Source organism: Rattus rattus, chromosome 1, assembly GCF_011064425.1.
Source record: "Rattus rattus isolate New Zealand chromosome 1, Rrattus_CSIRO_v1, whole genome shotgun sequence".
In the NCBI taxonomy this organism is placed as follows: Eukaryota; Metazoa; Chordata; class Mammalia; order Rodentia; family Muridae; genus Rattus; species Rattus rattus.
The window spans coordinates 42,891,573-43,035,751 of NC_046154.1; the positions used below are offsets into that span (position 1 = coordinate 42,891,573).

Below are 144,179 nucleotides of genomic sequence, written 5' to 3' on the forward strand. Positions count from 1 at the left end.
TCTATTGAAATTAATGTCTGGCCAACAAGAGGGAAATCTTGCCTGGTTCTTGAACTCTTGCTAACTACCTAGGGCTAGTGAAGTTATTATTGATGAGAATCTATGACCACTACTTTACTAAGTTAGCACAATTCCCAACTATATTCTAAATATTTATTATCATAGTTACAGATCAAAATAACTTCTCTTTGCAAAAAAATAAAAAAAAAACATTCAGACAACCACAACTAATCAACGTGCACAATTGTGTAGCTCAGGTTTAGCTGACACATCTATGCTATAACTGTTGTATCTAAAAGCTTACGGGATGCTTCAAAAGTTGGGGCAGAGAGATTGTAAGAATCAGAAGGAAGTTGCTGTGAGATTGTATCTCCTAGAAACATCAGAAAGAAGAACCAAGAAGTCTCACTATATGGCTGTCTAAACATGACTTGAACAGGGATGGTACGGATAGATAGACTTGCTAAAGTGGAAGGAAAAAGGTTTTGTGGCCTCAAATGCTAGCCAGATAAAGAACTACAGACAACTAAAGGGTATTGAGAGTGGGAGAGATAATTATCTCCAGGGATTGGCTATCCAGTACCAAATGGTTAACCCTGAAAACACCACACACACACACACACACACACACACACACACACACACACACACACACACACATCATTATGTGTTGAGTAGAAAACGAAGAGATGATGTAATAATATTATAATTTCAAAAGCTAAAAATTTTAAAAAGTTGCTTAAAAGAAAAGGAAGGCATATTATTAATAAGAGAAAGGGGAAGAGAGAGAGATGGAATGAACAAGCAAAGGTGTGAAAGTGAGCAAGGGAGAGGAGTCCTTGGGCATGGGCAAAGCTGCCGAAATATTCTAAGCAATGAGTAATTGAAGAGCACTGAGGAGTCAGGGTTACCAGATGTGGCTGCCGAGGAGCAGGCAGCGGTAATACAACGACAACCTGGAGGCAGGCGGTAATGGGCATCCTAGCAATAGGGACTTTTGGAGAGCACCGGGAAGTGGAGGGGATAGGAAGTGGCTGAGCAAGACAAAGCAACCGTCAAAGATCCGTTCAATGAGAAAAAGTTGTGTGAGCTTTCCCTTATAGCAGCACGCACAGAGAGACATTCATATGGCCCAGCAGAGTGGGAGGGACTGGCTACTGGGCTATAGACAATGGCTTGGGCGCTTCTCAAGGTCAAAGTCCTTCCTCACTTTGGAGAATTTTAAAGAAATAAAGTGAAAATGTCAAAAAAAAATATGTGTTCATTGGTTGGGAAGCTGTACAAAAGGGTGCACTTTTCTCAGGTCCAGAGGACACCACTCAGGGTCGCTGTTGTGGCTTGGAGATGCCATTAAAGGTATAGCTTCTCATCTGCCTTTAATTTGTAGACCATGATTTGGCTGTTATGCTCATATTTCCAATGTGGCATTAGCATATGTATGAAGGGTTCCGTGAGACCTCCTTGGCCAATGCTTCAACAAGATGTAACATGCTCCATGCACTGAAACCTTTCCTTGGTGGCATGAGACCCGCAGCTTTAGACGTCACATTTATGTTCCAGGTGAGACCGAAGAGTGGGCAACAGGGCAATACCAAAGGGAAACAGTGTGGGTGGTGAGTGCCACCAGTTAGAAGAACTGTCCCAGAGACTTGCCAGGGACTTCTTACTCCTCATTGGTTGGAGCTCTGTGAGGTGACTGTCGCTAGGTAAACCAGAAGATGTTTTGTAGCTGTGCATGATGAGATGAATTTAAAAGATTTTCAGTGAGTAAAACTGACAAGATTTGGAAACTGCTGAGATATTTGGAGGGATTCAGGCAGTTTAGAAATATTTCCAGGCTTCCCACTGCTAACTGACATGTGGAACACAATTGTATGTGCAGGTGGATAGTTTAGAATGTGTTTAAACTGCACAGGATTTTGACTGACTTGAGCCCAGAAACTGGAGACTTAAACCATATTCTTCGAAAGAGTGGGAGGAAACCACGATATTATCCCTATCCCCAGTGTCAGGGTTCAGGGAGGGCCTGGGTGGAGTGACAACCTCTTAGCCATTCTTTCTCAGATGCCTGTTTTGTACCTGGTCAATATATTCCTTTTCTCTTGTCACTGCAACAAATGACTGCATTTATTGGCTTACAGCAGCATGACTATATTGCATTACTATTCTAGGGACAGCGACTCTAAGGTCAAGGTGTTAGGGATATAGTTCTGGAGGTTTTAGTAGCCCATTTCCTGACTTCTGTAAGTTTCTAGAGACTGCCTACATTTCTTTCATGATATTTTGTACTGTGGACTCTGATGTTCTTGCTTCCTTCTTGTAAAGATCCTTTTTGTGTTCACTTGGATAACCCAGGATCCTGTCTCCATCTCACAATCCTTAACTGGGTCACATTTGCAAAGTTCCTTTAACCATTTAGAGTAATGCCAAAGTTTGAGTGATTATGCTCCTCCCAAATTCATAAATTCAAACCAACACCTAATGCACCTAATGTAGCGATATTAAAGTGTTGGGAATAGGCCACAGGGAGTAGGCCACTAGGCCATTTGTAAAAGCAGGATTGGTGGACCTATAGAAGGGAGTTTTTTCACCTTTTTATCATGTGAGGATGTGACCAGAAGGTACCATCTACCAGGCAGGGGACAAACCCTCAGCAGTCCCCAAATCTATGGAAATACTAACACTAGACCTATTACTCTCCAAACTATGACCGATACATTGCTGATGTTTATAAATTACACAATCTAACGTTTTATAGAAGTCTAACAGGACCAAGACTGTAACACTTATAGGATTAGGTTATGAAAATTTGAGGTTTATGCCTTACTTTGCCTGTTGGAGCTAAGCATGTTCACTGACATGTCCTTGGTCTTCTGCTGACAGGTAAGGCACAGTCTCTACTCTTTTTTTTTCTTTTTTCAGAGCTGGGGACCGAACCCAGGGCCTTGCGCTTGCCAGGCAAGTGCTCTACCACTGAGCTAAATCCCCAACCCCCAGTCTCTACTCTTAGAAAGCCTTATAGCTTAGGAGAGAAGGCACAGCACATAGTTAACTCCACAGCATGAGAGGAAACCGAGAAGAGTGATATATATCCTGGGCTTGAGTTGCCAGAATAGGAACTCTTAAGAGAGACTCTGTTAGATTTTGAGATAGGCATGAATGAGACAAATAAATAACAATGAAATAAGCATTTATATATTTTTTACTACCTATCAGGTAGTGCTTAAGGACAAACACATATTTTTTGATCCTCTCAATCCTGAGTAAAGTGGGCACTAGTATCATTTATATTTTATGGAATAGAGTGTCTCAACTCTCTTTTGTCTTTTAAAAAATATGGTTTTTCAACAAAAATTAGGCTGTGCTCACCCACATACGGAAGGATAATCTTGCTTACTAATTGCTTATGGATTCTTGTGAATTCTTAACTGATTCAAATGCCAGTTTCCTCCAATCATTGACATACCAAGAAACAACATACTGCCAGTAGGTCAGTCAGCTTTCTGTTGCTGTAACTGATACCCAAGACAACCAGCTCATAAAAAGAAAAGGTTCATTCTGGCTCAGTTTCAGAAGTGTCAATCTATTAGTTGACCCCATTGGTTTTAGGCCTGTGGCATGGAAACCAGTCATGGTGGAAGTAAATGGTGGAGGAAAAGCAAAACAAAACACGAAAACAAACAAACAAACAAACCCAACGTTTGTCTGATGTCCAGGAAGCAAAAAGGGAGAGAGAAAGAAGAGGAGGCTCAAATTCTACCACCTCCTTCAAGGGCCACCTCCAATGACCTAAAGATCTCTCCCCAGGCTCCACCTCCAATGACCTAAAGATCTCTCCCCAGGCTCCACCTCCAATGACCTAAAGATCTCTCCCCAGGCTCCACCTCCAATGACCTAAAGATCTCTCCCCAGGCTCCACCTCTTTAAGCTTCTGGCTTTAGCAACACTCCCCCCGCCCCCCGAAAAGCTTCCAAAACATGGCCTTTCAAGGACAATTACTATATAAACAACAATCAGCTATTTGGATAGTCATTAGCTAAAATTATATGCAGGGATAAAGATGAGGCAGAGATTGAGGGAATGGCCAGCCAGTGACTGGCCCACCCTGAGACATCCCATGGAAGAGAGCCAGTCCCTGACACTATAGATGATATGTTGCTATGCTTGCAGACAGGAACTTAGCATAACTGTCTCCTGAGAGTCTCTTCCCAGCAGTGAATGGAAACAGATGCAAAGACCCACAGCCAAAAACATCAGGAGGAGCTCAGGGAAGTCTTGTGGAAGAGTTGGGGGATAGAATTGAGTGAGCTGGAGGGGTCGAGGACACCACAAGAAGACCTACAGAGTCCACGAATCTGGCCCATGGGTGCTCACAGAGATTGAACCATCAACCAAAAAACATGCAGGGGCTGGGCCTAGGCCCCCTACATACATACACAGAAGATGTGCACCTTGGTCTTTATATGGATCCCCTAACAATTGAAGCGAAGCCTGTCTCTGACTCTGTTCTCTGTTGCTGGATCCTCTTTCCTTAACTGTACTACTTAGTTGGGCTTCAGTGGGAGAGGATGAGCTTAGGCCTACTGTGACTGGATGTCCCAGGGTGGTGTGGTACCCAAGGGGAGGAGAAGGGGAGGGGGTGATGAGGAAAGGGATTTGTCAGGGTGGGACTAGGAAGAGAGGAGGCATGGGCATGGGGGAAGTGATTGGGATGCAAAGTGAATTAACAAACAAATCAACCATTATAATGAATAAATGGATATTGAGAAGATTCGTGGCTCTGAATGTACCATTTTATTTTGTGTACGTGTGTCAAATATATGCATGAGTGTGTGTGTGTGTGTGTGTGTGTGTGTGTGTGTGTGTGTGTGTGTAGGCCAGAGGACAGCATTTCATGTCATTCCCTCAGGTTACATTCACTTTTTAAAGACAAGGTCCTTCATTGCCCTGGAATTTACCAAGGGGTCTAGGCTGGTTAGACACTGTGCCAGGGGTCTGTCTCCCCAGGGTGAGATCACAAGTTCACTATCATACCTGACTTAAAAATGGTTCTGGGTATTTTAACTCAGGTCCTGGTGCTTGCAAGGCCAGCATGGCACAGAAGGAGCTAACTCCCAGCCCTGCTTTTGTTTTTCTGAGACAGATTTGAAATGCAGCCTAGATGGCTCCACAGCCCACTATGTAGCCTCGGTGTCTTTGTGTTCACTATCCTGCTTCAGTCTTCACATATATGTGCCACTATGCCTTACTCTCATTACTCTGAATTATGGTGACAATCAGAACCCTCTCTCTGGCTTGGTGGTTTGGTGCCTGTGACCTCTTTCACCCCATCATCATGCCGTCCGTGGAGTCACAGGGCTTCTTCCAGCATTTCGCTGGGTCTCATTTTCCACTCCTCTAATCTTTTGCAACATGAATTCTCCCTGTCTCTAGACACCAGCCGTGTCACAGAGCAAGTCTCTGGCAGAGCTGCAGCCCCTAACTCTTGTCTTGGATCACTTTCATCCTTCCCAATGTCTTGGTTCTCAACTTACCCAATGTTTCTTTCAGTCTGATTCATCTTTCAGTGGATGACTGATTCCTAAACACTGCTAGCATGCCTTTTCCTGTTCAGTGTATGACATTGACTTTGTCATACTGCACCATAGCTAAAGCTGACCACTGCTTCCTCTGTGCTCCCCAGATACCCTGCATCTTTGATATGGTACCTATATACTCTGCTTACACTTGAGTTCTTCTAAGGTAGCCACTGATTGATTCCTCTGCTTCCCGGAGAGCCATGCCTTCAGTTCAGCTACCCAGAGAGTTCTGTGATATACAGAATCGCCAAGGAATCACTAACCCAACCTAGCATGGTCATGGAAGGTTTCTCAGAAACTATATTGTGTATACTTTGAGGGAAATGGTGATTGTGTGGAGGAATGGCATTTTAAGGAGAGGAACCCTGATGGCTGTGGAATGAAATAATAGCTAGTCATTTGGGGAAAACTTTGGGCAATGTAAAAACCTTCTTTTTTTCCCCCATGGATTCAAATGCAGAGGTTGAACTGATCACCGAGGGCTTTCCGCAGTTCAGTAGGACAATCATATGCCTTATGTTGTCCTTCTTGGATTCTAGAGCATTCCACCTCCTCCTCCTTTCACTCCTCCTCCCAAATCTTCAAAATGTCTTGCAGTTCTCCCTCTCGCGCAGACAGCGTGCACGTCATTGTCCCACGCATTTTTTTGTGTCAAGCTTTACGTTCTGTATTGTTTTCTCTCATAATCTGATGGAGTGTCACTCACAAAGTAGGAACGAGAGAAGAGCAGTCTGGCCATGTCTGCTCACCATGCCACTGCTGCAGTGCCTGGAACATGTTCTTTAGATGAAGGGTTCCGGCATGGACTTGACTAGGCCTCAGCAGATTTCTCTTTAGCACCCTACTCTGGTGAACCTCATTCCTAGGTGGGTGGTCAAGAAGTAAGAGTGCTATGGTAAATGTCACTAATATATTTCAGAGGAAAGAAATTGGATTGAAACCAGATTTCTTCGAGCCTGTTTTTGTCAGATATTAACTGAAGAGTCTGTTATGCATCTTTTAGTAATATCCTGTGAATTCAAGGGGCAGTAGTGTTCAAGAAAGGAGAGCTCACCAGATGCTGTTGGCTCAAACAATGCCTCCTGTGGAGACAAGTGGAGGGCCACTCTGAAGGGCAGCTAGAAGGACTTAGTGTTCTTTCTATTCTTTACACCCTGACTGCAGTGATGGGGGGGGGGTGTTATGCTTACCGTCTGTTTACCTTCATTCTACCATTGCTATGGTCTGAATGCACCTCAAAAGTCAAACACTGAAACTTAATCCTAGAGCATGGCTGCTGCTGACAGGTCTTTAGGGATGACTAACCCTGAGGAAGGAGACTTATGAGTGGGATTCAGGCTCTAACAAAAGAGCTCAAAGGAGGTGGTTCTTTCTCTTCCGTGAGTCATGGCGTTTACTCTGGAGGACACAGCAATAGTCCTACATCCCACGTCCATCCTCGGCTGCTTTTGAGCTCAATAACTTTTGGCAATTAATAAAAACCTGCCAATAGTACAATTTTATTTTTAAATCACCATTGAACAATAGAGCTTTAAAAGTCTCACCGTCAGGTTTTCTTTATCCATTTGTCTGGAAGACATGTTATGGGATCCATTTTTCTATTAAAGATCTGAGGAGGGCTTTAATCCAGGCAGAGTGCATTCATTCATGGAATTGCTCTTGTTATTTTGCGTAACTAGGCTCATCTCTACCTTTTACTAAAGGGAAGACCACTTGGTAATTGTTTTGACTCCTGTGAAGAAGAATTTGGCTTAGAGCCAGGGTGGTATAATGGACTATCAGGGTCTAGACAGACCCAGGTTTAAATTTTTGCTTCACCACCTACTTGCACAGGATACCTAACCTCTCTGAGTTTTTTGGTTCAATGTAAATGGGGCAATGATATCCTTCATGAGAACACACATGTTAGTAGTTGGAACAGCAAAGGCTTTCAATGTACTGTCCCTGTCCCTAGAAACATTTGTTTATATCTCAAGGACTTTGTTAGAGAGTGTCTGAACTAATTATAAGGCATCCTGGAGAGTCATGTGAGTCACTTTGAATTTCAAACAGTAGTAGATTAAGCTGAACTTACATAGAGAGCCTTCTTGTAATTAACCTGGGGTTGGGTGATTTTAAGCCAGTTTTCATTCTGTGGCAGAAACCAAAAGGATGAGTCTGGAGCAACGCTGTTCCTTTAATTGAAGAAACACTTTCGTGTTCTCAGATCTATTTTAATCTTAAGTGCCGATTATGCATCATTCTCTCCCGTTAACAGACACTTCTGTAAGTGATCCGCACACAGAGAAATACGATTCTTACATAAATACTGCACCAGGAGAAATTATCTTATTACCTAATATGCCAAAAAGCTAATAAGATAAAGAAATGGTACAAGTCATTTTTGGACAATATTAAACTTGCTTTTAGCTCATGGAAATAAAATGTAATTTCCTTTTATTATTCCTCTCATCAGGTAGAACAAAGGCAGCGGAGGGTAGAGGGTATTTATTATACAGCAGTGTTCCTGAGCTCTCTTAAAGGCTGGGGGAGAAATTCAGGCAGGATGGCCTCAAATTAAGATTTTAATGACTTCCGTTGAGAGAAAACATTTCTTCTGTCTGCCAGGCATGGTTTTTTGAATTCACATTCAAAAGTGAAAACTGAAGCTTCTTACTTAGTTGTACAAAACTGGTCTCTACCTGCTCGCAGATGTTCACCCATTGAGAAACAAACATACATTGTCTCTACCTGTCCGCATGTGTGCGTCCATTAAGAAGTGTCTGCACAGTGCCTAGAGTGCTGCTTGGAGGGGGAGTGGGGTCTTTAATTATCTGCTGCAAAGGTGGCTCTGTGCCAAATTAGGATATTTAAGTTGTCTAAGAAGTATCAGCCCCACAAGACTTTGAAACGCTGTTCCTTTGGGGAGTCGAATATCATATTTACAAATGAATAAACAATCGATTTTGAAAGAAATTTAAGCAGAATTCAAAATGAATAAAAATTTCTGACTGAAATCATCATCTGGTCAGTGTGTGGTCTGGGGCGGTGGACGTAAGTAATGATTTGAGCAGTGCTTCTATGGTTCAGTTACAGACACAGCACACGCGTGCGCATACATGCACACATGCACACACATGCACACACACACACACACACACACACACACACACACACACACAGAGAGAGAGAGAGAGAGAGAGAGAGAGAGAGAGAGCGATTACACTCTTCCTATCTTTTGATAGAAGTAACACTAACTAAATGCTGTCAGCCTTCTGTGACATGCAATTTTTCATCCAAGCAAAATATAATGTACCCTGGACCTCAAAGAAATTTAATATTCTCTCCACATTTTTGTGATTTGCTAGAGCTCCCTACAAACACCCACGGAAACTATATTTGCCTGGAGATTTAAGGTAATGGACAGACAGCTGCAACAAGAGGGATTTTTTTTTTTTATTCCACATTAAGCAGACACATTGTGCCTATGTTGGGAAGAATGTGTGGAATGTCCTTCTAAGGACATCTTCAGAACCTATTTAAAACCTACATCTATTTGTGAAACTTTCTGCATAGATCTATTATTGGGGTGCAGGAATGAACTACATGAATGAGAAACATTATAGCATCTTTCTGTAGTCCAACACCAACAGGACCCCTGATGAGTGGCAACTATCACAGGGTTAATTGCAAAGCTCTAAGACCCTACAAACATATTTGTGAAGCTGTGTTATTTTCTGGGGCAGTGATTTGTTTAAATGTTCATTTTCCTTTACAAACGAAACATGGGGCTGTATTTAGAGAAAACTAGAGGGACCTTTTGAGTTCAACTGTTGAGGTGCAAGCTGACTTACAGGTTTAATATTTAGCTTGGTTAATTAAATCCCATTCTATGCCCTGAATTTAATTATCCCAACTGATGTGGTAATTTAATATAATAATAAAAAGGGGTTAATGAGAAAAGGAAGAGAATTGGGCTATTCATTCATCTGGATCAGTGGGGGCATTTTTTCTTGAAGTGTCAGTTTATGGATGGTGATGCTTTATTGGGCATTATGAATTTTCAATTAGTGAGAAAATGGAAATGAAAGACAGACAGTAGATCATCAAGGAACGATCACATTCAGAAATAGGTAAAATGCTCATTCTGTAAAGTTCAGGGCAGATTTTAATGTGACTTCAAGATGAGGTAGACACTTTTTACCTTTATAGGTTGTAGATAAATAATGTTCTTTTTACACTGCACATGCAAGTCTCTCTGCCAAGTTCCTTCTCAAATAGAAAGTCATGTCTTTGCTTCTTATAAATAAAAGTGAGCTTAATGATAAAAGTTGATCTTTCTTGTTGGCTGTCACTTTTCAGAACAAATAGTCTGCTTCCTCCATACAGTACTCAACCTTACCTCAGTGGAGGACAGGGCCAGAGAAGCAGACTTCCACTCGATTCAAACCCTACTGGAGGCTTGCTTTTTTTCCTTTTCTTTTTTTTTTACAGGTTACCCAGTCTCATGGAACATTGCCTGCATTGCCTGTGAAATGAGGATAATGCTATCTGTTCTTCAAAGACTACTGAGAGGATGAAGTGAAAGAAAGAATATAGTAGTCCCCACATGGCCTGGTTGATATATTATGGGTGCTTTGTAAATGGTGACAGTTTGTCCTCCTAACAAGCCACAGGTATTCTTACAAACAACAGGAACATGTCATAATACCACAGTAAATACCAAATCTTCTGGCTTACCAAGAAGACAGTGTGCCTCAAACTTTAAAGGACCTGTGATCTGGTTCTGTATAAATTTGCCTTCAGCCTGAGATTCTGCATTTCTAGCAGGTTCTCAGATGACAAGGGTACTGCTTGTTGGGGACCACACTTCCAAGTAGCATAGAATTAGGGAAATGACTTCTAAATACTGAGTAAACTTTGACAGACCGGGCTAAGTTGCAAAACAGAACTTTACTCTATTCCTTTTTTTTTTATGTAATGAGAGAATATCAGGGAACTCTGCATATACTATAGAAACAAGTTTACATAAACACATTTAAAAATTTGGGAAGCTCAAATTCATTCTACACACTTTCATTTATTGTCTGGACAGATAAAGTACAAATAATTCAAACACAACAAGATTATGAAAAAAAAACATTTACAATACTTTCCCTCAGAAATCATCTAAACTAGCAAGATTAACATGAAGTCATTCATTTGTAACTAAAGTATACAACTGCCTGGTCCTAAGATTTTTTTTCCTTTTTTTTCCCCCAGATTGAACACATCATAGAGAAGAGATTTTGGCATGCCTTTCCCATGAATGCTTAGCAAATGCATCAGAACTTTGCCAGCAAACTGCATTCATTCATAGCAGGTGACATATAAAGGTTTCCCTGAATGTTGAACGAGTGTTCTCTGAACTGAAATCTGGTGTTTTTATTTTTCTCCAAAAACCGAAAAGAGGAAAAAAAATAGAAAAAAAATTTAAAGGAGTAGTCTATGATGCAGCCTCGGTTTCCGTTATCTGTCTACCACTACAACGACTACTACAAAGTTTGCCTCTTCAGTGTGCAAACAACAGTCCTGTCTACATGCACTTAGTGGGTTCAGCATGGGAAAAAATGCACAAAATAAGCACAAGTTATAAATAACCATAACGTTTTATTACCATTAAGACTAAACTTGTATTGAAAAGATTTTATGTAACAAGACAAGAAAAGCAATAGCAAATTTTACTATCAACTAGATTATGCATAGCGAGTAACTGTTTCTATTACCCAGGGAAGAGCATGAACTCTTGGATTTTTTTTGTTTTATTTTTGTTTTAAATATATAACCGTACAAAGCACAAACGTACTAAAATGATCAGTGCACTGGATGTGGGAGTTTGCTCCCACAGTCCTTTTGTTCCCTTAGCTCTGTTTAGTTTTCCCCAATCTGAATTACATTAAAATAAAGACCCAGTATTTTTTTTTTTAATTTTTCTACTGTGCAGTAAGAAAAAATATTCACAACAAACATGACAATATATCAAACAATAGTTCTACACAAGTTACCTTGATACCTCTTTAACTGTCACTTAAATATCATAAGAAAACATTTTAAGACATATACAAACAAAACTAGCCAAGTGTTACAACTTATAATAAATTAACCAAAGAAAAAATAACTTTATATATATATTTATATTATATATACACATACACACACAACAGAAGGACACAATAATATGCTTCTTCCCAAAGTTTAAGTAAACAAACAAGTAGTCTAGCCAATCTAGCTATATTTGATCTTGGCCATAGGCATCATCACATCTGCAATTAAATAAATAAGTGTTTCAAGCAACATAAACAGTGTTTCAAATGTACCCACACAGCCCAATTTTATCAGCATGGGCTACAAAGTGAATTAGAAAATTGCTTAATGAATGTAAAGCAAATGTATCTTTTTTTCCTCTCCTAAACACGTTTACATTTAACTATGATACTAAGATATGTAAATAATTTTGTAGCACCTACTGCTCAAACTAAGGAAGTTTTAGATTAAAAGGAAAATGAATCTTTTTAATTTTTGTTCTGCTGACATCCCATACTGATGACTTAAAGAAAAACTGTCTTTCAACTCATCTCCTTGCTTTTGGGTTTTGACTGTGGGGAACTGTGGTACCCTGGGTAGAACGAACACTCCTTTCCCCTAGCAATTAATATTTTTTATTATTATTACATGCTATGAAAAGATATGAAGATCATCTGTTTATAGCCCATCCTTCAAAAAACAGTCTACGAATCCAGTTTAAAACACACATCTTGATCTCTAAAAAGTTACCAGTGCAGTATGAACGCGACAAAGTTGTCAATTTCCCCTAAATTAGCCAGTCAAAATATTTTTTCTCAAATCCAGATTCTCTTGTAAAAATTCTTTATATTTTATAAAAATAGATTTTTCTTGAAACCCATTTTCAGCAAAGAGACCACCTCTTTGGCAACAATGTTAATGTTATTAAATTGTTAATGTCATCAGGTACCCCCTTCCCCTGTCCCCTAACAGAAGACTGTTTTAGTTCACATGATATAAAAGAAAAAAGGAAAAATAAAAAAATTTGCAAAAGTTTTTTTTAATTTTTGCAATTTTTATTATTCCTCTTTAATTTGTGTGGGGGTGTTTTTAACCAATCTGATTGGATCAACATTTTGACAAAAAAGAAAAATCTTTTTTTTTCTTCCTTTGAATTCCATTACTTTGTAAAAATTGTTTGTTATTTTTTTGTGTTTTTTGTTTTTCTTCTTCAAATGAGCGAATGGTCATCTTAAAAAGACCCACCTTCAAGGAAGGTAGTAAAGTTAGCTGGCTGGGTAAAAATCCCTGCACATTGCTATCTATGTATATTATATTCAACAACGACAGCTATGAAAGAACATTCAATGCATCAAAGGTTTTTTTTTGTTTTTTTTTCTTTTTTTTTCTAAGCATTATAAAATCCTTTCCTGGTACACCTCAGGATAATCCAATGTTTTAATACTTAGGCAACGCGGGCTTATAAAGTCCATGGTTGAATATAAGCCTTGGAAAGTTTGTCTCTCTCTTTTGTGTATGTGTGTGCGCGCATGTTTTGTTCGTATATATTTATATATATTTTTTAATAAGTAAGGGTGAGAAATTCAGGACTTGTGGGCTTTGTTGGTTTTAAAGGAAACTTGCAACACTCTGTCTCCCAGGCGGTAACCATTGAGGCTGGCGATGGCCATGGCTGCCTCATCGTAGTTGGTCATGGTGACAAAGCCGAATCCCTTGCATTTGTTGGTGTTGAAGTCACGGATGACCTTGACGTTGTTCACTGCGCCAAAGGGGCCAAAGAGCTGCCAGAGGACACTCTCATCAGAATCAGGGGACAGGTTATAGACGAAGATGCACCAGCCTGTCCCTGTGTGACCAGGGATGTTCATTCCCACAAGACTTGTCATCCCGTCAATGGTGATTGGGGAGAACCTGGGGGGACAAGCAGAAGGGGGGACTGGTCCAGACATCAGTCTGACCATGGATGACACACAGATGCACAGACACAGACACGGGGCAAAGGGCTGAGTGAGTGTTTGCAGGAGAGTCTTCAGGGTTTCAAAACCAAAATGCAAAAGCTAACATCTGTGATACTTCTTGTGACAAGGTAGACAGCTAAGGTACGTACACGCCAAGAGAATGATCAAGTCATTGTCTAAAACCACGAGAGGCCCCCAGATCAAGGTTTTACACAGTTCTAACACAGCCTATGTTCGTACATTGTCCCACCCTGAACCTACCCGGCCATAGACTGTGAGTTCTCGGGGAAGGGACTCTGGTTCATCCACTCTAATGCTGGGTTTATTCACTCAGTGGAGTGTATACAGGCTCTCACAGACACAGTGACCCATAGAAAAAAAATACATGTTTATTGATTGAGTGAATGACAATTTTGATGTCAGTGCTTGGAAAATGTTACATTAAGGGATGGCCCTAGAAGTGCTCGGTTGTACCATCAGCACAGCCCCTCCACGTACGTCTGTCAGAGACCTCTTGGTGTTACTGAGGTTGTAAATACATGAGGAGGTATCTTGTTAGTAACCAGATGAGTGGCTGGTGTTCCATTTAGCATTTATTCATGAGGGTTTCCTCATAGAATCAGAGCAGTGATAACAGATGCACTACTCCTTGATCCGATATCATCTCAAGTCCATTTCTGAGCATCATTGGAACAAGGCCTCAAGTGGTTTGTGCAGTTATAATTTTTGAATTGCTATGCATTAGAACAGCATAAAAATACTCTTTGTTTTGGTGCGACTACTGCATTTAGGTTAGAAATGTCATCTTTTTGTTTGTTTAGAATTGAAAAGAAAAAAAAACCCTTCAGATTTTACTCACTGTCTGATAAAATAAACCCACGTGGCATTTGTGATGGAAGAAACAGGATACCAGAGTCTATGGCAGAACAGTACTGGCAATATTTTGTTTCACCCTGAACTTTGACCGACTGACTGCTGACCAGACTGCTTTCCATTTGGTTGAATTTTTTGAGGGGTGAGGGGGAGGGGATGGGAGAAGAGGAAGTCCAAAATAGATGGGGGGTATGGGACAAAGTGCACGTTATGATTATTTTAAAAAGTAAACAGACACTCTTGGAGGTTTAGAAGTCATTAAAATTTCACATATAACTAGAATTTAGAAAATAATCTAAAGATATGCTGAGCAGAACAACTCAGCAGATTTTTTTTTTTTTTTGCTACTATTCAACAAACCAGGTTTCCCTTTTGCTTAAAAAACCTAACAATAAAACAAAAACAAAACTATTTTTGGTGCAGATCCTAAAGGGGTAAAATGACTTAATTGTTATTTGTAGTATTTTTAAAGACTGATTTATAAACGATTTCTCCTTCAGCCTGACATCTTTCCATTCGTGTGCAAAAAGCAACTAAATACTTATTAGAAGGCCAAGATCAGGGCCAGTAGAGGGGCGTTAAGTAGGACTGCCACTCAAGTTAGTGATAATTACCTGGAACACTAAGCTAGGATGGAGGCCACACCCAAATCTTGATTTAATATAAAGGAGAATCTTGTTATCACTAGAGCTGGCTATGCTTGGTTAGGCTGGGTTGGGCTGGGCTGGATTGGACACTGGATGATGTGGCCACACATGGACCAGTTGTCCCTAGTCTCGGGTGTGTTACAACCTTTTCCACATAGCATCTGGACTGAAGTTAAAAGAGCAGCCAAGGTATGGAATAGAGCTAGAAAGGTGCAGTGCGCCTGGGAATAGGCAAGCAGAGTTGGCCATGTGGCGGTAAGTCATAGTAAGCAACACCAGAGCTGGGATTGAGATTTAAGAGGCTGCTGCTCTCGCTGCTGGTGAAGCTGCAGTCAATTTACTCCCTTCCCTGTGTGCTAGCTCCCAGTCAGGGTACTTACCATGCATAGCCAAGTGGTGAAAGACCTGGAGAAGGTTGGGAATGTGCTGGTGGCTATTTAAGACCACATCCCTTTCCCTCAACTGATGAAGGGGTATTAAGGAGCACATCTCTACCAAGGAAGAATATGAGGAGGCTATCTATGTCCCTGGCAGCCCTGTGGAGCCTCTCAGGTCACATATGGGAACGTCACAGACATAGTGACATAACCCACCTAACTTCCAAGACTCTATTTCAGTTTAGGCTTGGAAAGCCTTTGATTACATTCAGAAACTCTCAAACCCTTGGGCCTTTTTCAGTTCCCAGCCTCATAAAAAGGGAGCTCTTTATTCTTTAACAATCTTTAATATTCTTTAATGTAAGAAACCTTAAATGTAAGCCCCCCCCATATAACTGAGAGAATACTTATAATAACACCTGAAACCTATAATAAAAGAAGCCCTTGGTTGAGGTGCACACAGATACACTTCATTCTCATGATGTGCTGGAAATGCACAGAGGTGGGGTGAGAGCCAAAGAAGCCGTCCATGTATTAATTCATGATTTGGCCAGGGCTTATAGTTAAAAAAAATCTATTTTTTTTCTTACTGAAAAATCACAAGATTGTCAGCCATGATTAGCAAAATGTTCTAATTTTGATTTGCTGGGATTTGCCCTCTTCAACTGAATCCTGGTAAGAAATGTAAGACAGGTGCTTGGCAAGTTTGCAAAATCAGCCAGAAAAGTCAGGTTTTCTCCTCAAGGAAGGCACACAGGACTAGATCAGATCACCCAGGACTTGGCAGCTGTGGCACCTGAACCATCGGGAAAGCCCCAAAAAAAAAAAAAAAAAACCAAAAAAAAAAAAAAAAGAAAAAGAAAAAGAAAAAAGAAAAAAGAAAAAGACATACATTTTTGTGTGCCCCAAAAGAAACAAAATCAACCAAGGTTCAAAATTAAAATTAGGAATTTGACATGCTGGTGGAGGAAAAAGGAAAAATTAAGAAAAAAAATAAGTAAAGTTAGTGAATTAAAAAAAAAATTCTAGCCCCAGTCTGTGCCAACACGGACATCTGGCAATCTGTGGAGTTTTAATTACCTCTTTACGCCATAGGCCATATTAAGCAAATTGTCCAGCCTGCAAAGAGAAGGAGGGTCTCTGGGTTAATGCCTCGCAGATGGCAAGATCACTCAATGGAACTATTAATAAGAATGCTCCATTTTCAAAGAAGAAAAGCTCGACAACTTTCCCCACTGCTCAGGAGACTCTCCATGGGCAGTTCTCTCTTTTCCTGTTTCCAATGGCAAGTAATTCATGTTGAGGTCAATGCTAGAGCCTAAAGCAGGTGTCTAATGAACCCTGTTTTCTTCTAAGGTCTGAATTCATTCAGCGTTCCCCTACCCCAGAAAATTTGTTCGAATTTCCGTTTATGTTACTTGAGAAACTGTTAAAGCGTGATGTTCTCACATTATTTACCTTTTATTACAACTAAGCTTGTGGGCAAAGGTCTCTGTTCCAGGTCAACAATACATCCTTACAGACTACACATACGAAACCGACCTTTTCTGTTAGTCTAGCTGCTTTAACTAAATATGGCCACACAACACACAGTTTGGAAGGCAGGGTGATTTTAGGAGCTAAGATTTTAAAAAACAACAAACAAACAAACAATCCCTCCCAAATAGTTTACTATTTATACCCTCAAAGCACCTCCCAGCAAAATGTCATTACTGTGATAATCTTCCTCAAATTCCTTCCTTGGGGACAAGCTATTCACACTATGGGGCAGTAGTAACCATAGTTTCCACCATCAGGAGCCTGCTGTAAAGGCTTCTTACATAAACACTACATGCGCTTTCACACAAGATAGAAATTACAAGGCTTGTGTCCTTTCTGACATCGTTAACCATTCAGAGTCATGGGGCATCGGAGGATACGTGAAGGGGCCAATTTCTTCCCTCAGCCAGATGGGCAGTTACTATTACAGAGAGAAGGACCTATTTTCTCATGTGAGGTTTGACAACTAGAAACGCCTTTCATTAAAGGGAAGTTGCTTCGTGGGCAGAGTAAAGTCATCACTTAGAATTTACTAAGGGGAGGTCAAGACCATGTGTCTCCCCTGAATGACAGAGGCTGGCTAGAGTCTAACTGCTGGCCTGGGAAAAACCCGCCTTTCAGAAATGTCCCACAGTGAACTTGTTCACCGCACCGGGGACTGGGTGACATTGAGTCTCCAAAGAAACACTAGTAAGGGTATAGATGAATCTTCCTTTTCTTCTTCCCAGGGTATGTGACTCAAGAGAGTAAAGTTAATATTAAAGAGACTCTCCTCCCCTGGATTCCAACAGAATTACTTAGGAAAAGAGGTGAGGACAAGCCACGGCTGGCAAGACACCTCTGGGTCTACCCTGCCTTAGCTGCTGCATATGGCTACATCTTAATGATTAACTCCATTGAAGCAGACTCTTCTTGTCTGGCTAAATACAGAGATTTTGTTTATACCAGTGGACCTCAAGTTTAAAACATAGTCACAGGGACAGGCTGGTAGAGGGCCAGGAAGTGCTTCTAGTCTGATTGTTTGATTTTATAGATGTGGAAAAGGATGCTCTGGGGAAGCCTCATGCAGTGATAGCTTGGGTGGGGCAGAGGCAGTGTGCCCTGTTCTGCCCTTCAGACTATGGGCTCCCTGGCCCATGCGTCATCCATACTGGTGTGTGTGTAGTGGGTAAGTACGGTCCTTCCTCTGCAGGTGCCTACCTGAATCTTTGAGCCTGGTGGTGGAGAGGGCCAGGGTATCGCCTGTTGGGGGACTGGTACAGCTGGGAGAGCAGGGCCTGGCTGGACTTCTGGCTGGGGTTGTTGGCAAACTTCACAGTAATCGGTTCTGTAGCACCGCTGGGCTTCTGGCCATTCAGCCCTTTGATGGCTTCTTCTGCCTCAATCCTCTTATCAAAGCGGATGAATCCCACCCCTCTAGAGACTCCTGGGGAAAGGAAAAAGAACATTTGTAAAGAGTGAACAAATGTATCACTGGGAAGTGCCCTGTGGCTATTTTACAGCCACTCGAGTCACCTGTGAGGTCAGCTCCCTGAATCTTTGTCACTCACCAAAATGCAGGTGTGCATTTCTGCCAGCATAGCTCTGGGCGGATGTCCCCAGTGCAGAAAGCACATGGGTGGTTCCCTCCAGGCCTTCATGGCTGCCCTGCCCAGTTCCCATCCACCTTAGCTATTGTAAATAACCACCCAACACTGTCTAGTTCTGCAGAGTGCTTTATATATCACATACTGGAACTATCATTTATTTGAAAAGCAACCTCTGACCGCACACTGCACCCTTTAGGTACATAGTCTGTGCTTCTTTCGAATTCTTTGAATGATGTACTTTATACCCCAACACTTATTCTTTTTTCTCTTAAACAGAAACAAATAAAACCTACAAATTACCTTTCCCAGAGTCTTTGCTACATGCAGAAAAAATCCAGACTTTTCGAGATAGCAATTGTTGCCTTTGGCAATCTGGCTTCAAATCTATTGAAACTCATATCGGCCACACTGACCTGCATTGAACAAGCCACATTCATTCTCAACATTCTACCTTGTGATACACCACCTTCTGCATCTAGACTGCTCTATCCCTTCCTTCTTGCCAGGACACTGCCCTGTTCAGTTCCAAAGCCCTGTTCCAAAATTGCCTCCACCACGGAGCCTTTCCAACAACTATCGCCAGGGACAGTACACCTTCTGAGCTTTCATGGGACACTGGACAGTCCCTAGCAAGTATCTGCCACACTGGAGTCGGTAGGTTCTCTGTCTCCTTTTTCTTGGTTCGGAGTATCTCTCTGTACAGTGTTTGAGGCAGTCAACACCAATGGGAGATGGAAGCATGAATCAAATAGTAAGCATCTCAAATCGGCATCAAATCAGGCATAGACAAAGGACAGCGTAACGAATAGTGCAGTCCAAGCTACCTTACATCTCTTTCCGAGATGGTTGGGTTTCTTTCTTATGGACAAAGAACCCTAGCACTAGAAACTTGGCGTACCTCTTTACAGTTGACTAGCTAGCGGGAAGGCTGGCTTCCTCGTTCAGATGATTACTCCACGTGTAGACTAAGGCAGCTTGAAATCCCCTCTAGCTCTGCACTGCTGTGGTCTGGAGCTAGAGCTGTACATATAGTTAGTTTCACACACAGCTTGAGGGCCGAGAGAAAGTTTGAAGGCCACAGAATCCCACTCTCAACTTGACACCCACATCTTCCTTTACAACTCTGCCAAGTAGTTTAGCTGTGGAGACCCTGGCTTCTCAAGGTGGCTCATTCAGGCAGTCTATGTACAAGTGTCAGAAAGCTTCCTGTCCCAGTTATAAACTCAACTTCAACAACCATGCACCTACTTCTGTAGGTAAGAGGGCATAGATGTACAGGGACATCAACGACAAGGAAACACTTAACCTGTGACTTGATCAACCAGGATGCGTGAGGTGATGATGCGACCGTACTGAGAGAAAAGCTGCTCCAGCTCCTTCTGGGTCATGGTCTTGGGAAGGCCACTGACGTACAGGTTAGCATCCCTGATTGAGGCCGAGCTCGGACGGGCGTACGACACCTAGGAGAAGGTAGGAGATGCTAAATGCATGACAGGCCCTCATCCTTAGAGAGGAGACCGAGGTAACAACCAGGATGACAGTCCCTTGTCTGTCCTCAGGACCCATGGTTCTTGTATAAGAAACAGTAAGAACAGGAGAACAACAAGAGATGAACAAAAGGAGAGTCGTCGACAGAACTTAAAACAAACGCACAGATAAGGGTCTCTAAGTGCAGAACAAAATAGCTTCTGCATGGCAGCTGTTAAATGCAGAACTACCCACGCATGAAGTTCTGAAGATTTACCTCCTGGATGTGGGAGTATAGATGATTTACTGTATCCAACACATAATAAACTTTGAATAAACCAAGAAAAAAGCCCCTGAAATTCTGCTCTGCACATTTCTCTCTGTGCCATCTTCCCCACCCCCACTCCCTATCCAAAGCATAAAAGCAATCGGGTTCTCTGTAAGATTTTTTTTTTTTAATGTCCCATCCTTTGTGTTGCTCCAATCTGTTCCCATGAGGTCCCATGTGCCCATGTCATCCGCTGAATGACAAAGTGCTGGTGAAATGGGGTTGAATGAACATCTGCTTGTTAGACTCGATATGTGACCTTGTTGTCACATCTGCAAGGACCAGTCGCCTCTAACTTCGAGGCAGGGCAGATAGAACCACAACAAACAGAATGGGGGCACGGTAGACAAGAAGGACGGTGGGAGAGAAAAGAGAGCTTCCGCGGCGCTTATAATAAGCTTGACTTTGTAAATTTGTCCTCCCAGATCTCCCAACTGCTGTTTTTTTCCTCCCCAAAAAGCTAACACAGAGTTGTAAACAGATCTGAGATTCCATCTGTAAGAAGCCAAATCTTCAGCAGTACACATAAGCAGAGCAAACCCCAGCAGTCATTAATTTTAGACTTCCACTTATTTATTTATTTATTTTTTTAAGACAACAACATCAGACATTTGAAATATAATTTACAGCTAGTCTAACAAAAGCACGTTCCGGCTAAAGCTATTTCTGGGGTGGTTATGGCTCAGAACGGATGCTGAAAGCGGTCATTTCAGAGTACGTCTGACAACGGTGGAGAGGAAGGGGTCTCGATGCCTTAGCATTCTCAGCTGGCAGTTTTATTTAATCTATACCACGGATTCAGAAGACTAAATCCATTAGGGTGAGAGTGTGGGCATAGCCTTGCGTGTGTGATGATGCGTACACATAAACATAGGGGCGCACAATATGGATATTAAGAGCTAAACGTTGAGCTACAAAGCTGGCCTTGTTTGTGACATCCTCAGACCAAGACAACAAGCACAGAAAGAGGATGAAGGACAGGCAGACCCCTTACTCATGGCAGGCGCAGTGCCCCTTTCTATGACAGAGACACTAGGTCCCTTTATGAGTTCTATACCTAAATATAGATGTTGACTCAACAGAAAATGATGTGAATGACTAATCTGCGTCGTTAGCCTCCTCTCACTGATGGAGCCAGGCAGCTGCCTTCAGTATCTACATCTTGTAGAAAATCATGGGTGGCCTGGGGGCCTCTGCACATGCCACATTGTCCCAGCGCTTGGCAGAGAGACATAGTGGCCTCTCTATGGTGGGTCTGTTTGCATTTGAGGTCAGGGAACTGAAGGATCAAGAGCCCCATGTAACTGTCTGGGCAGGACTCTACTCCACAGAGAGTGCTCCTAAAACATGTTTTCTGAGGGGCTAGAACGGCTTCAACATAGCAGAACTGTTTTTCATTCAGGAGGGACTATGGTAGGAAGGAAGAAATCTGTCCACAGTAATAAGGCTTAGCAGTCTCACCTTGCCGATTACTGATGTTATCTGAATAGCTTTGTGTTCCCTCAAAGTTCAACCTCCCCCACTGCATGCCTTTTTACTCAGGGGAAAGAGGCCAGATCCCACTCTTGTAAGGGCTTAGTTCAATGCCACCTTCTCTGGGAAGTCTTCTCTGTCTGCAACTGCCTCATCCTGAGGGCCTCTTTAGCGGTGTTCTTGTTCTGACCTTAACTCCCCACCCAGTCTTATGGTTTTCTTGAGGGGTGCGAATATGCGTCTTTTAATATCTGTGGCTCCACCTCTCAGAACAGAGCCTGAAACCTGCAGGGGGCACAGAACATGCTGACCGAAATGAATGAATACCCAGAGCTCACGGTGAAGGATGCTGGCGTCTGTAGTTCTTCTGGGTTAACTGCACTGTGGTTTCTCCACTGAAGTCACTGAGCCAAGCACCCATAATCATAGCTTGTGCCCTCACCAAGTGAAGAACTAAGGGATGGGCTTCTTACTCTCTAGTGTCTGAGGTCGGAAGGACCAAGGGGAGTTTGTTTCAAAATGAGATATCACCTCTCTCAGCAATCACTTCTGGAAGATCAACTCTCTGTGGTGGGAACACAGCACAGACCAGGCATCTTGTTCACCTTCAACAGAGAGCAGGTACATCAGGATTTTCTAAATAAACGTGGGGTGAGTGGGAGAATGAATGAGAAAACACAGTGACTCACTGTCACAAAGTCACAAGGTGTGTGCCATGCCAAGGCTGTATGTTACTTAGCGTGACTTAAACACAGGAGAGGGGTACGTTGACGTCTAGAAGAACCAGGAGATGATGGAGCTGTAATGAGATTGGTGGTAAGATGACGAGGAAATGGTTTGGTAACAGCCTTCTGCCGTGAGGACACATGAGATAAGGAAGGTTAAGGGTTGTACAATGCCTGGCAGTGTATAGTCTACTACTCAACAGCTGCACAGCACATAGGAAAGACGTTATCTGCCGGTTTGGGGCAGCTAAATCTGGGGTCCAGAAAGCAGCATGTTGAGGCAGATTCTTGGACAAAGGGAGTTGGCACTGGAAAGTCAATGTCACGATCAAAACTATTTCTCCCAAAGATGATCTTGAGGCAGAATCTCAGCTGAGCTGGAGAGAATTACAGCCCCAGAGACGGACTGAGGTATAGGGCAGTGGTGGGTCCCCTTCAGGTCGGCTGACAGGGAGCAGCATCTGGGATGTTCTATCCCCGTTTAGTTTTCCTCTTCTGTTTAGAGACACAGCTTTTTGCTCTTTTAGCCCTTTGTGCAAGGAACCTCTGAGGGAAGGACCGGGCAAGAGTGCTAGGGGAATGATTTGCTCAGTCTTGCATCTAAAGGCTCACCTCAGACCTAAAAAGTTCAACTTCCCTCAAACATTTGTTAAACTCCAGCAGAAGGCCTGCCAATACCAGGCCCTCTGCTAGCCTGAGACATGTCCAGCAAATGTTAACCTTCAGCCCCTGCAGAAAGACTGTACTGGTGTCCCGTTGCCCCTCCTGAGCTGGCGGCTTAGAGTTCAGAGCGCCCACTGCTACAGACAGTGCTCTGGGAGAACCCTCAGGATCTTGCTCAGTTCATTCATCCAGGATCTCTGATGAGAAGATTGGCATTTCTAGGTCAGCTCGGCTTTTGTTCTAGACAAAGCTGTGAGTGAAGAAGCCACTCCTCTTTTGTGTGAGGGTGGCCCAAAGGCAGGTGACTGAACTGCAGACTTCACACACAATCTTGACAGAGATTGTCAGCATTTCCACATGCCCCAGATCTCTCTTCCTGTGAGTGTGTAGTCCCCGCATCCACTATAAAAGGACACGATAGCAACAAACTTAGGAGCCTAGGTGCTAGAAGTGGTCTTGAAAATCTGGGGTCGAGGGCCACACAAGATAGACGTTTCTGAGAACAAGAAGTTTACATCTACATGAAGATCCTACACTACCCCGGGCATCACTGGCTGCTACAAAGCTCTTCTTTGAGGCCTCAGGAACATCTTTTCTGTTCTTATGAGCCTCCGTCATCAACAGGTGCTAGTCAGAGTGTTAGGTAACTGCATTTTGAAATGTTACTCCAAAGTGTATACGTACGTTACTTTTACTGAAATTGAGATCCCAATAGAGAGTAGAAAAAAGACACAGAGGTTAAGAGCTTTAGATAGGAGTTCTGTTTCCTCTCCAAATGTGTGACTTTGTACCTGAGAAGCATCTCTTGAGTAACAGAGCTCAGAAGACCTCTAGAAGATCCACTTGCACATGAGATTCCTTGGCACAAAGACTGTCCCAAAGTAAGTGCTCAATAAACCGTGACTTTGATATGGCTGGTATGTAAACAGGCCTTCTTCTAGACTCTGGGGAGCAGAAATGTCTACAACAGTCTCTGACATGCGGGCCTGCTAGCCTAGCAGAGGAGACACGCACAGCTTCCTTCATTATTTGAAGATCAAGCTACAGATTTCCCCCCAGCCTGTTGTAACACCCTATTCTCTGAGTGAATACAAACTCCCCAGAGCAGGCAGGTCCCCAGGGAACATTCATTCTAAAGAAACCAGGAGAAAGGCAGCAGAGAGCAGACTCTGGGGCTGCCAGGGCTTCTATGAGCCAGTCCTCCCAGGGACCCATAATTCCACCTGTGGGAGCAGGGAGACCAGAAAGCAGTCAGCCGGCTCCTGGAAACCACAGCTTTGACTGTGAGGACTGGTTTACCTCTGTGCCTTGTGGACTCAGCCCTCCGCACAAGCAGGCCAGGTGTCTGCTTTTGTGGCTCTATTCTTTATGCTCCTCTCAGCACCTGTCACCTGATACAGACCATTCTAAAAAAAATACTGGGGATAAAGCCTCAAGGTAACATCTCAGGTGCAGTTTGATTCCCCCCACCCCCACCCCCACCCCAGAACTCTCCAATGTGTCTTAAACACCTTGTGATAGAAGTCCGAATACTTCACCTGGGCATTCAGAGCATCTGGCCCTGGCAGCTGGCCCAACCTCATCTCCTGCTGACCTCCACATGCACCCTTATGCTTCAGTTCAGACAAAGAACCAGGCCCAGGAAGCTGGCTCTGTATTGAAAGTTTCTACCTCCACACCTTTGTTCTTTGTGTTTGATTATCCTGGTGGCAAAAAATGAATTCCTGGTTCCCTTCTAGGCCTAGCCATATCCTCCACGAGGCCTGGGTATACATGGCAATTCTTTTCAAGACTGCTACGGAAGTGGCCGTCTCCATGGTCACAGCTATCATGCCCTATCCCCCATCACAGTCATCTGTCCCTAACACACCTCTCCTCCCCCATCAGGTTACACACTGCAATGATCCTGCCACACTCACTTTCCACCTAGTTTCAAAGCCTTACTAGGGCAGGAGCTCAATTGAAACTAAATGTATAATTCACTTTAGTGAGTGGATTTCAGATGCTTTCCCAGGAGCTGATGCAAATGGAAAGAACCATAGAGTTGGGGCGTATCTAAGGTTATCATGAGTGCATCTGAAACACAGCGGGCCTGTAGTATCGGAGACCCAAGAGGCCCAGTATGTCTTTTTAGGAAAGTTGTGATGATATATTCATGTGCCTTGAAACTGCCTTTTGGAAAAAAAAAATCTATCAGACTGGGGTGGAGCTTAGCCATTAAAGGATAGCCTCACAACCAGAAAAAAAAAATAAAGCATTAGATTGTCAGAGGTGCATACTTAGTACAGGGCTCTTTATGTCTGACTGGGTCCTCTAATTGGGCGAGATGTGAAAGAGATTTCTTGTCGTGATTAGGGCAAGAACACATGCCAGACGTGGAGCTCCAGCTTCCTCTCCACTCAGTCGCAGCTCCTGCCTCCTGCTTCACGGGAGCCTTAGGAGTGTTGTAGCCATCTGGAAACTCTACACTCCTTCCTACCATACAGGGCTCCTGACTCTGCTGTCTGTGCCTTAGTAAGAGTCAGATCCACTCCCTTTTAATGCATCTCCAGAGCAGGTGGATAGAGGAAGGGATCTGCCCACTCCTGCTCCGGGCCTTTGTCACTAACCTTAGGGGTAAACCTACTCATCTTTATTCCTGGGAGCATCTGCTGAGCTCTTGCTGCAAGCCATGGTTGCCTACACACGAAAAACCATTATTTCCACCTTCCAGATGATAGATTCTGGTGCAGTGAGATAAAGTACGTTGCCAAGGTCATGCAGCTGAACTAAGACAAACTCGAATATGACTCAAAGTTCTGGGATCTTTCCACTGGGCCACACCAACACGGACAGTGAAATAAAAGTTACATTCTTGGCACAAACCGTCACTGTTCTTGGGAAGGTACCAAGTTGGAATGGCCATGCTGTAATATTTTATTAGACTATTAGATGTGGAAAGAACCATCTTCCAGAGAGGACATAGATTTGGAGAAGGAATGTGGTGCCCAAGGTCATCCCATATAGTTTTTCAGCAGAGCTGGGGCTTGACTATCCTATCAAGAGTTCTTCTGAATGGAAAAAAAGGGGAGACTCAAGGAGGGCTAGGTGCGCTACAGTCCGTTACGGACAAGTCGCTTTACCCCCGGCCTCATGAGTGCTATGGAGAACTGTTTCTTTAGTCCCCAGGGCCGGAGATGTCCTAGGCCAACATCATTTCACAGAACTTCCTGGGATCAGGAAGACATTCGATGCCCATAATGTCCAATGATAGTTACTACTGCCGCACAGTTACTGAGTACTTCCGGCAGTCTGAATGTGACCAAGGAACTAGACTACTTAATTAACTCCATGTGGAACTAGTGACTGCTTCATTGAACTGGGCAGCATCGGGCCCGGAAACGATGCTGAGCTGTAGCATCTCAGGGCTCGGAGGGCACACAGGCTCATCCAGTCAGAATTCATGCCGGAAGATCATCCGGGAAGGTTCCATTTCAATGGCTCTGATGACGAAGGGCTCTTTCCTATTCTGTATTTCTGTACTGATGGCTGTGCAGGCTTCCTTCCTAGCTACATTAAATAAAAGGTTGAAATAATGCCTTAGCCTCACTGCAATTTGTTTTCCAGGAGAATGGAACCATAGCCTTTCGGGGTAGACATGTGAGTGCACAGCCCGCTATCCATCTTTGTTACTCACCTTTGGGCAACACTCAAATGTCAGGACTCTTTAAACCAGGGGGATGAAAATGGAAGCCTTGGGGCAAGGTGGTCCACCTTTCTTCTAATGTGGAGATATCATCCCAACCCTCATGCCTGGGCTGTGTATATGTGTGATTTTTTTGGAAGCTCACATGACACTATTTGCTTCTTTTACACTTACAAATGCCCTCATACCCCACCCAAGCCTTTCTGAAAACTTGAATGTGCTTCTACCTTGCACCTGACCAGTTTTCTTTTGTAATTTAGACCCAGGACCCAGAGAACGCTTCAAGATGCTGGGATGGTATCAAGTTCAGTGGGCTGAGAAGGCAGAACCATTTCTATTCCCAATCCCCTCTATTCCTATATCTGTATGTATTCAAAATAACTGATTCAAAGAAAGTTAACCAGGCACCTGAAATCAGAGCAGTCAAATGCATTCTGTCACTAAAGAGCAGCAGAGGTGGGGTGGGGTGGACAGTCTGCCTGGGCGTCTCTGGTTTCAGTGGAGTGGCTCTGGTCTTTTCGTTGGGGATTCAGTGACCCAGCACCTTGGCTGACCTTGGCAGCTAAGGGTTCCTGCACTCTCTGAGATACAGCTTTGATGGGGGTGGTAGTGCCTTTTGGTTATTAACAAGATAGAGGGAGGCAGGCTATTATTTCTGGGTGGGGTGATATCCGTCAGCAAAAAAATGATCTGCTAACTCTCCGGGAAGCGTTAAGAGCCATGATAGGAGAAATAATTGCTTGTGCCGAGTGCAAAGAAAAGACGCCTCAGCGGAATGGAGGCCTTCAGCAAGGCAGGTGGAGAGCTGAAGAAGCAGAGAGGGAGGGGGCACTGCTGCCCACGACCCCTGGCAAGAGAGAGGAGCTGGTGAAGTGAATGGGAACCTGCAACGCTCAAATGTGGAGAGGTCCCCAGAGGCAGTGCTAGTGCGATTAGGTGAATAAGGAATAAACGTTGAAATGATTAAGCAGCATCTTTACAGGAGAGGCGGAGGATCTAGCCCACTTCCTCCCCAGAGAAGAAGGGGGGGTTCCTTCTGAGGAGCTCTCTCCCCCAGCAGCCTCTTCCCTGGTTGAGCTCTCTGAAGACCTGGGCTGCTGCCTAGTGATAAGGCACCTTTCTTACTTCCCACACCTGCAGCTCTCAGGGGCCCACTCAGAGCGGCAGAGGCAATCCCTTCAGCTGAGTGAACCCCGGGTGCCGAGATTGCTCACACCCAGGTTTGCACAAGAGCTGTGCTCTAGAAATGGTTTTTATTATTTCAGCTTGTACTTTTATCATTTGAATAAAGCTTCATATAATTGTATAAGACATAAAGTCATTTATAAACATATAATTCAATGAAGAAAAACCCCACATACAGACACACACATACACACACATGTTCTATATTATGCATGAAAAAAAAAAAAAAACTCCCACCAAACACAAACCTCTCAACAGTTATTATTCAGAATCTAAGGCTGATAAACCCTACTGCAGCACCCTGCGAGACTCTCAGAGAAAGCTGAGTATCAACCCAACGCCTGTTTGGACTACTACTGTCTTGCGGACCCTTTCTTTCTTCCTTGTCCCTCTCTCTCTGCTCCTTGTGTCCTTCCCCTTTGGCTATGAAGCCTTGAACTCATAATAATCTCTCTGCCTTAGTCTCCTCAGAGCTGGATCAACATCCCACTCAACCCCAGTTCTGTTTGCTCTTAATTAATGTGACAAGGAGCAGAAGCAAAGGTAGCCGGATTCAATTGAGCATTTCTTAGTGAGAGGCCAAAGTGACAGGGTAAATTCAGAAGGTGCTCTTTCACAGTCAGCTAGGATGGGCACCAGTTGTCAAGGAGTACCAGGGGTTGGATCATTCTGAGGGCCCACAGCCTATTACCTCAGTCTCGGGATATTATCGGAGTCTTGTTGGAGATAAGTGAAAAAAAAAATAGAAAAAAGAACAAATAGCACCCCAGGCCCTACATGAGGTAAACCATCTCCCCTGTAGCAAGCCCATGGTCCATACCACTCTATGGCCCATGAAACACTTGGATGGAGAATTTCCAGGCCATTGCAGTCTGTGGTTCACTTAAATGGAAGTCCTTAGGCCTGGAAAGCAAGGACTGGAGAAGAAGTTATTTAAAGTCCAGTGTGTCTCCAAGTTAATGGCAAATGTTCTGAACCATAAGTCCATCTATGAAGAACCTGGGAGAGCCACATGGTTCATTTATTTGCTTTTTATATCTTCTTATCACGCCAGGGAATTAACCCTTGTGTGCGCGGAGCCAAACCGTCCACCCACACATGCTCCCAAGGCTCACATGCTGCTAGGCAAACAGGCAGCTTGACATTCCAACACTCAGGACCCATTGCCAGAGAATTATTTTTAAAGCTTTTTAAAAATACTCCAACTGTCATTTACCCACTGTGTGATCCTAGGTCTGTCTCCTGAACTTCTTCGGGCCTCAGTTTCCTCATCAGCAAAAGGACGACAACAGCGTCTTCCTACAGGGCTAATTTTAGAAACAGAGCTGATGTGCATAACGCATATAACTCCCAGGATGGTTCAAAGATTAAATGGTAACACGCGTTTAGAAAGATTAGAATCCTATTGGGCACAAGGCAAACATTCAAAGTAAGCTAGTGTTAGCGTTGTTTGCCGTCATTTCCCCTCTGGCTCCTGTACACGCTAAACTCACAACTGTGTGGCTCTAGGCAGGGTACTGGTCTCATAGACCCGGTCTGCAGGTAGATTTCGTTCCCCTTCAGGAAGTTCCCATTCACAGCTACTCGCTGCAGGGGTCATTCACACACCATGCCCTTCCTCTGTCTAAGCTCTTCTGATGCCTTCAGTGTGTGTGTGCTCCCTTTATACACAGCCTCTTTAATAAAAGGAAAATGGCCTTTTCTGCTGACAGGGAAGTATCTTTGTGGACACCTTCCACTGGTAGCCAGGAAATGGGGTAAGTTCACTGATATCTGCCAAGAGCACTGATGCCATTTTAAAATCTCAGGGTTGGAGGTAAAAGACTGATACCTGAAGGTCAACTATTACCTTCTGCTTGATTTTCCTTTATACGCTATTCTTTGTTTTTGTTTCTGGCCTGTAAAAAGTGAGAGATCCGACACAAAGGGTATTTAGATTTCTGGTGCTATTGAACAACCGGAGATCTGAATTGAACACCTTCAGAATCACTGCTGTCATACCATCACCGTCATTATCACCATCATCACCACCACTATCACCACCATCATCACCATCACCACCACCACCATCACCACCACCACCACATCATCACCACTATCACCACCATCATCATCATCATCAACCTCAGCACCAGCACCAGCACCAGCACCAGCACCACCACCATCATCATCAGAAGACTACTGCCCTCTTTACCCTGTGCTCGCTCCCATCACTAAAATATCCCTGAGTCTGGCACTTAATCATTAGCCTTTACTGTTTAGGGGTTAATTCTTGACTTTCTGGCACTAATATTTTTGTATATCACACCTAAAGTGCTGTTTTCTGGGTTATCAGAAATGTGACAATGAGCCCCTGAGCCCACACTTGACCACTGCCAACTTGTGCCAGACGGTCCCAAGATCTCTGCAATGCACGCTTCCAGAGATGACATGTGTGGCTTGTTGTTTGTCTTGCTGTCTGTCTTTGTTTCCAGATTGACAAGCTATCTATTCTTTCTGGGAGTCAAGAGTAAAGAGAGAAATCTCATGCCAGTTATCAAAGCAAACGGAAGCAGAAGTAAACAGTGGCCTGAAAGGGGAAAAAAAAGCAATTTTAAGAAATTAATAAATGATGAGACTATTAACAGCACACATAAAGGGGTTTCTTTCTTTTTCTTCTATTTAATATGATCTTTACCTTAAACACTGTGTCCCTTTAGGAATGGGAAGAAAAGTTAATAAAGGAACCTATCAGTCAAACTTAATTTTTTTGTATGGCAAATAAACTGCTTTAATGAAAGGGCTCAAATCCCTAGGTTTGCACATTAAATTTTCATTTGTAGTAGAGAATGGAAATTATTGATTCAGCAGTGGTATCATGCATTCTGAATCCTACAATGACTTAGGAGCCCACATTTCCGCTGGGTGCAAATGTGTCAGCGGCGTTTGATGCAGGGGGAGCCTGGGCTAGGTGGGAGGATGCAGAGAAGGATCCAGATCAGGGAAGGAAGCAGAGCGCTTCACAGAAAGAAAATAATCAACGTTCCTTGTCTCAAAGATCCATTTAGATAGAGCATCTGACTGTGTGGTGGGCTATGGGGACCATTCTGATACTAGAAAACATGGGCCCCATCAGTCTTTGGGGGAAACCACAGGGATCTTACAGAAGACTTTAGAAAAATAAATGGTGAACTGATGGCTGGTGATTTGATCCCGAGCTGTGGGAAAAGGTTTAGTTTTCAAAAGCTTCAGAGGATAGAAAAGTACCTTTCTCAGTTCAAGGTCAGCATGTCAGACCAGGTTAAAAATAAACATTTGACATTCTAATGCTGAACTGGATCTCTCTCTCTCTCTCTCTCTCTCTCTCTCTCTCTCTCTCACACACACACACACACACACACAACCAATCAATCTATCATCCATCCATCCATCCCTCAAACAGCTTTCAATAGGACAGGGTCTCGTCAGAGTCAGGAGACAAGAACACTTTTCTTGACTTAAAGTATTAAAATACATGTTTTTCTTTTGAAAGAAATTAATCTTTCTGCCTCTCTGAGGACTACGCCATAATTAAACAACCTTTATTTCCCCCTTAGAGAATCTTAGGAACTGATTCTAAGCCTTGTCGAGGCAGCCTAAATCAGGCTTATTCTGGGGTCTTTGTGTACCACACAGACAGTAGGAGATCAGAGAAAGCAATATATATATAATTTTAAGAAATAATCTAAACACAATTACAAAAATAAAGCTGCTTTAAAAAGGAAAATAATCATGTAATGTGTTCCAAAAAGAGAAAGGTTCTGTTGTTGTTTTTATTCCCTTCCAGCAAAGATTATCTTACACTGCTCGTCTCTCTTGTTAGCCTGGATGTCAGAAAAGTAGTTTTGCTGAACTAAAAAGTTCTAGTTTTGTGTTTTCCGATGCGGAGAGCTGGTGCCATCTATAGATTTCCATTCTGGGAGAGGTTTCTCTTTTGTCCTACTTTGCGTCAGACCTGCTGTCATGAGGATAAGAGCGCCCAGGAGACACTTCCCTGCGGTTTAATAGGCTATGAAGGATGGGACTCATTAATCGCCTGGCAGCTGCCCCTAAACAGGATGCTGCCTGGAGGTGGGGGAAGACGGGGACGGGAGGTGAGGAGCAGGCAGCTTCATCCAGGAGGCGACCACCGGATGCCCAAGGCGGCAGCGTCCTCCATACATGAGGTCTAAAAGGAGAGAGATGCGGTCCAGCCCCAGCGAGCTACCTTTCTGGAGGAGCGGCCTCTAGGTTACTGATTCTGGCTTACAGCAGTGACTCTTGAGATGTTTCCTAATTATTTTTAGACTGTTCGATTACTATTTTTGTTGTCCCTTTACTCTATTTACATCCGTTTAACTGGAGCGGCCCGTCTTTTGGCACTGTGTTTGTTTACAGTTGACGATCCCCTTCCCATTCTCCAATGGAAGGTTCCAAATGACCCTTAAGTAAAAGTCCCGCTGCCACTCCGTGCACGAGGTCTCCTGACTTGGATCTGTCTATTCCCCATCCTCCTCATGACCCATTACCCCAACTTAGGGCCACACTTCATACCTGGGACAGCTTTCCTGCCTCAGTTTCTTCCTTCAGCTTGCTCCTGGCCCTTTGTGCAGAGTCAGGCTGGCAGGCCATCTTTGTAGAGCCTTGAATCCCTGACCCAACACCTGACTTCTGGATCAGAGATGTCAAGGTCCCTTCCCTCCACTCTTGACCCCAATTTTACTAACAGCTCATGTCCCTTACTTTAACAGAGTGGACAGTGACTGTTCTTTGAGTAAATAAAGAATATCGCTTCTGGATCCCACACGCTTGTTAGACCCACAGATTAAAATGTTACCAGGGCCCTGTGAACTGGAAGTCAGTATATCGACTCTTACCTTTATGGTTTTGGTCTGGAGTCTGAGTCCATTTAAAGTGTTGATGGCTTTCTCTGCATCCTTTGGATCAATATAGTTAACAAATCCATACCCTAAACTCTGTCCTGTGGAAATATTAAAAAAAGAGAGACAGAAAGAGAGAGAGGGAGAGAGAGAGAGGAAGAAGGAGGAGGAGGAGGAAGAGAGAGAGAGAAGAAGGAGGAAGAGGAAGAGATGAGAAGAAGAAGGAGGAGGAGGAGGAGGAGGAGGAGGAGGAAGAGAGAAAGAGGGAGGGAGAGAGAGAGAGCTCAATATCTCTGTAGAGGCACACTTCCCACTGCCCTGTGTTAAAACCCTCCTCTGGTCTGGGATTTATTTTCATTGGGGTTCACCCTAGGATAAGAGGTTTCCAACCCACCCCCCAACAATTCTTATTCTGAGTATGGGGCTTTGAACTCATAGGGGCTCTCATCATCCAAACTAAATATAGTAAATGCCCTTGAATAGTCACACTCGATAGATACAGGGGCAGGCAGCGTGACCAGGAAGATCCAGTACCGGGGAGTAGAAAGACGGCATGCACAGTTTGTGAAGAGAATTGTGTAGAGTCCTGGTCATTTGGCTTATTTTGGAGAGAAGTCATTTACCATCCATTTCTCCCAGATCTCTTCTCTGGAGATAACAGCACTTACCTCTGGCAGACTCCGAGAGAGTTTAGTGGGATAAGGCACGTAAGATGCCTACCAAGTATATTGCCTAGACCACAGGAGCTCAGTCCTGTAAAACTGGGACAAGCACCAGACTCAGTAGCTGTGTCTATTGTCTTGGTCATGCCAGCCACACCCATACTCAGGGGGTATAGCCGGATCTGAGCAGAGAGGACCAGAGACAGTTTTAGTGAAGGATGCAGGCATGGCCAAATTTAGAGCAGTTGCTACAAATCATTCTTTGCCCTCATCATTCCGGGTGCCAAAGAACAATAAAGAAAAGGAAGGGCAAGAGTTTCTTTCGGAAAGAATGGAGACGCTCCTAACACACAAAGGGGAGAGCGCAAACGCACTCCGCAAAGAGGACTCAGCTACTTTAGGCAGAGATGATATCAACTTGTCTACAAAGAGGTAGCAAGTGACAGGGCTCCCCCCTAAGTGAAATAAAAATAATGTACTTGCGATCGTGCCACTGATTATATAAATAGTCCATCAGCTCTGCCATGTGTCATCAGCCAGAAATATCATTAGGAAACTTTACATTTTCTGACATACTCTTTAAGAAACACAGCGCTTGTGGTGGCTGCAAAACCAGCTTGAACTTCTCGGGCTATGTTATTGATTTGTGGGTGGCAGCAGAGCCGGAGGGGAGGGAAATGACAGGGTGTCATGCGTCAGGGAAGACTGATTATATAAAGCTCTCTTTAGCGTACTGGGGCCAGGGCTGGGGATAATACAGCAAAAGCCTGCCACATCCCGGTGACAGGAGCCCATTTCAACAGCCAAAAACTGTTTCCAGCAGCTTCTGTTTTGCTGGTAAATGTCTGTGTTTGTGTTGGTTGTAGGAGGGAACCTGGGAAAACAAGTTGGGTTCTGGATCAGAAAATGGGTATCTTTTTCTATTGTATTAGGACAGAAGCAGAGAGAACAGAGAGGGAACTCAATGACATTTGCTCATCAAATGGAAACCCGTCTTCTGTTGAACTGGAAAGACAGAGGCAAATTTCGATAGGCTCATCACCACCCAGAGATGGTGACCTATGAATGAGGAGAGATTGTGAGGCATGGGGCACATTCCAGCTGCCGTGACCCTGCAACCCTTTGCTTTTTGTTTTATTCTGTAAGTTTGGTCTCTCTCTCTCTCTCTCTCTCTCTCTCTCTCTCTCTCTCTCTCTCTCTCTCTGTCTCTGTGCATGTCTGTGTCTGTGAGAGAGAGAGAGGGAGAGAGAGAGAAAGGGTTTTATTACAAGATGCTGCCACATGTTCTCAGAAATGCCATTTTGCAAATACAAAAATACAAGAGACTAATTTCATTGGTTTAAAAATATAATCTATCCTAAATTTGTCTCCACCTCATCAAGCCTAACTAAATTCACCTAATTAAATCCATTTCATCATGCAAATTTCTCAGTCATATTTATCCCGCATATATAATATTCCTATAATCACTTTAAAAACTAGTCATGTACTAAGTTGAACTGCTTCTAAAGAACATTTTAAAGCAATTATGTCTATGACCAACCTGCTGTGGGAGTTCTAGGAAACCAGTTGAATGGGTCATTTTCTAACCCAATATAATTTGCACAAAATTAAAATAGAATATAAAACACATAAGACCTTCTCTGGTTAACTGCTAACAGTAGACCTGATCATCCTGGAAAATTTCTGTATTCTTCATGATCATGAAGTACATGCATGGTGTATGTTTCCATTGTACTATCTTTCTTTGTAAAACTACTCATACATCAATGGCTATCAAAATATGTATTGTGAGTTTAGGTTTGGCACTCTAAATTTAGTCTTAGATTTTTGCTTCTGGAGGAAGGAAAACTCAGGCTTAGGTCCCGGGAGGTTCTGAAGGTCAGGTGAGGGAAAGGACTCCAGTCCAGCAAGATGTGTGACATCAACCCACCAGCCTGTATCATCCCCAGTGGACCATCACCCTGGCTCCCACTATAATTAGCTCTCCTGTGCTATCATCACCTGTCCCAGGTTTAGAGAGACTTCATTTAGCATCAAGGATAAAAAATGCTTCAGGGAAAGCTAAAACCCAGAAGAATGTAATGTCACAAAGGAAGAGTCTTCTCAGTATAAAATAAACTGCAAATTCTAGAACAGAACCCTGTACTGAAGAGGGGGGAGCTTGCCTGTGAATGGGAGGTAACTCGGCAGCACAATGAAACTCCCTGCAGTTAGCCTAGTTCGTGAGCAGGCTTTCTCCACATATGCCTCGCAGCATCACAGGAGCCCAGCTATGTCTAATAAAAATGCTGCAAGGACCTAAGCGTGCTCTTCTAAAAAAATGACCTGGAGAAGATTAAGTTCCAGAGCAAAAATTATAAAAACCCATGCTACATTTTTTTTTTTAAAGGAACTGTTTTAATACTTGGGGAGAGTGAAATGAGCGAGAATTTTGGGTTTGAATTTCGATGGCCGTGGTGCATTGGTGGCCGGTTTTGGTTCAGCAGTCTTGTGTGTAAGCATACACAGAAAGCTATAGATGGAATACATTCATGAAGAATGCCAACGCTTTTTCCATGGGGACTGAGAGAGTTGCTATGCTGAGAGGGCTCAGGGGACACAGTCTGGGGCCTAGAGACTGTGTATGTATCTGCAGTCCATAGATAACAGTGATTTTCTTTTTTCTCCTTTTTTTTTTTTCAAATAGTGATATCTTCTCTCTTTATCAACGGTAACAAAATGTGAGCATATAGTTATGGCAACAATATTTTAAGAACTGAACATTAAACTTTATTTTTCTTCTAAATTTACATTTACTCTGGTTGCAGGTTGAGCAGTCATCCAGGTTCTGCTTCCTGACTTATCTTTATTTAAGAAATTAGATAGCAGGGAATAAAGACTGTTTCTGAAATGTTAGGCTACTGTATCTGGCTCCTTGATGCCCACATCTGACCAGCCTCTAGCGGTCCTGTCCAGCTGGCAGGGGTGGAGCATCTCCGCTGACTGTGCATTGGTAGGAAGCATTCTAGTGAGTTTGGGATAGAAACTTAGAATTCGAAATGTAGTTTCCAAGAGAAAACTGTATGCATAATAACCACAGCTTAAAGCACATCCATATATTTGGGCTTAAACAGGTTCTTGTTGTGAAAACTGTTCTCTTAAATATGAACCTGAATGTTTTGATATAGCATGGGCATTCGCACACATGCAGGGATATTTCCTCTTGGCATGTGCCTTCCCCCTAGGATAGGAAAACATTTCTATTTGGTGATAGGTTACATGTCAAACCAAACATTCATTTTCACAAGAATTAGCTTATGGAAGGTTGTATCCCTGAACACAGTAGGTCCTTGGCAAGTGTTTAAGCAGAGCATGGTTTGCATATTTGGAAGAAGAGACAAAGAGGAAGTAACTGGGGGATCAAGTTTGCATTCATGAGGAAGGAGAGACCCTGACAACACCCATGCCATGGTGCGTGCGTGCGTGCGTGCGTGTGCGTGCGTGTAGGATAATCTTGGTGTAATTTCTCCTGCACCATCTCTTTTCGTGTTCTGGGTTCTCCTGAAACGCAGGTCAAGTAAATGACAGAGTCGACCCAGCCCAGAGCCACAGCGATTCTGAGTGTACAAAGTGCTCTCCTGCCATTCCATATCACGCTTGATTTTTACAGCAGCACTTTGTGAAGAGAGAAATGTATCATCTTACAGAAACGAGGGAAACAAAAGTCAGAGAAAACTGTAATTTTTTCCCATCATCACAAAATGAAATTTTTGACCAGTCAGGATTTGGGCTTTGTCTGCTTGTTGTAATGTGCAGGGTAAAATAGTAAACAGTTTATGTTTGGCAGGTCAGGGTCCTTGTCACATGTCGCAACAACCGTGCTGGTTTTGTTTTTTTTTTTCATTATCCTTCAAAAATAATATTTATTTTTATTGATTAAAGTTATTAGAACATGAGATTGAGATTATCAGTATTTTTTTATTCTTTTTTTTTTTTTTATTAACTTGAGTATTTCTTATTTACATTTCGAGTGTTATTCCTTTCCGGTTTCGGGCAAACATCCCCTAATCCATCTCCTCCCTTCTTTTGGGTGTTCCCTCCCTATCCTCCCCCATTGCCGCCCTCCCATAACAATCACGTTCACTGGGGGTTCAGTCTTAGCAGGACCCAGGGCTTCCCTTTCCACTGGTGATCTTACTAGGATATTCATTGCTACAACCGTGCTGTTTTGTGTCAGCCAGAGACACCACCTGAACAAAAAAAAATGCCTGTGATCCAATACGACTTTATCTAAAAAGCAAAAACAAAACAAACAAACAAAAAAACAAACAAAAACAAAAACAACAAAAAACAGACAGTGGCTGGACTTGGCTCTTGGACCATAGGCTGCCCATCTTTTGGCTCTAACTCCTGTTCGCCATTGTCACAGTTCCCTCTTTAAAGTAAGATGTTACTAACAACCGAGGCTTTTGGACTCATTTAAGAAAATGTAAATTGTTTTATGTAGTTTCTGTTAAGCATTTTACTGCATTCAAGCTCCAGAAACTGTCCATTCACAACCCCCCCTAAACCTCCTGTTTCCTCAGGACCTTGCCTGGTCTTCGGGGTGCTAGGATTATTCTGACCTCATGGCTGACAACAGCAGCAGAAAAGCTGGCCGGAAGGGACCTCAGCACTGCCAAGTTGCACACTTTGCTCTTTCCCTGTGAGAATCACCCTTCTCCAGAAACCTCACACCAACTCATCTCATCTGCAGAGCCCTGGAGGAGGGCAGCCAGATGGGCAAGAGGCTGTTGATGAAAACTTCTGAGTTGAGTAAGGGATTTTTTGTGGCCATCAGAACCCCTAGCTCAGGCTGAAATCTGTTTTCAAAGCACATGATAAAGTCCCTAGTCACCTCAGGATCACCTGCTTGGCGATAATTCACACATCAGGTTAACAGCATTCGACTTCAAATCTCAGGATGCCCTGGTTGCCAGTTCTGAGATGTCTTTCCTGGAGTCTGTCTGAACATACTGGAGAGGCAGGGAGAGTGTGCCCGCTACTGCGTGTGTAAACGTGTGTGTGGCTCATAACCACACTTGCTGTATAACCTTGGTTAAGTCATTTAAGCTCCTTCAGCCTGTTCCCTTGTCTGGAAAAAGGGAGCTAATCCTTTAATCCTCATAATCAAAGGATCACTGTGAGGATTATACGAACAGGGGGACTAATAGCTGTTATAATTTATTCAATGACACTTTGTGCCAGGCACTGTGCTAAGTGGCTTACTCATGTTACCTCATTTAATCCTACGTGAAATGGGCACCATTGGGCCTAGGGTGCATACATGGAAAAACGAGGTTTGAGAACTGGTAAAATGACCTGTTCAATGTTAAAGAGCTGCTAGGCTCCAGGGCTAGGACTTGCACAAACCCTTTTAGTGACACTCCAGTTCATGCTTTCTCTCCACAGTGGCTGCCCTTAGCTCACAGCGCCTAGAAGAGTCTGACATCCGGTAAGTCTGGATGGGACACTTTTGCTCTCACCAGGACAGGAAGTGCTATGAGATCTTGAAACCGTGATTGTGTTCCCTCCACCATCCTCTGGGGGCTTTAACAGTGTTGATCAGCCTGAAACCTGGCTCTTCTATTGAAAAGCCAGTGTCATTGCAACCAACAAGTCAGGGACTTCTTTTCTTTTGGTAGTTGTCAGAGTTGCCCTATGCTAAGCATCGCTGCTATTTCAAGCACAGCGCCTGTAGTATCCTTGCTGGCATCATCTACAAGAAGTGCAGATCCTCGGTTCCCTCCCACCCCAGATCTCCTGAATCAATACCTGCTTCTCAATGTGATCTTTTGGGGGCTTCAAATGATTACTGAAGAATGAGACGAATTGGCAAGTTGGATTTGACGTGGGTCTTCGTCTCAGTTCTGTGTCCCTGGCTATGTGTAATTAAGCTCCCTGTGCCATGGTCTCTGGGAAAACCACACATCTTATGAATGGGGACGAGGAAGGCAACATCCCACACGAGTTTACCAACTTTTCTTAATAATGCTATTTCTTTCAGTCTCCAAACTTTGCATTCCCATTTTGACTCTGCTTTGGCATTCTGATTTAGAAGATGGCACCGATTTTCTTCAAGAAGTGAGTAGGAGCTTTATGCGAAACAATTCATATAAAGTGTCTGGCCTTTAACAGAGCCTCAGTAGGTAGTGCTGTCTCTTTCTTCCCTCACACCCTGTGAAGTGTTAGTTTTCACACTGTCTAGGTGATGTTATCTCCTCCATGAGGCCCTAATCTCCCCACAGGAGGAGAATGGTTGTGATGCTCATGTTTTACATAAGCACACAAATCCCCACAGAACAGGCTCTTGCTATAAGCTGGATACTATGGGTGGACTCTGAGATGTTCCTGGGTTTAGGATGCCCCTTATGTGAAAAGAAACACAAGTCTAAGAACCAACCAGAGCCCAGAACAAACAAAGCTGAACACTAGACACCGATTTTCACTAAACAGAGAGAGGGAGAGCTTGGTATGAAGGATAGCATTTGAGAGGGTTTACCTGCCAAAGTGATGACATCCCAGCTTTAGGACTGAACCCCAAGCCTACCCTTATCTCACGGGCATTCACTGGGCACACACTGTGTGTCAGGTACAGTTACGTTCCCTGGAAACACAGACGAGAACAACAAACAGCACATCCTCATCTCTGTCATCATTGGACTGGTATTCCGATGGAGAGTACGGAAGACAGCCAAGACATACAGACAGAATACAAAGGTACTCAGAGGATGGTGAATACTAGGGAGAAAGTAAGACAGAGACAAGGGAACAGCAGTGCTGGTTCATGTCTGCAATTCTGTATTCGGAGGTCAGGGAAGGCCTCACTACTTAGGCGACTTAAAGACAGAGACTAGAGAGAAGAGAGGTAGATAGTTAGGCCTATCTGGGGGAAGGACATTATAAGCGGACGGTAGCTCATGTCCAAAGGCTCAGAAGCAGGAATCTTCTCTGTGTTAGAGATACAACAGGAGTGAAGCCAATCCTTATCACTCTCGTCAAATGACTGAAAACAGGAGGACATGGTAAAACCGCACTGGCCTTCCCTCCGACTAACAAACCCTTCAAATCTACCTCTTCTGTGTGTGTGTGTGTGTGTGTGTGTGTGTGTGTGTGTGTGCGCGTGTGTGTGTGTGTGTGTGTGTGTGTGTGTATGTGTGTGTGTGTGTATGAGTGTGTGTGTGTGTGTGTGTGTGTGTGTGTGTGTGCGTGTGTGTGAGCATGCTCAGGAAATCCCTCATGTTGCTCCTCAGGTGCCATCCATCACCTTTTTATCTGTAGATCTTAGACACTGTCTCTCACTGGCTTGAAACTCATGAGTAGGCTAGGCTGGCTGGTGTGGGATCCACACTTCTCCTCCTCCCCAGCACGGGTATTACAAGTGCAGGCTATCATTCTTGGCTGTGGGATTTTAAAGCACATTGATCTGGGGATCAAATTCAGGGCCTTGTGCTTGCAAAGGAAGCACTTTGTTACTTGAGCTTTCTCCTGAGTCCTCCAAACTACCACTTAATGGGTGTCTCTTTACCCCACTAGACCGAGAGCAACTTGAGACCAAGTCAATGTCTCATTCATCTCTGTCCTTGGGCCCTCAGAGAGTCCTGGCATTGTTGGTTAGCCAGGGAACGTTTGTTGAGTGAATGTATGACAGTGTTTTCTACCTTCATGTGGATTTACTTCCTCTTAACCACTCTCTGTCGCCCACGTCCCAGGAAGAAAGGAATCAGGAAGAAGAGCAGACAGAGTCTCACCCATGCCTGAAGGAAGTTGGTCAGAAACCCGATCTCACAAGACAGCCTCGGAAGGCCCGTGGATGGTTGGCCCACAGGAGAGACGACTCCAAAGATACTGAGTCCATCACAGTTAAAAGGTTGCCATGGAAAACCATGGGTGCACTTGCTGTGACCCAAGAGGAGAATAGGATCAGGCAGAAAAAGTAAACTGGGGGCTGTTTGTTTTAGCCTGATAAAGAGCTTTCAAAGACTGTTTTTATAAGAAGATAGTGTGCCTTGTGAAGTGTTAAAACAACTGTATATACAGGAGACAGATCTACCCCTTACCAAGGGAAACGAGTCAGCAAGATGGGCCCCTAAGATCACTTTTATTAGAAGGACTCAAAAGTTCTACGTTATATTTATCTTAGTCCCAGCTTAGTGCTCACAACAGTTTCAGTTTGCCATGAGTTTTAAGGGAGAAAATCAGGGACATTTATTGAGCATTTACTATGGGACCAGCTACTTTGATTACTTTATTACTGAAAACTTCGCAATTCTCTGAGGCAGGCATTTCCAAGCCTGGCTCTATGGTTAGAGAACAGCAGCTGAGACCCCTGACTCTAGAGCTAGTGAACTCGTGCTGCATGTAGGTTCTTGAGCACATGATGACGTGTACACTAATGCCCTGCCTTACCACCACATGCCTGAGAAACCTATTTTCACTCTTTCTATTAGTTAACATCTCCCGGCTTGGCTGTGTATGTCAAACAGGATCAAACTGGATTATAGATTGCCATTTTGGGAAAAGACTGTCAGGCCCAAAATAGTAACACCTACAGATGCAGAAAATGAGGACCAATGAAGAAGCCAGTGCTTGTGCTCTAGCCGGGATTCAGGCCAGTGAATTATGAACGATAGTTGAATATGGCGCAGTGCTATAAATATTGATAAGGATCGAGTTTTGTTTTGTTTATTTGTTTGTTTTTTTGAGGATGTGATACTTGAGACTAATTTGAAAAGACTGATTAGAAGTATCCAGGTTATAGGCAGAGAAGGACACTGGAAGGATGAGGCAGGATAAGCACATAAGCCCTCAAGGAGAAAGACCGTCCACTACGGTTACAGCCACCGCGTCCCCAAGATCGCTGGTTGTTGGTATTGCCCTGCACTGTCACTACTGTGTCTAAGTTGAATTCATCCTCAGAGGTGAATAAAAGATCTCCCTGGGAAAGAGTCAAGTGTCATCCAGGAATATGAAGTCTTGTGGGGGTTTGCTTTCAGTAAACACTGCTGAAAGTGTAGGATCCAAACAACCTTATTCTGAATTCCCAAAGTATTTAAGGTGGCCTTGAGCTAGTCTGTGGTTATTTCCAGAGGCTGCGTTCTGGATTCATAAGTAGGCATCATTTTCCATTTCTATAATTATGTGGCATCAGGACAATAAACGAAGTGCTTGGCCCACAGTAAGTATTTAAAATACGCTTGTTGAACCAAATATATTCCACTATAGACTGGAAGCCTACTTAAGACCAATGCTGCCTGATATATATATGTATGTATAAATGAATTCAGTAAGTGAACGAATAGTACCAAAATTTTATTATTTTGACTGCCATCATTATACTGTTTTTATGACCTCACCTACTTCTTATAAAGCCTATAATGCAAAAATTATCACTACCATTTGAAATCAAGGATCCCCATACTCAGGTCCAGATCCTCAAACGAGTCCATCTAATGCCAGCCCCCACACAGGCTTCTACTAGAGCTTCCTGCTGGCAGAGATTGTATCGTGCAGATGTGAAGTGTGATGCTCCCATTGTTTGGGTAAGGCACAAGGGGACCCCACAGCATGTAGGAACCCATTTCTAGCATCTCCCCAGACAGAAATGTACGTTATACAATAAGAAAAGCCAAGCAATTCACTTCTCAAAAGAGATTTTTTTCCATTCCTTTTGGTTTGTCCTATAAAATAACTGGCTCCAAGTGACAGCTCTTCAAATATAAATTTCAATAATAAAGTTCAACAAATGAAAAACTGAACCAATCTGAGTCCTATTTTTCTTCTGTTGTGCAAGAAAGAATAGAAATTCATAAGATAAAAAGCTAGTATCAAGTGCTTGGTTAAAAAAGGGCTGAAAAGGAAAAATATTCTGGGTAATGTACTGAGGACAATGGGAGCCTCAGTGACAACTATCTCACCTTCAGAATTTATTGTACTGAAAAGAAGGAGTGTTCAGACGGATGACCCTGGGGCAATGAAAGATTCTTAATCAAAGCCACGTTAAATTAAATTATGCTCAGAATATTCTTACAAGACAGGAATGAATAGTCATACATTTAAAAATATTTTTAACGGGCTCGAAACAAAAAGAAGAGGATTTTGGCAAACTCCCAGCAAGCCATAGAAAGGATCCAGAATTCTTAATTCTTGGTTGGTTCATTCTCACGAGAAACAAAGGTCTTGGTGTCAGGTAGACAAGATGTTCCACCCGGAGTGGATGCGAACCAACAGGTGATTCTAGAAGCACTGCAGATGTTAAAGAAACGGTTTAGCAATGGAAAAGAAGAAGAGGCAGGAAGAACTAGCAGATTAGTGCTAATTGTGTGCTTTGTAATTAGCCTTTGGGCAAAATGAAACTTGGTTGGGTGAAGTGCCTGGGGGTGACTAGAATTCAATACTAAGGCATTGACTTTCAAACCTCCCTCAGCATGTGGATTAAATGAGATAGGTTGTGTGAGAGGGCTTGGCACAAAGTAGTGCTCCATAAACATTAGCTGACTAGAAACCTACTGGCACAGACCCAAGAAAGAGTTTTGTTTTCACTAAAGGAGATGAGACAGAGGCTTGTACAGAGACAAATCAGAATGTCAAGTGTTAGCTGAAGCACTGGACTTTGGAAGCCTATCAGTGTGTCCTTTCTGCAATAAGGGGTGGGGCTTCTCTGGCCTTCGATCTACCAGTAATAGCCTTGCTCATGTGAAGAGAAGCTCTCCTATTCACACCATGGAAGAGTTCATTGTGAGGTAGGAACCGGACATGATGCCTACCTTTGTGGTCTGACAGCTAAGTTCGACTCCAACAAATCTTTTAAAAGAAAGAAACTCTTTAAATTCTTAAAAGGAGCCATAGTATATGTGTCTTAACAGATGACAACCACAACATTTAGCTTGTGAGGATAGGGGACGGAGGCAAGAGGACACCCAAGAACAGGAGCACTTAGATAGGAATGGGACAAAGTCACCTCAGGCTCTCTGAAATGAATGTCAGAGAACAGCTAATCCAAGCAAAGAATGGGCATCCCCATGGCATGGAGCACAGAAATGAAGGAGTGCCCAGGAACATGCAGGAATGGCAAGCTACGAACACCTAATGGCACAGATCTTTAAGCAATGGAAAACAAAGTGCCATTCTGATTATTTGATGGCCAAATGGATCCACACTGAATCGTGTGCAGGGCATGCCCAGTGCTCAACAGATTTCTAAAATGCACAGTTCGTGAAGGAACTGTACTGGTCCTATGGAGAAGGATCTATCAGGTACCCACTTCAGTTTTTCCTAGGACCAAGATCTCTTGCTTACCCATCTATCAGACCTAGGGCAATCCCACACAGTCTATCATTCAATATGAGTCTCTAATGCATGTTAGCACAGAAGAGGGGTTTTAAAAGAAATGCCCTTTTCTTGGTTCGCTTCAGTTTCCCAAACTCATTTTGTCATAGAACTCCCTTTCCCTTTTCAACCCCCCCCAAAGAAAAACAAAAATAAAATAAAAAACAAAACCCAAAAACCAAAACAACAACAACAACAAAAACCTCACTGCAGATTAAATAGTCTTGGGAAAGACCAATAGGATTCCTGAGTGAACATTAGTCTCTGAAACAGGACTGGTCAGTGCCTCATCACTATATAATTTCTATAAGGTAGTTCTCAACACTGAGGTACTTTTTATGAGATCACAGAGGGCCAGAGGTAAATGAGGGAAGCAAGCCAGAGAGATACACACTTCCAAGGTTTCTTTTCCCTTGCCACTGTCTGTGATTCTGTTTCTCAGAAGACATCATACAGTCATGCTTCTAAGAGGGGATCAGAAAGCTGAAGATACATTTTCACACTGGTATAACTTGGTTCTAATGCAATGGGGTGCGCACACGCACGCATGCATGCATGCATGCACGCATCTGCGGGCGGTGAGTGAGAGAGAACGTATCTGTAATGGCATCTGACTCTGGGAGGTTATTAGTGTAGAAGATAAAAATAGAGGCTTTGGAGTCAAACACACATGGTTCCACCTTGCCATGCTACTTAGAAGACGTGTGACCTTGAATCAGTTTACTAGCCCTTTTCTGTACATAGTTCCTCCAATGTAAAACAGGGATAATAATACTCGTACCTCATGGAACAGATATAAGAATGATATTACTACATGTCACATGCTGTCCGGTGTATTTTATCCATTCTATACCTGTGCAGTAATCCTATGAATGTTACTGTTTTAGAAGTGAGGAGACCGAGGAGAAGAGGGTGAGAACACCTGTTGTACAGCTAGCTATGAAGGCTGGGCTGTACTGGGGGAAGTCTAGCTTTTAATCCGTAGGCTTCTGCTTATCACAGTGCTAGATTCCAGGAAGTCTGTGATATTCCTCTGGAAGACACAGACACATATGCACAAATACAGACCCCCCCCACACCTCCCCTTCCTTCTGGCTTTAAGAATCTGCTGGTTTTGTTATTAGTTTATTACATGGTGCAGTTCAAGTGGGCAGCATGTGCCAGCTTGACAAACAAAAGGATCCTGCGCGGCTGCTCACGGAGGAGAAGAACAAACTCAACCCTGAGAAATGTTAGTTCATTTTGACTGATGACTCACCACCGCTATTTTCACAAACAGCTTGCTAATTAAACTTTCTTATGAACTCGGCTAACCAATTTTTCCAATGCATGGAGGAAAAAAAAATCATTCATTATAGACCGGAATTCAAAATCTAATATTAACAGCACAAGTTGGATCTGTGGCAATGTAATTTGATCAGCTCGAGCATTAATAACAGTTAGACACTGATGTCTGAGAGTTAATCAGCTTTTGCTGAGATGTGCGTAGATAACTGAAGAAAACATCTGGAAGGCCGACTAGAAAGCAAAGCCGCCTTACCACAGGGTGTTGACTGCTTGCCTTTCCTTTATAAACCCCTCCTACAGCATCCTAGCTCTGAGTGACCACAGTAACACCCTGAACCGGTATCACTTCACAAACTCACCCAATCTCACAACACTTAGGAAGGCGAGAAGCACGGTGAACCCCCCTTCATGGAAGCACTTAAGGGAAAGAATGTCCTGATACACACAAAGTCCCACAGCCAACGCTAGAGTTAGCCTGATAGATCCTTCTATTTTTATTGGCCTGGCCTAATTAACTTATGTATATATAGTATGTAAGTATGCACATGTATGTGTAGGAATGAGGATAATAATCTTGTGTCATTTCTCATGCATCATCTTTTGTTTGTTTGTTATTGTTTTTTGTTTTTGTTTTGTTTTGTTTTGTTTTTTTGAGCTACATTCTTCCACTGGGAACTTGAAGTAGGCAGGACCAGTGGCCAGTGAACCCCATGGACTTGCTGTCTCTGCCTCCTCAGCACTAGGCTTACAAGAGCATGACACCATGACTGCCCTTTGTTGTTGCTGTTGTAGTCGTTGTTACTGAATCATAGGTTCTGTGGGGCTAACTCAGGTTCTCGCACGTCCTTAACTGACTGAACTATTTATCCAGACCTTAAAATGGTCTAATTCTTAAAATAATCTTACATTTTATCTTGATGTTTTCAAATACGGAACTAAGGGCCTGCACTCGCAGTCGCACACACTCACCAAACCCGCCTTCCATCATTGTGGCAAGATGCTTCCACACGCGTATCCACGTTTGAGCCCACAAGGGTTACGGAGTAAGGGACGGGAGGGAGTTTTCCTCTTTCCTGGATATTGAGGAAAGAAGGGTTTGCAGAGGTGGTAAAGCAACTCATAGGACATCCCCACTCATCTATTCAGTGTGTGTGTGTGTGTGTGTGTGTGTGTGTCTGTGTGTGTATCTGTGTGTCTCTCTGTGTGTATCTCTGTGTGTGTGTCTCTGTGTGTGTGTGTGTGTGTGTGTGTGTGTGTGTGTGTGTCTGTATGTGTGTGTCTATGTGTATGTGTGTCTGTGTATGTGTGTCTGTATGTGTGTGTCTATGTGTATGTGTGTCTGTGTGTGTGTGTCTGTGTGTCTCTGTGTGTGTGTGTGTGTGTGTGTGTGTCTATGTGTCTGTGTGTCTGTGTGTGTGTGTGTCTGTGTGTGTATCTGTGTGTGTGTCTGTGTGTATGTGTGTGTGTGTGTGTGTGTCTGTGTGTGTGTGTCTGTGTGTATGTGTATGTGTGTGTGTGTGTCTGTGTCTGTGTGTGTATCTGTGTGTCTGTGTGTATGTCTGTTTATGTCTGTGTCTGTGTGTGTATCTGTGTGTCTATGTGTATGTCTGTGTGTGTGTGTCTGTGTGTATGTGTGATGTCTGTGTGTGTGTATGTCTGTGTGTGTGTGTGTGTGTGTGTGTGTGTCTGTGTGTGTGTGTGTGTGTGTGTGTGTGTGTGTGTGTGTCTGTGTGTGTGTGTCTGTGTGTGTGTGTATCTGTGTGTGTGTGTATCTGTGTGTGTGTGTATCTGTGTGTGTGTGTGTCTGTGTGTGTGTGTGAAGACAGGGTGTTACTGAATCTGGTGTCAGTTTGGGATGCTTTGATGTGTATATGGTATTCTGAGCAGATAGTGTCGGTGGATGTGGGCACGCTTGGGGACAGTGGTGCTCAGGTAGGGCCCTTCCCTTTGTACTCCAGGTGGCTGTCTCATCCACAAGGCTGCACTGATTGGGAAGGATGCCGGGAAGAGGAAAGGTAAAGAAGAATTGGTCCCCATTTCTTGGTCACTACAGGATGACGTTCCAGATTCCTGTTTGTTGTCCGGATTGGGGCTCTGGCCAGAACCGTGGAAACCCTCACCAAAAAGATGGAAGCCACGAACTAAACAAAGTCCTGTGTACCCAACCTTGAGACCTAAAGGGAGGGAGAAGACTACAGAGACTCAAAGTAGCACTTCACGGGAGGGCAGCAGGCAAGGACGGCTTGCTTCAGAGCTGCTCTTTTGGCACCTTGTCTGTATCTCATATACAAACAGGGACTCTATTCAAGCAGCTTCTCCACTGTCAGCCTTTGCCATAAAAACAAAATCAATCCAATTATCCAGGAAACCGATAAGAGCAAAGGAAAGCTCCGAGTATATGATTTCAGGATTCACAGCCCATCTTGGGTTATAGCTGGCAGCTGACACCAAACCAGACACCTAGAAATCCAGAGAAAGGGCTATGGAGAAGCTGGAAACACAGGAGAGAGCTCCTGGTTGACACTTGACAAGGTGACAAAGGTTGTCACATCTGTTTTTTCTTCCTATACCAGGGAACTCTGGCTAGCTTGTCTGTTCTCAGACACACCACGTTTAATTCACTAACTTTCTGCCAGTGTCTCTTTTATTCTTCTGGATCTATTGCTCTCTGCCTATGAGCCATTGTAATATTAACTCTTTATCGTATGAGCCAACTCAAGTCCTTTCAGATCAAAGTGGCAAATATATAAATAAAAAGGCAGAAAGAGAAAGGATGGGAGACTGTGTGTGTGCGTGAGAGAGAGAGAGAGAGAGAGAGAGAGAGAGAGAGAGAGAGAGAGAGAGGGAGAGGGAGAGGGAGAGGGAGAGGGAGAGGAGAGGGAGGAAGAGTGAAGAGAAGAGGAAGAGGTGGAGGAGCAGTACCAGGAGGAGCAGGAGGAGGAGCAGGAGGAGGAGAGCGCAAGGAACAGAACCACACGATTGTTTCCAATCTTCCTTGGGTTTCCCTGGCCTCACCTGTAAAGTAAGATTAGACAATTGCCTCTGCTGGATGCCTCTGTGGGTTAGAGGGGGCACTGGCAAGAAAAGCCTCTGACAACAGACGTGAGCAAAGACCTTGCTTATATGTGGATGGGAACTGCTTCATCTTATCCAAGACGAAAGTGCTGAGAAATCCCTGAGCAGCTGCAGTACGGAGAGCTGTCATCCTAACTCGGGCATCCACGTTCTGTCACTGGGCTTGGCATCTCACCAGACTTTCAAGTATGAAACAAGAGCTGATTAGGAAATTCAGACATAAATCAGCAAGAAATTGACGTGGAAAAAGAGTCGGTGAGCAAACATGCACCTGACCTCAGAAGGATGACAGACATTGCCTCCTATGTTGGGTAGGGTTATTTATTAGCAAAGTAGAAGGCATTAGCAGGCTTGGGTGGAAATCTCAGCTTCATGTATTAGCTGTAACCTTGAGTGAAGCACTTAATCTCCCTGAGCTGTAGTTCCCTCATTGACAGAGAGGGCATGCAGACCTTACCTTGCGAAGTGGCCCTAGCTGCTCTTTGATAATGTTCATATTACTCAGCTTGGGCTGCTAATAACAAACTGTTATTATCCACATAGATTTTAAAAGAAATGAATAAATTAACTTTGTCACTGTTCTGGAGGCTGGAAGCCCAATATCAGGGTACCAGCACGACTGAGTCCCGGCTAGGGTCCTCTTTCTGGCATGCAGAGGACTGCCTCATCTGACATCAGATATGCAGAAAGCCTGGCTTCTCTCTTCCTTCTCATTAGAACACTAATATTATTGGATCCTATCCACATGACCTCATTTAACCTTAATTACTTGGGCAAAGGCCCCATTTCCAGTTACTTTGAGGACTAGTAATTCAGTATATGAAGCTGGTGGGTGAGGGGGTATAAACATTTACTCTTTAGCAATACCTTTGAAGCTTTGATCAATGGCTTCCTTACCATATATTGATTTTCTACAATCTATGTTTTGCTATGTTTAAGGCTCCTTTTTTTGGACAGTTGTTCTGAGAATCTCAGTCCATTGTCACCTTTTACTCTGAATATTCAAACGAATGTTGTCTTCACCTTCACTTGGTAGAAACAGAAAGGTAGGATAATAGAAAAATTATAGGTTTTATAGTCAGGCAGACTCATCAGATAATTCTAGGCTTGGCATCTCATCTGCAAAATGGGGCAATAACCACTGGTCCTGGAAATATAAAGCTTCAGTGAAGTTATTGTATGCCTGTCACCATAGCTACCACAAAGCAAGCATCCTGTCAGGTTTCCACCTTGCATTGTTACTAATAAATTATCTTGTGCTGTCCTTCCAAAGCTCTGTGTGTGTGTGTGTGTGTGTGTGTGTGTGTGTGTGTGTGTGTGTGTGTGTATGTGGAAAATATGTGTTGTGTTTGTGCACATGTGTGTGCATACATATGGAGGCTAGAAGTCAGTATCAGGTGTCTTCCTCAATTGCTCTCCACTTTATCTTGAGGCAAGGTCTGCCGTTGAACCCGGAGCTTACTGGTTTGGCTAGAACTGGGTCTCCATCAGAGTGTGGGGACCTTCCTGCCTCCGTTGCCTCAGCACTGTGAGTAGAGCTATGTACTAGTACTCTAAGCTTTTGACATGGGTGCTAGGATCCAAACTCAGACCCCCATGCTTGTACACTCAGTCTTTTACTCACCCATCAAACCAGTTCTTTTCAACAATATTAACAGTCAGGGATAGAAAAATAAGACTGGACTTTGATAAAAACCAAACCACAACAGACCACCTTAGAAACCAGAAAAGGCGGCTGTGCTTCGTAAGACGGTCACTTGTCTCTTTTGGATCTGTGGGCTGATGAAGGACCTACAATATCTGGCCTTTATTTATTGTCCCTGATGTATCATGTTCTTTATCTTTGGACTTCCTCATTTAACCCTGATAGAGTTTAAGAGAGGGAAGAGATTAACATATTTCTATACTAAGCAAGTAGACACTAAATAGATACTGTTGGCTGGTTGAAATGCTTTACAAATGTAAAAAGCCTTACCCAGATATGTGGTCTCTATATGAATTTTATCTTCTCTCCAAACTAGAAGTATCTTCCCCTATCAAAGATGAATTTTTAGACTGTAGAAAACCCAAAAAGGTAACTTAAGAGATGTTTATTTCTCATGAGGCATAGATAGGTACAGATTTCATCACTTAAGAGCACAAAGGAGATGGGAATGGGCAGACCAAAAAGAAAATCATCATCACCACACCTCTCAGATGATGGAAATGAATTTTCTTTAAACGTTTCAGAAGGCACTGCCCTCCTGCCCTGAATGTGATGAATTACACTTTCAGATAATGGTGGGAAGTTCAGTCCAACATTTCCTTATTGCTTAGTTACTGCTTGTAATCAATCTGGCCACTCTACCTTGCACTGTTATGAATCATTCTCTCCTGCTATCTTTCCAAAGACTTTTTTGTATATGTATGTATGTATGTATGTATGTATAAAGGTATGTATGTACGTATGCATGCATGTATGTGGTATATAGGTGTTGATGTGTTTGTGTTCATGAATGTGCATACAATGTGTATGTGTGAGAGTGGGGTGCATACGTGTGTTTATGTGTGTGAGTGTAGGGGTGTGTGTGTGTGTGTGTGTGTGTGTGTGTGTGTGTAGAAAGACAGGAGGCTGGTGAACAGGGAATTGATCTTATGAAGCAGTCAGCTCAAGCACAGAAATAAATACCTTAAAACACCCCAGCTAATTCACATCCTAGGTAAATGCCATTGAGACATCACTCCTGGGATGAGAGGATATTTCCCTACCCAAGTTTGGAATCAGGGCAGAACTGTCAAATTTGGAGGGGAGACAAAGGGGAAGATAACCAAGAGGCAAAGGAAACCATAGCTAGTCTGTAATCCTGACTACTGCCATTTTGAGGAAAAACCAACCAAACAAACAAAAACACTGTTGAAAGAACCCTGATGTGCCAGCACAAACCCTAAACCTCACAGCTCCACTCAACTGAGAAGTTCTAATTAGGAGCAATGGAAGGTCTCTGATTGCCCTTGGTGGGTGTGTAAGAGGCACGATGATTACATGGTCTACTGTCTACACTTAATGTTCCGATAGTCTTGTTCTCTGTCATAAGGTAGACTCCTCTTCTCCTAGTTTGCAATCCCTACAGACTTCCAAATTTTCTCTACATCTAAAATATTTCTCCTCAACATCCCTCAGTAGTAGTCAACCCCCTTTCCAAGTAAACACATCAAAGCTCTTTTATTCTTTGTGGCACACATGTAAAGTGACTGAAGGGAGGTGGAACATGCAAACCAGGGACCTAGTGCCCTGCATCTTTCCAATTCAGAGCAAAACACGCTAAAAGTAATTCCCTACACTCTTCCCCTCACTAACAAGTTTTCTTTGCATGTACACATAAGAAAACTTCATTTAGATAACCAATCTTGGGATTTTCTTGGATATACCTAGTTGTGGCTGGGTTTGATCACAATGCAGTGCTTGGGAAAAAAAGGTGAATCTAATAAAAGGGATTTCAAGAAGTAAAAGGAAAATCAGAAGTTAAAATATGTAACTATTTAATTGAAAAAGTGGGCATGGATTTAGGGTGGGGGGTATATAGGAGGAGTTGGAGGGATGAAAGAGGGAAATGACGGAATTATAATCTCAAAAAAGATATATATATATATACACATATATATATTATTACTCGGTTTGATTTCAGATAAGCAGTGACTTGTTGAATTCAGATTTTTTTCTTTTAAAATGCATGTATTTATGCACTATTTTTCCAAATCAAAAGATTCTGAGCTCTACTTATGTTTTCCTTTTATTGAAAGTTTTTACTGCGTATAAAACAACCTGGGTTTTGTTTGGAAAGGGGAGAAGTCAGCTGAGTGTTTTGCAGGAAGCAGTTCGAGATAAAGTGCACATTGGTCAACTCCTAATTTGTGAGACAGGGTTGGATCCAAGTCTCAGCTCCTGCCCTTGGGCAGGGACTCAGCTTATGAACGTTGCTCATTTACTCCCAACTTCAAATCTCATTGTAAAGGAGGCAGAGGATCGGATGGGACTCTGTCTTTAGAGCACAGAGCTTAGTGCATGAAGCTGCTTATCAGACAGTGGCAGCCCCCACATTCTCCAGGAATCCCAATGTGCTATTATTACAAGAGCTGCTACACAACACTTCCCCCAGAAAACACATTAGGATGCATATGGCACACCAAAGGCAGCAACTATTCTCTTTGTCTTTGCTTGAATCTTTAAGAGATTATTCTAATAATTTCACCTGATGCTTGACTTCATTCCCTAAGAGTAAAGTCTTTTCAGAATTTAGGGCTTTTTTTCTGAATATATGGCCATCTCAGAGATGTGACCAAAGTCTCACAGTTCCTACAATCCATTTCCCCGAAAGCAGAGGAGAAACAGAACAGGCCTGGAGCCTCACTCTCCTCTACTGGTCTACAGATCCTGCTGTCTGCCAGGCAGGCCCTTTGCCTGGAAGCTCTAAAAAGGTAGCCTAGAGTGAGTTTTTACCCACTTGTTCTGTTTTTACCACTGAATGGTGATACTAAGTCAAATACGTGCTATACAGGAAAAGCTCCAGTGCTGAGGAAAGTCATAATTATTTTTGGCATACTTAAGTTCATCTGCCAATGCTGCCTCCTATTGGACCACTGCTTCCAAGGAGCCATCTCCACCTTTGAACTGTACTTCCTTGGGCGAAAGCACAGAGGGTGAGAAAATGCTTTCGCTCCTCGCCTGAAATGTCGGCTCTACTTCTTTGCCTTTATCCCCTCTACCCATCTTCCTAGCCCGCAATAGCATCAGCTAACATATCTACTTTCTTCAAGCACCCGAGTGCTTAGGGTCTGTCCACACACTAGTGTACAATGCTCTGTTCTCAAAAACTACTGCAGAGCTCTAGCTTGGCTGAAACCGCCATACAATTGTTCTTAAAAGCTATTCCTGTGCAGATGTGAGGAAAGGGATTTAGGTCTGTGTTCTTCTTGTTGCTGCTGCTGCTGCTGCTGGTGGTGGTGGTTGCCAGGGCCTTACATATGCTAAGCAGATAAGCTAACCCTGAGTGTGTCCCCAGCTCCCTCTAGGGACTTTCTTTTGTTATTTTTACCCCCTTCTTTATTCCTTTTGGGGCGGGACTGTAACAAGATAGACATTTATAATAATGAAATTTAGCATCACAGCTGAGTGAGATTTATATATATACCTGAGTCACCTGATTCTGTCCTGGCCAAGCTGTATGCTTCTTCCCTAAAATGCCAGTCATACAGAAATCTGTATTCAGTAAAGCAAAACAAAAGCCAAAGGCAATGAAACAAAACAAAAGCCAGGAACCTAAATGAATTCTCAGAAGTCCGTGGAGAAATACGTGGTTTTACCCAGGCTTGGTGTTCTTCGACTGACCCTTGAGTGTCATGGGACATTTCCCTTTCTCTCCAGCAGCAAGTGGATGGAGGTAAAAAGCAGAGACTTGGCTTTCTGTGACATCATGTGCCCATGGCTATACCCAGAAACAACTCGGAATGAAGTGTCTTTTCCCAATCGCAAAATGAAAAATCTAATGTTTCCAAGAAGGCACTACTTAGTGCGTTGACAAAGATGTCCGGAAGCATGTTAAGGGAATCTGAAATCTGGTACTCTCAGTAAATTTGCCTGAACACTGAAGAAAGATGCAGGTTGAATTATGTCCCCAGTGGATGACAAATACTGTTATCCATGCTTCCCTTCATACACAGGAGTCTTGTTTAAGGGCATGGTGCATTAGGTATGCTCTCCAGAGGCGGCCAGCGACCTCTCCTCGCGGGAACATGGTGTTGCTTTGGGTTATGAGGAGGGATTAGCTGTTTTCCTTGCACGTACTCCAGAATAATATCAAGCTTTTAGGTGATTCCTGAGCTCACAGAGGATAGCTGTGTTGCCCGGCTTCAGTTTCTTTTCTAAGAAAATGGAAGCTGTACTCTGGAGAGGATGTGAGCTACGTCCATGCGTTCTCACATGGAGAAGTCAGTAAGGACAGACAGCCAAGAGCCAATCGACCTGACTTGTCAGACCCACCCCCTCCCTCTTAGGGAGTGGCCTGGGACTGGGAATTCTTAATCTTAAATTCTTATCTTTCTGTCACTCCCCTCCCCCAAATCCTCCCACTGGATATTTAGAAGTTCTTGTAAACTTCACAGGATCGAGATGCATTGGGATCTGTGGGAGGTGTTGGAGGAAAAGGGGGGACCGGCATGTTAAAATTCAGGGCAACAACAAAAATACCTATGATGTCATTTACTCTGACTTCTGGACCTGCTGCAGCCTTTGCACTTGCCCGGGGTGAAACTTCACTCCCGCTGACCTGTGTTATGACTGAACCCCACAGCAGCCTCTGAGGGTCTTCTCATCCTTCCCTACCTCCCACAGCCTCGTCTCTCCCTCCTTCTCTGACTTTTAGCGTAGCCAATTAAACCTGAACAACGGGCGGATGGAGAAAATATGCTGCATCTATGGAATGGTACAGCAGGGACCAGTTTCACTGTTAATTTAAAATGCTAGAATTAATTAGGTAGTGTAAATGAAGAATTTAATAAGCACTCTTTACAACCATAAGTTCTACTTTTATTAAACACTGCTACCAAATGAGGGCAAATATCTCCGGTCTCTCTATATTTCCCTGCCTCATTCCCATAAGTTCTCCACAAATATGTTTTTCCCCCTGAAATAAAAAAAATTACATAATTATAAATTTATTCCCAAATCGCATGTCTGCCTCGAACCCATAAGCTTCATCTTTAAGGCCAGATGCTGCTGTATGTCTCTGCTTGTGCTTGATAGGGTGCTAAACAACGCAGAGTTGACAATTTTGGTTTTGTATACCAAATTAAAGGCTGTCTTTGAAGCTGTCACTCCTATTCAGATCCACTCGGTGAACCACCAAATTAGCATTCTTTCAGTAAAGGAATCTGCTTGTTTAAACATGTGTCTTCAGAAAACAAGGAACAACACCATGAATCAGTACTTTAAAAAAAAATCTCACTACCATTCGGAGGGAACTCTCCTGAAAAGGTGATTAGTAATACCCACTCACTAATGTAGCCTGCAGAATCCCTATTTAGAATGTAAGGCAAAACCAAAAATACATTTTCTATATAGGAGTGGGAGGAAGAATCATATGGTTAACTGGTTTGAATTTGGTTTGAATTATCATCCCATTATGTAAAGATTATTCAAGGAATCTAAACATCGGCTTTATGAAAGTACAGGCATTTTTGTTAAAGAGGAGAAGACACAGCATACGTGGGTAAGAGCTGGAAGGCCCGGGCCCATTTGGGAGGCTGGGTATCAGCTTTCCCTCTTACCACACTCCTTTAAGGATACTCACTGTATCTTCATAAATTGCACTCTCCACCAACTAATGACTTCTACCCCACAGTCATCCTGCTAGGTGTGATAGCCAGCCTCTCAGTTCATCCTTCCACTACCCTCTTAAGAGAAGTATCATTTCCCCATTTTACAGCTGAAGAAATTGTGTTGGGAGACTGTGTGACTCACAGTGTAGCAAAAAGGGCTTGCTTAAAGGGGGGCGCGTTTATGTGTGAATTAGAAGAGTAAAAGAATGCATTTACTTGTATGTGCATGTATACGCTGCAGCATCTGATTTGAAAGGGGAATGGTTTATCCCGATTAAACCACAGATCTTCATCTTTACTTATGCAAGCCAGTTGCTTGTCAGTTAAACTGACACAGCAGTCACACTCTCAACTGACAGGGACTCAGGGTTGCTGTGAGGGGCTGAGGAGTGGGGCACTCTCTGGTGGCAGCCCGGCTGCTCTCGTATGCACATCATTAACTTCTTAGGGAAGATATTCTCACTTCCAATAAGATTATAGCGAACCCCCCAAACAGGCATAGAATAATTGTCTGACAGAAACATTAAAACCCTCATTATTGAGGTCACGCGGGGAGAAGGGCATTGCTTTGTTTTTAAGTACAAGGTCAAGAAGGAAGTGCTTAATTAAAGACCATCTTCAAAATGAACAAATATGTGAGATAAAATAAAATATCTCCCATGCATATCTTCATTAAGCTTCTCCCTTCTTCTGTAGAGTATTTGCATTCTAGAATTATCTGCTGTCTGTGGGACCTGCTCATCTCAGAGACAAAGAGCAATTATGTCATCCTTCTACTTGGCCCCCTTTGAAAACACTTGTCGTGACATATGGGAGAAAACTGGGCACAAACCAAATGTCTGAGAACAGAAGAAAGGGATAAAAGCAGCGTGGAGCACAGGGGAGGAGAGACAGAAGGCAGAACTCAGGACCAAAGTGCAAAGGAAGACTAGGGACGCTGCTCGGTCGGAAGAGCGCTCGTCCAGCGTGCATGAGGCCTTGATCTCTAGCGTCCTCAAAACCAGGCCCGGTGGCACATGCCTGTAATCCCTGCTGTCAGAAAGAGGCATCCTCAGCTAGCCAGTCAGTTTGAGGATAGCCTGGGATACATGAGACCCTGTCTTAAAAAAAAATAGTGGCAGCTGATCAAGAATAATGAGTATGAAACCAAAGACTCATTTTATATAAAGGTGAAAAAAGCTTCAAAAAGCGCCCTCTGCTTCCTAGTCTTCTCAGCCTGCAGGGAGGCATCCCATGGTACACATGTGTGCACATGGTGTGGTTTATGTTGTGTATGCATACAATCCTTACATGCTAGATACGTGGTGTAGGTGCTCGTGCAGATGCACTGCACACACACACACCGTGTTTGAGGTCTGCCGTGAATCCCTAGCCTGCATGTGGAGGAGCATACCTGTAATTTTGTCTCTCACGAGTTTGCAGGATTCGATTTCACCAATGCTCCCAAAGAGACTCCTGAATTCCTCTTGGGTCATATTCTGGGGTAAATAGTTGACGATGAGGTTGGTTTTGCTGTCGTCTGTGGCGGCGCCTGTCTGCATGGGAGAAGGACAGTTTCTGTTGTTGCTGGAGGGTCCATTGCTTGTATTGGATGTCGGTCCATTTGACACCTGAGGCTCCATGGTGCTAATTATCTAAATAAAACAATAAGTATTTTGAAATCTCGGAAGACACAAAGTCTGTTTCTAGATTTTATTTGCTGAAAAGAAAGAGAACAAGATGAGGCAAGATGGAGCAAAGAGACTGGGCTGTGAAGACAGCCAATTTAGAAGCACGGTTTTAACCAGGATGTTAAGTTCCCCTTGCTATTTTTAGACCAGCCCCTTGATTTTGAACACAGACTAGAATGCAGTGGGAAATCTCCCATTATTTTGTTAATGAAAAGCTAATTCCTGTTTTCATTACACAATCACTCTCAGAAATGTATACTTAAGCCACACCAAATTATAATTAAAATGTAAAGTAATAATCATGATTAAAATTATAGTTCCATTAAAGCTGAAAAAGCTAAATATAGAGGACTAAACTCACAAGATCAAATACAGTACCTGTTTATTAACTATCTCAGAAAATAAAATGACAGTAAATTAAGCAGGGCTGTTCCATATGGGAAGGTCTTAGATTTCCACTGGTGCTTACACACTGATCAAACTTCTGTTTTCATGGGGCTGTATTCAGGGGAGATGCAAAGTCATCTAATTAAAAAAAGTTAAACCATTCTGTTACTATTTTTCCTGGGGTCTCTAATAATACAAACAAAACCACAAATAAGAAGAAATTGTTTTTCTTCTAGACCTTCATCTTTGAATTAGCATACCTATTGCTCTGATTTATTACTAAAAGAGGACTTTCTCTTAATATAAATATTTGTTTAAATATTTAATTAAAGACATGTGAACTATCCCAGGAAGTATGCAAAAAAAAAAAAAAGTTGAGTCCCCATCCTTAGGAGCACAGAGGTCACAGAAAACAAAAGACTACTAGTAGGGTGACAGGTATTTAATTATTCCTGCTTATATCTAGTGACTGTCTGCAGGAATGTGGGGCAGTATTTGGGTCTGCCCCCAGGTTTTCTGGCCCTAAATAGAGACCACCATTATCCCCCTTATAGTTGATCATAGCATTGTTCCCTAGTTGGCTGTGTTGGTTGTGATTTTGTCAACTTGACACAAGCCAGGATTGTATGGGAAGAGGGAACATCAATTGAGAAAATGCATCCATGAGTTTGCTTGTAGACCAATCAGTGGGGGCATTTTCTTGGTTAAAGATTGATGTAGGAGCCTGCTGTAAGTGGTGCCACCCCTCGAAGAGGTCCTGGTGTATATAAGAAAGCAAACTTAGCAAGGTGGGATAAGCAAGTCAGTAAGCAGTGTCTAGCTATTGTTTCCGCCTCAGTTCCTGCCTCCTAGTTTCTGCCGTAAGTTCCTGTCTTGGCTTCCCACACTTGACTGTGATCTGAGATAGGAAGACAAATAAACTGTTTCCTCCCCATGTTGCTTTGACCATGGTCTCATCACAGAAACAGAAACCAAAGAAATTGTCCATCATGATATGGGTCCTTGCCTTTGGAATTGTCATTAACTATTGGGGACCATGCTCTGCCATGCACCAGTTCTGTGATGTCTGGCAAAGGGGCACAATGACACCTGTCTTGTGAAATGACGGGAAGTGAGATGACATTTATACAGCTACTGAACAGCGATGAAAACAACTGCACTCAGTTGATAGTCACTAATGTCACTCTGCCGACAGAGTCACCTCATGGGTCTTCTCTTACTGAGTTCATTTAAAAGGCCAAGGCTACATATTCTAGTATGTTGTATATCTCAACACTTAGGAAAACCAGGGACAGATGACATCTGATAACCAATTCTTTCAAATGATTACTGTTGGAGGGCCAACAAAACATTTTCATGGAATAGAACAAATATGTCATAAAATACGGAGGCTACAATTCAAGAGTGTGTACTAAGTGAACAGACCTGGATAACCATGGAACACGATTAGAATGACAGAAATCCTCTTCCCCTGCCCCTTATTTAAACCACCAAAGTAACCACAATTCTAACTTCCAGTGCATAGGTTGCATATATCCCCTTTCGAACTTCATATACATAGCAGGAGCGTATGTACTCCTTCGTGGCTTGTCACATGTCTGAAGTGGCATCTGTGTTCTTGCATACAGCATAGGCGACTCTTCTTCACGGTTATAGAGCATTCTATTGTATGGAGATAACACATTTTATTTATCTGTGGGTGAAATCTAGGCTGTTTCTACTTTTGATCTAATGACAATGAGCATTAGGCACATTTTGAGGATTTCAATTTTGGGGTCATAAGGAATATGTATGACAAGCCCTAGTGAATACTGCCATTGGCGTTTCAAGATGCCTACACCAACTTAACATTCTCGTCAGCAGAGAATGAATACTTTGGTTGTTATACATTCTTTTCAATATTTGGTGATTTTTTTTAAATAAAGCTTTATAGAGTATTTTATAAGTTTATTCACTTTGTCAGCTGAAGCAGAGTGGTGTAGTAAAAAGGAATAATTCTTTCCTTTTCTTTTAATGTTTTTAGTCATAGCAATACAAACATTGCTGCTAAGATAATTTCAGTGATGATGATGATGATGATGATGATGATGATGACGATGACAATGACGACGGCAACGACGATGACGATGATAACGTATCTGTGCACATATGTGAAGTCCAGGATGACCTTCAATTCAGGATCCTTTGGCACCAGTTTCCCAAATGCAGAGATTAAAGGCATGAATCATGTGATGTCTGGTTAGAATTTAAAATTTTAATTTTGTTTTTTTGTGTGTGTGTGTGTGTGTGTGTGTGTGTGTGTGTGTGTGTGTGTGTCTGTGTGTGCTTATGCATGCGTGTGAGTGCATACCATGGCATAGAGGTCAGATGATAACTTGCAGGAGTTGGTTCTCTCCTTATGTAGGTTCCTGGGATTATACTCAGGTTTTCCAGCTTGGTGGCAAGTGCCTTCACATGGTGTGGCATCTTCCCCACAGAGGATTTTTTTTTTTTTTGTCGAAGTGCCTTAAAATTCTAGTTCTATCCCTTATTAGCTGTGCGATCCCAGTTGGGTTACTTCATTGCTTTGAGCCAACTCACACTCTCTTTTGCTGAGCTGGAATGAAGGCCGGCATGCACTGCTGCCTTTAGAAGGAGAGTTCTTGTCAGTGGGCATCTGGAGCACACAGTGCCTAGAGGCATCACAACTATTATTTTTCCCCATGTCCAACACAGGTGAGTGTTCCTTTATTTCCTCCTCCCATGGTTACATATGGGAAAAGAAACCGAAAGGAAACCCTGGGAGTCCTGAGAAGAGCCAAGGAAATAAAACAGTGAAGAAGGTGGAGAGCTCTAAGTTCCTTTACCATCATGGAAGTAACTTAAGTGGCTCCACATCTCACATCACCAGAACTTCCTTTTTGGTCTCAGGTCAACTGTAGGATCCCAGAAAGCTGGTTCAGACCACAAAGAGAAAGCAGAAGGCTTCTGAGAAGGCTTTTAACTGGATCTGTCCTCCGGACTAATGATGAGAACTATACCTAGAAAGTGGCTTTGCCCTTGAGACTGGGGTTTAGGAAAAGAGTCAGAGCTTCTAGGGGGCATGCTAACAGAGACGAAGTCACAGGGTATCGGCAGCACTCCTGGGTCCCACCCTTGAACTGTGTAGGTCTGCATCCATTTGCTATGTTGTCCTGTTCCTCTTTTTGTCCCAGAGAACAAACACAGGAAACACTGCCCAGTCAGCAATGAACTTCAAAACCAGATTATCCATTTAGGAGGTCTCTCTGACAGAACCTCAGGCTAACCAGCTTGTGAGTTTTGGTTTTTTTTGAACGATATCCCACATTTCAGATGCCCTCCCCAAATCTGTTACACAATCTCCAGCCTCCCTTTCTTGCGCGTCACCTTTCTCACTTTAGCCTTCTTAGAGCTCCACCAGAGACGCCAAGAGGACAGCCTGGATCACAGCAGCCCTTCTGCTGCTGACGATAGGACATATATAATGTAAGTCACACTGAAGCCCCTGAGGAGACACCCAGCAGGCCCGTCCTTCAGTCATCTCACCGACAGACACGTGGTGAAAGCATTTGCCCATGTGAGTGAGCCTCTTGCAGGTAAAGCTGGTCCAGGGAGGCCCAGGAGGTGGCAAGTCTACACCGAGGAACTCAATTCCTTCTCCGGCTTCTACATCTCCCCACATCCTATGCAGGCCTCCTGATTTATGTCAGTTCCCAGGATTGAGCCCTATCTATATATCAGACAACCGCAATTGAACCCCAACTTTTGAAAAGGTGCCGTGAAATGCAGTGTGCTCCCCACTGAGCCTCTTCCACAGGCTATGTAGCTATAAATCAGGTCAAGCTTTTTTTGTGTGCTAGACACACTAAACAGTTATTCTTTGTGTGTTCAGAAGAGCTGGTGAAAATACACATGCATACACACACACACACACAATATTTTCAGAAAAATATAGTCTGAAGGCTGAGAAACTGTTGGAGATGTGTTGATTAGATCATGTTAAGAGATTCCCCTCACTGGTGTTAACCATTTATTCCAGGATGCATCACAGGATAACGAAAACAATCAGAAATTTAAGATGTCGACATTAAATCTGGAACCTGAATGGATGAGGAAGGTTTTGAAAACGTTACCTGGCAGTAAGAGAGGTTGCAGAGCAAGAAGGATGTTAAAAGCATGATTATGAAGCTGCGGCGTTTTAAGGTTATTAAAGAGAGGACAACTGTGTTTTCTACTTTGAGAAACGGATCAGGAGTAAAGAAAACACAGTTAGTGGGAAGCCCATCCTCAAAGACGCACAGAAGCTGGCAAAACCCAAGGCACCTGCTTCCTCGGGCGAGCACCTCTGACATTCTAACAGTCCTGTTTTCCTTTATGAATGAATAAATATATCCTTTCCTCAATACTCACATGTACCTTAATGAGACATTCTGTGTGGGTCTTCCAGACAACTTCACAGCTGACCAGACTGCAGAGCCCTAAGTGCCCTCCTCTTCTCCTCTTCTGAATGGCAATTAAGAGCAGAATTACTGTCAGCACCCAGGATAGAGCTTTGAGGGGGTTCAGTTGACTTCAAACTCTAATGGTTGTACAAAGCACTGCATTAAGTCTTTTATGTTCCTGTGATATATTTTAAGAAACATTATACAGGCAGAAATTCTCAGGGATAAACTATCAGAACAGTGCACAATAACGTAGGCACTCAAATCCTGCCATTGAAAATGTCGATGGTTTGAGTGACTAATTGCTTACACTCAACACATTAACCTCACCCCTCCCATCACTCTTTTTCTGCAAAATATATAACAAAAGCAAGAGGGAAGAGGGAAGGCCTCAGCCATGCAGCTGTCAGATCATCACCAGGTTGTTTATCTCTGCGGAGGAAAGGAAGGAGCAGAGACTGCACAAGCCTCTTTCTGGAGATATTCCCAGGGTTGGTGGTGGTGGCGGGGAGGGTGGAAACCTTCTCTCCCCTTCATGGCACCCCTGTTGCTGTCATATAGAGTGTTATATTCACCTATAGCTCTACTTCCCAGCCATGACACAGTCACATGTACATAAAAAGGGTTTATTTCTATTGTGGCTAGATCTGGGTATGTTGGATGAACAGAGATTGATGTCTGGGGCCAGGCTCAGAGATAGGACCTGGCATATACAACTAAAGGCAAGAAGCAGGCACCACTGAGTCCACGATGTGGCTACCCAACTGATAACAGAGAATACCGGTGAGCTCAAGACCAGAGCCATGATTTCAGTGGAGACTGGGAACCGGACAAAGGAAAGGACTGTCTCAAGGTTATGCTCCTACTTAAAGTGAGAGCTGGGACCGGAACCCCTGGCTACAGATCAACCCAGTTGTTTATGCGTTTGACAATGCAGGAACAACCATTAGAATGAAGACTTGCTTCTTTTTTCTGCGGTACCGAGAGGGGCACATTCTAGCGATGCACTTGAATAGAGGAACAAAGACTCACCTAACTCTAGGCTTCTCTGGGTGTAGCAATCTACTGCTCACAAAGAACACTGATGACTGGAACTCTACAGTCCACTGAATAGAGATAACATCCCTTGCTTGTTACAATATCAACATGCTATGTGCAGAACAAGGCTTGATAATAGGTAGGCTGTTAATAAAAGACTGTTGAATGAATGACTGAAAGTCTTCATGTATTCAATCGCTTCCTGGATCCCTCAAACAACCTGTAAAATATTGCTATGTGTGCTAAATATCTCATATATATATATATGAGAGGTGGCTCTGGGTTTTTACACAGTGACTGTCTTTAACAGCAAAAATGAAGATCAGTCTACTAACTGATAAAATTTTATATATATATATATATATATTACATATATAAAATAATAGCCAAATGTATGCCTGGTATATCATAGATGCTTAATAAGATTCCTGTTCTATCTCATATATGTATAAATATTTATTATAGTTTTATTTTATAATAAAAATATATTTATAGATAATATTTATATATGTCAAATATACAAAATATATATAGGTATATATAGCAAGAAATCCATCTTAATTAATTTTAGGGATATAACTAAGTTATAGCAAGTAAATTCATATAGTTCTATCACCACAATCTATCTTCAAAATCATTTTTTTCCTTGCAAATCTGTGTTTGTTTGGTCTCATCACTGAAATTATGCCTCTGGCCTTGTGGTCACCAATATTCTCTGTGTTTATTACACAGTAACTCCACAATCCTTAGGTCCTGGAAACCACTAGTCTAGAAACTACAATTCTACTTTTTTATCTCTATCTCAAATTCATTCAAGCGGAGGATTGAACTTTTGGCTCCCATGGATATAGCAGAGAACCTGTTGAATGGCCTGGTCTTTCCTCCGTAGAAAGCCAATTTATTATTGTTACTGGACTGAAAGCTCTCAAATTGAGCCTTCCTATTTAACCCTCTGACAAGCTCTCGGTCCTTCTGTGCAGCAAAAGCACATGTTTCTCTCTCTCTTTCAAATTGTTTTTTATATGTGTGTGTGTGTGTGTGTGTGTGTGTGTGTGTGTGAGAGAGAGAGAGAGAGAGAGAGAGAGAGAGAGAGAGAGAGAGAGAGAGTTGGTTCTCTTAACCACATGGGACCTGGGGATTGGACTCAAGTTGTCAAGCTTGGTGACATGGTGTCTTTACTGGCTGATCCACCATGCCAGCCCAATGCTTCTCTCTTAACTTTTTGACTAGGTAAGCTTAGGAGCCATCCTATTTCCTCCATTTATACCAGGTGAGAACAGTTGGATAAAAAACTGGGATCACAGAGCACTCGTGGCCCTAACTGGGTCCCCTTCACACCCTTGCTCCAGCCCTTTTTAATTAATCACGAGGGAGAAAGGAGAACCTGAAATTCCCTGACATACTTTGCTCTTCTTGGTATGGAATGATACTTGCTGTCACAGAACTGTCACACTATTCCTGGCGTGGTAACTCCTCTACAGGTACTATTAATGGCAGATGTCAAAAATATTAGGGTGGACGGGAAGAAAGACAAAAACAAAAACCTAGGAAGTGAGGTTGGGAGTTAGATCAGAAAAGCTAAGAGTAGCAATGTAATATCAGGGTAAAGTGTTTTCTTCCTTTCTAAATCATTCTTTTCATATATTTTCTTGCTTTAGAATTAATTTCACTCATTGACCAAACAATTTTTTTTTTGCTGAAGGACTAAAACATCAGAGGAGAAAGTGTACTTTTATCCATGAAAGTCCCCAAAGGGTATTAGGCAACACCACTGTCAAATTCTAAAAGTATACTTAAGAACTAAAGGTACTTCTGGACCCTTTAGTATTTTTTTCCTAGAGCTCATGAATCCTTTTTTCATTGTCAATCTTTCATACGACTTCAAATTGCTCACTTTGGGGGAAAATCAGACTGGAGTTAGTAGACCGATCTTCCTTTTCACTGTTAAGGACAGTCACTGTGTAAAGACCCAGAGCCACCTCATGGATAGTGCACAGTCCCCTCATCAATCTTGTCAGCTATCTCATATTGTGTCCTTGTTCCAATATTGTCCATAAAATCGCAGCCAGACCATAAATTACTGTTGTATTTCTACATTTTAACTCACTTCACGCTTAAAAATTTACTTCATGGGGCAAGTAAAAGGTTACAAATGCACGTTATAGGACTCTGTCCTGACTTAGAGCTCACCGCCATCATTCATCTTGCTCCCACCCAGTACAGGCCCTTGTACACCATCAGTGGGTGCCTAGCAGTCCCTGGCTTCTGGTTTCCAGGTGGAGGTGTGGTCTCACCATTCAGCATATGCAAAAGAATCAAGAGGAAAGAACCATAGAAGGTCACAAGAATATAATGTTCCTTTTGAGCCCCTTTAAATGTCAGCAGTTCCAGAAACCAGAAAGATGCTGAAGGAATGTACCAACTGCAGCCCTGTCTCAGTGTACACATCCAAGACATGCGTAGACCTTGTTAAAGATTATCACCAATATTTAAAGGTCCTCTTTCACCACAGCATAAGGCCCTTTTTAAAATTTATATATAAAAGCTAACCCTTATGTAATAGAGCAAGCGTTCCCAAGAGCATGAAGAATAATGTTTACCAAGGGCAGTCACTGAATTGAACCATTAAAGAAATAGATTTAAATTATTCATGAGAACAAAAATAAAAGTCCTAATTCTTTTTGTAGGCATTTCTCTCTTAACCCTTTTAAAACTCTGACACACATGTTAGACTCTCATGGGACAGCTTTACCTGTCCCATCTTACCTGCCTTCCAAATGTCTGAAAAACACATTCCCAAAGTTAGAAAGCTGTAGAGCAGGTGCTGTGTTCCTAAAGGCAGACATTATTTTAGGAACGAATCCTTACTTCTGTTCTTACTCCTTTAAAGCTGCTAAAAAATGCCCACACAACATCCCCAATTTCATCTTTCTTTACGGTTGGTTTTATCAACTCATAAAGTCCCTGTGCTCCGCTGATTTTTACTTTTTAAATTTTTCCCCCGCCCCAACTCCTGAGGCAGGGTTTCTCTGTGTAGCCCTGGCTGTCCTGGAACTAGCTCTGTGGACCAGGCTGGTCTCTAGTTTACAGAGATCCGCCTGCCTCTGCCTCCTAAGTGCTGGGATTAAAGATGTGTGCCGCCACCACCCAGCCTCCAACTATTTTTCAATCAGCTCTAATTGGTTTCAGTCCCTTTCAGGTTAATGATTTTTGTTTTAAATTTAATTGTATTTTAAATGCAACACTTTGGTTATGATTCAGTGGTGAAGGGACAGATGCTATTAATGGAGCTCAAAAGGAAGGGCTGAGATAGATGGTCTGTACTCCTCCAGGTAAAGGAAACCCTGGAACAGGGCTCTCAGGCAAAATCCCAGGTGACACACAGACCATGCTGGTCCAGGGCACCTGGCTGAAGGCTGCATTCTGGTCCCCTCACACTATTCATACCAAGTGTGTGTAGAATCTGCTGGAAGGAAAATAGAAAGAAAACTCTAGGAAAAAAAATTTAATTCCAACCAGGAAAAACAGTCTGACAGCTTAATAATACCTTTGAGTAGATGCACAAATAACCAGAAAGACCTATTTACTCTGGGAAGTTAGAGGGCAGTAAATTCTCAGCATATCTTGAAACAAGAGTATTCAGTTCGGTACACGTTTCCCCAAACGGTATCACGAACCAAGGCAGTGTTCTAGGACTTGGGGAAACAACAAACAAATAGACAACTAATTTGGTCTGTCTATCTAGAGTTCAAGCAGGAAAGACTGGAGGTAAGCAAGTAATTACTTCTAATCAACTGTATACATCCCTTTATCTTAAGCATCTCTCCCAGAGTTTCTCTGCTGGCTCCTTTCCTCGACCACAGCACCTTAATCAACTACCTTCCACCAGTTCTGCGATGTTCTGATACATAGTAGCCTCCCCCTGGTCCTGTTGGAAATGCCTTGTCCTAAACAAAAGACTCTTTGTGATGAGGAGGGAAACTCGGGGCCATTCCTTTGAAAGAGAATCTTTGCTGGAGAAGGCATGGCAAAGGTGCTCTGAACAGAGGTAGACAGGGCTTAACAAACAATGGAGAAAAACCAAAACCACAGACATCGCTGGAGAGAACAAGAAGCATTAATACTTAAAGTAGAAGGCCAGCACTGCACTGATAGGAACAACATCATCAAACTTTAATTTCTCTCAGGCATTATCCTTAAATTCCACAGAAATCCAAGTTTTTTAATCTTCCCCAGGATACACCACGCAGATTTTTCCTCTCTCCCTATGCTCTCCTTTCTATCTTACAGTTCTCTCCAGAGCTTTATCTGAGCCTAAGTGATTTCCCGCTGTCCATCCTGGGGATGTTGGTCAAACTTGTGGGTGTTTGATTTTAAGACTTTGATGGCAAACTCATCAGAGCTGAGGGGCAGGGCAATTGTCAAGTTCATCAGAAAGATGAGGGAAACATCTTTGACCTCTGCTGTTTCCCCACCCCACCCCAGTTCTTCTTTCCAAAATGGCCCAGGAATCAAAGACAATCTCAAATGGGAAAACTCGGAAGAATGTTTTTCCTTAAACCTCTAATAGACTTTCTTTGTTTATTTTTAAAATGACAAATATTTTCATTGTAATACAATTAAAATTTGTGGACAAGCTCAACCTTTCTGTAAAAAAATTAGATCTAATGTATATATTAGATTCCACTGGAATATAAACATACATTCATTCATTCTGCTGGAATACACACACACACACACACACACACACACACACACTTACTTCACTGGAAACAAATTTCTTTCCTTCTCTTTCCATCCCACTCACTAAGCCCTTTAGAACCCTGATATTTAATGTGGATAAAATAATCCAAACACATAATGATAAGCTATGGGTACCTGTTGGGATGGGGACCGGTTGTGATAGTAAATATGTTATTTCCGTCTTTCACACAAAGAGTCGTTAATGAATCATTTGAAAAACTGCCCACAGACTGATTAAGTCGGATTTATCTTCTGATTAAATGCATAAGCAATAGCCAATGGCGCGGTTCATGTAAACAGAAGTGTTGTGTATTTATAAGCCACCTAGCTAGTGGCTCAGAGTGAACAAAATCACCGAGATTTAGCTATAAAAAGCAAGCGGCTTTACTTCCAAATTTAAATTTTGTGTTTGTAATCTGATTAAGAACTTCAGAAATCAATGTAGAAAGCATATTTTTATTTTAAAAATGAATGCTTTTGTCTTGACACAGACGGCGGGTGTGAGGAAGAGGAGGAGAATGAAGGGGAACAGAAGGAGGGTGACTCTAGAAAAATCTCCAAGAATGATCTCTTTTTCGAGGGGAACGATGGAACGCCAACAGCTCTTCCACCCGTGCCATGGCAAGGCAGAAGACAGCTGTCTTTGGAGCAGCTGGAACGAGAGTAGAGCCACTCGGAGGAAAGAAGCGTTCTCAGCATCTCCACGTATGTGAGCGTGGGTACAGAAAACTGTACCCACAGTCAACTTGCACAAGCTGTCTGTCTGCATGGTCATTAGTGAAGAGGAACTGTATTGGAACCGTATTCATTCCCCCCATCCCCAATGTCATAACGTAGCCTAGGCTGGTCTCAGATTAGCAACGTTTCCAGCCCCCTCAGTGCTGAGACGGTAAGCAGGTGGTACCAGGCTCTCTTGCACCCTCCCTCTGCTCCTCTCCTGTCCTTTCCCCTCCCCTCTCTTAGAGTTTCTGACTTGACTGGACTGGGTTGGACATCGTCCCCCTGCACATTCTCTGGGAAGGTTGAGCTGGAGGAATGAAACACAAAATCGGCACAGGTGGACTAGTAGCCTCAGGCTGGAGGAAGTATGGCTTTGAATTCTTCGTGTGCAACCCGTTCACAACAGTAAAGACGAGCTCTAGGGCTGCCTGAGCCGAGCCTGAGGATGAGATGGTCTTCCTCATCATTACCTGAGAAGTGAAAGGTGCCAGTCTCCTCTGTATGTTGTGTTTCTATTTTTGGATGTCAGAAGTAAACCCCGTAAGGTGTACAAAAGAGAATCGCAAAACAAGCGAGGTGGCTGCTGGTTAAATAACTTATTGAATAGCTTTAGGAACAGCGTTCTACAATTGTTAAGATTATGTTTATAGTGGGTTGGTGTAACATGAGAAAATAGGTTTGATTCATGTAGAGTAGAAAAAAGAAGTGAAAAAGGTCTATCCCAATTATATAAACACTCATAGAATAGGAGAAATAAATATACTAATAGTAAAGTAAGATTACAGGCTACGGTTATACTTATCTGTATTTTATTTTCCCACATTTGTCTTGTTTTTATAATAATATAGCACTTTTGTATCTGAAAGGAAGTTATTAAAAAAAAAAAAAAAAAAGCAAGTCCTTCAGTTTGGAGCCACAGAGCTAAGAGCTGGTCTTCCTCCCCACAGCCAGTAAGCAGGCGCTCTCATTGGCCACACCCTGTTCCTACCCTAGAGGCCACAGTTCTTGATAACAGTCTCATGTTCAATCTCTCGTTTTCCCTAAATCAGCATGAGTTAGTGAGGTTACAGCCTCACACCTGCCTCAGCGCCTGGCAGCAACCTTCCTGAGGACAGCAAGGAGAGAAGATGATTTATAAGAAGGCCGCTCCCTGGATCGGGAGTGGAAAGCACTGAGGCGTCTGAAAGCTCCGGCTGACAAACTCTGATATTATGAACATTCTGCACTTGGACAAAAGCTCCCACTTTTCTTAATTACATGGTTTGAGCAGGAGCCTGCTTTCAGGATCTGCCCAATCACACAACAGCCATTTATTTTCCCAACTGCAGCTGCCAAAATTTCCCTGATCTCTGTTTTGTGCTCCATCTTCAAGGACATCTTGTGAATGTATGACACTGTCAAGCGGCATTCCACACCACGCTTTTAAAAGCCCGTTCCTCCATACGGAGAGCCTCTCGGTACATTATTTATTAAAAAAAAAAATCCACAGACAAGAAGCAAAGTGGGGAGGAAAAAAAGTCATAGGTATCAAAATATTTCTGTCTGCTTTGAGGTGAGTTCTTTATTCTGACAACAAGTCAGCAGTACTCTCAGTCAGTGTGATGGGCTGTTTTTGGTTTGAAGATACCAAACAGAGTCACTTTTGGGATATTAAAAATACACTATCAGGAAAATGAGTGCTAAGTCTGCACTCCCTTAAGTATAAAGAACATAGGGCCTCCCTGAGAACGTTTGTGCACACCTGCAATACCAGTACCCAGGAGGGTGAGGCAGGACTGGTATGAGCATGAGACTACACAGTGAGAACGTGTCTCACAATCCAAATAAATACATAAGTAAATAAATCATGAACCTTACTTCAGAATGCACCTTTGGGATTTTTATCCTCTTTGCCTAATTCACTGGCTGTTTTATTTTAAAATACCTTGCAATGTATTTTATGGTTCGTCTCATAAAAATGAACTTTAAGTAATAGAGAATAAATATTTTCTCTTCACAAACTGTTTTCTGTTTTCAAAATATGCTCTGAATCAGCACTAATTGGGATTTAAAAAATTCATAAATAGTAAGACTTTTAAAACACATTAAAATCTCAAAGCATTATTATTCATAAGATCTCTTCAGGTCTGATTTGCTATGTCTTTAGAAAATAGTTGTCATGATATTCACGAGTGAAATAAGGTACTGAGAGAAAGAGCTCTTTGCATACAGTATCTTGTGTTTTGAAATCACAGCCACAAAGTAAATTTGCTTGATAAACTCTTTCAACTCTGGACCCATTCTTCTTATTTCAGAATAAAACAAACAAACAAACAAAACAACAAATAAACAACCACAGAAATGCAAAGTCTAACAAAACATGTGGAATCTTTTGTCAAAGTGTACCTCTGAAAGGAGCATTTGAAAGCAACTTGTAAGCCACAACTGAATGCTTACATTGTAGCACTCTGTTTAAACATCCCATTCCCCAAACTGAACTTAGCTCTCAAAACAGAACAAACAAAAACAGTCCAAGGGACAGAAGCCAATCTACTTGCTGTCACACCTACAAGTTCGTTCAACAGGCCAGAAACAATTCTATTAAATACCAGGGATAAAGGGAAGAGAGAGTTCCTGCTTGCAAGGAAGTAAATAAATATGTAAATGAGTAATTAGCATATAAAGTCATAGGTGGAGTAACGGAGAATGTCCTTGCCCGGAACACAGAAAATTCTTAATAGATGGAGATCTTGTTGTAATGCTGATTCAAAAGTGCTTTTGGGTCACCCAGGAAAATGTTCAGTCAAGTGATTACCATGGACCCCTTCCACTGACAGCAGCTCTGGATTCATAAGTGCCGCACCGGTGATCCGTGTCTCTATGCACATGGCTTCCCTCCAGTTTCACAGAAAGTTGCAAAGTGGTGATTGACATTTTCCCCATTTACAGATATACAAGTGTGGTCACACTACACATGATGCAAAAACGAAACCCTGGTAAATGTCCACCGACATTACCGTTTACGGCAGTGTCCAGAGTCACTGCAACTACAACCCAATTCTGAAAACTTGTGCCTTCTTTCCTGTATGAGGAAAGATCTATGCTCTAATATGATTAAGACAATGTAGCCAGTGTATCTTCTGTCTAGTCTATTAGTTGGGAAATACTGCCAAATAAATGGACCTTACAGGAATCCTAATTCTTCATGGTATAATGGAAAGAATGCAGGAGTTGGAGTTAATTTGACCTGGGTTTGAAAACCAGAGCCGGCCTTGACCTTGCTTTAGCCCCTTAAAACTCTCTGAAGTGTAATTTAAATGTACTCATCTGAAAGAGACAAACGAATCTATCGGCCTCGGGAAGATTAAAAATAACGACGTGAAGGAACCTGGTCCAGAGCTTGGCACACAGGTCCTCAAGACTCATTTATTCCCCTGGTCCAAATCATAAGACACTAAAAAACGTGCTCACAAAACATGCTGCAGGTGGCAAAGGGCGCCTACCTGAACGCTGGCAAGATTTGTCTGTGATACTTAGGATCCGAATCGGAAAAGAGTGTTTTAGACCTCACTGCCTATCACCTAAGCTGGCAGCTACTTCCTTCATCCTCGCATGGCTTCACAAACATCACTAAGTCCTCATGATGACGTTAGGCAGGAAGATACACAGCAAAGGTGGGAGGCTAACAGAAATCCACAGAATAATGAAAGGACATTTTGGTATTTACCAACATAATTTCTGGCATTCTTTTGCCCTTTTAAAAAAAGCCTCTACAGTGAATAGACTTGGATATCTTAAATACAAATGAACTCAGCCATTGTTGTTTCCAGTTTCTCCTAAGGACAGGCTCAGACGTTCATGGGAAGTTCCAGAACACGGCCACGGTGTGCTCTGCACACTGAAAACGAAGGTCTCTGCGGTTTCTGCGCAGGGCGGATGAGCAGGTGTCCTGTCCTCCACGTGCACTGCTCTTGAATTCCGAGGAGGCAGTCACTCTGACAGAGCACGCGGAAAGGGGATCTTCCAGGGTGCAGCTAGAGAAGTAGGGTGGGGAGAGCAGAGAACATAGCAAGTGCTAGTTTCCCTGGAAGGAATGGGTTTGACTCTCATAGAACTTCTACTTAGAAAAGAATTCATCAAATTACACTCATGCGCATCACTGCATTGAATCTGCCATGATCTTCAGAGTTGGGTGAGGCCTGCCTTACTGGGGGCAGGTGGAGGGCAAAGGCACTTTACCCTGCTCAGATGGTGCAGAGTTAGGATCGGACGTGCCATCGCTGACTTCATCTTCCTTCTTTATCCACTACCTGTCCCATATACCTAGGTGAAAGCCTTCTGCACCCTTTGGTAGCTGGCTATGGGAAATGGGCACACTGCTCTGCGCTGCGCTGTGCTGTTCAAGCAGCTCTCTTGGCCTGAGAATATCTACCCTCCCTGCCACCATGCTTGAACGCCATCCCCCATGCTCCCTTCACAGCTCAAACCTTCCTCCCTTATACACACTCCACTGTGGACATTTACCACATTCCTGTCTTCCTTTACAACGGGGCTGTGAGCTCCTTGCTGGTGGCTGATGCCACTGACTTATTTGCAACCCTGGAGACTACTGAAGATCTATTGTAGATTCTAGGCTCTGCAGGAAGCATCTGTGGATAAATGAATGACTTGTTAGGTCCTCATCTGCTTCCCACAGCCAAAGCCGCTCTCCTTGCTCTTCTCCACCACTCTGCTCTGCCGTAAACCTCTCTCTTATCTGTCCTCTTTAGGATCAATTTAAAGATAGGAGTACTTCATCCTTTAAAATATACTGCCCTTTGCCAGTTGTTGTGCTGAGTAACTGCTTTCAAATGAATCGAAAAGACTGCATTTAAGTCCATGGGCCTTTCACTCTCTGGGTTAGGCCATTTAACTCATCCCTGCATTTCTTCTGCCTTTCATCTCCTCAGTCGCAGTTCCAAACTCACAGTTTAGGGAACCTATTTTTGTTGTTGGTTGGAATTTGGCTGCTAAATTCCTTTAGTACCTTCTGGAAGTTAAGAGTCCAAGAAACATTCCCACTCACAAGAGGTACTGTTTTGCTGTTTTTCATCATGGTATTGATATCCTAGGTTGACTTGAAACTCTTCATCCGCCTGCTTTGGTCTCCCAAAAGGCTGGTCTTGCAGTCATGCTTCACTATACCTGCTTTGAGAGTTTCTACATGTCATGCAAGTCAAAGAAAAAAGCCAGTGGGAGCACTTACCATTTTGCCGCACAGCCATTAGATCTGAGCATGGTATTTCTTTTTAAGCAAATGAGTAAAATACATACTTGTACAATAATCCTACATATTTTCAGTTGGAACCCATTCACACATTTATGAGTTATTCATTTTAGAGCCCAATAGTTAACATGAACATGAGAGTTGGACTACTCACGTTCAGATTCTGGTCTGCTCCATGCACTTGGACAAGCCAATTGACCACTGTGCTCCAGTTACCTCAGGTGTAATAAGGAGCGCGTTAATAAGATAATGCTGACATAGCTCATGTGAATATAGCAGAGATGAAGTATTATTCTTGTTGGATAACTGAGCGCTGCAGCATTTGATCCCTCCTGGCTGCCCCCAGAGTTCAGTCTAGAGGTTAATAAAAAAGTCAGCAAACATGAGTTTCGAAATGCCATGAAGTAAGAGTCACTATTTTCTGCAGTGTGTTCCTTCCATGCCTCTAGACAAGTGCCACCAGAATCCCAATCTCAGCCTGACTATGTCATTTCCTAGAACTCCCTGGACTCCACTCTGAACCACACAGCCTCAGGTACCTCCTGGCTTCTCTGATTTCTGCTGGTCACTACTCCATAGGTCCAAACTATTTAGGGAGTCGCCTTACTTTTTAACCTGTGTGGTTACCAATAGACTAGTGCTTCTTGTAAGTAAGGTATGAATTTTGGACAACTTCTTGTCCTTTGCATACAATACACAGAATTCAACCATCACCCACCGAATGGACAAGTAGCCAGAGGCCTGTTCAAGAGGAAGGTCCAGATGGGCATAGAGGAAGCCCTCTTTTCCTCCCAATACCAGCCTCTTGGCAGGCCAAAGGACATGTGGTTCTACATTTTAAAGTCTTTTTCTCCATTCTTCCTGCTCTGTTTATTTTGGATGATCACAGGTATTAAGATCAAAATAAATGCGAACCAGTGGCCAACCAGATAAAATAAATTCCAGGAGAATCACAATACTAACATGGCAGTAGCCACAAGAGGGAGAAAATATTTAGGACCCCACCTAGGATTCTGCACCAAGAGTATGCTGGCGAATGTTCAGGTGATCATTCTTTTCTTATTTTTCATTTGATGGAGAGATTTTTCTTAAAGTACTTTTAAGTCTACGTATTGCTAAATGAGAGTGACAGAGCTGTGGGATGAGAATAAACTGTACCTTCCTCCCTCTCAAAAAACCTAATGCAATTTTATGGAATAGCAACACAACGACAAGGTGATTTAAAAGTCAGCAAGGCTTATGTCTATATTTTAAAATGAAAGTCCTCTACTTGCTCATACTGGAATGTCAAACAGATTTATCTATATTTCTAGTAATAAGGAGCTTTCCGTGAGTACTTTTGACCTGTAAAAATAAAACCATTCCTTCTTCCCAGACACCCCGGCCCTTCAAAAGGAAATATTTAATTTACTATAAGAACTGAACTCCAAACTCTTACAACATTTCAGAGTCCAAAGCCCTTCTATCATATACTATTCTTCACAGAGCCTTCACACAAGCTGCTAAGGGCTTGTGACCCCAAGAAGATGGAGACAACATAGCTTTGTGGGCGAGACGGGTGGTTTCAGTCTCTATCCTGCTGCTTTGACGCAAATGCAATTTTCTTTCCTTTTGGCATCTGCATCCTTTCAGAGATGATATAGCCCTGGTTTTGAGATTATCTACTCTGTTCTTTGAAAGCTGTGGGCTGGGATGTAGCTCTCATATTTCAGTTTAAATCTCTCCCTGTGAGTCCTGAAGTAAATGACCAATACCTAAAATGCACACCCAGGGGAGACTGAACTGGTTTTGAAAATCCTCCTTTCTTAACTGCTTACTGCACATCAGACTCTGAACCAGGGTTTATACCAAATGCTAATTTAATTAGTCAGTAGTCATCTAAGCGAACCTCTGGTGTATTATGTCTCATTTTTATAGACATAGGAAATCAAGTTCTCAGACAAGTTAGTGACTTTGACAGGAGCACAGCACACCGGGTGGGTAAGGAATAAGAGTCTTATTTCTAGGACTCCAAAGGGGATGCTTTACTTCAGTAGACTGCTCTTCTAGCAATGGCTCAATGCTATATAGAACGCCACATCATCAGCCTATTATAGGAACCATGTGGAGATAGCATAGGCTCCCTTGACAAGATAACCTGGTTGAAGCTGTCTTTAGCTGGATGAATAGCTAAAACACTGTGACTTTCTTGGGGCATATATCCTGTTCCACTGCCAAAGAAAAGACAACAAAAGGAGCCTATTCCCAATTGGCTGGGAATATTTATGAGCTGGCCTATTTATGAGTTCTCTAAGTCATGTTTCCCTGCGACCCAGACATCTTAACCTAGTTGTTTATTTTCCTTTTACAGTCTAGAGATGGCACCTTGCCCCTAGTACAGCTGGTCCTTACCCCAACCAGAAACTGGACATATGAAGCTCTGTCTCTCAGAACAGGCATTACTGACTCTAGCTTACCAGGTAGGATCATGGCATTGACTGGAAATGGTAGCCTCACTGAAGTACACAACATACTCTGGCAATATTTACTATTATGAAAAACCATTTCATTATGAAATATATTTCACACTGTTATCACATGATATAGGAATAGAGACCTATTTTCTTACTCTGTGCTTGCCTTTTCCATAAGCGAAATCTCTTCTAGATCACTGCTGTTTTCTCCAGCACCGGGAACAGTGTCTGGCACATGGCAGGCATTAAGCAAAAATTCAAAGCACGGGTTACAAATCAACCTGTATAGTAATATCGGTGACCATGTCCATTACCACTCTGTAGGCCAAGCACAGTCTCAAGTTCTCAATACACATTGGCACACCAAATCTTCTTAACGAGTCTAGTTTACAGACAAATGACACAGTCACAGATACAGAAATAGCTTGTCTAAGGCTTCAATTGACACAAAGTAAGGGTTTGAACTCATGCATTTTAGATCAAAAGTCCCTGTTAATAACCACTAGGATAAATCGCTGTATTGCTTTTTACTGTTGAAAGGATGAGAAATACAAAATGGGAAAGAGCACGTGGGTTTTGGAATTGAACAGACGCAGATGAGCCTTTGAATTCTAAGTCTGACCCATCCTAGCCTGTGACCTTATACATGGTGCTCTTTCTTCTAAGTGGGAAAAATATCCACTTCCGAGGCTTGTTATGAGATTGGATACAATAACCTAAATAGAATTCTTTTTCTCAAATCCCGGTCTGCACACTACAAAGGGCCGCCATTATAGTGATTTATCAGTGTTAGCTGCGTGGTGCAGAGAACAAGTGACTTGAAGTAGTCTAGTAGAAAGAAGAATTACTGAGGCATTATAGGTGAGTCACGGCGATCAGGAAAAGGTTCACATAAATAGGCACTCTCAAAAGTTACAGAAGTGCGGTTGGTGAGCAATAGCAGCGTCACAACCAAACTTCAGAACGGAGGGCTTTGAGTCCAAATTGGCAACTCAGTAATTGACTACGTGGTGTGGAAGAACAAGGTCATCGATGGCATTTACAGAGGCACCTCTGGGGCAAAGTGAGTGAGGGAAGCCTCACCAGGCGAGATGGAAACCTTGTGAAACAAGGTGAGAGAGCAGAAGGGTGCTGGACCTCATAGGCAGAAAGATCTGTCGGCATAGCTAAGGAACAGCAGCGTGCACTTTCACAGTGGAGTAGAAGCAGGAGGCAGAGAGAGATGCATGATGGGAGACTGAGCAGGAGTGCACTGCCAGGCCACAGAGAGCCTCCTGGGCCTTGAGAAGGCAGAAGAACTTACTCCGGAGCCACAAAACCTGAAGTAACCGTTTTAGAGACCATCCCAACGGTGTGCCTATAGCAAAGAAATGGTTTCTCCACGATGTAAAAACAGAGCACACTCAGAAGACGAATCCATTTTTGTTTGTTTGTTTCAGGATCACAGCCGATTCCTCTTCGGTGCTCTATTTTTGACCTGAATAGATCAGAGGCATTTTCAGCACCAGCATATCACAAAGCCACGATGCGGTGCTGGTCCCCTTTTGTGCTCCAAAGCCATTTTTAAGTAAATTCTGCTCAGCAAATGTTACTTTTCCCTTCTCCAGCACAGTGCCCTGAACAACTTGGTAAATATTTGCTGAGTTGGGCTGGATTTATTCAGTAACTATGGTATAAAGAGCAATGTGCCAATAGACAAGGCTAAGACCCAAAGGCAAAGGGGACAAAAGAGATGGATATTGCAACATTGTTGCCCCAATAAGACGGAAATGCAAGTGAAATGCAAATGAAGCATGCCCATGAAGGTAATACACGTACCCCAAAGAAAACTCACAGGGCGCCGCATTCTTTCAGTCTGATTCCTACCTTCTAGTGCCACAACAGTCACACAACTCCTTGCAGGCAGAGGACTGTGCGCCGTTACTACTGGTTCTTCTGAGATCGCCAAATAAGTCTCCATAAATACTTGTCAAATGGATTTATTTAACCTCCACTGCCAGAGAGATACAACTCAATTTGCAATGTAAACTGAGGCTTAGAAAATAATATGACTTGTGGACATAAGGCTGGTGAGTGACACAGTAAAACTAGCAACAGAGCCACGATCATTACTGTTATTATTTTAAATTCTAAGAAAATTCCACCCCCTGATGTGTTTTCTAAATGCTACCACCAAAGGGTTTTTATTTTCATACTATGAGGAAAATGTCCTTTCTGGTGGGGTAGAACTCAAAGCTTACAATTTGAGTTCTCAAACTCAGATTGAGTGTTTTCTCCTGTCAGTTTTAGGAGCTCCAAAATGCTGGCTTCAGGACTAATGACTATGGTCACATTGCAGGTACAGACATCTACAAAGGAGGCACAGTCACAAAATCTTTAGTGATACTATGACGTAAAGGTTCTCTAATATTCTTTGCCCAGTTCCTAGGCCAGAATTAACCCAGCTACAATGCAATCCAATGTCTACTTCAGGTACTTTGCTCTCGGTACTTTCAAAATTGAACACATGGTATAAAATACTCTATGGTCTTCCTATCTCCTGTTATGACTAAATCAGAAGCCCAAATGGCAGCTACTAAATCTTCAAGAGGAGAGACAAACTGAGCGAGCTATCTTTGTAGGGTAACCGTTCATGCACAGTAGGCATTTCAATATATTTTCATGGACTCAAACAATAGCTTACTTGTTTATCAGTACTGGCTGCCTGTCTATACACTGTATAGAAATCATTAGGAGAGAAAGTTGAATTAATTCTATTTTATAGACTAAGAAATTGAAACTCAGAAAAGTTAGGTGATTTAGGCTAAACAGACTCCTGTAAATGTAAACAGATTCAAGATTCTCAAGTCTTCTAATTATAGGTAGGTTCTTTAAAAAAAAACCCACAGCAAAATCACATTATGATAACTTAAATTAACTCTATAAACTCTTATCAAGAACCTACTATATGCCAGACATTGAAATAAGGATGCATTTAGCATGATCTCTTGTCTCCAAGCTGAAAAGAAAGCCACCAAGAAAGACCTAGCTCAGAAGAGTGAAATAACACGCTACACGCAATTTGTAAGAGTTTAAGTGGCTACTTTTTTTTTTCCTTCCCAACCGCTGCCATTCTCTCTCTGGCCATTTATCTCACAATATGACCATTGCTTCTTGGTGCAAACAGTAGCATACACTCCTTTGATGGCTTATTTCTTTATGATATAAAATAAATTTAATATTCTTACTCCTGTTGACTTGGTTTACAGGGGTTAGGTTACAGGGCTAGAAAACATCTTTAGAGAGTCGTGACTTCTGAAATATGTTAGCTAAGTAAAGACATCTTGGTCTTGCAAAAATGACCAGGAAATAAGCATATTCTAACCCAAGCTACCAATTGAGTGTTAAAAGCACATCACAATGCTCAAATCTTCTTAGCTGGTAGCCTGTAAAGTTTTATCTTTACACATTGTCGCATTCACTCAAGCATTCTTACTTAAGCAAGTTCTGTAAGTTCCTGCCTCTGTGCTTGTACACATACTATTCTGTTCACAAGAAACCCCTCTCTCTTCCTATTTGTCTATCTATGGGGGTTTCCTGGAATTTAGTCCATGAAGCCTTGTCTCCTTTCCCCAACAAAAGCTGATGTTTCCTTCTTGTGTGCAGTGTAGCGCCTCTGTTCAGACATGGTCTGTACTCAGCCTAACACAGTGTACTCACTGTTTTAGGGGTACATTAGGTCATTCTAGGAGGCATCTACAACATGGGTTTACCTGTAGTAGATATGCAATATTTGTTTGCTTATTCTACAATTAAAATTTCAGTCTAGAAAAGGAATTATCTCTGTTTCCCCGTTTCCCCGAAGAAATGTAATTTTTGGGGAAGGCAAACATGTTCCCAGACACTTAGGAGTGATAACTTCTGATGTTGCTGAATTTATAAACTTAGGCAGTGTTTTAACTTTATTTTTTATAAAAGGTGGCTAACATCATCTGCCTTAATTACAGATAAAGAGACCAAATTGACAGCATAGGACAAAGTGGTACACCGTCAAGTGAATGTTAGTGATGATCTCCATGGGCACAAGTGTGTTCTAAGCAGAACTGAACAGGAAGAAGCTGAAGTTCTAGAATGTGAACTTGCTTCTCTGTCGGTGGAGCGCTAGTTCAACTTGCTAGCTGGGAAAGCACCAAGATTAAACTAATTACAAGCCTGCCTCTCCGAAAGTCATTAAGAGGACAACTGTATAAAAGTTTTTTTTTTTTTTTTTTTTTTGCAGAGCCTGGGGTGTATACTCCCACAATCCCAGCCTTGGGGGAGCCTGGGGCAGGAGGATTATGGGCTTGAGGTCAGCCTGAGCTATACAGAGAAACCCTACTTTACTGCAAAACAAAACGAAAACAAAAACCCCAAACAAACAAACAAACCAGCAAAACAAGTCTTTATAATTGCAATTTTGAGTTCAAACAGTTTTCTTCTTGTAAAAGTTGTAAGCCAGAAATAAAATAAAACCCAACAATTAATTTCTTACGCACATTGATGACATTTCAATTTTCTTTTTTTTCCCCCAGAGCTGAGGACCGAACCCAGGGCCTTGTGCTTACTAGGCAAGTGCTCTACCACTGAGCTAAATCCCTAACCCTCCACTGAGCTAAATCCCCAAGCCACGATTTGATTTTCAAGCATCACAAATATCTGTCCAGCATGGACTTACCTCCTACTCCCTACCCTACCATTTGCTCACTTGAGAGATCAATGCAATCACCTCTTTCTGTCCTTCATTGACAGGGGACAGTTGTCTTCTCCATCACCCTTTTCTAAAACCAAGCTCCGTACACCCTTAAGGCTGGAGTTTGAATCCATGACTTCACACAGGCAAGGCAAGGACTTGGTCATTGATTTACAGTCCCAGCCTCCACTTTTTCATCTATATTTATGCCCAGAGAACCACACTATAAAAATTCCCAACTTTGCCCAGAGTGCCTGCATTCACCCTACAAGGCATAGAGACACACGCCTGTAGATGTAACTTTTATTCTCCTAAAGTAATCGCTGTCTCTGGGCCGTTTGCCTCCATCTGCTAACCTAGGCCTAGCCCTGGAAGCTTGCAGCCTCTGTACAATCTTATCTAGGTTAGAATGTTTGTAGCCTCTGACCCTTGCTACTGAATAAGCTTGCCCTTTCTAGTGTTTTCTGAGACTTGGCAGACTGGTCACCTCAGCTGTTCTGGCTCGAACTCCTCTCCAAGCTGACTGACTCAGTCTGGCTTCGTTCTTCAGGCCTCTCCTGGATTGCTCTGCTTGGCCTCAGACTAACTCTGGTAATTCGTTCTAATCGTCTGGCTCTTTCTCATTCTCTGGCTCATTTCGTCTTCACCTGTGTCTTGCTTGTTCTCTCGTCAACCTGTGTCTGTAAAACTCCCAGTAAAACTGCTTCCTTCTCTCCTCCTCTCTCTATACAGTCCTTGAAGGACCTTACCTTTCCTCTCTTCTCATGAGAGTTGGGCATATCCTATTCTGTCAAATCTTTCAGATCAGTTACTTTGCCACCCAATTAGACATCACTTTCAAACACTAGCGCTTCCTTCTACAAACTAACTTTACTTCCATTTGGGATTTAAGGTGTGCACTAAGGAGGTATCTGTTTTCCAGGCGGAGGAATTGAAGGTGTGTGCTAAGGCCGAGCCACACCCCAACTAGATACAGGTTTTTCCATCAAACAACACAATCTCAGAAATCACAGTGTGATCAAATATCCTGCAACACATACCTGCTAAACTCACGGGAATTCATGGTAAGGACTTGAAACGGATTCATACGTAAAGAGAAATGTTTTTACTGTCTCTCACAGAATCATGGCTCTTTAAAAGGGAAAGCACAGAGCTTAGAAGACTGGGGAAAGGGGTCAGATTGATTCATAAGCCCTTGCCTCATTTTAAAGATCAAGTTGAAAAACCCACTCCTCTCCATCATGAAGTGGAATCAAATATTTGTGACATTAAAACAATGTTTTGAGGAATTGTGCTTTTATTTTAAGTCTTGAACTACTTCAGCAACTTCTTGTATTTTTCTCTCATCCTCACTGGGCACCAGCTTAGGACAATGTGTGAATTTATTTATTGTTTCAAGACAGTCACCTCCTTAGAGCCATGGCCCAACAACTACCTGTCCTGCCACTGCTCACTACTCTTAGGAGTCATCAGTGACTGCCATGCCAAGGCTTTTGTGACGGTCTCTTTCCCCCAGTGCTTCTCTCTCCTTTTCTCTTCAGATAGGAGGGTAATAAATAGAGGACTGGTATTATTCTCACATCTCACACACCTCTTCAGTCAATCTGATCACTTCTAGAGCTGTTTGTGCTGCCAGGGGCACTCATCCCCCTCCTCGCTAAACGGAGGAGGGAAACGGAAGGGAAAATTAGAAAAATTATATTAACTCTTTTTGCTTCAGCTTCTCCTTTGAGAAACAGAATTTCAAAATGCGGCCACGTGTGAAAGCACAAGGTAGATGGAGGAAGAGTCAGGGTGGGGACGGTTAAACGAGAAATAGCTCCAAAGAAAGGCTTGTTTCTGCGTAGAAGTGAGACAAAAATATTAAGTAAGCAGAACCCGCTTTTATTTTAATCCTAGTTGTCTCCTAAAGGTTCTAACAGGCTCTTTCATGAATTTAAAAACAATACAGCACCGGTTTAAATGAATTACATCCTCAGGTTTTCTCCTTTTTTGATGACTAAATCTCAAGTTAATTCTAATTCCAAAGGAGATGTCCTTCAAAATTGGGGGGACACAGAAAACACAGTAAAGCCACACCATTCCACGGAAGAACTGAGGGGCTTGTCTGTGTGAGAAAGCTACCACGGGTCAACTCCCTCGAGCAGTGTGAGGAGATGCTGGCTGGGAGGGTGTCAGGGGATGTGGCTTCCCAGGACACTGGGCCGATGGGCCATTTTCCCCTGAAGGAGGGCTTTTGCCAAGAGACCGAGGACTGACAGACTGAAGGGAACCCATCCTCGAACGAAACACCTTCACTGTTCAGGCCCCATACATGGAAGGTTCTGTCCAATGTTGTTAATCATTCGATCCTAACAGAAGCTCTGTGAATCTTCTCATTTTAAAGATGAGTAAATTAAACTGAAAAACTGAAAAAAGTTGAAATAGCTTCTCCACAATCAGCAAGTTGGAAAAGTCAGGACTCTAATTCATATATACCTGACTCTCAAAAACTTTTTTTTAAAAAAGGTTTATTTATTTTAAAAAAGTTTTATTTATTTTTATGCATACTGTATTTGTCCCACATGCATGCCTACACACCATGTATGCATAGGGCACCCAGAGGCTAGGAGAGTAGGGTCCTCTGGAATTGGGAGTTAGAACAGCTGTGAGTGGCCCTATGGTTGCTGGGAACTGGACCTCGGTTCTGTACAAGAGAGGCAGGTGCTCTTAACACTGAGCCATCATTTTAGCTCCCTGAAAACTTTTTGTATTTTCAGCTTCTTAGGAAATAAAACAATGACTGGGGTGATGGGTTCGTGGATAAAGCACTTGGGAAGTAAGCATGAGGACCAGAGATGGATCCCAAGAACCCATATAAAAAGCCAGTCTGACATGGTAGCCATCTGTAATCTCAGCACTCAGGAGGTAGAGGCAAAGGATTCCTAGGTCCAACCAGCTAGCCAAACCAGTCAGAATTGGCAAGCTCCACGATCAGCAAGAGATCCTACCTTAATCAATATAGTGGAAATTGATCATGGAAATCCCCAATATCAATTTCCAGCCTCCATACACATGTGGACATACATCTGCCCAACAAACATTCAAACACATACACACACACACACACACACACACACACACACACACACACACACACACGCACACGCATACAGGTAAAGGAAGGAGAACAGGAAGAAATTATGAAAGGAAGGAAGGAAGGAATGAACAATGAATGAACGAACAGTATTTCTAGAGCCTTGTCAGTACAAGGGGAAGATCCTCCTTGTTCAGAGGCACTTAGGGTTCCACAACCCCTGATCTGGCTTTACCAACATAAGCATGCTTACTGTGGAGTCTGTAGGAATGAAACTAATTTTCCTATGTGGGGACAGGATAATATATATGGTTTTAGCTTCAACTGCACCCTGGCCCTCTGGGTCCTAATCACAATAACCAGGTTGATTTCAAAAGTGGAACCTCTTCCATTTTAGAAGCAATTAAAATATAATCAAGCTGGAAAGTTATCCTCCCCCAAAGCCACCTAAAACAGAGCAACTCCAAAATAAGAGCAATTTACATATTTTAGTCCAAATTAAAAAGTAAAAGCTAAGGATTGCCTTTTAATATCCTGAATAATAAATGTACATTTATGTAAAGCTTCCTTTGGGGAACAGTTACCAGGAGGACAACTCTCCCAATATTATTCATAAGTATCACTTTTGTTTTGGTGTTACGGCAAGAATCTGGACTTGGGGGAATTAGACTGTCTGTACCCAGTACATCAACTGAGATAATTAATGTTTCAGACATGTACGATCCCCAAATCGTAGATGTGTGATTGGCTACATTGCAAAAAGGAACCTAAGAGAACATGAGTCAAATCTGGTCCAAATCGCAAATCTGCAGGGATGTAGCCAGTTTATTCCACTTTAAGTGAGCAGTTTCCTAATTGCAAGTTGCACTAGCAAAGATGTCAGGCTTTCTACTTTTAAACAACCCTCTGAGCCTACATTTATCATTAGACTTGTATTTACTACTGTGGCTTATTCAAAGAGGACATTAACTAACTAACTAACTAACTAACTAACTAACTAACTACCTAGCTAGCTCAACTTGTTTCTTATTTATCACATACAAATTCAAAAGCAAAACTTTTAAAAGATTTAAGTTCATCCGTTAGAAAAACACAGACTACTTGATAAGTCATTGGCACAAGCCATAACATAATAGAGGTTACAGCCATTTGTAACACACACACTCTCTCTCTCTCTCTCTCTCTCTCTCTCTCTCTCTCTCTCTCACACACACACACACTCTCTCTCTCTCTCTCTCTCTCTCTCTCTCTCTCTCTCTCTCTCTCACGGAGGGTGAGAAACAGAGACAGAGAGATGTAGACACACAGAGATAGACAGATGACAGATAGTCCACAGTATCTAGATATGTATTAAAAGGTAACACTAAGTCTTCTACTCTACTCTACTAGCAAAGTTTTTGTTTGTGCAGAAGTATGCCAGGAGGGTTGCTGTATTCCCAGGTATAGTCACAGAGGAAAGCTATGAAAGAGACATCTGTGCCAGGTATAGTAGTGACATACAGCTGTAGTCCCAGATACTCTTAAGACTGAGGTGGCTGGGGATCACTCGAGTCCAGTATTTTAAGACCAGGTTGGACAACAAAAACATTGAGGACATGTCTCAAGAAAGAATTAAAAATGAATTTCTGTTAGAAGAAAGGTATTCATATTTCTGTAAAATTAACAGGTTCCAGGCAAATTTCACAGGTATCTGGCTGAAAGATAATTTCCTTCTAACTGTCCAAACTGCTTCTTCCTGAAGGTGAACTCCTGGATACACGGAACCTTACAGACAAAAATGTCTAGAAGATCTTTAATTTCTGTCTTTTGGATTCATTTAGAGACTGATACAAAGGACAAACCGCTGATGTTTCATCAGAAGGTTCCCATGAAATTCTGCTCACACTTTGACACAGGGACGTTGGGTAATAGTCGCCTTAAAACCTCTCACCTGAACTTTATCCCTAGTCATAGACACAACCTCTCATTGTGTATTTTGAGCGTGGAAAAAAGTTGAAAGAAGTGGCAACCTTGAATTCTAAAGAAATGCACAGAAGCCCTCACCGAACGAGGAAGGGCTGTTCCCTGATGGCAAAGCAACCCCTAGGGCTGCTTGTTACAAGAGGGGGAACAAAGAAAGAGGGTTCAGAGACGCACAGGAGCAGGATAGGATCCCTTGCCCCCACAGGTAGAGAAGACCTCCCTCCCGATGTGGTGTTCTCTGAATTTGTCATCTTGGCTGGAATTCATTCTTTGCCTCCTTCTATCCTGAAAAGTATTACATTCCCTATAGAAAACAAATGTTTATTTTGTTTTTATAGTTTAAAAATGAATATTTGAAAATCTAAACTCGATAAATGTTATTTTTCAAACCAAGATTCCACCAAAAGTCATTTCCAGGAGATACCTAAGCCATGTAAATTTTTTTCACTAATGAAAACCCATATGTTAATTTTGTATTTAACTACTTCTGGGGTTAAAAACAAGTATCTTTTAACAACAAAAACATCAATAACAAAGATGTAAACACAACGTACTAACAATATTTCTTCAATATTTTAAAATTTTTTTTTTCGGAGCTGGGGACCGAACCCAGGGCCTTGCGTTTGCTAGGCAAGCGCTCTACCACTGAGCTAAATCCCCACCCCCTTCAATATTTTTACCGTTTTCTTAACTGAAATTTATTTAAAGATTCTTTGATCGATCTCAGCATTTCTTGAGTCTTGAGACAATCTTTGCTAGTAAGTGAGTGCACGCAGGTGTGTGTGTGCGCGCGCGCGCGCGCGTGTGTGTGTGTGTGCGTGTGCGTGTGCGTGTGCGTGTGCGTGTGTTAATCTCGGGTGTTAGCTACAAGGATCTCGGTAAGACAAGTCCAAAGCAAAAATGGTGGAGGCAGAATCTCAGGGTTGAGGGAGGTGGAGGAGAGAACTGGGAAGGGGCGGGAGACTGAGACACTAGCCTGATAAGAGCACCAAAAATGTAGCTTAATTTCTTAATGAATTCATAAACAACATAAATATTACTACCAAGCTAAGTGGATGTCCATACCTAGCTAGCTGGCTGATGGCTTTCCTATTTTCTTCCTTTTGTAACAATTTCGTTTCCAAACTGATTGGTTCCTAACACTGATGCTCCGAAGCTATTGTGGACGTGCTGCCTGAATTCTTAATAAGGTAAACAACAAACAAAATGGCTCATCTCTGCACCCCCAGCTAGCACCACAAACCAGCTATTATTAAAGGTGTGAACAAGCAAACAAGGAAGTAATGAACTTGCAAAGTCAAGGCTCTGTGAAATCACGGGGCATCCTGCATTTAACAGTTCAGATTCATTACTCATTATCTTCTACATCAGAAAGCTGTAGATCCACATGTTGACGCCCTGGATGTCGTGGTCCAATGCCCCCCACCCATGTTCCCTGCCTCTCATTCTTGTCCTTTAGCCTTTTTTCCTCTTCCTTGCTAGATAGCTAAATTAAGACAATCACTGCTTGTGAAACCTCCTCCTACTCACTTGCCTTTAGGCCACCCTCTCCCCTCTCCCCTCTCTTTTAACCCTTGGAAGCCATTGATCTACAGACATCCTCTAGCCATAAAAAATACTGAGGCTTTAAAACCCAAGGGTGACCCTAAAACATCTCAAAAAACTCGAAAAACACAAAGCATAGGATGCCAACAGGGTTATTCTACCTCCTCCTCCTCTTCTTCTTCCTCTTCCTCTTCCTCTTCCTCCTCCTCTTCCTCCTCCTCCTCAGTTTTATTACTATTACTATTACTAGTGGTAATATCACACTAATATGTCCCCAAAGAACAAAAGCCCCCATTTTAATTCAAACTCTATATCCCTTGATCCCTTGGTTGAGCGAGCACTTTTTAGCTCACAAACACAGTTCAGGATTTGCACACTTTACAGCTCGTCAAGTGGTTGGTAGAGAAAGTATCTGGCTTCTAATGGAAGTCTATAGAGCCTCAACATCTTTTCGGATAAATATATGAAAATCATATTTTTTTCCTAATAAGAGCACTCTTAGAATTAATAAAGAAAATAAAGTACTTAAGAAAAGCTTCCTTTCCATATAGCGGTCCATACACATGTACAGGTAAACACCAAATAAGGAAAAGCTAAAACAGATGCAAGAATTCATAAAAAATACAGATTACCCCCCCCCCATCCATAAAGTACACTAAGGAATGGATAGTCAGGAATGAAAGGTTGACATTACTTCCTTCCAAAGGGGAATCGACTAATTCTGCCCACGGCCCATCAACTGCAAGACAGTAAGATAGAAGCTTGAGAGTGTTCATGTCCCTTCTTACCCCACAAACTCCCAATGACATTGGGAAAAATACTGCATTGCAGCATTTGCCAGCACATACTCGTATGTCTAGCAATCGCTGACTAGCTCACCAAAATAAAAATGTACGTATTAAATGTCCGGGCATGTAAAGTGTGTGGTAGCCACAGATCACTGGAACTGATGAAGAAATTTGTCAAGGCCGAAGTAGTTCTGTCCATATGACATGACCTCTATCAAGATAGCCCACCATACCTTACTTGTGGCACTCACAGATTATTTGTTTCTTCTTTTTTGTTTTAAATGAAAATCAGGTATTAAAGTTCCAAAGGCTAAATGAAGCAGAATGGGTCTTTATAGTATTTTGTCTAGGACGAGAATTCAACCACAGAAAGGAGATAAGTGCAGAGAGAAGAGACCAAAGCAAAAGATTTGCCCTGAGGAAACCCTTTCATTGTTCATAGTAACTCTGACTTGAGAGAAGACCTCAGTACATCCACAAATCCTTTTTAGAGACAATGGACACACACACAAACACACAGACACACAGACACACAGACACACACACACACACACTCACACACACACACACGCAAAATTACACAATGATTTTAGATTTAAAATTTCAAACCCGTTTTCATAATAGAAACCCTAAATTTAAAATATCTGAAGTCGACCACATCTCAAACACTTTTAGCGATACTGAATTTGGAATGAAAATACATACACACTATCGTTTTAAAAATATTCGGCTAGAAGTACTTCATAATAACCTTGCCTTGCTTTCACAACAAAATCCCCATATTAAAAGAAACAAGAAAGGTCCTTTGGAGAATAAAATAAAGTTTTAAGGCTTTGTGCAAACCATCAGACATCAGCAAGTCCCTCTTAGTAGTGCCAAGATGATGCCTTGAATAAATGGTGGTTAGGAATGAATGGCACTGAGACTGAAATAAATGCATATGTTTTAAAATGAGATATTAAAACCAGAGTATAAATAAATGGTTCTTAGAGTAATTTTTCCTATACTCTTTTGCTCTGTTCATTTAATTCCTCCAAAAAATTAAATATCATCTGATTCAATCAATGCGTTACTATGAAACACAGAGGCAACTGGAAATTGCGATCTAGTCAATGTTTTTGCAGCGATATTTCCATCCAGATTTTTACTTCATAATAACTGCACATCCGGCCTGGTGCTTCCACCAGGGTATCCCTCCACATGCAGGTAGTTGGTATTAATAGTTTTTTTAAAAAAACAAAGAAACAAGAAAGATCATCAGCAGAGCTATGTGTCTTTTTTTTTTTTTATAACCAAGCCAAGGTGACAGTTTTTATAGAAACCATTTTCCCTAACTAAAAACTGCTAGAAAATTCTCAGAAAATAAAACTTTATTAGCGACAATAAAAGACTATTCTGTTTTTATGGATTATATAGTGTTTATGCACTAAAGATAGAAAAACAAGGTTCAAGGATAGGACAAAAATCTAAGTTTATTATTATTATTTTTTACCTTAAGAGTAAAACCAAAATAATGTCTCCTCCAATCAGAAAACAAAACAAAAAGAAACATTTTCACAGAAAAAAAATGGTGGGCCCATGGTGGAGATTTCTAATGAAGAGAAAACAAATTAAGAGGATTTTCAATAAAGGCAATTATATTGTCCACCCTTGCAATACATTTGAGTTTCTTAATTTTTCATTTTGGAGCTTCAAATTAGCTACTCAATTATGTATCTTTATTGTCACCAGGAAGAAACCACAACTGAGGACTAATTCAGGTTTTATCTATGCTCCTCCAAGTCACTCAAGTACTCTCTGTTAGTCCTTTTTGGTTGGTACCCACCATCACTGGGAAAAAGACACTACTCAGACAAGCATTGAGAGAGAGAGACCAGGGAGATGCCGGCTATCCAGTGTGCATGGGTCCCAGCAGACATTCAGAGACACTTACAAAAGATCACCTTTTCACTCAGCTTACGCCAAGATCCAAGACCACATGCATTTGGATGGATTCTGTGGCTAGAGGAATGGGCAGAGGAGGAAAAGGCTCTTCAGTTATGATGCTCTAAAGACATTTATTTATACTCCGGATCTAAAATGAGAGACATGATGAACTCTTTGAAACTACAGTACCAGCATCCAATGTAGTAAAAATGCAGTATCACCTAACACAAAAATCACTGGCTAGCATAAATCTAATCTGCCTATATTTTTCCTATGAATAATTGCTGGAAATTCCAGAGAGATCATTTGCAGAACCTGTCAGTTGTGGGAACTCACTGTTAGCTTCCGTCAACTTCATTCCATATAATTTACATTTTTTCAAATGGCCTCACAAGATTTCTTGTAATTTTTTGCACGTACAATCTCACAGCAGGGAAAGGGGAAGGAGAGAGACAGAACGAGAGAGAGAGAGAGAGAGAGAGAGAGAGAGAGAGAGAGAGAGAGAGAGAGAGAGAGGGAGACAGAGACAGACACAGAGAGAGAGAGACAGAGAAAAAGACAGAGACCCTATTCTCCCTTCCCCCTCTTCTCTTTTTTTAAACAAACAAACAAAAAGAAAAAGAGGAGAGACTGAACAGATGCTTAAAAATAGATTCGAAAAAATCACTGTAAACCAGAGTTAGAAATGTAATTAACACCTATTTATGAAGAATAATTAAAGTTGGGCCAGTCACAAAGAACAGCAAAGATAATCGAGGTCCTGTCCCCCCTCCTCCCTTTTTACACTGTTTGCAGTGTGTTCTCATGATAGCCACCTGCTCCCTGCTCGGCTTCTCCTCTGTTCGTTTCCCCGGCAACCTTTCATTGGGTTTTCCTCCCAGCTATCGCTTTCAGTTGGGCTGCTCGGTCTAATCTTATTTGTTTTACACCCATCAAAACAAGCAGCCAGACAAAGGCAATCCTCTAAGAATGGGGAAAAGACCACAGCTTTGTTATAACATCTATGCAGAGTGAAAAGTCTTCCCTGGGCTTCTCTGGTTTTTCTAAAAAATGAATTTATAGCTTTCCCTACTAACCAGCCCCAAAACCCCTGAAATATACTGCTGGTGAAAATTCAAAGTCAAAGTGGGCACGCATGGCATCCGCTCGTGCCATTTTGTGCTGTATCTTGAGGGTCAACACCGGGAGACAGGAACAGCACTCAAGGAGTTTCCCTGTTTCTTTTTCCAGAAAAAGGCGATGCTAAAAATAGATTTACTACTTCGGCAGAAAGGTTTTCCACCTCCCTATCCACATCTGAAAGTCCTGTTTCACAATCGCATCCGCTGGTACTGAATCTCACCTCCTCCACCCCTCATCCCCAGCCTTCCCCATCACTCCCAGCATGAAGACTGAAAGAGAAACGTGCCTTTAACTTTAACAGTCGTGTAATTCGGCTGAAGGCTCACAGAGGCGGTGGACACGCCAACCAGCAGTGACGGTGACATTGTGATTGTCAAAAAAAAAAAGACACCAACCTTTCTTGCCTAAAATGTGTTTGATGGAAGAGACAGTATATGCCTTGTGTGCATGCAATGCCATTATACTTAGAGGCAGATTCTGAATTTCAGAAAAAGAAAACTAACACACACACACACACACACACACACACACACACACACACACACATTAGAATAGTGATTTACGATGCAGTCCACAATCCTTACACACAGACACACACACACACACACACACACACACACACACACACGGCTGGAACCTCCAAGCTACCTTCTTTTTTCACTTACCATCTTCAAGCCATTCCACTCCATCTGTGATCAGAAGATGGACCCTCACACAGTGTGTCAAAAGCAGAGAGGAACGTTATGTAAAAGCTGACATTCCCTTCTTACAGAGCTGCTGCCCAGAGAAGGAAGCAACAACTCAAGCTACACATACAAGCCGCCTCCTCTTTTTATGAGGTCATGACAGGAAACTCTTTGAAATACAAGATGCAGCGTTTACCGAAGCCCAAATAAATCACTCTCTTTGCCGTTTTGACTGTGCAGTCCCCAGAAACACAACTGCCCATCTCAACGTTCAGCACCCAGGAGCTGCCTCTCCAGGTTTACATTTCCAGCACGGAAATGGAGAGATTCCTAACCCTGCTGCATCCACCCAGTGCCCCACAAAACCCAGGCATGTAGACAAACCTCTTCTCTCTTACAAAAAGAAACCCCCTTCCACCCCCTCATATGGTCTCAAGTAATAGAATCTCTTTCAACAAACCAGCAATTATTTCAGCCCATCCCCACCCTCTGCTTTTATGTGGAAGGGAAAACTGACAACGACCTGTTAAAAATGACAATCTCTCTCCCCACTGCTTTTCAAAAAGAGAACCTACCCGCACGCTACACAAAAGATATAGTAAATGAAGGAACCAAAGAGCAGCAGAGAACTAAACTCTCGTGCAAGCATTAAGACTGGCCAAGGAGTAGACGCTTGCCTTCCTTCCCTCCAGCAACACGAACAACAGATTATATATCTAGTTATACCTACCATAACCATTCTTATTGGCAAATATTGGGTCTCGCAGCGCTTCGACTCTTCTCTTAAAATTTGCAAAGGTTTCAGGATATAATTTGAAAATGACTACTATTGTTATATATATTACAGATCCACAGAACACAGTGTGGATGATTGAAAGTAAATCTATTATTGGGAGGGGGTGGGGTGGGAAAGAAAGAGGGGGGAAAAAGAGAGAGAGAGGAAGAAAAGGCGCAGTGAGCTGAAACCCCTGATTCTAGGATGTAGATAAGAACAACTGAACAGAGCCTTGCTGAAATTGGCTCGAAGCTTCCCCTTTTTACATCCATTTATGGGACCATCTGTCAGCTGAAGCCAGACTCTGATTGGCTGGGGAAACGAAGGGAGGCGTTGCAACATCAGGTGCTATTTAAATTAGCTACTGCCAGATTGACGATGTTAATGATCTGGTGACCTCTACAACAACAGAGACCAGATTTCTGAACTGCTTCTTGTGTCTGGTAATTAAAGCCCGGCTGAAGCAACAACAGCCATGCTTGTATTTTTTACCTTTTACCTTCTTCCAGCTCAAAAAGTCCTGTCACAACTGCAGGTCATTGGAGGATGCAAACCTTCACGGTGGGAGTGTCCTTCCTTTCCGGGTCCTGGGGGATACAGGAGCTCGTCCCTCTGATAGAGGGTTTTTTCTGTGGAGAGTATTTTCAACCACCTTATCTTTCTTGACAGTTGCTTTCTAGCGAAATGCATATTTAATGATCTGCCTCTAGGCTTAAAGATACAACAAAAGCACTTTAATGTGCTAATAATTCTACATTTTAACTTTATTATTTCCCAGTATCGCTGGTTTTCTGTAAGTAGTGTTTCATTTTGCAGCTAACATGACCAACATTTCAAAAGCGTTCGAGTTTGGGATTAAGCTTGTTGGGTGAATTGGGTTCACTTAACTTTGCCTTAAAAAACTATTTCCTAAGAGTTAGAGAGAGGAGAGAGGGAGAGGGAGAGGAGAGAGAGAGAGAGAGAGAGGAGAGAGAGAGAGAGAGAAAAATAGCTAGCTGGGGAGGAGGGGGCAGCTGTCAGCTTTTACCTTTCTGTCTTCTGTAGGAGCTTTCCAAAACAGAGAATGATGAATGATTTATTTAAATGAATTTATTTTTCAACTTAGGGGCATGCTCTGAATTTTTAAAAAAACTGACTAAAACGTACTCCCTTTTGCTTTCCCTACTGCGGGGAGGGTAAAATATGATTTTGAAATAAAACAGCCTCATTTTTACTGCCTGTGCAGACCACTCATCTTGTTTAAGTGAATAGGAGATTTTTGCCTCTCTCTTCTATTCTTCCCCCAGCCCCTGCTTTCTTAAAAGATGTACAAAGGGACATTTAGCAAGTATGTAGTGATGCACACAGACTGTAGGCTTATACGACACACTTCAGAGCCTCCGGATCACTACACTTGCAAAACTACACGCAGGATTTTTTGGGGCCTGGGTTTTTAAGTATTTACCTGAGACCCTTACCCTATGAAGAAGGGTAACACCCTATGTATTTAATAAACTTTAGTTTAATAAACTTCTTTTCCAAGTAAATGCACAGAGGTAACCACTATTCAGCACGGTGTTTAATTTTTTTTGTCTGAAGTTGACAGTGGCCTGGACTAGGAATAGTGGAACCACAGGTCAAAATATGCTATATTTCTGGGCTTCGGAGTCTAAGAATAAATGAGTTTGTGAAAAATTGCTAGAAAAGAAGAATAGAACCCTTCATTTTTAAAGGTGAAAGCAATTCTTTTCAAAACATTGCTTCACGAACACACGCAATAAACACACATACACACACCCTATGAAAATACAGTTATGCCATGGGACAGCGTATTGGGTACATTATGTAAATCATTGTGTTTCTATATAAGTAAACCCAGCTTTTAGAAACGAAGGTGAATGAAGGAGTAGAAACGTGAAGCTCCGGGGGGCCCTTCGGTAGAAGACAGTGAAGGAAGTGAACTTTAAACTGATTTCCTTAGCACCTGTGTGATGAGTCCTGGAGTCACACGGAACCATGGCACTTGCTGCACTGCACTCTAAGGATGAACTCCCAGGTTCGGTGCTCCGAAAAGCTTGACGTTCACATATAGGATAGGTCTATGTGTCTTAAACTGACAGCCCAAAACCTCCCGAGTGTATCTCACCAATACCAAAATATTGGAGGAGTATATTGACACAATTCTGACAATTACGCAAATGAAAACAGCGCTCTTGGAACAAAATAGTTACCTGATATTTCTATGCAGGTCATAGAAGGTGAAATTTTTAGCACCTCTTTTCTCTTATCCATATTGATCACAGTATACTCATTGAGCCCAAAATTAACAAGAGGTATATTTAAAAAAAAAAAAAACATTCCGGCCATGTTTCCAAAATAGTAACCATATGTTATACCATAAGCAATTACCTGGTCTTGCTAGGATAAAAAAAAATCCATGTGCTTTGTATATTGATCACTTCTGCACAAACCTCCACTCTAAAGTCTTTCAAAGGAATCCTCAAACAAACGCACAAATGTCCTCAGAGGCCTTTTCTCTAAAGACAAAGGCAGGATCCTATTGTTGGGAAAAGTCAACCTTATTATCGCATTTCCAATAGTACCATTCATCTTTCGGCGTGAGGGGCTGACCGCTACATCAGTGGTGTGACATTTGTAAAGCAACAGATCCTCAGTATATTATCTTAAGAATCAGGCAGGCAAGTCTCCCAGTCATGCATGATTTTTTTTTTCCTGCTACAATCTACCACCACAGAAAGAAACTTGTCTCACTCAAGCAGCTAAGGCAACCAAAAAAAAAAAAAAAAAAAAAAAAGAAAGAAAAGAAGAAAAAACAAAACGGTATCCCAGCGCTGTGGGGCTGACTGTGCCGCTGTGTCCCCCTTACCATAAATGAGCAGTTTCTTGACTCATTAATAACAATTTCCCTTAAAAGAAGTAATCCCATATCAGGCAACCCCTCGCCACCATGCACACATCCCAAAGGCTGCAGATAGCTCCGCTCAGTCGCCGGCAGCCAGCTTTCCCACACAGAGTCCAGATGGACTGTACCAGAAGCCAATTCAGCGTTAATAACTACCTACTCCGCACAGTGGAGAAGCCTTACGTGGCACAATGGACTAGGAAACAGGAAAAAAAAAAGAGAAAAGATAGACAACCAAATTCTCCAAAAGCACGGAAAGCAAGGAACAGAAAGAGAAGCATGAATTATTTTTCTAGACTTCTACGAAGGGGGGCGGGGGAGGGAAAAAAAGGAAAGGAAAAAAGAAGAAGAAAAAAGAACCCTTCATAAACATAGGGGAAAATGAGGGGGTGGGGTGGGGTAAAAACAGATGCTGCCCAGAAAAAAGTGACAAAATATTACCTCATTATTTAATAAAGCAGCATTAAGCGTCCTGCTGATTTCAAACATCTTGCCACAGATTTTGTTTTAAGAGAAACAGATAGAATCCTTTGCAAAGCACTCCGTCTGCAAAGGGTTCTTCAATTTTCTTGCGCACCACGGAACAGTCAATATATTATTTCCCCAGAGTTCGCACATTAAAACCTCTAGTCAGTGAGCTGAATTTTCCCCTTATCTCTCACACAGTAGCCTCCTGTTATATGTACTGCTCCCTTTGCAAGAGCAGCCTGCCCCAAACATGGCTGGTTTAAACTACTCTTTAAAGTAACAGTTCACTATATAACCACCAGGTGGGTAGAGTGCTCAGATCGAAATAGAGAGACTCAAAAGGTAGGTGTGTGTGTGTGTGTGTGTGTGTGTGTGTGTGTGTGTGTGTGTGTTCCTGCTTTTTCCGTGTTAGGTATAGGATGTGATGTGAGAAACACCAGCATCCTAACAGGCAAATTTGTCTCTTCCATATTATGTCTAAGTAAATAATTTTCTCCTCTTGACTTAAAGCAAGGAGACAAAACAGAACAAAACACTACCAACCAATTCTAATAGGAACTGTTATAAGAATGAAATACAAACAAGTCTTGTTTCATTCTGTAAATGTTGAATGAGGGACATTCAGTTAACCCCAAGAAAGGGAGAACATAAAAAGTCCGTGAAAATATTTTCTCTTTACAACGAGAGAAATATTCACGTGAGATGAAAGCTGGATTCAGATGTGTGTATGCTATGTGGATAAAACACACACAAATTGGAGACAAGAGCTGAAGGTGTAACGTTTCTTCTGAGTTTATTTGACATCGTCTCAACTGATTTAAATGACCAAAAGCTTAAAAGCAAAGACACTGAAAAAAACAAAAGGCAAAACCAATGCTAAGTGTGTCTTTTAAAATTCTATGACCAGCTACAGACAACCACAGGCTCAAACCGGACATGTGTCTCCACACAGAGCTCTTCTTTCCCCTTAAGATCTGCCCTGAAGGGGAACACTTTCAGAGGTGTACCTTACTTGGTATTTTTTTTTTGTACCACTCTATTCCAATTAATCTGATCTTCCGCCAAGAATAAAGAGAAGCCCCGAGTTGAAATCTTGTGACGATGGAGGACGGGGTAATATAAGGATCTGGAGCTGTATTGTTATGTGGCCAGATCTTCAGAAGAATCTTGCACCTGTCACTTACTTTCCATGTGTCTACATCAGAAGGCAAACACACACACACACACACACACACACACACACACACACACACACATCGCGCTCGTGGCGTGAGCACACACATACCTGGCATTTTTTTGTTTTCTTGGCTGGACAATATTGAAGCTCTGAACTTTCACCTCTCTGGAGACACAAATGCCAATTCTTGTATTTTTCCAGTCCACCGAGGCAGCATTTAACTACACAAGATAGCAAATGTCTCCTTTATCTTTAAGTCAAGTCTGCATCATTTAATAGCATTTAACCTCCTTGCATATATTAAGTTTCAAGTGACAATTTTTAACTGGGGAGTGAGAAGGAGGAGTTGCTCTCATCAAACTCCGGTTGTATGGAATAAGCTAATTTGTACACTCACCATATGTCTTAAACACTAATTAAAAAATGTCACTTTCTTCAAACATTAAAATGTAATCAGCCTAGTAAATAAAATATTCTCGAGTTTTCCTGCCTTGGTGATAATTTAAAGGGTGTTTATCACAAGGTAACCTTTCTAACTTGATTACCAAGGAAGACTAGATTTCAAAAGGGAAGAAGGGCTTTGGGGCAGGCAAGAGAGAAAACCACTACTGTACGAAGCCGCACAAAGGGAAGTAAGATGAAGTGGGGGTTTAAAGACCCATAGTCTTGTTACCCTAAGGCAAATCCAGCCAGTCAATACCACCCATTGACGGTCTACCATCTGCCATGCTACCGAAAGATGTGGCTAAACAGACCTGTTCCATATGACCGTGGCTGGCTCATTTTCAGTCCATTAGGGCATCTCCAGAGCATTCACGTGCAACACACAAAACTCCAAGTCAGTCTGCGCCTCTCTCCACACCAGTCCCCCGAGCACAGCTGCAGACCTTGCCTCTTGTTCTGGCTGTCCAGATTATCTCCTCTTCTTGCTCCTCAATTGAATTAGCAAAATGGTGAGGGAAGGTGGGACACACACACACACACACACACACACACACACACACACACACACACACACACACACACACACACACGCACGCACAATTGCTGCTGGTTCTTCTTCTCTGTCATGCAGAGATCTGGAATTCCATGTGCTCTGTCCTAATAGAATTATGGCGCACCATTTAAATAGCATCATCAGTGACTGCAGCCTGACATTTTCCCGTGGTTCAGCTTCCTTTTATCCTCTCCCCCTTTCAAAACAAGATATATAAATGGTTGCCGTTTCTCTCTTTACAGACATTATAAATAATCTTCTCAGACAATGGGATACTAGATTTAAAAGCTTTGATGAAATCTGAAGTTTAATTTTCCTTTGTTGGATCACGGTATTGGTTGTCTTCTTTTTTCCCCCCTGTAGAAACATTAAATCAGTTTTATTGGAAAGTGGACACATCTCGCTGGAGCGAGAAAGATGCACCAGGCTGACAGGGACTTTGCGGGAGGATTAGAAATTCACTGTGGAATTTTCTCTCAGAGATATATGATCTGTTTGGTGCCTTTCTCCCTCCTAAGTGGCATATCTACTATAGTTTGTGGGTGAGTGCTACTGCCGGGAATGCATGAGTAACAGATGTCTGTCTGCTTGAATTGCTGAGTTCCCCTGTGCAGGTAAGCTGACCAGCGCAGACTTCCATACCATCGCCCACTCTCCTAAACTCATGCTTGAGTGGCTCCCGAATGTAGGTTTCTTTCCAGAGACAATGTACGTTTGTTTGCCTTTTCAGATTTTCCTTGGACTACACTCTTCAAAAAACTAGTATGACTCTCTGGAGCAGAAATGGAAAGGATAATGTTGCTTTCTTAAAGAAGTTTTCTAAAGAGGACATAATTTAGAGGTAGCAACAGTCTGGACTTTCCTCTGATACACTCCCAGCACACAACGCTCTGCAGGGTCAGCGTGAAAACATACAAGGATTTCAGAAGATCCCTGCATTAAGGGATTTGAGACCTCTTAATATTAGTTCAGAAGAGCTCTGCTAAAAGGAAAATAAAAACAAAGCAACAAAACCCTTGTCTAAATTTAAGTTAAAAAAAAATTAAAAGTACAGCAAGTGATCAATCTGGGGTAGCTGTTAGGCTCTTGAAGGATATAATGTTTAATTTGCTTAATTCTGTTCTGAAAGTAATTCAACGTGTTGTAAACAAAGGTCCAGGCTCACTTATAATTTTGCGGCTGATAATAATGAAATAGATGCATTATAAAAGGCAAGGAAGTTTCCGGCTTAGGAGAAAAGAGGAGAGGAAGGACGTGAAAGAGGGGAGGGGGAACAAAGAAGAGGAGAATAAACCATGTAGCCTCGTACCAGAAGCACACCGGTGTACTAGGCAGCTGACAGCGCCCCGTCACAGCCCGTCACAGCCCGTCACAGCAATGTGTCTGCCTTATCTAAAAGGAAGCTTGTCCCTCCATCATGGAGCAATATACAGAGTAAAATAATTGTTGAATGACTGAAAAAGATGGACACAGTCAAGATGAGAAAGGGAAGGGAGGGCAGAGGGCATGTTTCACTTTTCTGAACTGAAAAAGACCAACAGACTTGTTTGTCATGTGTTCCTAGCCAGGTATGGCTTCCAGTTGTCTCATTATAATCTGTTACGATTAGGCTGTAAATTGAGAATGGGGGAGGTACAAAGGCTTAAAGCTGGAAGGTCAAAATTCCAAAAGCCCAAATGACAGAATTCCCAAGCACACTTTTATTTTCCTCTTCTACGTCTAGAAGAGCTCAATGATCATTGGTTGAATTAACTTCTATGCTCTCATTTGTGAACAGCACAAACATTATATATATAATACTTAAATATATTTTAATTTATATATAAATAATATATATGGGTGAAGATCAATAGTCATACACACACACACACACACACACACACACACACATATATATATATATATATATATATATATATATATATATATATATATATATATATACTGTCCCAAAGCTTAACTCATTTACCCCAACTAGGGTAAAAAGATAACCCAAGCTTCATTACTCTTAGCTTCCTCATGTGTAAAATGAGCACAATAATTTTCTTAAAGTTTGTTGTTAAAAACAAACATAGGCTTGGCGGGGATAGCATCCTACATGGCAGTCTTTTATTACTAATAAAGTCTTTTATTACTAATTAGTCTTTTATTACTAATATTCTATAAGGAATGAATCAATCAGTGTTAGCTTCAAGAGAAAATCTTTTTGAAGAAAACATGATATAATGACTCTTCAGACAGTTGGAGAATAATAACACAGCAGTAACTTACAAAGGTTTGAACGGACTTTCTCAGTTCTAATGCTTGATGCAGATAAACATTTACTTAGCCTTGTGGGCAAAGTTTAGTGCTAAATTCTTAATGTGAGATGCAAAAAATAACTACAAATTGCAGTCCTCACCTTCAAGGAACTTACAATTCGGCTGGAGAAGAACTTTGGCTGGCATGCATCGAGTCCTAACAGTAGAGGGAGAACGTCAAAAGACAGTATATTCTGAAGATGCTAATTTGGGGCTATGCTTTAAAGAACGACAGAAGTTTGCCAGTAAAGTTACAAGATTTTGTTTCAGAACAAAACTTGTAGATGAGAGTTGAAAAATGATATTAATAGCTAGATTATTCTGGCCATACACCTTCCAAGGAAGCCATTGTAACTGCTCCTATTTTTAAATTATAAACAGAGCACTATTATATACTGAATAATGTAAGGGCCTTTATTTAGAGGCACTGTTGTAAAGGGAACAATAATTAAAAATCAGTGTCTATTATGTGTTAAACATTGCATAAAATGCTTTGCTTATGAATTTCAATCTCACAACCCTGAGGCTTCAAATGAAGAAATAAGTTACCAGGACATTTAAGTGTTTTTGTTAGGATCATACAACCGTTAAGAAGAAATTTTAGGTTTCATATATGTGTTCCCAACTTAGTCCACATGTTTTTACTATAGCATAGATATAGTACTTTCTATTTAAAAGTATAGGCCTAAATAAACTTGAATATTATTCTATGCACTATTTTACATTTAAAAACTCACACTAAGGGTTGGGGATTTAGCTCAGCGGTAGAGCGCTTGCCTAGCGAGCGCAAGGCCCTGGGTTCGGTCCCCAGCTCCGAAAAAAAGAAAAAAGAAAAAGAAAAAAAAAAAACTCACACTAAGAGTTGGCTTGGAGAGATGGCTCAGTGGTTAAGAGCACTGACTGCTCTTCTAGAGGTTCTGAGTTCAAATCCCAGCAACCACATGGTGGCTCACAACCATCTGTAATGGGATCTGATGCCCTCTTGTGGTGTGTCTGAAGACAGCTACAGTGTACTTATATATAATATATAATTATAAATATATTATAATGTATATTTAATATATATATATAAAATTATAAAAAAAGAGTAGTGTCTTCGACATCTGCCGACTTGCATAGTGGTAACAACTGGCATAACCCAAAATACCCATGCTTAAGGCTTGTACTGCCATTTCGATATCCTGCCACCAGGTGATGATAGACCCTGACCTATAAAACAATTAAAAGCATCACGGATGCCCACTGTTACGTCGTGTGTATGCTTTCTGGTCACTGGAAGTAGATCAGAAAGTGCCTGATCGTTGGATGTTTACTAAAACCTGAAGGCATTCACCATTCAAGACATTTTATATTAAATGTATTTCTAAAAATTCAACTGTGAACATAATCCCAAACCTCAATAATATTTCAACAATTCTATTATAGACTGTATTCAATGAATTACAGCCCATTGTTACTTTTATGCTGTACTGTGAGATTGCATGGTAGAAATTGTATGTTATTTCCTTAGAACCCCCAGCACATAGAAAATCAGTACTTGGGATATGGTGGGCACTCAATAAAAGAACATAAATTATTGATTCCAAATATTTTAGACAAACTTATGAACGAAATGCTTAGGGCACAATTATTTGGTACTTTATGCACTAATGCATAGTTCTCTGTATTGACTTATCGTTGGGTTATTAAAGAACAAAAAAACTTTGCTGAGGTTGGGGCACTGGCAGATATATTAGATTAGCAACCATAGCTGCTTTCCTTTCAAAGGGCAGGCACTTCCCTTGTGTCTTAGCCAAGGACCTTGGAGTTTCACAGAACCCTACCCTGCTATGTGGCCTAGTTTCCATGTACAACTTTCATACACACAAAGAGCTTGCTTCCTTTCTCCATGAGAGGGAAGGAAAGGTGAAAAACACGAGAGCGGTGTTAGACAACCGTCACAAAGAGGCAAGTCTCCACTTGACCCTTCTTACTTTTCCTTCCTCTCCCGCTCTGAAGCTGAGGGAATGATTTTACTATTTCTATGCAGAGGGGTAAAGTTGCACATTAGTGCTGAGTAGCTCATTTCCCTTAGCAACTCCCTAGCAACAGCAGCTTCAAGTTCAAAATACCTCCTTGAACAGGATCACATCTTTAATGAAGATGAGTATTTTTTTATGTACGGCTTTTGGGCAAAAGTTTTAACATTACAACCCCCTTAAGTACTGTCTGCTACAGAGTCCTACTACATGTAAACCTTTTATGAGACATTTTAGGCAACCAGAATGATGCTAGCCTCCTACAAACATTCAGTCCCTGGAAAATCCCTGGTCCTACTTTGAAATTATTGTTAAATACATGATTAAAAAAAAATCAAATCACCACTTACCTTGGGTTCCTACAGAAGTTATGGTTACATATAACTCTTTCAAAATGTGACATTTTTTAAAGATAGGATACTCTTGTAACACGTCCATATCAGATATGACTACTTAGCTATCCATCATGACACCTTTCCTGAGAAGAGTAAATAGCTAAACTCATGGAGTTTAAGGTCAACACTAGGTATTTATTATGCTACATGGAACCAAAAGTTCTGTGCACAGTAGCGATAAAACACAAAATCATACCCACTTAGCTTCAAACTAGGACTTGGGATTCATGATTTAATACTTAGCTTTTCTGCTTCATTATAAATAAAATGGAGTATTAGGCAACTGCTGCCCATCATGTTTGACTGTACATTGTCGACGAAGGGACAATGCTATCAAAAAGCATTGCTATCCTCTAAAAATCCCGTGGATCTGAATGTGTGCCATATATGTTTTGTCTAGCATTAAGGCTTCCAGCTTGTTCAAGACTTTTGAAACTCTTAAGGTTTTACTACTTAAATAGAGTGCAAACTCCAGTTCGAAATTTGTTTGTTATCGTCTGCTAGTGTATGGGCACCAAGAGGCAGAAAGAAACGCAACACCCAAAGCACAGCAGCCCCGGCCTCTGCAATTTTAAAGGTGTATTATCGAATTAGACCATGCAACCTACATGCGCCAATTCCAAGACACTGGGCACCAAAAGATGGACTATTCTCCTACACCTTTCATGCTACTGCATGTTGAGTAGGTGTTGAGCCACCTACTCAACACAATGTTATGCATTTCCATGTACAGAAGAATGTGTCTAGAATAAGGGACTTGATGCACAGAAGCTGCTCCAGCCGTTTTCATGAGCGGAAGATCCATTTTGATTTACACTAGAGGGTATACAGGGAGGGACCAGGAAACCTCGAGAATGGTCAGTCTTTGCCATTTTTGTAAATTTAACTCAATGTTGTATGTGTGTGTGAGTGTAAGAATTGGTGAGTGTACTTACTGTGTGTGTGTGTTCGTGTGTGTGTGTGTTCGTGTGTGTGTGTGTTCATGTATGCTTAGTCATGTGCCATGCACATGGGGTACAGAGGACAAGCTTAGGTACTGGGCCTCTACTTCAACCTTGTTTAAGATAGGGCTCTTTCTTTCTTTCTTTCTTTCTTTCTTTCTTTCTTTCTTTCTTTCTTTCTTTCTTCCTTCCTTCCTTCCTTCCTTCCTTTCTTTCTTTCTTTCTTTCTTTCTTTCTTTCTTTCTTCCTTCTTCCCTTCCTTCCTTCCTTCCTTCCTTCCTTCCTGCTTTGTACTATAAGCTTTTGTTTCTGCCTCCCATTTTACCACAGATTTTTCTGGGAATTCAGGAGTGTGTTGCCACACCAGCTTCATGTGGGTGGGTATTTGAACTAAGGTCATTACACTTGCACGACAAACACTTCAACCTACTGGGTCAGACTTCCAAGCCTTTAAACTCCGATTACTTTTCAACTTACTTTTACAGTTTAAGAACTTTTCATTAACAGGGGGAAAAACTTTGGATGAAGGTTTAAAATCTTCCTCAAATGAAGAACCAGGTTCCTATTGTATTATTCTGACACCCATTCTGGTTACTAGAAATGTTTTAATAACTCATGCTTCTGTTTCTGTTGGTTCTTCTACTTGGAATGCCTTTTCTTCCAGAAAAGTCACATTTCTCCTTCAAAGCCTTGACCGCAGTAAGCAAAATTAGCTTTTCCATTATCTGAAGTTTGCTAGGGCCTGTTCTTCCTGCTCCACAGACTTCATGCTGGAGCATTACCACAGTTATTTACAGGGCCGCTTCTTCCAACCGCTTTCAAGGTGCTCAAGGGCAAAGACTATTCTTACTTGTCTTTGTTTCCCGCTAGTTAAGCACAGTGGCTGTCATAGTCAGTACTTGGTAAATATTTGCTAAAGTGCCATGAATACACTCCCACAACAGGCTAAAATATGACCTCCCTTAGAAATACATGAAAATAGATGCATGCTAAAGATAACTTGAACTCACCCCTCCAAAGAAATCTATTTCTAGGGTTATAAAATTTAACTTAGATAAAATTAGGGTAGTGTCTTTTCTTTCCTAGAAATACTCAAGTGGCTGGAACAAGAAACTGTAAAACAGAAGCTTCTCTGTGAAGCAGATCCACTCAGCTGAAGCCATGGGATTTTTACCAAAGACAATATTTCATTGATAAAGATAGGAGTGGTGTGTATAAAACCTTATCTGGTATAGATAACATGGAGGATCTGCCCACAGATTAATGTATCCATAGCTGGAGAAGTTTTCAACTACAGACGATTCCAGTAGACTTGAACAGCACATAAAAAATAAAAACAAAAAAAGTTGCTCAGTTACAGTGTGAGAATTCATCACTGACTCATATTCCCGTGGCCTATGCAACCCAACCAGGACTTTGGAAAAACTCTAGGTGACGTAAGTACTTAAGACAGTTAGTGTTGTCTTTAAATATTTAAGACGGAGTAATCACATCGTTGTCCATATGTATATATTAATGACTATGCATTTATCATGTATTTTACATATATATGTATATATAATTTAGGCAAAAAGAAGAGTGCACAGCTCCACTTCAGAATAACCAGTTTAAAAATCTACAAGATTTATTTTCAAATAAAGGATGAAGCTTAAATTTCCTTTTGCAAAAGTGTTTTTTCCTCTGAAAGGAAATTTTGTAAAAAATATTCCCAATATAAAAATAAATAAAAGACTGCTATTCTCTTAGGGGAAGAGTAAGCCTCACCCACTTAATGTTGACCAGCAGTCTTTTCAGTGCCCTGATTAACTCATTGGTAAGTGGAGAAATCAATTTGGGCCACTGTAGATAGCACTGCACAAGTCAATGAGGAATAAGGAGGCAGCGTGGTTAGAGTGGAATTTTAGAAAGGTCACTGTGGCTACTGGATGAGAGTTCATCAAAACTACAGGTGAGAATATGCAGGTGCTAACAAGTCAGGACAGGACCAAGATAGGGTTTCTTTTCCAAGTTCTCTTCGGATTGTCAATCTCCAGGATTGTCAGTCCCCACTGTTTATTGTACCCTGTGTTTCTTTCTTTAGTTGAAGAAGAATCGGGAGGTAGATTGTCAAAGTGTAAGATAGTTTTAGATAGATAGATAACAGATAGATAAAACAGGTTTCGATATGAAGATGAAGCACTGTCATCCTGTCGTCTAAGGTGACACAGTCGATGGGAACAATGGTTACAGAAGTTGACATTTTCACCATGAGTGGTCTGCAGAAATACCCAGCAGATCTCTAGTCAACCAAGCACATGTATAGGACATTGTTTGCTGACAAAAACATATGTACATTCGTGGTCTTACTTTGCATATCTATCTCTCTTATTAAGCTGGAGTTCTTGGAGGATGAAGCTTAAATGAAATTCATAATGAGCAATGATTAAATAAATTAAGAACTGCAAATTCCCCAAGACCAAGCTTCTAAATATCTGCTTTACTTCTGCGTTATTATGAGAAAGCTATAGGTAACAGTGCTTTATTTGTGCAGAGCCCTTCCATTCAACAGTTACCTATTGAGCATTTGCTTTGACAGGTGTTATCCTTAGATTTTCTATATTCATTCATTTAACATCAAATAATTCTTTCATACAAGTACTGTTATTGTTATCAGTTTACTCATACAAAACCCAAGAAAGACCCATGGAGAAGAAACACCTATTTTTGACTAATTATAATCCTTAAACGTTTGGTACGTACTGTATTAGTCTTGCAACCAGCTAGATAGATAGAATAGGTAAGGTAATTGCTCTGAAATATAGACCAAGGAAAGAGCATCCTCATCCTTAGGGTCCTTGGAGCACCTAGAATAGAATTCATTCAGCAAATACCCATAGTATGAGTGTTGAGTCAGTGCTCCTATCGCTAGTAGCACATTTTTCTGTATCAACCACTTTTCTTTGCTGATGCTTGAGAAAAGGGAGCTCTTAGCGCAATCTAGAAACATCCCAAATTTCAAAGTTTCCATTTAACATCTATGTCTTCCATGCTTGGCGTGTGCTGGCTTACCTAATTAAACGGGAGTCTGAATTCTTTCCCTCTCACCAAGCCATACTCTCTTAACATTCCCTTGAGTTCACAGCTTGATTTCTGAAAATTTTAAAATGGCCAAGCAGTTCCTTTGGTACTCACAACGTCTTGTTTTCAGCTTGGGGCTTGGGAAACGCAGCAAGGATGGTGTGACGTGGTGGTTCAGGATCCCTGAGTATTTAGAACTAGACCTCGGGGTCCAGGATTAGTCATGAAGGAAAGTCAGAACAAGATAAAAAAAAATACGTAACTTACTAGATGATGTGGGTCAGATTGAAACAATTCTCTAAATTCAGAGAATTATACTAAGCCACTATGGGCCTAAGAACAAGCTAACAGGCAAATCTGACCGGACTTCCTTGAAATGACCATGCCTCCATTGCGTACCAAATTCTGCCTCTTCCCTACTTGTATAATTGCCATATGTGCTCTGTATGATTAGTATTCATTGGTTACCTTTATGTGCTATCTCTACAAGGCTACAAGTTTTAAAAAGCAAATCCTGACTCCTCTCTGTATCTGTATTTGGTACAAAGTTTATGGATAGACCTATGGGTGAATGGATTAATAGATAGATAAAGTCCTTTAAAATAGAGATCCCCACTACCACCACACCCCAAGCTTTAGCTGATACAATCTTACGAAGTACGGTGAGAACCTTTGCAGCACATTCGTACAGAGGTTTTGGGTGTTAATCTTGCATTTGTGTCAGTTAGTCTCTGTGGACCTCAAGTAGCCTTATCTATTAAACGGGGACGTAGTCTGAAATACCCAGCTCACAGGACAGTAGCTGTGAACTTTAAAACATGATGGCAGAAGTGAGGCAGTCTCTAAAAATGTTTCACTATAACATGATCTCAAGGGAGAAAAGAAAGCAGAGGCCATTGTAACTAGAAACATTTTTAATGGAAGCCAATACTTTTTTTTTCCCACCATCTGAAATCGACTCAGGGCTGTGATTTTTCTAGGTCTGTTATAGAACAATAGGTGGTGACACACTACTGGGTTGGGAGTCTCGGGGATGAGTTTCTTTTTCTCTTGCTACATAGGAGAAAGAGGATTTGTCTTCTTTATGGGACTTGGGTTTCAGCTCTCAAGGTCTAAACATTTTTGATGGCCTTGAACTAATTTCGGCCACCAGCGACAGAATGGGAGTGGAAAAATCCCCATCACATCTGCCTTGTCAGGGGGTAGAAGGGAGAACTTTCTAAATAGCCTCATTATTGGTCCCAGCTGAATTCTGCTCCTGTTCCATGATGCCAGCAAAAGCATTTTAGTAAGATGCTGCCAGCATCAGAAGCAGATCCACTTACGGTTTCCTGTAAGCATATCTGCAATGGCAGAAGGTGGCGGGCAGCCAGGTGTGAGCGTGCGTGCGTGCTAAAAATCTTCAATACGTCAAGCTGGAAGAACAATTTAAAAAATGAAATTCAACATTCTATTTCTACTTCAGGAACTCAATTTAAGGCACCAGAAATTCGGCTCCGAGACTCTGCTACTCCATTGAATCAGAGAGTCTCAGAGACCAAGAAAGCTAGCGCATTCTTCCAACCAGCGTCCCTCTTACCCTCACACCCTATCCAGACAAGAGGGCCTTGGGGTACTTCTCACATCCTTTTCACTGAGAGTGAGCTCAATCACCCCTTTCCAATAGTTCGGCCATTTTGGAGCTAGCTCTTAGCCATGGAGTAGGTACCATCACCAAAGCCAGTTTGCTTTTCTGTCTGGCATCCCAGCTAGACTACAGCAAATCTGAGTGCTCATCAAAATGGAATGGAGCTGAAAGATGCATCGTTCTTAAACCCGGCTCCTAACTGTGTGTATGATGTGCCACCTTTTCTTTCTGTCTCCTGAGTAGATGAGAGTATATGAGGAAGAATGCCAAGGGATTCATTGGCTGGGAAAGACCCAGGGCCCTGAAAGACCGTGCAGAGCATGGTCTCCTGTGGACACATGTTGAGACATGACCTTGACTGTGTCACACTTCTGAGATTTGTCATAGTTATTAGCCCACTTTGAGTAATATTGATCGTTGATGCAATAAAATTACAATAACACTTGACTAATTGAGTTTGGAGTTTCCATGTCACCTTGTCTTGAAGAAGCCATAGTAGCACAAATTTGTTTCAGACTGTCTCTCTTTATGCATTTCTGGCTCCTGAAAAGTAAAATATACTGGTGTGGAAAAGTAGGGAGAGGTGTATGAAGAGGGAGGAGTGATGGAGAAGGACATAGGTTTTTAATGATCAGGCTTCTTATTTATGAGAAAATCTCTTAAGCCTTATGACAATTTCAACAGAGACATGTAGATCCCATCACTATTAAAAGAAAGATCCAAGACACCCAGAATGATGCACATAACTCTGGTTGAACCTGTCTAACCTTTGCCATTCAGTACTCATTTGGCGACACACCCTTCGTCTCCCTCCTGTGGAGTTTCACAATCCTCACCTGCCTCTCTCATGCCCAAACATCAAGTTAAGATTGCCGTACTGCACATGGTAGACTCCAAAGGCCAGAGTTTGTGTGGTCACTAAACGTACAGCCCTTGGATACTGAATTTCCCATCAGGCCACTCTTCTGCAGGTGGCTTCAGCAAATAGTTCCATTCTCCTTGCACCTGGCACCCTTCTTGACAGTCTTGTAGCATACTTTGTGGTAATACCCTTTCCCAACCATTCTAACAAATGAAAAGATGAGATGCTTTTAGAAAGCCAACACTTGAGAGAATGCTGAAATTAAACTGAAGTTTAAAAAGTGTTCCAAATGATTGATGGAGAGGATGATCGTGAAGTGGGAGAGGAGAGTAGAAATCAGGTGATATGAAGGGAAAGAGTTGTGGGGGGGTGGGGGCTAAAGGTTAAGGCTGGGAAAGAAGTTTAAGTAAGGAGATGGATGGGCAGGTAGGGCGGGGGTAGGGAAGAAAAAGTAATACTAAGAATGTTTATGTTTCCTAAATCTTTTTTTTCATATAAAAGAGTCTAATCATTGTTACCCTACTCTATTGGGAGAACGGTGTTTCATTCAGAAGTCACAGGTTGTCAACTAATAAGCCCAGTGCCAAGTGTGCAGAAACTCTTCTCAAGTCATTGGTCAGAGGTGTTCTGGAGATCCACCATGCCAAAAACAAACAAACAAACAAACAAACAAAACAACCAACCAAATCAAACCAAACAACAACAGTAAACCCCCTAAAAACCAATATAGATAATTGCTATTGCTTTTGGTTGTCTACCAGAAATTGCTAATAAGACCTTATTGTTGAAGACACTACATACTTTGCCCGTAGGACATAGAAAAAACAAGTTGGTACTGACCAGGTAGCTTCCTTCTTGCTGGTTAACTTGCATAATGCCAGAAGGTGCTATCCAGGCTTCTGGGAGAAGCAGTCATCAATAGTGTTATCTATTTGGGAACCATGTAAAGTACAATGATGACAAGCACGGTAAAAGAGGCTAATGATGCCATAGTGGCATGAATGTTATGGGGATAACCATCCATTTTCTCATATAATTTAATGCCCGCTCTATAGAAGGAACACATGCTTGGTAGTGTAAACCTGGCAAGAACTTATGGTTGGGGAGCTCATAAGTCCCATGGGTGAACAAAAAGTGCCTTCTAAATTCATATCTCTATACCCACAATACATCTTGCAGACCTTATCAGAGAAGTTTCTTGTGCAGTGGATAATATTTAATTCAGAAGCTTACAACTAGTTAAAGTGTAGAGAATAAGTAACTGTGGAGTGTTTAAGCACAGATGGGACATTTATATCACTCTTCTCTCCCCATCACTAGGGAGCACTGAAGATAAGGGGGCAGAAAGACTGTAAGAGGCAGAGGTGGGGAAGACCATAGAGAAACAGTGTCTTCTAGATATAACAGGACCACTGCACACATGAACGCATGGTTGCCTGCAAAACACATGCACAGGATCAAGGCAGTCACCCCTAATTGAGGTTCTGTGGATAGCTGATGGCTTCTTGGGGAGGGCAAGTCAGTTTTCTTTAAGGGTGTGATCCCTGGTAGTTTTACAATGGATGCTACCATACCCATAGACAAATTAGATTTGGTGGAGGGGTTATTTAAAAAAAAAGAATCTGGAGGTGATGGATCTGGGATGAGTTAGGAGGAATTATAGAGAGTCACTATGATCATGGACTTAATAAAACCATTATATAAAAATTGCTGGAACTGTAAAGATTATCTTGGAATCATGAACAAAAGCTTTGTAAGTTAACAGTGTTGTATCTCTTCCACTGAACTCTAGTTCTTAAGACTCTAACTCAGGCTCCCTCTTTCCACTGCTTTCCTGTGCTACCAGCATTTTTCACATTATCAGAGCTAGTTTGCATGCATCTGCCTTCTGCTACACTGAGAACTCTGCAGAGCTGGAGACCACGTCTAGTTCCTTTTACTCAGCACTATGCCGGATATTACTTGAGGAGTTCGTTCATTTTCAGGGTGGCTCATTCTCGTGAGGATGCGCAATTTCTCTGACATGGAGATTCCAACACTTGCTCAGAGTCAGCATCATTGGCTGGGAGATGGAGCTCTGGCTGCATTCTGCCTGCTTCACAGAATCATTTCTAACCACAAGTAGAACCTAATAGGTACAAGAACAATCTGAAGATTGGGGCCGCTTGCCAAAGTTTAATGAGTTTATTCTGCTGTCTAGGATGTGGGGGAGCAGGGTCTGTGGAAAAATGTGAGGGGTTCACAAAGCTGGCTGGCTTTGTGAGTGGGTACCCTTTCTTCTTTCATGGTTTCTAGTACCCTGAGAGTTTGAACGCACTGGTCCATCCTCGAAGATGGAGGGCATTTGGTGGTTAATATTATGGAAGCACCATAATCCCTCCACTGAGACCCACAGGTCACAGTTCTTTCTTTCTTTTTTTTTAAAGAAATTTTATGAGGCTTGAGGCTACCCATTTTTAGATCTTTTACTTGGTTCAAGGTTGCATTGTTAAATATTTGTTTCCAATTTTGACATCAGCTGAATCCATTAGTGCAAGGGCACCAACACTGCAGGCAGGGGTGGGGGAAGATGAGAGTCTCGGAAGTTTTTTGTAGATTTCCCGGGGGTAAAGAGTTGGTTTACGGATAGAAAGCAGAAGTTAGAAGACCTCTTAATGGATGACTCAGATGTTTGTACAGATGTAAATGCGTGTGAGTGCATAATTAAATGATTTCTGGAATTCAGGAACGAGTTCCCAGTTCAGCAAAGTCTCTGGCCACAGTGACATCATGATGATAATATATCCTTCATTCCTGATTCAATAGTGACAGGTCAGCTCCCATCCATTATGTCTGCTCATGAGTCAGAGTTCTAGGCAACAGAAAGCTATTTCTTACAATTAAAGCAAGTGTTCTTGAGCATTCATGGCAAGTGCACAGCGTAGTAAGGGAATAATTGGAGTCATTTTCTTTTTATTTGGTATTTGGGACAGGATTTAGACATGTAGTTGAGGCTGTTTCTGAATCCTTGATGCTTCTAACTTCACCTCTCAAGTACCAGGCCTGCAGGCATGCGCCACCACACCTGCCCAGAGCAATGTTTCTAATAAGCCAATTGCACTTTCAATTCGCATGTCAACTGCGTCTAAGAACCTTTTTTTTTTCTTGCTGATTTGATACAAGGCTGGGGGTGGCTCAAACCCATAATCTGACTGCTTCCACCTCCCTTGTTGAGATAATTGGAGTACACCACAATGCCTGACTAGGAAAAAAAACTTTAATAAGCCAAAAATCTTTTTGTGTTAGTTAACTTGGGTTGCCATGATAAAATGCCATAGATTGGGTGGTTTAAACAAGAGAAATTTATTTTCTTGCAACTGTGAAAGCTGGGGAGTATGAGACTAGAATTCAGCATGGCCAGATGCTGTGTGAGGAGTCTCTTCCTGGCTTACAGATGTGTGTCTACTTCCGGTATTCTCACAGGATGGAGAAAAAAAATCCCAGTCTACTTCTCAGGCCACAAATCCTATTAGAGAGAACCCCATCCTTATGATCCCATTTAACTTTGCCTTTTGAAGCTCTGTGTTGCAAATACAGTCATATTAGGAGTTAGACATTCAACACATGACTTTTGAGTACAGAATTCCATCCGTACCAACCCTTTATATAGAAAGTTCAGGGTTTACTTCATGTGGTTACATTTTAAGACATACCAGTAAGGTGGAATTCTAAAAATAAAAACATCTTTATTCTCAATGGATTATTTTAGCCAAGATTTAAAAGCTATAATAGGGGTGTGGACCGTTGTTTATAGGTCAGGGTGTAAAACATATGATGCTGGAGATTGTAGGAGGAGAGAGTGGAAAGCAGCAGAGTAGAAAGCATGAGTCGAAAGTGTCTTTGACTAACTGGCTCATTACCCTGGCCAAGGCCTTAGCGCTTTCTGTATCTGTTTCTCCATTATACTAAGCTGGTTTAAATAAGAAAACACATTCGTTTAAAATAAACCATGTTTTAGAATTACACTTCTGGTTGGCTGTTTGGAAGATCCAAATCAGTACAGTGATTAGGAAAAGAATCTCTTGCTCTAGAAGGGTCTTCCTAGAGAATATGTGTGTGTGTGTGTGTGTGTGTGTGTGTGTGTGTGTGTACACATATATACATATATACATGATATGTAAGGATATATGATAAATATCTTTAAACTCTGCGCTTCTTTTCTTTACTTTTCATCCCAGAAGATAACTGATTGACCGTCTAAGCCCATCCTCTTCCTTGATGCTGGCATTCTTTCTTGGAAAAATAAATGGGAACAATGGGAGGGGGCAGGGGTGGGCTCTCTCCTTTTCTCCCTTTTGTTGAGAAACAGCAGAGGCCAAAGAGTGACTTGAAAGCCCAGAATGAAGGACTGGCCTTGGATCTGCAGAATCCCTGAGACAATGCACTTACACTGTAGCAGCCCCCTTCCTTTTCAGATTATAACATCCAGCTTTCCTTCTCTGAAAAGCGAACGACAAAGGAACACTGGCTACAATCCAGTTATCTGGGGGTGGGGATGCAACTGTCTCAGGATAGCAGGAAGCAGGAGTCAGAGGATATACATCTTATATAGAATGCATGCTTCTGACTTTAAAACATTAATTCCATTGCAGTCATCAAACTGTTTCCCAAGAATTCCCAAGATCCTTGAAGCCACTGAAAGCATCTTTATTGTATTAGTTGGCTAAAGGGGTCCTTAGTGTATTCTTCCAGAAGAGAGCAGGGGGACTGTGAACAAGCGGAAATAGAAAGAAGAAAAGGGGAAAAGACTGAATGGTTCCAGTGAACTAAACAAAGAGATACCTATACACCTTGTTTTAAAACTTGCTTTTCGAAGCCGAATTGGAAAAATCTTTATGCCGATTTTGGGTAAGATGCTAGAGAGTTCGAAATTTATGGTTCATGACTTTGATGTTCCTTTATGTAATTAGCAAACCCCCTTCCGAACATAAACCATAAAATAATTTTTGCAAAAACGCAAGCAACCATTTATTCAATTGTAGACTTTTAGAAGCTTAAATGCAAGCTAAAAGGGGGAAATATTGACCACATGTAAATTGAAGTCTCTGGTAAGACCAAAACAGAAAACATAAAAGGGAAACAAGCTGGGAAGCGCCTTTTATCATAGCTATATTACAGCATGTGTTGACTAAGACAAAATGCATAGTTACTTCAAAGAAAACATCCAGCCCCTTACACATGGAAACATCTCTCACAAGCAGTTAAATAATGCCAATAAAGGATAGAGGAAGATCTCCATCACCTTGTCAGGAGGAGGCTTGCACCTCCCAAGTTAAATTCAACAGCTTTCTACTGGGCTTGGACTCAAAGGTAAAGGTTTCACCATTCTATGCATTAACTGTTACCTATATTTAGGGTACCTTTTAATTTGAAATATAAATAAAATTGTACTTTACCTATTAAGAAATTATTTTTTTTTAAAAAAGGTTAATTTTACGTGTATAGGTATTTTGCTCACATGTCTGACTGTGCACCATTTGCCTGTCTGGTACCCACAAAAGTAGAAAGAGTGCATTGAAAATGGAATCAGCGAATGGTTGTGAGCCACCATGTGGTCTGGGAATCAAGTCTGGGTCCTCTGCAAGAATAATAAATGTTCTTAACTGACGAGTCATCTCTCCAGACCCAGGAGATGATACTGAAATGGCATTTCGACATGCATGTATCAGTTATGACAAGGTAACCCTCTCATTTTGTTCTGAAATGGTTTTTCCCCATACTTACAGGATGATATAGTGGGGAGGGGCTGAGGAACAGTCCTAGTTTTCTTTTCTTTCTTTTTCTTTCTTTCTTTTTTTTTTTTGACTCTTGTTACTTGTGAGGCTCCGCAAGGTGAATTCTTCAGAAGGTGTAAGCAGATTATGAGAGCTATAGATGGAGTCAGTCTGTACCTCTCTGCCATTGTCCTCTGCTCAGGTTCTATGTGATCTTAGATTGTTTTGCCAATCTAGAAAAGGTCATGGATTTTACTGGAACTCTAGTTAGGCATCAACTTTATGTCACCATTCCTCCATCAAATAAAAGAGAGCTTCTACATTGGGCAAGCTCATGCATCGTGCATCCTGGATTACCTATAGTGCTTAAATGTCATTTGAAGCATTTATTGAAACAGCAAAGGCTTTTTACATCTGATCATGCTGTTCTATCGTGACCTATTTGCTACTTATTTAACCTTCTTAAGACTTAGTTACAAGAAGCCTATAAAATTATATTTGATAACAGTGACAGACACACAAGCATGCCATATTTCCAGAGTATTTTTTTTTATTATCATGACTGTTACTCTTGGATGAGGACCATAAACGATGATGAATTGTATTTATAATGTCTTTAATTTTCCTAATTTTAAACAATGAACATGTGTTTCTTTCATAATCAGTAAAACACAAAAACTTTATTTTAAAAACATTCTCCTGGCTAAAAGAAAATGAATTATTTTATATAGAATGCCTTTCCATTACAGTAAATGTACTTCCATTATCAAGACACTTGAGGTAGCCTCGAACACAGCACAGTACAACATTTCTAAGGGAATTTTAACAATAAATGTGAACTAGGCAAACACTCAGAGACTCACAACTGGCTTGAAACACCCAACAAGTTGTTATTTACTTTGAAGGAATGTCAACAATGCTTCAGGTTATCTATAAAATCTGAAATGAAGATAAATGGTTGCCCAGTTTAGTCCTAAAACAACTTTCAGAAACTTCTAAAACAAAGCAAAACAACTAAAAAACAACAACAATAACAACAACAACAATAACAACAAAACCCAAAAACGTCAGTAGACATTCTATCTATTTTGTTCAGTATTCATTTCATATTTCCCAGAATCCAGGGAGGTGTTAATGCTATGCAGAAAGTTTTGATTGCTAATTTACTTTCTGAGCATGGAATTTGCTCCTAAAATGTTCTGTTTATTGACAACAAGACTGACTCAGGAACTTAAATGAGCGCTGGAGCATACCTGCAGGTAGTTAATTCTGCTCGGCTGTGAGAGGCAGTGAGGAGCCCTGAAGCCAGATAGACTTGGGTTTGGGTTTGGAGATGAATTAAGTGGTATACAACCTCTTTAAGCTCCAATTCCCTCACCTCGCGGTATTTGTAGTATTTTGTTAGAATACCTAAGAAGCCCATAGTAGCTCCTGCTGTCTGATATTTGTCATGGGACTGTCAGTAGGAGCCCCAGGAGAGTTATTTCATGGCTAATGCCACCCTTCTTTCCTTCTCAAAAATAGCCCAAGGGCTGGGGAGGTGGCTCAGCTTGAAAAGTGCTTGCCATGCAAGCAGGAGTACCCGAGTTAGATCTCTAGCACCCAAATTTTAAAAATGCAGGCAGAATGGCGTGTGCCTATAATTCTGGCATTGGGGAATGCAAAGACAGACAGGATCCCTGAGGCTTACTGGCCAGCTAGTGTATTCAACTAGGCAAGCTCCCAGTTCATTGAGAGACCTTGACTCAAAAAAAAAAAAAATGAAGTGGAGAGTAATTGAGGAAGGCACATAGTGTCAGCCTCTGTTATGTATATGCACAAAAGTCCATGCACCCCTGCACAGGCATGAGACCATGTGTTTGCACACAAACAAGAACAAGGAAGCTGTGGATTCCAGAGGGATCCACAGGGCACAAAGATAGCTGATTCATAAATACATGAAAGGACGGAGAGAAGGAGAAAGAAAAGCTTGCTCCATAATTATGGTTCAAATAGTTCTAGCCAGCAGTTCCCATGTATGAAAATAAAGACTATGTTTTCCAGACCAAAAAGTAGGGATTGAGGTCTCAAAAGGCCATTCTCACAGGGACAATGAATTAGAATATTTGAAATTGTGATTTTTATAAAAAGTCACGGTCTTAGATATGGTTATTATTGCTCTGATGAGACACCATGATCAAGGCAACTTTTAGGAGAAAGCATTTAACTGGGGTCTTATAGTTGTAGAGAATTAGTTCATGAGCATCATGGTGGGCAGCCAACAGGCAGGCAGGCTTGGTGCTGGAGCAGTAACTGAGAGCTTAGCCCCTGATCTGCAAATGGAGTGAGAGCAAGACTGGGTCTGGCATGGACTTTTGAAACCTCAAAACCCACTCCCAGTGACAAAGCTTCTTTAAGAAGGCCACACCTCCATCCTTCTCAAAGAGTTTCACCAACTGTGGACCAAAAATTCAACTATATTAACCTATGAGGGCTATTTATGTTGGAAGCATCACAGTTACCTTAGTTGTAGGAAAGTATATAAATCGCTCTACAAAACCCAACTCACTACAAGATGTATGAAGACCATCCATTAGAACCTCCCTGGTACCATTTCTACATTATAGTCTCATGGGTTCTCAGAGAGAGATCAGTAGGTAGTTTGAGGGACGTTAGGAGCTAATGGCCTAGGAGAAGCAGAACTTATAGCACTCTTGCTTGACAGTGTGTTCTTCAGACTGTGACAATGTGCTAGAGAAAGCTTGCGAGCACTCACCACTCCTCCACCTTACATACATGCCCTTTCTCCACGTGCTTGCTTATCACAGTCTTCAGTCTGGGTGCTCTGCATCCTTAAAGAAACAACTGATCCACCAGCTACAGATTCACTCTGGGTCATGTCTTGCTGCATATGTCTGCTCAACCAACCTGGATCCAGGGTAGTTCAGAACACCACTCTCAGGCCGGGAAGGTTTGCTTTTCTACATTTGATATCCCTGGCTCTTTCGGCACTTCCACAAGAGGGCACTCAGGGGAAATTTTCCTTTTGTCAGAACGCCTACCTTAGGAGCGTCTAATCCTGGAATCAAACAATGACTCTCAGTTCTTAAAATCAGAAAGATAATAAGATAATCTCTCTCTCTCTCTCTCTCTCTCTCTCTCTCTCTCACACACACACACACACACACACACACACACACACAATACACATACACTCTGCAACATATACATTTCAACTATGAAGGTTTTGTACACAACTTTCCTCTTTCTCTCTATACCTGGACCTTCTCCATAAGGCCCCCAAATTTATTTTCCTCCACCCACGGTTCACTTTCTGGGAGAAAAGCAGGCAGCTCATAGCAGCAAGTGTGGGTAAGCCAGGGAAGGCTATCTGGAGCAGGTGGCATTTGAACTGAAACATGAAGGATGCTTCAGCAATAAGCAGGCTTTCTGGAGAACAGCAATGGCATGCACAAAGACAGGAACAGCTGGGGACGTGGTTCAGTGGCAGTGTTTGTTTAGCATGCATAAGCCCTGGGCTTGATCTCCAATACTGAAAAAGAAATAGACAAGAACATACAATTCCTGGCATATTTATGGACATAGAAGGGCTCTGCTAAGCCTTTTGGCTCTGCAGAGAAGTGACACAAAAAGATTTATGAGTTAGAAATATGTATGCACATATACATATATTTGAGATAAATCTTATGACTTCAGAATTAAAAAAAGAACCAGCTTAGCTTGCTCTCTCTCTCTCTCTCTCTCTCTCTCTCTCTCTCTCTCTCTCTCTGTGTGTGTGTGTGTGTGTGTGTGTGAAATCAACAACATATACCTTTGAGTTCTCACGCACAGCTCTTGTCTTTAAGCAGCTGGTTACTGGAACTGACTCTGACTTGCTCAATATTCTTGATCTCTAGAACATTTATCTTTTCCATTGACAGCTTTTTACCAAGATATTTTGATGTCTGTGCTCTACAAGCTCACAGAACTGACCCGGGGTCATTACAAAGTTGGGAATGCTAGGGCCAGCACTCATTTACATTTAATTAACCCCATGGACAGGAACTGTTAATGTTAGCAATGTTTAAAGACTGCATTTAGACTTAGAGTTTCTCTGCGCTCCTACAGAATATAAAGTGTGAAGATAGATAGATAGTCAAGAAAGTGCTTCCAGCTGCTCTAACCATCCCGGATTAAGGTCAGAGTTCAGAACAGTCATTTCAGTGGAAAGGAAATCAAATCAAACCAACCCTAGAGGTTTTAAAATGGGATGGCATAAGCACTTTTAAGACGAGATTAATAACAAAAGAGAGAGGGGAAAGGGTGTCTTGCAGGGAAGTGAGCAGAATAAAAAACAAGGGTATATACTGACTTCCTGATTCTCACTGAGGAGTTGCTCTACAAAACAGATCGGGCTGAGTTGAAGACATTCTTACTGAGCCTAATGATACTGCTGCTAGTGTGAATAATAACAAATATGAACTAAAACCTTAGACTTGTTTAGCATAGAACTCCGCTCTCGTGTGTATCTGCTTTCCCATAACACTCTAACGTCATTTCAGTGGAGGCTGCTGAAGTGTCCCCAGATTATCATTCAAAGCTGAAGGACTTATCCCTCTATAGTCACCCCACTCTGGAACTGCTTTGACAAAGAGTTTTCTCTTTCAGGGTCATGGGCTCCTGTGAGGTACTCACACCCAGCGACTGGTCAATATAGAGTATTGGAGTCAGGACCATTCTGTAAAGGTATGGCAGCCTTAGCAGTCCTCACAGGGTCTGCTGAGTGTCCACTGAGGGTGGACGGCAGCCCCATTTTTGCCTCTGCTTCATTCCTTCTCTTTGAACTCCTTTGCCCCTTCCCTTCTCCTGATGATTCACACCAAAGAATCAAAGAATCTGCTTACTAAGAAAGGCAACGCAGCCAGTGACATTTCTCGCTCACTTGTATTTTTAAAAATTACTTTATTTCATGTGCGTTAGTGTTTTGTCTGCATGTGTGTGTACGAGGGTGTCCAATCACCTGGAGATACAAACAGCTGCGGGTACTGGGAACTAAACGGGGGACCTGTGGAAGGGCACCCAGTGCTCTTAACCACTGAGCCATCTCTCCAGCCCTGCTCTCACTTGTATTTTTGATGCTGATGATTGGACCCAGAGCCTTGCGCAAGCTAGGTAGGTACTTGACCCCATGCTTCATCTCCTGTCCTTCACCTCACCTTTAAAGGTGGGATACTATCTTAAGCAGTTATTAATTGACTGGAATCATTATTTGATGTTAGATGATCAATGACTAGAACTGAGCTCTGGAAAATATTGCTCACTAGAAGTTAGTATTTTAGAGAATCAGGCAATGGAAAAAGGAATAAGCTTAACCTGTCTGTGCTCACAGTGGAGTGAGCAACACAGACACAGAAACAAAGCCATAACTGGAATGGTCGCCTTCAGAGGTACAGGTTAGAGTTAGGAAGATGAAGGAGGGAGAGGATGATGTCACTAGGATATGTGATTTGCATATGGAGGACCTTGGAGGAGATATTCCTGGAGACTTCAAGTAACACCAGAACCTGTCCCTTTCCTTGCTTGACCTCTACTAAGTGAGCAATTTCATCTCCAAGGGGTTGTGAATGGGCTGTGAGGTGGACTGGCCATTCCATTCTTCCAGAAATCTTCAGGCTGTTTTATAGATCCAAGGGTGTACCCTAGCTGTAGGCTAAGTCCTCTACTCTCTTTGTTCAGTCCCAGCTCTCCCTGGAGAGCTTACTCTGTAAGCGACCTCAGATCTTGACATCTATGAAATGGACTGGTTAATGCTTGTTAAGGGAACTACTTATACCTATTACACAGTTTTGCGCATGGCAGTTCAGAGGTTGAGAAAAGGCACGACTCTGTGGTCCAAGCAGTGCTTTGTAAATTCTAACTTATAACATCTTGACATTAAGAGAATGTTACTACTCCACTCTATTGTTCATAGCTGTTTCACACATGGTGACGGAGACCATGCATGTGCTATTTGTGAAATTATTCTTATGACTACTACCATCACCATTAACAGACATATACAAATTGTACATATACAAATTATATATATCCAGGCTGCCACCATTTGAATCCTAGCCCTGTCCCTAGCTTTCCTCAACCCAGTACCCAGAACATAGTGAGAAATCTTTTTATCTCTGCTCTTGCTGCCTCTTGTGCTGGTACAGATCTACTCTCCGTACACCTCCAATGTCATCATCTGCATAATTCCTATTTTATATTTGAGTTAACTGCATCGTGCTCCTCTTTCTCCAAGGCTTTCAAGTCACTCCACTTGATCTCCCACAGATCAAGTAGCACTGGGCTCACTTTAATGCCTTTTATCTTTTGGGAATGCTCCTCAAAGTAATGGACTAGGTCCTTTTCATTCCTTGGAGCCCCTGATCCATAGTCACTACATCTCAAACTAGTGTGTGACTGTGAGTTAACATTTCATGTTAGTGTTTTACATGTATATGTTTTGTATATATATGGCCACTGAACAGAAAGGAGTTGCTTTGTCCTTAATTTATTTTTTCATAAATATTTTATGTATGTTATTGACTTTGTACTGAAATGGTTCTGCAAAGCATTTTAGGTAGAATCCTTATTTAGCATCTTGCAGACCACAACATTCACTAATAATGATTTTTCGAAAAAAGGGGAACATAGGGTTTTTTTCTGTTGCTGTTGTTGTTGTTACTTTGTTTTAAAAAGATCAATAGAGCATTTGTGGCCTTGTTAAAGAATAAAGCAGTTCTTGCTTCTTACTTAAGTTGTCTTTTTTTAAAAATAAAGGAGAATATGTCAAATATCTTTAATTCTATCCATAAAACTCCTAATTTTTTTTTAAAAAAAGTTTAAACATGCAGAGGGAGAAAAATGGCCAAAAGTCTAGTTGAAGGTCTGAATAATATCCTAATTGGACTACCTCCTATGAAGGTCTGGCAGAGTGTCCCTGCCTCGGTAGGTAAGTTCTCAATGCCACTGTTAGCCATTGTGAGATGCTGTAAGATCCATGGGAGACTGTGTGTCTGGGCACAGGGTAAGTGGAATGCACAGGTAAGAGCACTTTCTTTTTCTTTTTCAAAAAGGATTTATTTTATGTAAATGAGTATACTGTCCCTGTCTTCAGATAGACCAGAAGAAGACTTCTGATCCCATTACAGATGGTTGTGAACCACCATATGGGTTCTGGGAATTGAACTCAGAACCTCTAGAAGAGCAGTCAGTGCTCTTAACCACTGAGCCATCTCTCCAGCCCCAGTAAAAGCATTTTCTATCTCACATCTCAAGAAGCAGATTAGAGCACCAACTACTCAGGGTAGATTTCAAAATGTCATCACTTCACTGACTGAGCAGGTACCGAGCTAGACAAAGGTGAATGAGACTGTCTTCCCCCACTAAGGAAGTCAGAGTCTGGCTGAGGAAATAGAAAACTTTGGAGTGATGAGCATGCCCCATCCGCTCTAGAGTTACATACTTCAGCCAATGTCCAAGCTCCTCAACTCTCTAGCTGTGGTACTTTGGGAACATTCTCTCTCAGACCCTCAGTTTCCTTGTATACCAAGTAGAGATAAGTATAGCACCCACATCTACTAGAATTGTGGAGGGACTGAGCATAATGCTGGGCGTTTGGCAGAGAATCACCTTCTGTAGGAACATTGTTACTTCCATCATTGTCCACAGGTGTGAATGCCTCAGATGCGAAGGGCCTTCGAGGTACATCAGCCTGACCACTGAGACAAAGAGGTGGTTAGGAGACAGATGTACCTCTCCAGGCCACTTGTCAATCAGTAATAATAAGGATTTTGAGGGGCTACAAGAAAGATGGGCATCTTTGTTTCATAAAGTGATGCAGTGACACTGTATGGAGCTATATGCTCATATCTGCTAAGAAGAAGCACAAGGAGGCCCACATTCACACAGAGGGTATAAGAAGTCTTTGCCTGTGCAAACCACAGGGTCTTTCTCTTGCCACTGGCCTTTTCTGCCACAGAGGTGGAAAAAGGAAACTGAAGCTTGCTTGGGCCAAGATTAGGTTTTTTCCTTAGTCCACATGCTTATTCATTTATCCATTCACTTCAGGGTGTCAGCTCATTTCTGCCTTACTCTAGAGTCTAGCATCTTAATCACTATACTCAAGGGCCTTCTCATGCTTATAAATGCAAAAAAAAAAAAAAGGAGCAGAAGACAAGGAAAAATTATTCATTAACATCACAAAGATACCCAAATCTTTACAAGTGTTTCAAATGATTTTCAAGTGATTTAATAGTGTTAGTATAAATAGTAATAGGTGTCATTTGTTGACTGTTTACTTAGTGCCAAACACTTCCTATGCATTTACATCAATTTATGTGAATGCTACTTGATGCAAAGTAACCCTTACATGTGAAGCAACTCCTTCCTCATAACCCTTCTCCACGTATGGACCTTGTTCTGCTAACAAGCTAGCTGAAGCACAGAAGAGGAACTTGACCAGCCATGCTGATAACAGGTCATTCGGCACTCTTTGTCTCTCTAGTTTGGTTCTAGAGGTCACGAGGTTTCAGACAAAGCTCTTGTTGATCACAAGGTAGACTCAGATTCAGTCTATGTTAACTTTTGCTACTTTCCTCAACAAGCTTGCATCTGACAATTGCTATATAGACAATTCCTAGTATTCATAGTAGACCCAAATTTGAATCCAAGTCTCTATAACCACATAATCAAATAAACTTTCATTGGCTAAACTGGTAAAAATAAGGTGTGTAACTTAGGGAGAAAACGATGATATTAAGAACACTATCCACCCTGAGGGCCAGCAGAGGGGTTGCTATCCCACAGTCAAAGCTCTGACCCATAGTTCGTCTTGTCGGAAGGAAATTTAGGGATGGGAAATGGAGAAAAGCTTGAGGAAAAGAAGATTCAGAGACCTCAAGAAGAGGCCCCAAGACCTGTCATCATTACTGAGGCTATGGGGCATTCACACAAAGGGACCTATCATGACTGCCCTCCAAAGACCCAGCGAGCAGCTGAAAGAGTCAGATAGAGATATGTTCACCCAACCAATGAACAGAAGCTGCTGAGCCCTCTGGTTGAATTAGGGAAAAGCTAAAGGAAGCTAAGGAGGACGGCAACCCTGTAGAAGGACCAGCAGTCACAATTAACCTGGACCCCTGAGATCTCTCAGACACCGGATCACCAACCAGGCAGCATATACCAGCTGAGATGAGGCCTCCAACACATACACAGCAGAAGACTCCTGGGTCTGGGTTCAGTCAGGGAAGATGCACCTAACCCTCAAGAGACTGGAGGCCCCAGGGAGTTTTAAGGTCTGGTGGCATGGGTGCATCCTCATGGAGACAGGGGTGCGGGGAGGAGGTATGGGATGTGGAACAGTTGGGGGGGGTGGACCAGGAGGGGAATGAAATCTGGACTGTAAAAAATAAACAAACAAATTAATTAATTAATTAAAAAAGAACACTATTATCTTTTGTGGAATGGATTGTACCATTCACAAGCACTGTTGCAGGGTTGGGGATGCAAAGAAATCAGAGAGGTGAGGTCTCTTTCCCCATGAACGTCGCTTTCAAGTGAGAGGAAAATGAACAAGTAATAATGAACTAAAATACTTGTAGAAGATAGTAGTAAGTAGAATGGGGAAACTGCAGCAGGATAGGGGTAGGGGGTTACACAAATAAGGGAATGAGAGAAACTGTCTAGACTAGGGGTGAGAGAAGAGTCATACCAGGGACCCTTCAGGCCAATGCCTTAGCCAAGTGAAGGAGGAAACCTACACCAGGGCCTGGAGGTGCAAGTTGAGTAGACGATGTCAAGGATTCAGCTGGGCATCCAAGAAGAACAAGAGGGTCAGCTGGGTTGGAGTTGGTGAGCAGGAGTCGATGGTGATCCCATGTTAGTTACAAGCAGCAGGCTGGCTCAGACAATGGCAGATGTTGCGAGCCCTGTTAGGGATTTAAGCTTCCGCTGCTTCACTAACTGTCCTATGGTGTTCGCAGTATTTATAGAGAAAGGCAGCAGGGCCTGAAAGGTTATATAACTTTTTCTGTCCTCTGAAACCTCACCACTTAACGGCGGGGTTTTCATGCTCCATGGCCTTACTACCAAATGAAAGCACAGGCTAATTAAAAGGAAAATTTAAATGATGGGCAAGGGAGTCCTACAGAGGAGTCCACGTGTCTCTTACCATAGTTCAGAATTGACTCTCAAATAGTAGTAGATGAATAGAAGCCAAAGGAGAATTCGGGGAAGTAAATGCAGTCCTCAGCCCTCTCTGGCCTTTGTAATTTCATTGCTTCTCCTGAAACCCAGAGGCACTGCTCAAGAACTGCTGTCTCCTTCATTCCAGGAACGATGATTTAGAACCTGCATGTGCTGTGTCTAACATCATTAACCATGCTAAAAGGCTCAGAAAAACAACTCCTATTGCCTTGCAAATATAGTGTTTAGTCATTCTAAGAAAAAAAAATTCTGCACTTAGCAAATGTGCCTAGGAGGAAAAAGGAATTGTGGAATTTCATAGTTGATATTAATAACTGACTCTCAAACAGCAAGGGCTTGGGAATATTTAAATGCTGAGGTAGTCATACAAACAACCTTGACCAAAAACGTGTAAAGGATGATCTCTGTAAGTTCGCTGAACTTAGGGAAGAGTTACAAAAGCAATCTAGTAACAAGGCGAGGAAGGCAGGCTGTGGAATTAGACTGCCTGTGTTTAAAGGCTTGATCCACAACAAGTGAATTCATATAAAGTATTTAATATAATATACTCTAGCCTAAAATGGAGCTATTCCATTCTTAATGCCAGTACTGTAGAGATAAGCTACAGCCCTCACCTCAAGGATGGCGAGATAAGCAAGTATACAGAGAAATACTAGTGAACAGAGATGTCAAGAACAAACTCAAGGGTGTAGGGGAATCATGAGCATGTTTCTTAAAAGTTCTTGACTGAGCTACAACTCTGGCTCAGAAGCTGATAGGTAGCACTGCGAGGAAGGTTTATGACATGGTTGGTTACTGCTCTGAAGGCGTTTGCTGTAACTCCTTTCAGTCCCATCTAGGGTTGGAGAAAATACCAATGAAACTTGTGGATTAAAAGAATATACAACCCATTTATGGTAAGACTTACTCCAGAAGCAATAAGAAAATAAGGTAACCATGAGAAGCACTAGTCAGGGTTTAAACAGCACTGTAAGTAATCAGAGATGGGAACAACGGTGAGGGGCAGTGGTAGAGAGATCTAGAAGGGCTTCATTACCAAGTGATGGGTCATAACTCATCACAGTAGCTAAGTCTCCAACCATGCAGACCAGGCAGTCGCCTCATCTAGTAAAATGATGCTGGTGTTGAAGAAATTGAAATACAACTCAGATATGTCAACAAAGCTTGCACGAAATGAAACCTGTTCCATAGAAGATGGGGAAATGTAGTGGACAAAGCACGGACTTAGGGGCGCAAGTTCCTGTGATTACTATCTGTGAATTCACGGATACATCACTTACTCTAAAATAGATAGAGTTGTGAATGAGTGAAATAAATAGAAATTAGATTGATATATCCTTTTAAAAGTAGGTACAGTTCTATCACCAACAAAACCAATTTGATCCTAGGGAAAGAAAATGCCTACAAGATGAAAGAAGGGTTGTTATTATTAACATATTTCATCCAAGGATGGCAAGACAGAGTATTTCCTTTAAGGGGAAATACTTGTAGATTTCCATTTAAATTCATAGCCATCTCAGCCATATACTTGTAAGAAGATCCAAGGATTTCACACAATCGGACATGTGTGATATTCAGAAATGCAACTCAGAAAATAATTCATGATCACTGACTATATTTCAGGCAGTGTGACAGGCGACAAGGATGACAACTATTATTACCCAGGTAGTTTACTATGCTTGTTAAATGATGTTACAGTCACACTGTACTATTAGACTGCATAGGCTTTTAGACTTTTGCCTTGAAACTTCTGGCCATTTTCCCATGTTGCTCCAACTTTCTCCTTATCTTTAATAGGAAAAGAATATCAAAGTTTACCAGCTATGCAGAGTCATATTATCCCCTCACCTACCTTTAAACCAGTTCAGAGTAAATGGATTTTCACTAAACATCCTGCTTGTTTTCACATACATAGTCATGTGTTGTAGGATTGTCATACAGGTGATAGATATCACAAGATAGAACGAGGCCTGTCATTGGATGAGAAGGAAGGATGGGTGGGAGAAAAGTCTGAGGGAAGAGGAGGAGACTGGAATGGAAAGGACAGGAGACTGGAGGAGACTGAAGGAGAAGCCGTGGTGAGAACATGGAGGCTGACGTTAAGATTCCACTCTGTATTTACAGGTTGTTATGAATATCCTTAAGGGATGGCTGTGTATAGGGCCTTGTATGTTTAGGTGGGCAATTATATCCTATCAATTGGATCAGAGGTTATTGTGTTGTGTGTTATTTCCTGATTTAAGTTTAAGAGAGTTTGTGGCGGCTAGAGACACTGGGCAGCCATGGAATTGGGATGTGTATTTCTGGGTAAGATATCTACCAGATATTTTGGGGCACTGTGGTGCTGGATCTAGTAGGGGGAAAAGACAGCCTTTTATTTTTTATAATTTTACAGCAACAATGTATAGCCTTTGTTTCTCACCCACCACCTTCATATCTACCTGACTGCCCGCCAAAAATAATTTCATCCGTTGAATCCCCATTTACCTCCTCTTCTTTCACTACAGCAGTTAATGATGACCGATGGAAAACTGCACTGTTTCATATAACCGGATTGCTTATTTATGTTCCCTCCTGGAATGGAGACCTTATCTCCAGACTGTCAACACAAACTTCATGCCACTTGGTAACCTTTTTCCTCCCAACATGGTAACATTGATACAGAGAAGTATGTCTGCTCTATGGTTGGGAAGTCTTTGAGGACTCATCTACATTTCCTTTTCATGTCTTCCGGATACCTAAGGGGGAACATTTCTTGGTAAATGTCTACTGAATGAATAAGTGATGTGGTCTCTTGGGTAAAGCTTGTTTAATAAGTGTTAAAATTTCATCCTTACCAGTTCTTCAGCCTTCTTTAATTCATTCTTTATTTTGATCCTTGAGAACATGAACATATTTGACCAGTTACACGGAAAAGCAAAGCGTCATTTTAGCCACACTACAGTTGTTTTTCTTTTCTTTTTTAAAAGAACTAGTTACCTGGTCACCAAGCTTAAAGGTTGTTTTTCTTTCCAGCCATCAATCTCTTACTTGGTAGAGCTTTTGCAAAAAACTACCAGTTTCTTCAAGAGGAGCAGAGAGTGAATACTACCTTTAAAAAAATGGTACACTCTTCCAGAGTGCATCAATATCTGCTTGCTGTGGGTACAGGCTATTTTTATCAGGTGATACTGTGATATTCCTTTTCAACACACGATATTCACTCTTTCAAGCTGTTCGGCACTGTTCTATTTGGTTTCATGTTACATCAATGAGACAGTTTGAGGGAAAAAGAAAAATGGGACAGGCTATATTTAGTAGCATCACTAAAACCCTAAATAAAAAAAAAAAAAAACCTGAAATCTCCTTAGCTCCCTGGCTGCCCAATTTATATTCAGGACCCTACTTACCCTCCACAATTAAGGCAAGTGAGAAAAGCCTTTGTTCAGAGAACATTTCCATGAGAATCTTAATAATAGCAAGGCGGTTTTCAGTGTCTCTAAAATTTTTAGGGACTGAAGAACACAGACTGTTCAAATGATTACTCCATGTATCTTGTGTTTTTGCAGGATTCCGGGATGCTGATCATCAGCTCATTCTATAATTTCTGTAAGTTTAAAATTACATTTTTAAAAGAAGAGTTACACATCTGGTTAAACATCTGGAGTATCAAGGTCAAAGTAGCTCTGTGGTAACTATCGGGCCAAGAAACTGTTAGCTGTAGAAGACTTCAGGGAGTTTAGACTGCAATATCAATGTTCTTGCATATTGTGGAGCAGGAAAGCATAAAAGTAAACAGCATGCCACTCGAGGAGTCAGGAGAAAAGAAGGCTTACTCAAAGGTTTCCAACCAGCCTAAGCTGAAAAATATGCCTAGGATAGCATCTAACATTATAAAGGCGCCCAGTGACTCACAGCATCTTGTAGGACTTGGTGGTCACCTGGAGACGACGACACAGATACCCTTTTCTATTATTTCTTGAGGGAATGCATGATTGTTGAGGTAGAGCAGCTGTAAGACTGGCTATGATCTTCATCCCGCCTTGTGTTCATGCCCCTCTGCAACATGACTGCATTTTCTTTCTACCCAAAGATGTGGTCTTTTCCTTCATTCCAATTTTGGGACTGACCTTGTGGTGTCCTTTGACCAGTGGATGGAGTAGAAATCTCACTGAGACGGTTCTGTTTTATTTTCACTGTCTCTTGAAGTCTTGGGCAGAAGCTGCCTTGTAAACAAGCCCTGAATTGGGAAGGAAGGAAAGGAAGGGAAAAGGAAGGAAGGGAGGGGGAGAGGGAGGGAGGGAGGGAGGTAGGCGACACCCACGCACGTGACAACAGTCAAGACCAGCAAAGTTATCTGTATGCCCAGAGCTTAGTGCTGATGAGTGAATGGTTCAGCTGCCTTGCATGCTTAGGAGCAGTAAAAAACACAGTTTAAACTGCACCCTAGAAGGTTAGTTACACAGCACCTTGGCTACCTTGAGCTTACCCATGAGTCTGGAACTGTGCTAGAAAAGCCCTTTACATTCTTCCCTAACAATAATATTTATGCAGTAAATATTATCATCTCCATCTTATCCTCATTCTGGGGTGCACAGAGGTTAGAGTTACCTGTTCCAGTGTTAGCTAACAAATAATAGGGCCCTAATCGAAATCCTGCATTTCAGCTTCCCAGAAACAGCAGTTGGCTTAAGAAAGAAGGCATTTTCTTAATTCAACAGATAAGGAACATTTCCAGTCTTCTCTAGGATTGATACTTCTAGCCTTGCCTACACTTCCAGTTGTTCCAACTTAAAGGACCATTTCTGTAAATAATTATAAGAGCAACTGTGACTTTATTTATTGGTACAGCGTTTGGAACTTAAAATTGAGTGTTAGAATATGACCTGTGTCTCACAGAAGAGAACCAATCTCAGGGAGGCCACGTGTCCCCACCTGTGCCCCACCCGACCTGTAAGGGAGTAGCTTCTCTGTGCTACAGCATCAGATCTGATAACTCCAGAGGATACACCCTGAGCTGCTCATTTACATTCTGTACATTCCGTTAGGGTGAGTTTTCATCCAACCCATGCTGAAGTTCCCAATGCCTTCTTGCAGATACTTGCCAATCAAACCCTCTAGTCAGCAAACATATAACAAATATCCTTTCTCTCTCTAGGTTTGAAACTGGCCCATTTAGTTTCAAAGAAGTTAAATCCAAATTCTCTGCCATGAAGTGACTTAAGTTATTGTAGATATAGGACTAAAATAAACAGAAACGAAAAGAATACACAGGCTTGCACCACACGGTGACGTCTCTGTCATCAATGAGGGGCCATATTTAGGATAGTAGACTCCTAAGATTACAGTGGAGCTGAAAATTTTCTATAGCTTAGTGTCAATGTATCATTCATATGTACATATGTGTATTATACACACACACACACACACACACACACACACACAAATGACTCATGTTTGTAGTGACACTGATGTAAACAAAACTAGTGTGTTCCTAGCCATACCAAAAAAAAAAAAAAAAAAAAAAACCAGTTAAACATTTATATGTAGTACATACTACTTGGCAATGATGAAATGAGTTTTTGAACCTATACTATCTTTTTTCATGTTATTTTAGAATCTTAGAAGAAAAGATTTCTTAGAAGAAAAAAACTTTCCTAGCAAACATTTGCCATGTCACACTAGAAGCAGGTTGGAGCTTACTGCCATCCTTGGTTGTGTCTGGATGCCACATTAAGTGATTGACATACACCAGCTAGGCTGGTATAAGCATACTTGATGTTGACAGTGATGAAGCCACCTAACAACACAACCCTTTACGCATATCTCCGCCATTAGTCAACACAAATCTCTGAATTACAAAAGGGAAATGCAGAGGCTATGACCAATTGCCAGGTGAATGGAGTGAGCAATGACATCTCTGAATCGGAGGGGGAAACATGGATTTGGAACTGTGTGGCAAGGCTTTCCACAGGAAGGAATGTGAGGGCCGCACAGGGTAGCAGAGTTCCTGTGGGAACGGTCCTCTGTTGTTATAGGTATATGATTTTGTTATAGGTTGTCATGGTGATTGTATCTTAAAGACATCCATGCAGTAACTATTTAAATCTAGTATATTTGGACAAGGCCAATTCCTTATATATAGGCAAAAGGGATCCCATCTGAAAGTCCCAACATACCTAAAAATTACATCCTAAAATTTTGAAGCAACCACCAGGTCATGCCGACCAACAAATTAAAAAAATAGACAACTTCGCAGCAGTTTCTTGGGTCAGCCTAAAGAAAAAACACAGAAAGAAAAAAAGGAAGAACACGAGCTATGCAGAGTGTCAACCAAATATTAGAGGCTAGTATTGTAGCACTTGGAGGCCAGAGGAAAATTAGTGTGATTGCACTTGAAAAATTTAATCAGCTTCATTTTTGTTTTAGTTTCTATTTTCAATATTCAGGAAAGATCACAACCTAACTTCCCAAGGACTCCTCTTGCAACCAAAGTCTGCACCCCACAAGTACAGCGGGCAGGGTCTGCAGCTCCTAGGCACATCCATCTCATACACTCTTGTCACCCCTGACCTCTGTGACACTGCTTAGAATGTTCTTTCTGCTGGCCCGCTCAACTTCTGTCAGTAGTGTACTGATGTCTGTGTATCCCACTTAGTCTGCTTTCTACTTTTTCTTTACCCTTAGTGTAAAAGCCATTTCAAATTGAAAGGGGGGAAAACAGGAATGCTGGAAGGGGACTGTCACCGTAACTGAGGAAAGGGATTGGTGACCTGACTTGAAAGGGATCAGTTATTCCAGTTACAATGCACAGTTCTAAGTGACACCTACTCTGAGAAGTCTGAGAAAAGAAAGGTTCTGTGATGAAGAATAAAATAGCTATCGCTAAGACTCAAGTCACAATACTATGGGATCCTCGAGAAAGATGCATAAAACCAAGTCTCACTAATGACTTTGAAGAAGAAAACCTCTGAAATCAGGAGGTAGACAAGATGTCAACAAACCCCAAGTTGTAGGAGCAGAAAAGAATCAATGCTTTTGTTAAGAGGATGGCTAGCCAGAGAGACTTTGGTGCAGATGCTGCTATCGATACAAAGATTTGAAGGTAGCAGGCAGAGGACATTAACAAACTACCAGGTCATGTCTTCAGGGTGTTTCCAACACAATGGAAAGGTGTGTAACATGTAGTTTTAAAGACACAAACAGAACTGCAGGCAAGGGTTGGGGGATACAGTAAAGGGAAAGAAATGCAAAAATTATTAAGTACAAGGCCACATACTAATAATAGTAATACTATTTACAAATACTAATAATATGTTTTGTTTCAAGAACAATAAAAGCCTTTAAGGATACCCAAGGAAACCTCGGGAAGGAGCAAAACTGAGAGCATGCCATTTGGTACATAGGAACACACATGTACTGGAGTTAATGACAGCCACATGAAGAGGCTGGATCTGGATGCAAGAGGACATTCAGGATGCACCTGTTTAAGATGCAATAATTCTGCTAGAATGAAAGATGCTATACCTTACTACAGATGCTATACCTTTTGTACACCATTACTTGAATACTACTCAGCACTGTGCTTTGTACACAGAAGGCACCCCATAAATATGTCAGTAGACTTAATAAGCAGGCATATTTGTGTGTGTGTGTGTGTGTGTGTGTGTGTGTGTGTGTGTATTTTTTTTAAAAGGGACAGGAAAACATCCCTAAAACCAAGTCTGCTAATGATAGTGAGAAATAAGAGGATAGTTATTAAGAGGAAGGTAAAAGCTATCTGCCCTCATCACCCCCATTCTGCGCATTTACTTTCAAAGCTCTTTTCCGTTCAGACTTTGGAGACTTGTAAGTTAGTATATGAGTAGACTGATTAAGTAAATGGTTTCTCTTCACATATTAAAAGAAAACACACTTCCTAGGCTCCTTCAGTTAGTCAGCATGTAACAGGCACACAGATAGCCAAGGGATGGGTGGACAGACATCCACTAAGGTGGTGTGCTATGATAAATCCAGAGGTTCCTGTGAAAATACAGAGCAGTCGTGCCCAGCTAACTTTTTAAGAGGCTATAGGCTATAACAGGCAGCTCAGATGGGTGTGATAAAATCACTGTGGGTGGGGGAAAGGAATGGAGGAAATGAGAAATTGCTCAAATTAGGTCCTCTCCTCTAGGCTTTCAGGACATCCTCCTCACGTTGCTTAGAGCACAAATTGAAACTGCCTCCTTATTCTGCCTGGCTTCTCCAGCCTGGGATCTTTGAGATCAGAAGCTATATATCATTATATGGATTCGAGCAGAGTTCCTAGAATAGAAGGGATGCATAATTGGATGAACTAGAGTTTCAGAACAAGGAGGTAACATACCATTATAGTTAAGAACATATGAAGAGTACTGAATCTGATTTGGCTACGAGGGCTCTGCATTTGTAGTCTTTGTCTCAACATTTATAAATGGTCTTTACCTTTGTCGGTTGAATCTTCCCAGAAATAGACCCTGGGACAGTTAGTAGTAAAAGAGATTTATTATTTTATTGAGAAAATACAAGGAAGTAGGGATGGAAATGGAGAGGAGTAGTCTCAGGCAACAACACAGACCATATGAAGACATGGGCAACCCTGTGGAGAGTTTTTCACGAGAAGAGTCTATATGAGGTAGAAACGACTAGGACAGAGTATATCACACCCAAACCCTGCTCAGTCATTGGTTATGGCTGCCCAATAAATGCAGCCTGCCCAGAATGGAGAGGTCCAGATGCTGCTGAAGATGCTCAAGTTAAAAAAAAATTAAAAAGGAATGAACACAATTCAAGTTTGGCTAAAACTCAAATTTTGAAACATAAAGTTGTACATAACTTTATGAATAAAACCAAACTATGATTCTCCTCCAGCATGTTCAGTCACTTAGACTGAGGCAGGGCATCCCATGGACTCTGCTCCAAGCAGTCTACATATCCTGTTGAACTTGGCCTTTTTGTTTGAGGGCTGATATCACGATTTCAAGAGATACCAGGGGAGAGAGTGAGGTTTCATCTGTACTGGGTGAACATTTTAATTCATAGTGCTATTTTCTGCTGGCCATCAAACATATTTATATTTCCCTCTCCATTAAGATAAGCAGGAAATGTTACCTGGAATGAGGGGTGCAAATCCTGTCTGCGTGCCCTAAGACAGTTGAGTCTCCGCGAGAGCTCGGGGTAGTCATTCTCCGTAAGATAGAACGTGGATGAGGAAGATGAGCTCTTGACTCACAAAGCTTAGTGAGAGGCATTCACTGTGCCAAAGGAATTCTGCAGACTCCTTGAGACGGAGCAAATGACAGTGCGTTTGCAAGGGAGCGCTCTGGCAGGTGAGGTCAGAAGGTGGCGGTGCGGGAATCAGGCCCCCATCTTATACATTCTCAGTGGAAGGCTGCACATGCTAACCGAGCAGACCAGCCTCCACATGGTTAATAGCGGGAGCTTCTGCTTTACAAAGTCTGTAGCCTTAGCTCTAGATCTTGATCCTGAATCCACCCACATGCACCTTGTGACTTAGTTGTAAAGGGCAACACCGTCCAAGATTCCTGAGCAGGACACATGCTCACACCTGCTCCTCATAATTACATGTTGTGAGAAAGCAGGGCAGTTTTCTATGGTAAGTCAAGTTTTTGAAGTAGGTCAGGTGACTGAAAGACATTCTTTGGTGACACGTGAAAAGGGCAGACCAAAATCTCAGAATGACAAAATTCTAGGATCTACATAAAGAGATTTGAGAACGTGTTCTATTTTTTTTTAACTGATACAATGTATGCTTTTAAAACTTGAGGTGAAATTTAAATTACATAAAACTAACCATTTCAAAGTGAACAGTTCAGTGACAGTTGACATGTTTATGCCATTGCACAGCCACATCTTTACCTAGTCCCAAAACACTTGCTTCATTCCAAAGTAAAGCCACTAATCCACTAAACAGTTTCTCCTGGTTCTCTTTTCTCCCCCATGGCAAACACCAATGTGCCTTCTGGTTGTCTGATTTATCTGATCCAGGCACCAGAAGTCTCATAAATGATCACACATAATCTGTGACCCTTTCCAACTAGCTTTTGTCACTTTATATGCCTTGGACATTCATCCCTGCTGTAGAACACATCAGAACTGCATTCCTTTTGTCACCGAGGAATACTATATTATGTGCTCGCACCACAATTTGTTTATCTAGTCATCCGTTGATAGTCATTTGGGGTGTTTCCAATTTGCAGGTAGTGCTGCTGTGAGCATGTGTGAACATGAATTCAAATAACCGTGGCTCATTCTCTAGGAGCAGGGCCACGAACATCAGACGGTAACGTTGTGCTTATGCTTTGAGGAGCTGACAGACTGACTGAAGTGGCTGCATTTCTCTACATTCCAATTCTCACATGAGGGTTTCCATATCACCAATACTTGTTTTCATTTGTTTAGCTTTAAAAATTATCACAGCCCCACTGGTGGATATGAAGTTATATATCACTATAGCGTTGATTTGCATTTCCCTATGATTGATGGCATTGAATATTTTCTAATGCCCCCTTCGGCTATTTTTTAAAAACAACAAGCAGAGATATAAATTTAAACTAAAATTCAGTTGCATATGAGCCTTTCAAATACAAATAATTCAATTAACATGGCAGCTGGAGCAATACTTTCTGTGTTCATACATATAAGCACAACTTATTCCTAAATTTTCCTTCAGTTGGTTTTCCTAGTGGTGGCTGAAAAACACATATACATTTCATAAATGTTATCTGAGAATCAGAGAAATGTGATGCATAAGAAAATGTAGGTTTCACAAGGGCAAGACCAATAACTACAGGAATAGGATTGGCTATATGAACCCAAAATTGAACTGCAGATGGGAAGGCAGAAGATTGGATCTAGGGTAATTCTTCAAGATTCTTTTGCCTAGGGCTGGGAGAACGGTGGCGAGATTAGCCAGGATATTGAACTCTGAGACAAGAACATGGAGATAAAGGAATTGACTCAGAATTATTATTAATTCAGAGTTTCGTGTTTACTTTTTAAAAAAAAATTCGCCCATTTTTATGCTTCTTTTATAATACCCTTCCTATGAGGAAAATTTTAACAAAAGAAATGGAAAGGTGATACACAAATGAAAGGTAACGAAGTTGCTGCTCCACACGTTTCTCCAGTTTCAGTGTTCTGTCTTTTCTTCTTCTATGTTCTGTCTCCGCCTTATCTCTGCTGCAGATCAGCTCAGTACTGTCTGGTCCTGTGCTGATGATGGCAGGGCTCACACGCTGCTTATCTCAATTTGGTTGGCAAATTTATTAAGCTTGTTCTCAGGCTTACAAATTAGAGCACGCTGTCCACTGAGCAGAATTAGCCACGGAAGCAGACTGTGGTGCACTGTGACTCTTATTTAACACCGCTCTGTGATTAGGGGACACATCACTGACTTTCTTTACTCCGAATTCTCTCCCTTCGCAACCCCTGATTCTTCCACTTCAAACATTAACAAAGAAAATTAAGCTGACTTCAATTTGGTAAGCTGTGTTGGTCCTACTCTCTCTAAGTTGATTACAGTACGATACCTCTGTGTCGCCATACCACTGAGAAATAAATCATATCTACGAAGGTGAGAGAGTTGTTTCAATGGCTAAAAATGTTCCACGTATTCATAGGTTTCTTAACTTCTGTTCTTGTCACATGCCCTTAAACAACATAGCAAACATATCCAAATGATAAGGCAGTGAGCCATTTGCTTCTCTTTCGTCGTCGTCGTCGTCGTCGTCGTCGTCGTCGTCGTCGTCGTCGTCGTCGTCGTCGTCGTCGTCGTCGTCGTTGTTGTCGTTGTTGTTGCTGTTGTCATTTTTGTCTTTATGGTAACTTGATGCAAACCTAGACATCCTTTGGAAGAGGGAATCTTAACTGAGAAAAGGCCTCTGCAAGATTGGCCCATAGGCGGGGTGTGTGTGTGTGTGTGTGTGTGTGTGTGTGTGTGTGTGTGTGTGTGTGTGTGTGTGTGTGTGTGTGGGGTATTTTCTTAATTAATGAGGGCCCAAGCACACTGGAGGTGGTGCCACTCCTGGGCAGGTGGTCTTGGGGTATCTAAGAAGGTAAACCGAGCATGTTAAAGGAAGCAAGACAATAAGCAGCCCCCCTTTGGATTTAACTTCAACTCCTGCCTCCAGGTTCTTTCCCTGAGTTTCAACCTTGGCTTCTCTCAATGGACCTCTCTCAGTGTGACTCAAGGTATATAAGTCAAATAAACCCTTTCTTCCCCAAGCTGGTTTTGGTCATGGTATTTTATTATAGCAACAGAAACCCTAACTAAGACAGGCATTATTGTGGTTGTGGTTCACGCTCCTGTCAAAAGTCATCATCTGATGAGACACAGAAACTCTTCCTAGGACACAAACTTGAAAGTATGACTTTTGTTAATAGAGTTGTGAACCAGGCATTTACAGAATGTGAATTACAATGACCCAATTAAGACCCTCAAAATAGCTGCTTTCCAGGTGATCTTTTAAAAACTAGTACCTTGAGACCTGATGGAATATTATCATCAGACACATGGAGGTAAAGGGGAGGTCAATTTTAAGAAGAAATAAAAATCCCTTCTACAATATCAGCAGAGCAAGAAAACACAGAGACTACAGGGTAGACAAGAGACCAGAGCTGCAGGGTACTAGTCTGCTCTTCAGTAAGAAACACGTGCTTCCCCGGCATAGACTCCTTACAGAAAACACATGCTAGCCGATGACCCTCAGAATTATTAAATTTAAAAATGTCTTCTTTGATTGTAATTAAAATTAGTAAAAACAACTTTAAGACCTCTTGTTTAGGCTTTGATCAACTCATACTGATACCTTTGCTCAATAAATAATCTATTAACTATCCACTAACTACAGAGTCCAGGACCTAGTATAGGACAGGGGGCCTCGGACTCCAGGGAATACAATGACAAATAAGGGCTAGTGTCTGTCCTCATGGAGCTGAGTGGTTTTCTCCATCTCTGTCAACTCTGCCTATAGGGCCCCAAAGGGTTCATGTGGTATTTTCAACAGAACCACTGTAGATAAGTAGTTTTTTTTTTTAACAGATGGCCAGGCTAAGCAAGGGAAGATACTATAGGTAGAAAAGTGGTACGTTTAAAAGGACAAAACAGATATAAAGAATGCTTTGTAAACTGCAAATAACATTGGAAGGATAGGATGTGGATGGAAGAAAGAGGCATGGGGTTAATTTGAGGGCGAAGAGGGATGAAGAAAGACAAATCAATAAGCTTGGGCATCATGCTGTGGATAGTGTGTGGTCCAGAGAAATAAAGAGGTCAGATCTGTGTTTTAGGGATAGCATTTACTATTTGTGATCAAAGAGAAGGAAAGGGACTTGAAAGTAGAACAGGGTAAAGAGGATTTTGTGGTGGAATAGTAGTGGGACTTTAAAAAGGAAACGCAAAGATCGCCTACTATTCGGTGCACCTACTACCCCGTGACTAACTCAAAGCAGAGATCTAAATGAGTCCTAAGTTTGATCCTCTGCTTCCCTTTTGGAGAGATGGCGTGCTTCATTTGGGGTGATGTGGTAAAGTACATTGATAAAGAGACCTACTCTTTACAAAAGGGGCTTCCATAACTAAAACTACATATAAATAATAATTTAATGTAACATGCTTTCATATAGGATATAAAATAACATACTTTTGAGACCAAGGTGCAAGGTTTTGATTTTTGTTTTTTGTTTTGTTTTTTGTTTTTTCCAATAGTATCTACCAGTTGGTTCAGGTTTCTTGGTGGAATATTCAAAATTGATTATAATCATTTGTCACAAAAACAGGACTAAAGCTCTTATCCTGTCATTTACCACACGTCAATGCTTGGGCAAATCACCCAACTTCTCTAGGTCATCATTTTTAAGAATCTATGTATTAGGATTCCAACAATAAACAGAGGCACGTTCCCAAAGCATCTATGAATAAGATTTAGCAAAGAAAAATCATGAATAAGGGCATTGGGGCTGGCAACAGGGAGACAATACTAGCCCTAGACCTTGAGCAACTCCAAAGAGAAGAGGTCGTAGCTGTAGATTGGACAGGGTGTGTGGCTCCACACAACCTATTAACCAAACCAGAAGCCAGACAGGCAGGGGGCTCACCCTACCTCTTTCAACAAACATCTTTCTTATATTTCATACACTCGCAACAGTGGATAGATGGATCTTTCTAGAAGCAAGAGAACACAGGAGCTCAGTGGCAGTCTAGGAAGGCCTATGATAAAAAGTATATTGAGACAAGGTCTTGTCAGCAAATGGAAACAGAGTGACTGCCCACCTTTCTCTCAAATGGATTTGTTAAGAGGCTCAAACAAAATACATGTAAAAGTACATTGCAATTTTTTTTTAAATCATGAGATCTATAAGAAGCAACAAGTAACAATACAAGACTCTTAAGGTTGACAGATGTCAGACTTTAGGAATAAGTGTTTTTTTTTTTTAATTATTTTTCTTTCTGGTCAAAAACTAAAATCTAAGGACAGTAGTGAGACAGAAAAGGAAACTCTCCAGTACCAAACAGTCTGAGTCTAAGTGAAAAAGTGGTCCCCTTAATGTGGCAGAAGTCACCGAGGCCAGGCAGGAACCAGAGGTTTCTTTCTTTTGTGGTCTAGAACCAGTTTTTCCTATAAACACCATTTTACTTGCAAAAAAAACTTTTAACAATCATTGACAGAGAAACATTATATTCTTAGCATGTAAGCTAAATATCTAGTTATCGGTAGACAATATTTTTGGGAAATCTTTTCTCAGCACACAGGCCCTAAAATCACATTGAAATCATGTATTCTCCTGCTCCCTCCCTTTAACCACACCGATTGCCTTGCTGTTCCCGGAACCACTGCTGTCTACAAGCGTTAGCCTTGGATATTCCCTCTGCTTACGTTTCAGCCACATGAGTATGTCTGTCAGTCTCATCAAATTTGCTTAAATGTCACTGTCCCAATGAGGTCTAATCTGTTCAGGATTGCACCCGTTTGAGTCCCTAACCCTCTTGTCCTAGTCTACCTTTTTCCTCCATTGCATTTGTAACTTTCTTTTTTTGCTTGTGTGTGTGTCAAGCAGAAGAAGAAGAAGAAGAGAGAGAGAGAGAGAGAGAGAGAGAGAGAGAGAGAGAGAGAGAGAGAGAGAGAGAGAGAGCAGAAGAGGGGAAGAGCGGAAAAAGAGTGAGAGAGAGACAGGAAGGAGGAAGAGACCCATTTGTAGCTTTCTAACATGCTATGCACTGTACTTCATTACCATAGCTGTTTTTAAGGCTTAGCTTCCTTTCCCCTCTAGCCCACAGGGATAGTTGAATTTTGGGTAAGCCCCTTCAGCCAGGCCTGACCCACACTGGGCAATCAGTAAATCCTCAGTTGGTTCAATCAATCCATAGTCAGATATATAAAATGGCTTCAGAAGGCTCAAGAACTTTAGCAAGTTTGTGTCAATGTAAATTTCAAAGACTGTAAAAGGAAATTTATTTTGATGTTATACTTTAAATCTCGTAGCCTCATTTAAACTTTAATTTGTTCCTAACTGTTACTTATAGGTGAGACCCCATGTGAAGATTAATCCACATTTTTTAATGCATGTAAAAGCACCACTGTTCTATTAAAGGAAACATGAGATTAAGCATAAATTAGGACTGTAGATGATAAGAGTTTGCAACTGGAACTGGAAAGATGGCTCAGAAATTAAGAGCATTTGCTGCTTTTCCAGAGCATAAGGGTTGAAGTCCCTGCGCTCACCTGGCAGCCTACAACTCTGTGTAATTCCGGTTTCAGAGGAGCTGACACCATCTCCTGGACTCTTAAAGTCCAGTCATCCAAGTATTGCACAGAGATAAACATGTAGGCAACACACACACACACACACACACACACACACACACACACAAAAGCACACACTATCATCTATCTACCTATCTATCTGCCTCCTCTATCTATCTATCTATCTATCTATCTATCTATCTATCTATCTATCTATCAATCATCTATCTATCAATCAATCATCTATCTATCTTATCTATGTAAACTTTGTTTAAAAATTAATAAGGGCTTGCAATGAACATATTTTTGGATAGCTGTGAACTCTATCATTACCCTAGTAAAACGTAAGGATTCCTCCAGCAGCTAAGTACTATGCAGCAGCTACAGTGTCAACACAAGCCACTTTGACAGTGGTTCAGAGTCTGTGCCAATGAACTCAAACCGGCCATAACATACATAAATGTATTTGTGGACCACTTCTGTCAAAGCAACAGAAGTTTATAGTTCCTCTACATTTTTCTTAAGCAAAATACTATGCTCTGATGCGTAAACATGTTGACTAAAGATGGATTTCAAACTTAGGTGCCTCTGCATAAACCACTGTGAAGCTGCTTTGAGTGAACAAAGGTGGCTTGTACGCCAAACTGTGTTCATAAACTCTTGGCTTTGACTTTAAGATAAAACCACCGAAGGATTAACAGTATTATTTTGTTGCAGAGAGAAATAGAAAGTCAAATTAAGAGCTCCCTGACAACTCGATAAAAAACTATCGAAATGCTTCTTTCTGGAAAGTCTAACCTTCTACCTGTCACTACATGGCCAGAAAGACTATGAAGTCACTGTATGGCCATCTTTCTCTGTCAATGAAGGATATCTTAAATAGAGTGGATTTTGTCACAGACTGAACTCAGTTTGGAAAATGTTTCAGTTGTAATTAGTGTCCCATATAAAAATGCATGTGTGGTGTGAGTGAGTGAGTGAGTGTGAGTGTGAGTGTGTGTCTGAGTGTGTGCATGTGTGTTTATGTATGTTTATGTATGTATGTATGTATGTATGTATGTATGTATGTGTGTGTGTCTATGTGCAATTGTGGCTATTCGGTTTTTGGCACACGATAAATGTTTTAGAGTTTCTCGCCGTAGCAACAAACTACAACATTTAAATCAAAATTGAACTGCTTCAAAACTAGAATCAATATGTGGTCTATTTTGTATATTACATACTGAACTATTTCAAAGGAGGCAATGTAGTTTTTTAGTACATACTTGTATCATATGTAATAGGAAATCACAATTAGAATTAATATAACCTCTAATCACTTAGAATGTGATTGGATTTTGAAATAACAGCCTTTAAAGAGATCAAAAGATGAAATATCCCTGGGTTCAGTCCCCAGCTCCGGAAAAAAAAAGACGAAACATTACGTGGCCCCTAATCAGAGAAGATATATTTCTTTAAAACTGTGGATCTTAGCTACAGGAAGAAGTTAGACTTACAGAGAGACGAAGAAGATGATCAACCGTAGTCCTAGGAAAGAAGTTCTCTAAAAATTTTGCTAACACCACGACCTTGAACTTGTGGCACTGAGAATCATGTGGAGATGAACTGCTGATTGAAGCCACCCATTGTACAGTATTTGTTATGGCACCAAGGAACCTTAGTCCATTCATAAAATGATGAACAC

General features: G+C 41.8%; 1 protein-coding gene across 5 annotated transcripts; it reads right to left on the bottom strand.

Annotated features, from left to right (window-relative positions):
* Positions 1-10,618: 10,618 nt before the first annotated feature.
* Elavl4 (ELAV like RNA binding protein 4) lies at positions 10,619-97,476 on the bottom strand. 5 transcript variants are annotated; one of them, XM_032900247.1, is made up of 7 exons: positions 97,363-97,476; positions 58,127-58,367; positions 33,005-33,108; positions 19,911-20,064; positions 18,216-18,441; positions 16,557-16,595; positions 10,619-13,574 (listed from the first exon to the last, which is right to left on the bottom strand). In XM_032900247.1, exons 1-7 carry the CDS (start codon positions 97,408-97,410, stop codon positions 13,205-13,207), a joined length of 1,182 nt encoding a protein of 393 aa, XP_032756138.1. In that variant the 5' UTR covers positions 97,411-97,476; the 3' UTR covers positions 10,619-13,204. The 5 variants fall into 5 exon arrangements, with proteins under 5 accessions (XP_032756138.1, XP_032756163.1, XP_032756154.1 ...); XM_032900272.1 differs by having other exon boundaries at positions 10,619-13,532; positions 97,363-97,475; XM_032900263.1 differs by lacking the exon at positions 97,363-97,476 and adding an exon at positions 93,975-94,274.
* Between the last annotated feature and the right edge of the window lie 46,703 nt (positions 97,477-144,179).

Bases quoted from the DNA above. Each gene is read 5' to 3' on its own strand.
- Elavl4 (XM_032900247.1), bottom strand. From the start codon at position 97,410: ATGTTTGAAATCAGCAGGACGCTTAATGCTGCTTTATTAAATAATGAG. The intron at 20,065-33,004 runs GTAAGAGTCGAT...ACCTTCTCCTAG, and splicing joins TCCAGACCAAAACCATAAAG to GTGTCGTACGCCCGTCCGAG. The intron at 16,596-18,215 runs GTAGGCACCTGC...TTCTCTTTGCAG, and splicing joins CACCAGGCTCAAAGATTCAG to GCTGGACAATTTGCTTAATA.